This window comes from Jaculus jaculus, chromosome 10 (assembly GCF_020740685.1).
Source record: "Jaculus jaculus isolate mJacJac1 chromosome 10, mJacJac1.mat.Y.cur, whole genome shotgun sequence".
Classification (NCBI taxonomy): domain Eukaryota; kingdom Metazoa; phylum Chordata; class Mammalia; order Rodentia; family Dipodidae; genus Jaculus; species Jaculus jaculus.
The window spans coordinates 17,455,216-17,599,394 of NC_059111.1; positions in this window are offsets into that span (position 1 = coordinate 17,455,216).

The window sequence follows — 144,179 nt, forward strand, 5'->3', positions numbered from 1 at the left end:
GAAAATGGAGAAGAGGCAAGTTCTTGGCAAAGCAGTCTGAACTCCTGCATCCTGCTATGTAAGTTAATGAAAGTACTGCTTTGCTGGGAGTCGTTGAGTCTCTGCATCTTCCCAACAAAGCAAAAGAGTCTCCTGCTGCCCTTGGTAAAGAGACTTCGCCCAGTCCCCAACTCAGTCCCCAAGGGCCTCACACTCATCTCTGACGCCTGGAAGCTTCCCTGGCCTCCTCCCTCCCTCACGTTACTCCTCCAGCCAGGCAGCCTTATTTCTAAATGTGCCCCGGTGCCATGCTCCCTGCCCACTTCCAGTCTGCCATCCTTCACAGCCACAGTGAATGCTCTTCTCCACAAGGCAGCCCCTCTCCTACTCAAGACCTCCCAACCCAGCAGCAAGGCCTCAGCAGCTCCCCTCTCCGCCCTTAATTATAGGAATTAAAGACTGCTGTGTGTGTTTGTTGCTTCTTGTAGTATATGGTTGTTTCTTCTCGTCCGTTCACAGCTTGAAAAGCTTGTGGTGCGATGCTGGGCTCAAGGAGTCATGGATTATTGTCGCCCTGTGAGACATCTTAGAAGACTGCTTTGTCCCCACCACTTGCAGATAAGGAAACTGAGGCTCAGAGAGGTGATTTCACTCGTTGGAGATCACACAGCTTGTTATAAAATTCCAGCTCCAAAGCCGGGCGTGGTGGCGCATGCCTTTAATCCCAGCACTCGGGAGGCAGAGGTAGGAGGATCGCCATGAGTTCAAGGCCACCCTGAGACTACAGAGTTAATTCCAGGTCAGCCTGGACCAGAGTGAGACCCTACCTCGAAAAACCAAAAAAAAAAAAAATAAATAAAAATTCCAGCTCCACATTTCCTTCATAGCACCGTGCTCTATCCATCCATGACTGATGTGTTTTCCAGTTAAGTCCGTGGATAGCGTGGGTTGGGTTGACAGCTGTGGCTGTTGAACGGATGTCCTCCACATAGATTGAGGAGTTTCACCCAAGCTTGTAACTTGGTGGCACTGTGGGAGGATCTTAGAGTTCAGCCCTAAGATGTTTTGGGGAGCGGATCTGAAATTCCAATCTAAAGGTGTGCAGAGTGCTGTGGCTCTGCCTGGGGTTGGTGGAGGGGGCTTGCTTCTGGTGGTGTTTCTCTCTGCGTGGACCTGTGAAAGGGGGCCAGCTTCTGCCATGATGGAAGTCCCCCTCGATCTGTCAGCTTCAAATAAACCTTTCCCCCTATAAACTGTGTCTGGTTTGGAAGCTCATCCCAGCAACGTGGAGCTGACCGCGATGGCCTCTTACCACGTATTCATGGAACCGAGTCAGCACACACAGAAAAAAGGCTAGCAGGCTTGATGGGACCCAAAGCACTGGTTCACCTTTCAACTGGGCTGTGTGACCTCGAACAAGACCTTTAATCTCTGGCGTCTGAGAAATCTACTTCTGAGTTTCCCAGCTGCAAAATAACCAATGTCTGTACTAGGCTTTCAAGCAAGTGGGTTTGGTTTGTGAGCCACCAGCAGCCAAATAGAGAGCTTGCCTGCGGGGCTGTGCATAAGAAGAACCAACCAGTAATCTGGGGCCCTAGGGGAGGGGGCGGTGACGTGTTAGCAAGGTGGAGCATATAGCAAGCATACTGGACACATTCGGTTTGACTGGACGAGAGTGTTCTGAGGGTATCTCCTGTTTTGCTATTCAAGGCCACTTAAGGTCTGCTCAAGATATAAACCCCAGGGCTGGAGGGATGGCTTAGTGGTTAAGGCATTTGCCTGCAAAGCCAAAGGACCCAGGTTCGATTCCCTAGGACCAGTGTAGACTAGATGCACAAGGGGGAGCACGCGTCTGGAGTTCATCTGCAGTGGCTGGAGGCCCTGGTGTGCCCGTTCTCTCTCTCTCTCTCCCTCTATCTCTCTCTCTCTCTCCCTGTTTCTCTGTCAAATCAATATTTTTTTTAATTTTTATTTATTTATTTATTTGACAGCGACAGACACAGAGAGAAAGACAGATAGAGGGAGAGAGAGAGAATGGGCGCGCCAGGGCCTCCAGCCTCTGCAAACGAACTCCAGACGCGTGCGCCCCCTTGTGCATCTGGCTAACGTGGGACCTGGGGAACCGAGCCTCGAACCGGGGTCCTTAGGCTTCACAGGCAAGCGCTTAACCGCTAAGCCATCTCTCCAGCCCAAAAATATTTTTAAAAAGATATAAACCCAGAGCTCATATCTACGTTCGGATCCCCTGCCACGTTCCCCTAGTTATGGGCTGTCCTCTCTGCCATTGCCTATGTAGGACACCACGTGACCTCTGGACTCCAAGATCCACAGCCCCATGCAGCAAGCGCACACTTCGCCTTGACTTCCGCTCCACTGAGAAACCGCAATGTAGAGTGGAAGCTGGGGGGAACCTGTGTAGGTTTGGTCAAGGGACGTGAGGTTACATGGTGGACAGGGGACTTTGGAGACTAAGAAATCAGGTTTGAAGTTTATTATGTCCATTATCTGGCTCCAGACCTTCTTCCTCCCACATCCTGCTAGAATCCCACAGCTCTGGCATAAGCTCCCCCAGAGGCCTGGGAGTCCATAAACAGGTCACCCGGGGGAGAAGGAATACAGAGAGCTGGCTTCTGAGGTGTTAGGGAAGTTTCCAAGTTGTAGGTTCATATTCCACTGGCCTCCTTTAGCCTCACTTTATCTATCCTTCCACTGGAGGGAACCACAATAATGCTGCCATGTTGGGTTACACTCTTACACGAAGATAGATTCTGCCCAGTGGCCAGTGCCCAGGGCCTGACAGGGGCTCAGCACGGCCCATCCCTTCCTCCTCTCAGCTCTTCTCCCCTACTGTCTATGAATGCTCATTGTCAGCCTGCCCTGTGGCAGGTGTGGGAACTGTAAAGTTGACCGAGACACGTGTTGTTTAGCTCTCTTTCAGTTGCAGGCATACAATCCAAAGTAGTTATAGCCAACCGCAGTAAGCTGCCTTCAGCTGGGGAGATGGCTCGGTTGGTAAAGTGCCTGCCTTTTGAGCATGAGGACCTGAGTTCAATCCCCGGAACCTACATAAAAACACCCAAGTGCGGTGGCACATGCTTAAAACCAGCACTAGGGAGGCAGAGAAAGGTGCGTCCCTGGATCTCACTAGCCAGCCGGTCTAGCCTACTTGGTGGGCGCCAGGCCATTGAGAGAGCTTGTCTTCAAAAAGAAAAAATAAAGGAGGCTGGAGAGATGGCACAGTGGTTAAAGTCACTTGCTTGCAAAACCTGATGGCCCAGGTTTGATTCCCCAGTATCCATGTGAAGCCAGATACACAATGTGGCACATGCATCTGGAGTTTGTTTGCAGTGGCAAGAGGCCCTGGTGTGCCCATTCTCCCTCTCATTCTCTCTCTGCTTGCAAATTGTGTGTGTGTGTGTGTGTGTGTGTGTGTGTGTATAAATAAATATATATATATATATATATATATATTTGTATATTTATTTATTTATTTATTTATTATAAAAGGTGGACAGTAATTGGAATGACACCTAAGGTTGCCCTCTGGCCTCCATGCACACCCAATGCACACGTATACCTATAACCACATGTATACCCATGCACACACAAACCTGCACACATGCATCCAAAGTTTTTTTAAAAATGACAAATAATGTAAAAAGTAAGCGGCCTTTAATCCTGGCCGTGTCTACAAACCTAAACCATCGTGTTGGAGCTTGATACCCCTGTACCCATTTCTGCCCAGTTTTCAGACCTGTCACAGGCAAGTGGGAGAATTGGAAGCCCTGTGAGCTTGGCAAACCCAGAGCAGAAGGAAAGAAAGCTTCTAAGTACCCATGTCGGGGTACACAGTGAAGTGTTGGGATTGAACAGGCTTGGGTCAAGTGGCCAGGGGAAGCAAGCCTGAGGGGTCACCTCATGCGGGTCCCTGGAAAGAGGCCCCTGCACTGGGGAGCTCCAGGTATGTCCAGCTGGCTGGTGTTGAACCGTGAGGATCTTCACATCAAAGTCCTAGCTCCCGGAAGCCACAGGTGAGGACAGCTGGATGGCCAGCATCCTCGGGTCTTAACAGAGCGGTTCAGGTGGGGAAGCACCTCCTCTCTTATGAAACTCCCCAGGATGCACCCTAGAGATGCCCCCACTTCATACTGAATGTCCCACCCCCAAGCCAGAGCCGGGACATCCTCAACGCCTGGTTGGCACTTCTGGGTCCTACCTGCTCAGGGGCAGGACGCCAATGGCAGTATAAGCAGCAGCCCTCTGGGCTCTCATTTCCTCCGGAGAACAGAGTGACATGATGCTAACCACACGGGCTGGGAGCCAGGCTGGTGGCCAGAGGCTTCTGAGGCTGTGGTCTACCTCCTGCCAAGGTCAACTCCTTTGAGTCTAACTTTAGGAGCCCATGGTTGGCTTCCCAAAGCATCAAAGAAGTCAAAGCATTCAACTCCAGAGGGTGTGTATTTTTAAAGCAACAACAACAGCAACAAAAATCAAAACAAACCAAAACAAAATCCAACGATAGTTTACAGTCAAACAGACCCTGCTCGGAGAGCCTTGGACTTCACGGAAGTGCCCAGTGACTGTGGTCAAACTGAATTAAACACAGCTACTCTGTTTTTAAAACTATATAAAAAAAAATTCCAAGTGACCTTTAATTAGTAGACCCACTTTCCTGCTTCCCATCAAAGCCTAGTGTTTTCTTGCAGAGCTACATTTCCTAAAAAGGTGTGGGCGGGAGGCTAAGCTTCCTCACCATTGCACATCGGAGCGCCCTCCAAGACAGCCTCCCTTGGGGGCTTTGTGGCTGTCCTGAACTGTGTCCTCTGCAAGCAAATGACTAAGAGAGGCCCCGGGTCTGCGGCCACTGGACGAGGGCTGGGGGATCAGGGAATCTGGCTCAGTCTCTCCACTCTGCTCTTTTGATGAGCTGTTGTGAACTGGAGCAAGTGCCCGTCTCTCCAGTCTCTACTTCCTCCTCTGTTAAGGAGAATCTCGTACCTGGCCAGCTCACCTGTGCTAAAAGATATGGGCATTAAAAAAAAAAAAAAAAAAAGCTGGAGAGATGGCTTAGCACTTAAGCGCTTGCCTGTGAAACCTAAGGACCCCGGTTTGAGGCTTGACTCCCCAGGACCCACATTAGCCAGATGCACAAGAGGACGCACACGTCTGGAGTTCATTTTCAGTGGCCGGAGGCCCTGACGCGTCCATTCTCTCTCCCTCTTTCTATCTGCCTCTTTCTCTCTCTGTCACTCTCAAATAAATAAATAAAAACTTAAAAACAAAAAAACACCAAGGGCTGGAGAGATGGCTTAGTGGTTAAGGTACATACAGTTAAGGCCTTTGCCTGCAAAGGCTAAAAACTGGACTTCGATTCCCCAGTACCCGCATAACGCCAAGTGCACAAAGGCTCGTGTATCTGGAGTATGTTTGCAGCCTTGGCACACACATTCTCTCTGTCTGTCTTCTCTCTTTCTATTTGCAAGTAAGTAACTACATAAAAATATTTTAAAAATTAAATAAAAATATAAAAAAACCCACCAAGCCCTCTGCATACAGATGAAAATGTTACTAATCTATCAAATGCCTTGAGGTCTTCTTCTCATTCCTCTTCCTCTTTCCTCCTTCTGTTTTTCCTTCCTCTGTTCCTTCTTCTTCCTCTCTTTCCCATTCATCTCTGCTCTGGTCTATCTCCTTAGCCCTTCTCTTTTCTGTCTCCTCTTCCTGGACTACCAGTATCTCACATCTGCCTTCCAGCAATGGGAAGGTCTAAGAGAGTGGAAAGATGATGTTGATACTGGGGGAGAGCCTGGGTTTCCTGAAGGACCGACCTCCTGGTCCTGCCCAGGCATCCTTGCTGGAAGACTGTGTCTTTTCCACAGTCTGGCCTTCCTCCCTCCCCTTGGCCACGAGGCTGTAAGAAAGCATTAGTCCTTTCAGATCCAACTGGTGGCGCAAAAGCCTCCAGGAAATGTTCCCCTGTCGGCTGCCCAAGTTGGCCAGACAACTTATCCTTTGACTAGAGGTCACACATCATCCCGAGGGAATGCTTATTTTTTCTGAAGGCCACAGCAGTAGAGAGAGAGGGAGGAGGCTTAAAAATAAAACACATAGAGACTCAGAGAAGACCAGAGTGTAATAGGGCTCACACAGACTTCAGGAGTAATTTATAGACGCTCCTTAAGCTGAAGTGACTGGCTCGGGCACTTGGGGACAGGCCAGACCCACAGGCTCTGTGGTTCCTCCTGCTGATGGAGAGAAAGAGAAGTCAGTGTGATGACACCTTACCTCAGTGTCCCTCGGATGCCAGGCTCCTGGTGAGGTCTTTTAACACTTCCTTAAGTTTGATTTTCTTAGTGAAGGCTAAATTTATACACATCGTCAATGTACATTATCTTCTTTTTTTTTTTTTTTTTGGTTTGCCAAGGTAGGTCTTACTGTATCTGAGGCTGACCTGGAATTCACTCTGTAGTCTCAAGGTGGCCTCAAACTCACAGCAATCCTCCTACCTCTGCCTCCCGAGTGCTGGGATTAAAGGCGTGCGCCACCATGCCCGGCCTTGTACATTATCTTCTAATGAACCATGGAGTATATGTCAACCATGTCAACCAACATGTGACCCACAACGTACGACACATTGGTATTGCCCCAGAAAGTTCTTTTGTGCCACTTCTGGTCATTCTTTCTTTAAAAAAAAATATTTTATTTTTATTTATTTATTTGACAGAGAAAGAGGGAGAGCGATAGAGAGAGAGAGAATGGACAAACCAGGGCCTCCAGCCACTGCAGAATTCCAGATGCGTGCGCCCCCTTGTGCATCTGGTTAACGTGGGTCCTGGGGAATGGAACCTGGGTCCTTTGTCTTTGCAAAATGCCTTAATTGCCAAGCCATCCCTCCAGCCCACTTCTGGTCATTCTTAAAATTCTGATCCCTTGATTCTTGAGCCTCAGTCATTCTTGAGACTTACGCAAGTTTCTAGAGTTTTGTCTTTGCTTTCTATACCATTCTTGTCACTAAGCGTCACAGAGGCTCACCATGCTGTGTGAGCTGGCGGCTTTGCCACTCTGCTGCGGACTGTCCCAGCGCTTGGGTTTATTTACCCCATGGCACTGTGCCCACGGATATTCTGGTTGCTTTCAGGTTTGGATTACTGTGAGTAAAGCAGCAAGGATCATGTAATTTCACTTCTGTCTTATAAATGACAGATAATGGAGTTACCAGATGGTAAGTAGACAGGCGTTTTCATTTATAAGAAATTTAAATTTCAATCAAAAGGTTAAGGCTCAGGGATCAGGGATCAGAAGTTCAAGGTAATCCTTGGCTACAATTTTTAAAATTATTTTTATTTATTTATGTATTTATTTACTTGAGAGAGAGAAAGTGAATGGGTGTGCCAGGGTCTGTAGCCACTGCAAATAAACTCCAGACACGTGTGTCATCTTGTGCATCTGCCTTTATGTGGTACTGGGGAATCGAATCAGGGTCCTTAGGTTTTGCAGGAAAGTGTTTCATTGCTGACCCATCTCTTCAGCCCCTGGTTTTCCTTTCCTTTCCTTTCCTTTCCTTTCCTTTCCTTTCCTTTCCTTTCCTTTCCTTTCCTTTCCTTTCCTTTCCTTTCCTTTCCTTTCCCTTTCTTTCCCTTTCCTTTCTTTCTTTTTTTTGAGGCACAGTTCTTAATCTTGCCCAGGATAACTGGAACTCACTCTGTAGCCCTAGTTGACTTTGAACTCATGGCCATCCTCCTACCTCATTCTCCCAAGTGCTGGGATTAAAGGTAAAAGCAACTGCATCCTGGTTTGGCTATATCCTATATTTGAGGTTACATAGGGCCCTGTCTCTAAATGGACACACAGGCAAATATGAAAGAAAGAGGTTTATCACTTAAGTAGTCATACTTTTTATTACTCCCCCAGCAATGCATGAGGTTCCAAGGGTTCCGCACCATCTCTCACCAACACTATGCTTTGTCAGTCTTTAATTTTAGCCCATGTGGTGTGTATACTAGTTCACTGTTTTGCAATATAAATTGCAATTCATGGAGATTATTTCAATCTTCCCTGATGCATAATGATACGGAACACTGCTTCATGTGGTGATTGGCTGTTCTTACTCAGCAAGGTCACGAATATACCCTCATTGGTTGTCTTTTAAAAACTTTAGAATTTTAGCACTTTAGGTTTACAATATGTCTAAATCCAATGTTTTTATATATTTATATAGTTTGATATTTGTTGCAAATACTCTACTTTTTGATTTGTGCCCACACACACACACACACACACACACACACACACTCACACATGTACCAGAGTCTCTTGCCACTGCAAACGAATGTCTGCCTGGCTTTACATGGGTACTGAGAAATTGAACCCTGGCAGGCAGGCTTTGTAAAGAAGCACCTTTAACATCGGAGCCATCGCCCTGTTGCAAAAACTTTCTTTTGTCTTGTTAAACAGGCTTGGGATCCCACTTGAAAAACAACTCAGTGTGTACAGTGGGTCTATTTCTGTTCTCCTTGCTCTATCCCATTCCACTGTCATATGCCAATGTCTTAGGCAGCTTGACAGGAATTCTTTTATTTAAGTAGCATAGGGCTGGAGAGATGGCTTAGCAGTTAAAGCACTTGCCTGCAAAGCCTAAGGACCCAGGTTAGATACCCCAGAACCCATGTAAGCCAGAAGGACAAGGTCATGCATGTGCACAAGGTGGCACACGTGTCTGGAGTTTCAGGGCAGTGACTAGAAACCGTGGTGCACAAATTCTCCCTCTTTCTCATGAAAAATAAATAGTGTAAGTTCTCTAAATCTGTCTTTCTTTTTCTTTTCCGTTCTTTCTTTTGATAACATATTTTTTATTGATTGATTTGTAAGCAAAGAGATAAGGAGAGGAGAGAAGCAGATAGAGAGAATGGGCATGCCAAGCCCTCCTGCTACTGCAAATGAACTCCAGACTTATGTGCTACTTTGTGCATCTGGCTTTATGTGGGTACTGTGGAATCAAACATGGGCCATTAAGCTCTGTAGGCAAACACCTTAACCACTAAGCCATCTCTCTCCAGCCCTCTTTCTCTTTTCTTTCTTCAAGGTAGAAGAGGTCTTGCTCAAGCCCATACTGATCTGGAATTCACTATGTAGTCTCAGGGGTGCACCATCACACCCCGCTGTCTTTCCTTTTCAATGTTACTATTTTGTATCTTTGCTTTTCCATATAAATTTTTAACAACGTGCTTATAATTTTCATTAAAAAATAAGATTTAGATTGGTATTATTTTAGCCCATAAATAAAATTGGAAAGACTTATTCTTGAATAATATTGAATCTTTTAAAAAATATTTTTATTTAATTTATTTACTTGAGACAGATAGAAACAGGCAGAAGAAAGTGAGGATGGGCACATCAGGGCTTCCTTCCACTGTAAATGAACTCCAGATGCATGCACCACTTTGTGCATATGGCCTTACGTGGGTGTTGGGAACTCAAACCCAGGCCAAGCAAGAGACTTTAACTGCTGAGCCATCTTCCAGGCCCCAACATCGAATCTTCCAATTCACAGGTATGTACTAGCTCTTCACTAACAAAGTCTATTTAAATGTCTTTTTAGCAATGTTCTGCTCATTTTTATGAAAAATAATGCTTATGTTTTAATATATGTATTCCCATTTGTACTCCAAGGCATTAATGTACAGTGGCTTTAAATTTTTATTTTCCAAATTTTTGCTGCTACTATCCAGAGAGATAGTAAAATGTGAATATTGGCTTTGTGTCTTATGACCTAAGTTCACTTTTAAAAATTCAATGTATTTTTAATTTGAAAGAGAGGAAAGGGAGAGAGTAAGAATTGGCACACCAGGGCCTCAACCACTGCAGTTGAACTCCAGATATGCCACCTGGGGAGCATGTGCGACCTTGTTCCTGCCTCACCTTTGTGCATCTGCCTTACGTGGAATCTGGAAAGTCGAACATGGGTCCTTAGGCTTCCCAGGCAAGTGTTTTAATTGCTAAGCCATCTCTCCAGCCCTAAAGTCACTTTTTTATTTGTAGAGATTACCTTGTAGAATTCTTGGGCTTTTCTCCCTTAAAAATATGTCGTCTAAAAAGACACTGTAACTTTTTTTTTTTTTTAATTGTGATGGGCTTGGTCTCATTTTCTCTCGTCCCAAACGTACGGCGCTGGCTGGGGTTTTCAGTGCAATGGATGGAAGTGTGTGAGACCACAGCCTCACTGCATGTCACCCCTCGTGGATGGAGGAGCTTTGCATTATTTACCTTTAAGTGTGAAGTTTTTAACAAATTGGATATCCTATAGCAAGAGGGGAACTTTTCCTTTATCCCTAGTTAGTTTTGTTTATTTTTTTTTTAATTTTTTTTAGGTAAGGTCTCATGCTAAGCCCCAGGCTGGCCTGGAACTCACAGCGATCCTCCTTCCTCTGCCTCCCAGGTGCTGGGACTAAGGCGTGAGCCACCAGGCCTGGCTTTATCTCTAGTTTGATGAGATCATTTTATTGTAAGTAAAATGTTGCATTTACCAAATGCTTTTGGTGGATTTATGGAGGTGGTAAATTTTTTCTACCATATTCTGTTACTGTAGTGAATTACATTGCTTGGATTTTGCAAATGCTTAAACAACAACAAATTAATTAATGAGAAAGCTGGTTAGAGATTGGGATTCTTTGTTGGAAAAGTGTTATGACACGATCCATTTCTTTAATAAACATGGTTACTTAATTTCTTTTTTTGGTCTTTTTTTTTTTTTTTTAAAGACTGCATATTTTTTTTTTAAATATTTTATTTATTTATTTGAGAGCAACAGAGACAGAGAGAAAGGTAGATAGAGGGAGAGAGAGCCTCTGCAAACGAACTCCAGACGCGTGCGCCCCCTTGTGCATCTGGCTAACGTGGGACCTGGGGAACCGAGCCTCGAACCGTGGTCCTTAGGCTTCACAGGTGAGCGCTTAACCGCTAAGCCATCTCTCCAGCCCTTTTTTTGGTCTTTTTGTATCAATTTTGGTCAGCTGTGTTTTTCAAATTATTTTTCCATTTAACCTAGGTTGTGAAATTTGATAATATTGTTACTCATAGCATCCTCTTCTTTTCCCCATAGTGTCTGTTAGATCTGAGTGGTATGATGTCTTTATGTACATATTAATATATAAAAGTATATATAATACAAATATATTTTATGTAAGTTTATTATTAGTCTACTAATTAATATATATTACTAAATAAATATATAAAATGTTTTAAATTAGTTTATCATTAACTATTCATATATATATATATATATATATATATATATATATGAAATGTCTTTTTCTCCTTTTCTTTCAGTTAGCTTTACTATGGATTGATCAGTTCCTTTGAACTTTTAAAAATTATTTATTTATTTGAGGGAGAGAGAGAGAGTGGTGGATAGACAGAGAGAATGGGCACATCAGGGCCTCTAGCCTCTGCAAACAAACTGGAGGTGCATGGACCACCTTTTGCATCTGGCTTTATGTGGATACTGAGGAATCGAACCAGGGACCTTAGGCTTTGCAGGAGCCATCTCTGAAGCCCGCTTTTGATCGTTCTTTGTTAATTGTGTTGTTGGTTATTTTTCCCTGCTTTATTTATTTTTCCTTATTTTCCTTTTTACTTCCACGGGCTTCTGGATATTGCCCCTGCCCCCACAGCACAGTCAGTTAAGAACATATGAGTAGTTGGTAACTAGGTATCTATCAACCTTCACCCCTTCCTTTCACGATGCATCCCCTTGTTCCAGATCCTTCTGCCCACCGGAGCTCCAGCCTCAGACATGGAAAGTCAGATGACCATGGTTTCTTACTTGAGCATCATCGTCCCCCGCCATGTAGACATTTGGGGGGAAAGCTGTCTGACTGTGAACACCTCCCCACACCCCACGTCAGGCTTTCTTCTTTCAAGAGTCAACCTTAGCCCAGTTTTTGTCTGGTCTTGGCAATTGTCTGGTTTTTTTCTCCCCCTTTAATTTCACACGCAAAAGGCTAGGGGGATAAATCAGTAGACAAATGCAGGCATAACAACCTGAGTTCAATCCCCAGCACCCACACAGAAAGGCTGGCCAGCGACCAGACATCACCCAGCCCACCCCCAAGCCTCAGGGTTGCAGGCCACCCAGCCAGAACTTCTCAGATCTCAGACCATCAGACTTCTGACCTGGCCTTTCATCCGGGTCTCCAAGTGGCACCATATCTTGGCAGGGGCCTGGAGAGGTAGGCATTCATGTGCTCTCTCCAGCCCATAAAAATATTTATTAAGGTATCTCACCAGAAGCAGTTTCTTGGGCTGGAGAGATGGCTTGCAAGCCTAACAGGCTGGGCTCGATTCCTCAGCATCCTCAGTAAGGTTGGACACAAAGTGGCACGTGCATTTGCAGACCTAATACACCCATAGCAACAGGAGGGAGAGCCAGCAGAATCCAGAAGATCTCTGGCCAGCTGGCCTGCCACATAGCAGCCAAGACGAAAACCCTGTCTGGAGCAAGGCAGAAGGAGAGGGTGCATGCCCCGAGGTTGTCCCCTGAGTGCCACACTTGTGCCGTGACACACGCCTCCCAGGCACACGCACCATGCCCATTCACACATGAGAAGCGAAAACTCTGAAGAAAATAAGGGCAAGACCACCTCCCAATTCTACTCTCCACGACACTCATTGTAACAGGAAGGCTAAAGATGGGCAGAATATTGGTAAAACTGCAGAAGGGAGAAGGGCAGGAAGTGAGACCCTAGGAGAGCTGAAGTGCTCTCTGCTCGTCCCTTCTCGTTAAGGAAGAGGGTGATTAAATCGTCGCGGGCGGCTCCCAGGGTCACTGCTTGTTTCAAACAAGCTAGCTGAAGCAGAGGCCCTTCGAGATGTGCAAAGTGTTACGACCAAAGGAATTATTACACCAGACACATTTATGTTCATTTCGCCTTCTTCCTAGGAGAAATCTGTTGCTTCCGCCCTCGCGGGCTGTTTAGTATTCCAGAACAATCCAGGGAGAAGCAAACCCAGAAGGAGGGAGTCCTTGATGTTTTCTGGGCCACAACGGCACTGGTCTGCGGATATTTCTCAGAGGCTGTAGGACCGCGCAGGGATTCTCTCAGTTGGCTTTGAAGGCCTGTGGTGACAGGTGCCAAGGCAGGCAGGCTGCAAGAACAGGAGGAGTCATGTCTAAGCCTAGAGCCCACACACCAGGATGAGCGAGGACCATCCTGGTTCCGCCAAGCCTACTCTGTCCCTTGAGCCTGTGTCTCTGATTCCCATTCCTCCCCGACCCTCCCCCGGTTCTTGAGGTTGAGAACAGGGATGGAGAAGCAAGATCTTTGGTAACCCTCAAGAGCTTTGTAGGTTTACATCACAGCAGGCATTGTCACCCTCTGCACTTCCTGAGATTTGTAGAGGGCTGGTAATGCAAGACAGGCCTTTGAAAACATCGTCAGCTTTGTAGGCCTCCTTCAGCCTCACCCTATGCCAGAAGTAGAAAGTGCTTTTTATCAGAAAGGCTGGCCAGCGACCAGACATCACCCAGCCCACCCCCAAGCCTCAGGGTTGCAGGCCACCCAGCCAGAACTGCTCAGATCCCAGACCATCAGACTTCTGACCTGGCCTTTCATCCGGGTCTCCAAGTGGCACCATATCTTGGCAGGGGCCTGGAGAGGTAAGCATTCATGTGCCCTCTCCTGTAAGGAATATTAGGAGATGTAACAGGATCTAAGTTCCCAACCGGAACACCAGGCTGTCTCCTTAATTGATTTCTTTTGTTTCCTTCAAGTTCTCAAAAAAAAAAAAAAAAAGTGTCGACATCCACTTGGAGCCATGTCCACCCGGCGCACTCTGGCCAGCTCTCTCCAATTAATGAGCTGAGACAGAAACCAAGAGCCTCCCTCTGCACAGTCATGGAGCGAGAGTGACCCCACCATGCTGATAAAAAATACATGTTGTCGCTGACTTGTCTGTGAACTGGGCGTTATTAAAAAGTGGCCACGCCAGCTCTCCCAGGCAGTGTGTTATTGCTGCTTGCTGGGGCTTTGGCTGCGGCTGGACTGGACCCTGCAGGAGCCTCTGAACTTGTCTCACTGGCCGCCGAGCCTCTGCCCAAGCTGGCCCCGGGTTGAGCATGCCCGCTCTTAAACCTCTGTGCTCATCCAAACGGGACAAGCCTTTGGGAATAATGTGTGTATTTGGATTTTTCTTCCACTCGGCAAGCGTTTATTGAGTGTGTACTGTGCACTCAAACCTCTCTCATTAATTCATCCTGCAGGCATTTATTCGAAAGGCACGGGCCCCACACTCACAGAGCTGGCAGACTTGGAGGGTCACAGATAATTGAAAAGGTGACTACTGTTGTCAGCCAATGGTGGCTTCTGGTTACTGATAGATGTATACAGACGTTATAAGGTACTGGAAAGGAGCACTATTTCCGCAGAGTCATATTTTGACATTTTGGTAATAAAAATCTCCAAATAGATTCTGTTATCTTTCAGAACTTGGAATCCATCACTCCACGCCCTTCTGGCTTTTAAAGTTTGTGTTGAGTAATCTGCTGTGATCCTGATGGGCTTGCGTTTGTAGGTAACTTGATTTTTCTCTCTAACTGCTTTCAATATTTTTTCTTTGGTTTGTGTGTTTGGTAGTTTGATTATAATATGGCGAGGAGAGGTTCTTTCCAGGTTTTGTCTGGTTGGTGTTTAAAGGATTCATGTATCTGCATTGGTACCTCTTTTTTTCCCAATTTGGGGAAGTTTTCTTCTATGAGTTTGTTGAAGACACCTACTATGCCTTTGGAGTGAAATTCTTCTCCTTCTACTATACCCTGAATTCTTATGTTTGGTCTTTTCATAGTGTCCCAAATATCTTGAAATTCCCATTCATACTTTTGTATTAGTTTGTCTTTTTCTTTGTTGGACTGTATTAGATTTGCCACCTGGTCTTCTAGCTTAGATATTCTGTCCTCTCCTTCATCCATTCTGTTGGTGAGATTTTCTATAGAGTTTTTTATTTCATTAACTGTGTTCTTCATTGCTAATAATTCTGTTTTTCTTTGTTATTTCTATTTCCTTATTTATGTCTTGTACTGACCTCTTTATTTCATTAAATTGGTGTCCTGTGTCTTCTTTGATCTCCTCTTTCATTCCTTTGATTTCTTCTGACTTCTTTGAGCATATTTATAATTATTCTTTTGAAATCTTTCCCAGGCATTTCCTTTAACTCATTCTCATTGGAGGTAATTTTAGATGCATTAATACTTTTTGGTAGATTTATATTGTCTTGATTTCTGGTGTTTCTTGTGTTATAATCTACATATTTTTGCATCTTGGATTAATTTAATGCTTGGATTTTCTAGTAAGCTGCAGTATTATTAGATGTATCAATTAATCTGATGTTATATATCTTCAGGGTAGGAGTTTAAGGTGCTAGGCTCTCAAGACTCTCAGAGTATCTACAAAAGTGCCCCTACATGTTGGGTTTGCCTGCTATGAGAGTATTCAAGTAGGCTGAGTGGAACAAAATACGGGCAGATTCTAAAGTTTAACTAAACAATGTACACTTTGAATGAAAAACAACACAGAGTAGGTATTATGACAACCAGATCCTCTAACAAAGTCACTGTCCCTTAGGGTGTGTGGTGCCCCACACCCTTAATCCTGACATCAAGGAGGTTAAGATTTCTGGTCTGTTGAGGGTTCCAAGTCAGCTTGTGACCAAGTGAGACCCTTCCCTAATATATAACAGAAGAGGAAACAAAGCCACTATAAATCAAGAAGCAACAAATAACAAGCCCAAAATATAGCAAATCTGACCATCCATCAGTATTAACATACAATTCATCCTGATATGGAAGGTGCAATTAGCGCTTCTGGTTCAGGCCTATGTACCAGGTTTATTTGGTGGGTAATCTCAGTTACCTTTTGGGATGATTTTGGTCTCAGTTATGCTGCGCTCCTGCTTGGGTCTCTCTTTGGTGTAGGCTGGCTGGGTCATTGGATCGCTGGTTGGTGGCTGGTGCTGGGTGCTGTGACCTCCCTTCTGCTGGTCTCTGTTGCTTGCGCTGGCTGTGGGGTGGGGAGGCTGTCGATGGTGGCTCTAGTTCTCTTACTGGTCCACGTGATCCTCCACCTCATGATCTGCTCCTCTGCTGTTCACTGTGGTTCACGTTTCTTGAGTTTGCGAAGAGCTCTGGTGTGAGTCTCCAAATAGATTCTGAATTTGGTAAAGTTGTTTAACGATTTCCCATGGGCCCAGCCACCAGCTCTGACACCTGTTGCCTCACAGACAGTATTCTTTTTCCATATTCCTTTCTGTTTCCCATGGGGCTCTGGTGTTATTCTGAAGTAAATCCCAGACACCATGTTATTTTACTCATGAGCCCACAACCTTTCTGTCTGCAACTTTCATTGGCTTGAGGCTAGCATGATGTTGGTAAGGGAGCTGCCAAAGCATCTCAGAGACCCTGACTGGCCCAGATGTTAGATAAATCAAAGTTCTGATCCTGGTCTCCACACTGGAAGCTGCACATCACTGGACAAGTTCCTCAACCTCTCTGGGCCTCACCTTCCTCATCTGTGACATAGAATGACAGAACTGGACTTCTAGAATTGTTCTGATCATTTGGTGTGAGTTTGTTAGGTGCCTAGCAAGATACCTGATACCCAGCGGTATTCCGTAACTATTTCTTCCCTGGTTCTGATGTGCTCTGGATGTCCTTAGGAACCCTACAAAACAGCTGTGTGCTAACTGTGACGCTTTGCCTCAGACGCTCTAAGATGTGATGGGATCACAAAACACAGACATCTTGACCTCAGCAAAGTCCCAGCCCATGTAGCTGTCTTAGTGAGATTTCTTTAACATCAGCCTCCCTCACCTACTTTTAAAAAATATTTTATTAATTTACTTGACGGGGGGGGGAGGGGGAAATGAATGAGCATGCCAGGGTCTCTTGCCACTGGAAATGAATTCCAGATGCATGTACTGCCAAGTGTATCCAGCTTAACCTGGGTACTGGGGAATTGAACCTGGGTCCTTCGGTTTTGCTGGCAAGTGCCTTAACCACTGAGCAATCTCTCCAGCCCCCTCACCTACTCGTTACATAACATAAACCATCTACCAACCTCTTGCCTACCATCCTATGGCTTCATGGAAGATAAAGCCCGCTCATCTTTCTCCAAGTTGATGTTGCATTCACATCTTGTAGCCCGTGGGGAGGTGGAGGGGCCACTTGACACAGGGGAAGTGTATGTACCCAAGCCAAGTACTCTCCGTGTGCTTTTAAAAGGTTTGACCTGCTTCTGGCAATGTTGGGAACACTGGGCTCCTCTCTTCTGTGGGTGGCAGCTGGTGATAAAGTCCCAATAACTCAGACAAATGTGGCTGACGCCAGAGAGGAGTCAAGGGCCTGGCTGCGACGTCTGGGGCCAGCTTCGTCTTGGACCTCGCCGTGTGTTTACAAGTTTCCCTTTGACAATTCAGTTTTGAAGATGGGCTTCATTAAAGGGCAATTATAGGTTAAGTGACTTGCTGGCTCGCTGCCTAATGTGGAAAACTCCACTGTGACAATCAGATAATTCTGAGATTAAGCAACATAGCAATTGCTACTGAAAGAAGCAGCTTAGCAAGAGGATGAAAGGCTCTCCCCAGCCATGACCTCATCCCAGCTGCCTCGTCTGGGCAGGAAGTCTGCATTCATGGGGCCTGCAGGCTCTGGGGACTTCTAACATAGGGGTGACCTCTTCTGGGAAAGGGGACCATGGGAGAGAAAGTGCTTTCTGCCTGGAATGGAGAGATGTCTCTTTTCCTATTGGTCTTACCACTTCCAGAATCTTCTGAGTACCAGTCTATCTCATCCGTGCTGTGACTTTCTTTGTACCTCACTCTTTCTCACCAGCACACCAATATTAAGGTCCTTTTGGGGCCCTGACTATCCACGAAGCTTCCTTGGTGCAAAGAATATGGCTTGGGCTGGAGAGATGGCTTAGCAGTTGGTTAAGGCACTTGCCTGTGAAGCCTCAGGACCCAGGTTTGATTCTCCAGGACCCATGTAATCCAGATACACAAGGTGATGCATGCACCTGGAATTTGTTTGCAGTGGCTGGAGACCCTAGCATGTCCATTCTCTTAATAAATAAATAAATAAATAAATACATATATGAATAAATAAAATGTCTTAAAAGAAAGAAAGAAAAGGGTATAACTCACCTAAAATCTTGGAGCTCTGAGTGTCTGAAAGAGGAGGTTTTCTACTCCGTGTCAGAAAATCCCACCCTGAAGTATGTTTTTTAAAATATATTTTATTTATTTATTGAGAGAGAGAGAGAGAGAGAAAGCGAGAATGGGCGCTCCAGGGCCTCCAGCCTCTGCAAATGAACTCTAGATGCATGTGCATCCTTGTGCAGCTGGCTTATGTGAGGCCTGGGGAATCGAACCAGGGTCCTTTGGCTTTGCAGGCAAGTGCCTTAACTGCTAAGCCATCTCTCTAGCCCCCCACCCTGAAGTAGGAATGACAGTGAAAGGGGCATGCATTGCCTCGTGTAACGTACAAGCCGGGGAGGTGTGCGGCCTGCCAGCTCCTCTGCTCTTCTCCCGCCTGCTCCAGTATCAGCTCTTCCTGCAACGTGACAAGATGACCACAGCCTGAAGTCTGTCAGCAGAAACAAAACAAAACATCCACCACCACAACAAATGCTCACAGTGTTTCCTAGCCATCAGCCAAAGGTCCCTAGGGCTTAATATGATTGGATGGCTCAGGCCATGTGACCAGGCAGGCTCAACTTCCTGGTTGGGTAGCCCCCCCCCCCCCCCCAGATGCATGGATGCTCTGCCCCACAGCCCTGTGGGGAATCTGCTAGAAGCTGAGGGCCAAGGAGGGGTGGTTGGTTGATCGTCGAAATTAGACTGGGTTGCTCTTACCGAAAGAGAGGAGCGTGGATGGGAGAAGCCAGACATCTAAGGAGTATACTTGTGGCCTCCGCCCTGCAGTTGAAAGTTGCATTGGGTCACGATCGCCTACCGGACAGTGGTTCTGAAAAGGCACCTTGGAGCCAACGGTATCAGCATTTCTCCGGAACTGTTGGAGAATTCGCTTTCTCAGGCCCCAGCCACACCAGCTGAATTAAAACATGGGAGTGGGAGGCAAGAGTCTACGTTTAGACAAGGCTTCCAGAAGATTCTGGGCTCTAAAGTAAGTACTCCCGTCCCGATTCTCCAACACTCAATGGATATCGCGCTCGCGAGGCAAGCAGAGAAATGAGGGCTGGAAGGGGGGCCATCAGCTTCTCTTGTTTTGCTTTTTTGTTTGTTTGTTTATTTTTATTTATTTATTCGAGAGCGACAGAGAGAGAAAAAGAGAGAGAGAGAGAGAGAGAGAGAGAATGAGCGCGCCAGGGCCTCCAGCCACTGCAGACAAACTCCAGACGCGTGCGCCCCCTTGTGCATCTGGCTAACGTGGGTCCTGGGGAACCGAGCCTCGAACCGGGGTCCTTAGGCTTCACAGGCAAGCGCTTAACCGCTAAGCCATCTCCATGTCTACCTGTGTAGGATGCGAGCGAGAGGTCACGTGCGCCGTGCACGCGCGTGCCGTGGTGCGCGTGTGCAGAGCAGAGGATGACCACAAGTGTTGGTCCTCTTTAGCTTTCTGTTTGAGGCAGGGTCTCTTTGCCGCACTTTGCCCCGGGTACCCGGCTAGCCGGCTGGCAAACGTCTGGGGTGTCCCGTGCGCAGCTCCCATCTCACTGTGCATCTCCGAGGAGAACTGGGATTCTAGACCCCTTCTACTGATTCTGGCTTCGCGTGGGTCCCCCATCTCCAAGCTTGGGTCCTCGCGCTTGCGCAGGAAGGGCTTTTGTCTACGGAGGAGGGTTAGCTCTAAGGTAAGTGAGCTGTGGTGGATCCTGCGCCCCGCAACTGTGCTATCTGCTGAGCATTCCCAATCCAAAGAAAGCCCTCCGTCATGCACAGGTTGGATCCAAGCTCCTGGACTTCCTCAGACTGGAGGCTACCTGGCCCCAGGCCCTTAAGCCAGATCCCTCCTGACTAGGCACCATAGATAGTCGTGCTGCGGAAAGGGCTGTGTGCAGACACAGGTGTGAGCCGCAGACACGGCGCACACACCCATAGGTGACACCGCACATGCTCTGAAAAGTGGCCCGCTGCTCTGGTGGGCTTCTGGGAGGAAGGGAGTCTTGAAGGACACCCTCCACACCTGGGCAGGTTTCACCGCCCGTCTGAGAAATGGACACTGGCCTCCTGACTCGGCATGCTTCAGGCTGGGCCTTCCGACCGGCCCCTTATGAAGTCTTGGCCCTCCTGCCCCAGACAGCTGCGGGCCCATTTTATCAGTGTGAGCTCGGAATCCCAAATGTAGGTAGGGTAGGCATTGCGAGGGGTGGATGGAGAGAGATGACACACAGGGCCTAATTCCCCCAGGTTTGGATTCCAGGCAGCAGTCCCGTCCCGACCCCTCCAATGATGTGGCATTCAGTGGGAGATTGGAACATGCTTGTACACTGTTGAGTGAGGCTGAGTGAGTGGAGGTGGGGGAGGCAGAGTCCCAGACCAGCCGAGGGGAAGGAGACCGGCAGAGTACTGGGCCAGCGCAGGGGTGGGGGAGGAGCGTTGCTCACCGGCGTGTTCATTTGATCCATCAGCTGTCAAACATTGGCAAAGTCCTGCTGGGCCCTCGCCTGTTTTCGGTGCTTGGGGCTTCAGAGGCTCTGGAAACCCAGGCTGTCAGGGCACGCTGGGCATTTATTTGGAGTGTGTCGACCCCTCATCTCATAGTTAGGAGAACTCTAGCCCAGAGCCAAGGCATCCAAGGGACCAGTAGCCTGGCCAAGACGTGAGTGTGCTCCTTACCTGCTCAAAGACGTGACAGTGAGAGACTGGTGCCTGAACGAGTCCCACGTGGCAGAAGGAGGGCAGCGGGCACAGCCAGGGGGCAAGTACACTTCCGGGTTAGCAGTCAGGGTCAGAGTACATACACATCCCATCGGGAGAACCAGCAAAGGTGGCATTCAGCTAATCGGCTGTGGGGCAAGTCCAGTCATCAGCTACCACATTTGGCTGGAGATGAGAACAGAAAAGAGGGCACGCTACTTGTCAGACCAGCGGGCAGAGGTGTGTAGTCCTGGAGAAACGGAAGGGCGAGGCCCCGCCCCGAGTGGCGGAGCTGGCTCTGCGGGGTTGCAGTGAGAGCTGGCGTGGCTGGCTGCAGTCCCTTCTGTCCAGGGCCGGACTGGAGATGTCACAGAGCAAGCCAACACCAGAGGCTTGCGCTCCCACAGCTCAGCCAGGTCGCGGGCCCCAGTGTGCTAATATCACACCATCGGTGTCAATGAGGAGAACCCAGCATTGCGCACGAGCTCGTGTGTGCTGCATAGGTAAACCCTAGCAAGGAGTGCATCTTTGTATCACCAACGGGGACACTGAGGCACTGAAGGGTTGGAGCGTTGCCCATGGCCAGGCAGCTAGCCAGGGTTGTGATAGAATTTGAACAGAAGTAGCTCAAGTCTAAGGGCCAGGCCTGAGCAGAATTCCTATCCCTTCCTTTTTATGGCCCAGTGCTTTTATTATGTGCATTTTCAAATATATACAAAAGTGGAAAAAATAGCTATGTGGGTCCCTAATGTGCCAGCATCCAGCTCAGTGTTTTCCGTTTTGTTTGTTATTTTTTAAATTTATTTTTATATTTATTTATTTATTTGACAGCGACAGACAGAGAGAGAAATTGGAAGAGAGAGAGAGAGAGAGAGAGAGAGAGGGAATGGGTGTGCCAGGGCCTCCAGCCACTGCAAATGAACTCCAGACGCGTGCGCCCCCTTGTGCATCTGGCTAACGTGGGTCCTGGGGAATCGAGCCTGGAACCGGGGTCTTTAGCCTTCACAGGCAAGTGCTTACCCACTAAGCCATCTCTCCAGCCCTGTTTTTTTTTTTTTTTAAATATTGGGGATTGAACCTAACTCCAGGGCTTTCTGCATGTGTGAAATGTTCTCTACCACTAAACTAGATCCCTGACCCTATCGCTCAGTTTCAGTGTCAATCCATATTTGCAATCTTCTGTGTGTGTGTGCATGTGTGTGTGTGTGTGTGTGTGTGTGGAAAGCTGTGTGTGAGTGTGAGTGCACATGTGTGTGCATGTGGAGTTGCTCTCCACCTTGTTTTTTTAGTTTTTTGGTGTTTTGGGGTAGGGTCTCACTCTCACCCAGGCTGATCTGGAATTCATTCTGTAGTCTCAGGGTGACCTCGAGCTCACAGTGATCCCCCTACCTCTGACTCCCGAGTGCTGGGTATTTATTAAAGGCATGCGCCAGTATGCCCTGCTCACCGTGTTTATTGAGTCAGGGTCTGTCAGTGGCTCTGGAGCTCCCTGACTCTGCTCATCTAGCAAGCTAGTAAGTCCCAGGGATTCTCCTGTTTCTGCCCCTCCCCCCAGGGCAGGGGTAATCAGCACCCGCCGTCACACCTGGCATTTCACGTGGTTTCGGCTGAGGATGTGAACTCAGGTCCCCGTGCTTGTGTGGCAAGCCGCTTACCCACTGAGCCCTCTCCCAAGTTCCACATTTTGTAGTCTTTAGCCTAGAGACCATCTATTTTTAGGAAAAGACTGGGAATTAAAACAAAATATTTTGGGCTGGAGAGATGGCTTAGCAGTTAAGCGCTTGCCTGTGAAGCCTAAGGACCCCGGTTCGAGGCTCGGTTCCCCAGGTCCCACGTTAGCCAGATGCACAAGGGGGCACACGCGTCTGGAGTTCATTTGCAGAGGCTGGAAGCCCTGGCGCGCCCATTCTCTCTCTCTCCCTCTATCTGTCTTTCTCTCTGTGTCTGTCGCTCTCAAATAAATAAACAAATAATTTAAAAAAATATTTTATTTATTGATTTGAGTGAGAGAGAGAGAGAGGCAAATGACCTCCAGATGCATGCACCCCTTGTGCATCTGGCTTTACATGGATACTGAGAAATCAAACTTGGATCCTTTGGCTTTGCAGGCAAGTGCCTTAACTACTAAGCCATCTCTCCAGCCCAAGAATGGGAATTTTTAAAGCAAATGGCAGACATTGCATCATTTCAGCCGTGTGTGTGTGTGTGTGTGTGTGTGTGTGTGTGTGTGTGTGTAATACACATAGTTTCCTTCCCCATAACCATTAGGCTGTCCTCACACCCCACAAAATCGACAGTGGCTTCTTTCTGTCATCAGTTATACAACCCAGGGTCAAATTTCTCTGATTAGCTCCACGATGTCTCTTGGCAGCTGGTTTCGTCAAATCAGGACCCAAATGACATCTTACATTGCAATAAATACTGCATTTGAGCCTCTTGGTTTCTCATTAGCCATTCCTAATTCCTCATGCAGATGGAGTATTCCTCCTTGAGAAGGCGGGAGAAACTGAGGCATGGTTCCATGCCTTTCCATTCATGAGGGGCAAAGCCATACTAGGACCCAGTCGGGTGTAATCCATCACTACTTCCTACAGACACCTCCGAGCCCCTCTTATTTATTCATGTCTGTTTTTGTGCTTGCCGAGAAGTTAGCAAGAGCGGGCATCCTCCAGCGTGTGAGTTCTCAGGATATAATTCACTTTAATCTTTTAAGCATTTGACAGTATTTGCTCGAAAGAAGGAGCAACAAGTACATAATTATTGCACTAATTAAGCTGCCAAAAACACAAGCGTGCGGCAAGAGCACCTTTGAATCGGGGAGCCCACGACGCATTAGCATCTGCTGTAAGCTTATTAATCACCTAACAGGCAATTAGCAAGCTGTTACTGTTTGAGGCTGCTATGTAAATAAATTCTTGGGTTAATTTCTTCCTCTGATAATAAAGAAAACATTATGAAAATTAGCTAAGCGACAATGTAAATGATCTTCACTGTTAATTATATGACAGCAGTTACATATGCAAGGACCCCAGAGCTGATAAGGGCCCGGGCCCTCCCCCGCCCCACCCCACTCTCATTGCCCACTCCCAGCCCCCACTTTGGCTGGGCTGCTTTAAGAATAAAAGTGTCGGCACAGGTGAGGGCGGGGGAGTGCTTTGGGGACCGGAGCCACAGCTGTTTGCTTGCAGCTTGCCCAGAGCGACTTGCCAACATTGCAGACTGAGGTATTTCTTCCTTTCAGCTGGGCCTGTGACCCTGGCCAGTAAGGAGGGGAACAAGGATGAGGCCCAAGAGCAGACCCGGGAGTGGGGGTGGGGGGAGGTCCTATCCAGCCCGTGGCTGCCTGTTCCCAGGAGCCTCCCTGCCACATTGAATGAAAGCCTCTAGGTTCTTACCATGGTCACCGTGGGGGCAATTTCAGGACACTGACATCTGCTAGATAGGGGCCACCTGGCTTGTCCATCTGCTCAGGTGTGCGGGATGATGAAGTGGGGGTCTTGCCACTAAAGTTCAAGTTCTGCCTCCACTACTCAGTGGCCGTGTGGCTTCTTCACACAAAGGGCTGAGCTTTGCTCGGCCTCAGTGTCTTCTGCAAGATGTGACAGGGACAGCATCAGGATGCCATTGTTCACTGCGGACGAGGTGTGTGTGTGGGGGGGAATCTCACCTAGCGCTGAGGACAGAGCCGCCTGTGCTGAGTGCCCAGTTTAGACTCGTTATTGTGGCCATCTGGGTATTCAGAGGGACAATGATGGTACGCCTGGCCCTGAGCAAAGTGACAGGAGCCTAGAAGGGAGAGGTGTCAGGAGCCAGGGCACGTGTGTCCCAATGTCCACTTCTACCCACCAGCACAGCTGACCGAGGTGGGCAAGATGGAGTGGGGCAGGAACTGGGGAGGTGGTTCAGTGGATAAAAAGCATTTGCCACACAAACTTGAGGACCCAAGTTCAAATCCTCAGCACCCTAGCGCCCATGCAAATGCCAGGGCAGGTAAAATGGCCTGCCTGCAATCTTAATGCTCTGGAGGTGGAAACGGGTTTCCTAGGGCAAGGTGGCCAGCTAGACTAGCCAAGTCAGGAAGCCCTGGGTTCAAGCGAGAGACTGTCCCAATAAATAAGATGGGAGTGATTAAGAAAGACAAATTCAACCGCTGTCACACACATACACACACACACACACACACACACACACACACACACACACACACATACGTACACACAACAGATATCCTTGCACATGCTCAAATAAAATAAAATGAGTCAGACATGGTGGTGCATGCCTTAAATCCCAGCACTGGGAAGGGCAGGGGGAGGAGGATCGCTGTGAGTTCGAGGCCACCCTGAGATTACCTAGTGAATTCCAGGTCAGCCTGGGCCAGAGTGAGACCCTACCTCAAACCCCCACCCCCAGAACAGTTTGATACCACTTATATAAAAGCCCCAAAACAGACATAACAACTTACTATTGAAGGAGACATATAAACTCTCCTCTGTCTCTCACTGTGTATATATATGTATATGCTACATGCGTACACTGCATACATATTTATATAATCAGAATATAAAATAAGTGAATAAAGTCAAAATTCAGAATTGTGGTTACTTTGGGGAATGCAGGTTCTTATAAAAATATTGATAACAGTTTCTTTCCTAAACAGGTAGTCTGTTTCTTAAGATTAAAAAGTTTTACACACACACACACAAACACATATGCATGCGGTCCTTCATACTGGTAGGTTTTGTATCCATGGATGAACCAAAAATTAGCAATGTTTTCCCTTGTACTGAATATGCACAGATTATCATTGTTATCCCTTAACAATATCTATCAGTAATAATATAATTATTATTCCTTATGATACAATAGGACAGCTATCCACATAGCATTGATGTAAGGCGGTATGCATAAGCTAGAAAAGATGTTCTTAGGTGACATGCAAATACTGTGCCATTTTCATGAGGGAACTTGAGCACTCATGGATCTTGGGAGGGATCCTGAAGTCAATCCTTCATGAATTATTGAGACACAATTACATATGAAATATAAATGCAATATGCACAAACAAATATATATGTATATTCACAGACATATTTTGTTGCATATCTGAAACACTTTATAATAAAATGTAATAATGACTTTTTTGAGGTAGTATCTTGCTGGGTAGCCCAGGCTGACCTTGAATTCATAATCCTCCTGCTTCCTGCACCACCATACTTGGCTTATAATAAAAAAAAAAAATTAAGAGAGAGGCAGGTAGAGAGAGAATGGGTTCATCAAGGCCTCTAGCTGCTGCAAACAAACTCCAGACGTATGTGCCACCTTGTGTGCCTTGCTTCACCTTGGTACTAGGGAGTCAAACTCGGGTTAGGCTTTACAGGCCCGCACCTTAACCACCGAGCCCTATAATAAAAAAAAAATTAAATTAAGAAGACTGGGTAAAAGACATAATGAGATAACAACAACAAAAAGTGTAAATGCCTCTTAGCTATGTAAAAGAAGGCTTAATTCCACATTTCAGCTTCAAACATGACAAGCCAACCACATGTACCGCCACCTCTCCCTTCGCCCTGGCAGATCTAACAAGGCTGCTGAAGATCCCGTATTAGGGCGGACAGAGAGGGCAGCCGCTCCCACAGTGCTGGGGAGGAGGCTGGCCCAGCCGCTCTGGGTGGCAATTCCACAACACTGACTGGAGGCCCAGTGACACCCAGGCCTTTCATCCCAGCACTCGGGAGGCAGAGGTAGGAGGATCCCTGTGAGTTCAAGGCCAGCCTAAGACAACAAAGTGAATTCCAGGTCAGCCTGAGCTAGAGTGAGACCCCATGTCAAGAAACCAGCGGAGGGGCAGGGGGCAGGAAGAGAAAAAAGAAAGAAAAGCCAACACTGATGGGAACTACAAGAGCATATTCTTTTCCACCCTTTGTCCATTTCTTTGTATTTCGCCTGGAGATCAACTCCCAGGGTCGCAAAATGACTTATGCATGAGAATATTCACGACCATTATAGTTACAATAGCAAGAGATTAGAGACATCCTAATGTTCGTTAATAGGACACTTAAGTAAATTATGGTACATCCGGGGACGAAGGGCCATGCAAGTAATCAAATGCGTACAAGAAGAAATCATCTCCAAGATACAGTGTGATGTTAAGCAGGGCCTCGTGGCGCAGTGGATGCCCACTCCTGTGAAAATGCCTCACGCTATATCCCATATTCACATGTGTGGCGGTTCATCCCTGTGGAGAACCTCTCTTTGCTTTTGTGTGTGTGTGTGTGTAGTGTGAGTACATGTGTGCACTCTTGTGTAGCGTGCAAGATTATGTATGCATATTATGTGTGTGGGCGCATGTGTGAGCATATGGGTGTGAAAACCAGAGGTCAACATAGATTTCCTCCATTACTTTCCACATTTATTATCATTTGAACATTTTATTAACAACTTTTATGAAGACAGTACACTGTAGATGGTCATAATGCACTCTCACCGCCTCCTTTTTCCTCCCTCCCAAATCCCCCCTCCGCTGAATCTCTTCTTTCCAATTAGTCTCCCTTCCGTTTTTATCATCCTGTTTTTTCCTCTCACAATGCAGGTCACATCAGCGGCTGTGAGATGACTGTCACGTTCATTTTGTGTTTGGAAGACAGTGTTGTAAGCACTTGTCCCTTTCCTTTGGCTCTTATATTCTCTCTGCCACCTCTTTAGCAGTGGTCTCTGAGTCTTGGGGGCGGGGGATGGTATGATAGAGATGTCTCAGTGCTAACACTCCATTGTCGCTTCTTCTTCATACTGTGGTGACTGCTGAGTCACCCCCCTGGTCACTATCATCTGAAAAGGAAAGCTTCTCTAACTAAAGGAAAGCTTCTCTAACTAAAAGTGAGAGTAGCCTTAATAGATGGACGGACATAGGATTTAGAGGGCTCTACCTTATTTTTTTGTTCATTTTTATTTATTTATATAAGAGTGAGAGAGAGAGAGAGAAAGAGGCAGATAGAGAAAGAATGGGGCCGGGCGTGGTGGCGCACGCCTTTAATCCCAGCACTCGGGAGGCAGAGGTAGGAGGATTACCATGAGTTCAAGGCTCCATCCTGAGACTACAGAGTTAATCCCAGGTCAGCCTGGACCACAGTGAGACCCTACCTCAAAAAACCAAAAAAAAAAAAAAAAAAAAAAAAGAATGGGCACGCCAGGGCCTCCAACCACTGCAAACAAACTCCAGATGTGTGCACCCCTTGTGCATCTGGCTAACATGGGTCCTGGGGAATTGAGCCTCGAACCGGGGTCCTTAGGCTTCACAGGCAAGCGCTTAACCACTAAGCCATCTCTCCAGCCCACTACCTTATTTTTAAAGACAGCGTGTGGTGCTTTGAATGTAATATCCCCATAGCGTTAGGGCGTTTTGATTAAGCATCCTACTTAGTCTTAGTGCCCTGAGCCAGGCTGGAGGAGGTAGGTCACTGGGGGCAGATCTTGAGTCCAGTCCTGAGAGTGTCGGCTGGAGCTTGAGCTCTCCATTTATCTCTATTGACATCTGAGGAAGTGAGCAGCTTCTTCCATCGTGATGAAGTGTCCCCCGGAATCAAGCCTGCACGGAAACCCTGTCCTCCCAACAACAGCTCCTGGGCGGGTGTTTGTCCCAGCAATGAGAAGGTGACCATGACCCAAGGTCTCTCACTGAATCTGGAGCTCACTGATTTGGCCAAACCAGCTCTCCTGTGAGCCCTGGGGATCCCGCCTCCACCTTGCATGGATCCTAGGGAACCAAATTCAGGTCTTTATGCTTGAGCCACAAGAACTTTACCCGCTGAGCCGTCGCCCCAGCTCCCTGGAGTCTCTCTCTCAAAGGCTTCGCAAGACAACAGAGTTTGCCTCTGATAGTCCCTGGAGGTGGACACACATCTCCCACAGTGAAAGGCTCTGTGCAGGCACCAGCCATTTCACTGAGGTGCCACCTTGCCTGCAGTCTGCCCTCACGAACTCCACTGGCACAGCGTGCCCTGCCCACATGTGAGCCACCGACCTGTGAGGGTTCATCTCCAACCAGCTGGTCCCAGGACCTGACCAGTATCTTCCCATTTGTCTGTTGTACTGGTAATCTTAAAAGAGCTTAATAAGGCTTCATGGGGACCTGTGCCTCGGGGTCTGGTCCTCAGCTGCCCTTCCCTGTAGCCAGCTCAGTGTCACACACTCCTGTTCTAGCATGTGTGACTGGGCAAAGACAGCCTTTGGTACTTGTGGCTTTTAATTTTTTTTTAAATTTATTTATTTGAGAGCGACAGACACAGAGAGAAAGACAGGTAGAGGGAGAGAGAGAGAATGGGTGCGCCAGGGCTTCCAGCCTCTGCAAATGAACTCCAGATGCGTGCGCCCCCTTGTGCATCTGGCTAACGTGGGACCTGGGGAACCGAGCCTCGAACCGGGATCCTTAGGCTTCACAGGCAAGCGCTTAACCGCTAAGCCATCTCTCCAGCCCACTTGTGGCTTTTGTTCCATGACGTGTATCTGATAATATCTGTATCTAGATATGTTTACATAGGGCATGCATATCATCTTGTAATGCACTCTGCAGCTCAAGGAAGGGCTGGGTGCGTGCATGTCTGCATGTGTTCATATGTGTGCCTGTGCATGTGCACGTGGAGGCCAGAGGACAGCCTCCGGTGCTGCCCGGGCAGCGTCCACCGTTCTTCAGACAGGTTCTATCGCTGGCCTGGTGCTTGTCAGTTTGGCTAGACTGGGTGGGCAGCATGCTTCTGGGATCTGCCTGTCTCTGCTTTTTATTGTTGAGAACATTTTTTTTGAGTTATTTTATTTTATTATATTATTATTTTTTTAATTTTTTGTTTTTTTAATTAATTAATTTATTTATTTGAGAGTGACAGACAGAGAGAGAAAGAGGCAGAGCGAGAGAGAGAGGGAGAGAATGGGCGCTCCAGGGCCTCCAGCCACTGCAAACAAACTCCAGCCACGTGTGCCCCCTTGTGCATCTGGCTAACGTGGGTCCTAGGGAATCGAGCCTCAAACTGGGGTCCTTAAGCTTCTTAGGCAAGCGCTTAACCACTAAACCATCTCTCCAGCCCTATATTATTATTATTTTTTTAAAAATTTTTTCTGGTACTTTTATTTATTTGAGAGCGACAGAGAGAGAAAGAGGCAGATAGAGAGAGGGAGAGAGAATGGGCGCGCCAGGGCCTCCAGCCACTGCAAACGAACTCCAGCAATGTACGCCCCCTTGTGCATCTGGCTAACGTGGGTCCTGGGGAATCGAGCCTCGAACCGGGGTCCTTAGGCTTCACAAGCAAGCACTTAACCGCTAAGCCATCTCTCCAGCCCTATATTATTTTTTTAGGAACTACTTCCATGATTGTAAACAGTATCCCATGGTAATGCCCTCCCCCCACCTTCCCCTTTGAAACTCCATTCTCCTTCATACCCCTCCCCCTCTCAATCAGTCTCTCTTTTATTTTGAAGTCATCATCTTTTCCTCCTATTTTGATGGTCTTGTGTAGGCAGTGTCAGGACATACTTAGTATAGCTGCATGATATGTTGGCACCATCTTTTCCCTCCTCCTTGCCCCCATTCCACAAAGTGTCCTCCTCAGTGGGGTTCCCCATGGTTTTGTAGGTTATCTGTTGTGAGAGCAGCAGTCAGTTACTAGGGAGAGGCAGTACTTCTGGGCATGACACCCCAACTTGTGACTCTTACAATCTTCCTGACTCCCCTTCCCCCAAATTCCCTGAGCCTTGGTGGGTGTGTTTTAAGTCTGCGTCAGTGATGAGTTCTTAGGAACCTCTGACTTTCTGTTTTGGTATGTGTTGCCCTACTGTTTTTTTAAAAAAATATTTTATTTTATTTTATTTACTTACTAGAGGGAGAGACGCAGAGAGGAAAGAATGGGTGCTCCAGGGTGGTCTTTATCCACTGCAAGCAAACTCCAGATGCATGCTCTACCTTGTGCATCTGGCTTTATGTGAGTACTGGGGAATTGAACCTGGGTCCTTAGGCTTCACAGGCAAGTGCTTTAACCACTAAGTCATCTCTTCAGCCCTTTCTCCTACTGTTGTTCGACTCTGCATCCCATTTTCCTGGGAGCCCCAGTTCAACTGGCATCCCACTGTACCATCCCTTGCTACTCCAAGTCCCTCTAGGGGGCTCTATCCTCTGGGACCACTCTGTGAACAAGCCTTTATCTCTTGACAAGTCTCTGGTAAACCCCAGACACTGCATGCATCTCATGTCCTTGTCCTCTGTTTCCAGGAAAGGTCTTCGCCACTCTTAATAGGGTCTCTGACAGGCAGCGGCAGGCCTACCACAGCTTAGCCAGACTCGTCTCCACAGTCTTCAAACCTTGATGTGCTTTTTAATCTGTGACACTTAGAAATGAGCAACAGTCCTGGAAAGTGGCCAATCAGCACAGGCCAAAATAAGGCTGTCACTCCTCCCCAGCTCCAGCCAGACTGCTAAGAGACAGGCCTGCCCTGCTTAGTGGCTGGGTCATGCTCCAGCACCTATGGATCTATCTGGATTTTCCTGCTGACGCACACACGCGCGCGTGCACACACACACACACGCACACTGTGGCCCAGCCCCCCCATACTGTACACAGGTCACCGATTCTTTGAATATGAAACAAACACAAAACCAACACTCAGCCTTGTCACACTGTGACCTGCTAGACTTGCTTCTGGTGCATGCCAGGGTCATGGGAGTCCAGAATTGAGCAGTATGTGCCAGGGAAGTGGAGAACTTGGGTCCTAGATTGGCTGGTTTTGCCACAAACCTACCATACGAGGCTCGGAGTAAGTTGTGCTTCTCCATACAGGTGAGGAGAGGTGCTGTCTTGGCTTGGCATTGGAATACCTGCTATCACACCCTCCCAGCTTCGTGACGCGCCTGCCCTTGTGTTTGTACACACCTGGCTGAGCTGCTGACATGCCAGGACACATGCATTAAGAACCATAGAGAGATGACCCATGAGCACCCTGCAGACCAAACCAACCCTCCCTCCCTCTGCCCATTTTGGCCCAACTGGACCAGTGAGCTATGAAAGCAACCACTGGTTTATGAGGCAGCCCCTGTGTATGTCTTCTGTCTCTCTTTTGCCTCCTGTTGGCTCAGACTTTAAGGATACCCAGCATCACGCTGGAGAGATGCCTTAGCGGTTAAGGCGCTTGCCTGTGAATCCCAAGGACCCATGTTCAACTCTCCAGATCCCATGTAAGCCAGATGCACAAAGGTGAGGCAAGTGCAAAGTCACACATGCCCACTAGGTGGCACAAGCACCAGGCGCTTGATTGCAGTAGCTGAGGCCCTGGCAGGCCAGTTCTCTCTCTCTCTCTCTTTATCTCTCTCTGTCTCTCTAAAATAATCAAAAAATAAATGTCAACAATAGCCAGCATAGTGGCAAGAGTCCAAGTAACCACTATGCTATCCCTCCAGTGCCCTCAGAAGGTTTTTGAGTTTGGGGCATGAATTAATGCCTCCTTCCGTTTTACCTGTGACTAATATCCCATGCAGTGCGTCTAAATCAGCAAGGAAGGTTGCACTCATCCCCTTTTGGATCAGGGCTTCCCCTGGCCTCAGCAGGTAGACCAAGGCCAATGGAGACAGGCTTCTAGGCGGGAAGGCAGGAAAGGGAGGGAGGGACAGAGGTGGAGGGACAGAGTCAAGGAGACAGAGGAAGGAAGAAAGGAAGTCCACATCAGAACAGGGACAAATCCAAGTACCAGGGCTGAAGTAGACATGCCTTCCAACCAATGAAGGTGCCTTTTGGGATCATGAAAAGATAGACACACTTGGGCCGGGTAGCCCTAGCAGGGCAGGAAGCCTCCAAAATCCTGTTTTGCTTTGGTTTTTGCGTTAGTTTCTCATGAACCCACTGTTCTCTGCCAAGGCCCTTCCGCCTCCCCTGTGCGGGGGACTGTGCAGGTCAGTGTCCCGCAGGGGTGATCATCATGCTGCTGTGGCCTTCTGGGAGGTCACAGAGAGATGCCCAGATCCTGCTGCAGAGTGGCAGGGTGCAGACCCTGACTCCAACCCTCCAGGCCTCAGGAGCCGGTCAGGCAGGCTTGTCCCTCATCATGCCGGGGTGGGAGATGTCCCCATAGCCTGCTTCCACCCAGGATGGCGGCTTCTAGGGATGTGCAGTCAACACAGAGCAGCCCCTCCCCATTTTCTCTGGGGTTCAGAGCCAGATCCCCACACCGGGACCTCACTTCTGGCAAAGCCAGGGAGCCTGAGCCTGGCCAACTGAAATACCGAGTTATGCTCTGAGTTTGTTTTAGCTTAATGGCTTTAGAAAGTACAGACACCCTGCGGATTCACAGCTTGCTAAGGGTCTTACCTTTTCCCCACCCATCTCCTCTGAACATTGGTCTGCTAAAGGGGGGGGGTGTCGGTCACAGGAGACATTCAGATTGGGGTTTGCAATGAATTCTGACATGCTTGGCATGTCCAGGTTGAGGCTTGGACTGAGAGATTTAGAAAGAGAGAGAGAGAGAGAAAGCCTTGGTCGTTAGTGGGGAAGGAAGGATGCAGCCCCCCTCCCCCCCCCCGTGCCCCCGCCCCCACACATTGGTCTGGGCAGGTCTGGGCTGCATTTAGACCAGGAGCCTGAGCCTCAAATCCCAGGGCTTCTCCTGAGGGCAGCATTGTGATTGATTTTGAAACTGTGACAGTAGAACAGTTAATAAAAAGGCGCTGGATCTGTACAGTGGTGTTTTCCACACTGTCTAAATGAGTGCTATTTATCACAGTGGAACACGGGCGTGCGCGCGCGCGTGTGTGTGTGTGCGCGCGCCCCTGCAGGGACCACCATCTCTTGTCTGCCTGAGACCTCGAGGAAAGTCCAAAAGCGTTTCCTAAGTGTGGTCCCCAAGTCGATGACGGCATCACCAGGGGAACAGGTTCCAAAATGTCAGTTTTCCCCCTTCCCCTGCCACTTGCTGTTTTGAAACTGCAGAGGCCCCCGGCTGTGTGTTCTGACAAGTGCTCCCCCAAAATCAGATGTGAGTCTCCGTGCTACAGAGCCCCTCCATCGGTGTTCCGAGACCTCTGCCAAAACTATCGGACAAATTCAGAACACAGAGGCAAGCCCCGTCCTGTGCTGGCAAGGCTCGTGTTTGAGCAGAGGGTAAGAAGCTGAGTCCCCAGAGCTGGAGCTGCATGCCAGCTGACAACGGGGGGGTGGGGGGGGCCTCTGGGCCTGTGCCAGGGGACGGCCAGGCCCCAGCACTTCCCGTGGGTTCCAGGAGTCTGGATGCAAGAGGTCCAGTGCAACGGTTAAGAGTGTTTGTGTGCTAGAGTTCAGATCCTGGCATCCGGGTCCCCACTCAGCCCCAAGGCAGCCGTGTGACCTTGAACAAGTCACGTTATCCCACGGTGCCCTTTAGTCCTGCCATCTACGATCTGAGCATTATCGTAGGTCCTGGCTTGTAGCATTGTTAGTTTTTTTCTTGTTTTGATTTTGTTTCTTTCAAGGTAGGGTCTCGCTCTAGCCCAGGCTGACCTGGAATTCACTATGTAGTCTCAGGGTGGCCTCGAACTCACTTTGGTCCTCCTATCTCTGCCTCTCGAGTGCTCGGATTAAAGGTACGCGCCACCACGCCCTGCTGTAGCATTAATATCAGTAAACAGAGACACAGTTCTTAAAACAGTCTGCTGCCCCTCTATGGGGACCAGTGAGACGCCCTGGCACTCTAAACTGCTCCCCTTGGGAGTGTTGGAGTATACCCCGGCTTCTCACAGAAGCAGAGAGCCCCTGACAGAAGCCTAAGGATGGTGATGTACCTGCATGGATCCCAGGCTGGCCCTGACTGCGCAGCTGTGGTTACCATGGGTGGTGGCCCCAGCCGGCGCCTTGCTACGTCAGCTCTCCACAGAAGAGAGAAGAGGGATCTGAAAAGCAAAAGTAGAAACAAAGGAGGTAGGAAGAACTGAGGAAGAAAGAAAGATATAGGGCTGGAGAGATGGCTTAGTGGTTAAGACACTTTAGCAGTTAAAACACTTGCCTGTGAAGCCTACGGAGCCAGGTTCAATTCCCCAGTACCCACGTAAGCCAGATGCACATGTTGGTGCATACGTTTGCAGTTTGTTTGCAGTGGCTAGAGGCCCTGGCATGCCCATATTCTCTCTCTCTCTCATAAATAAATAAAGAATATATTTTAAGGGCTGGAGAGATGGCTTAGCGGTTAAGCGCTGGCCTGTGAAGCCTAAGGACCCCGGTTCGAGGCTCAGTTCCCCAGGTCCCACGTTAGCCAGATGCACAAGGGGGCGCACGCATCTGGAGTTCGTTTGCAGAGGCTGGAAGCCCTGGCGTGCCCATTCTCTCTCTCCCTCTATCTGTCTTTCTCTCTGAGTCTGTCACTCTCAAATAAATAAATAAATAAAATTTAAAAAAAAAAAGAATATATTTTAAAAAAGAGAAAAGATACAAATGTACAAAGACAAGGAAGTTGTGGAGATGGCAGAAGACAGGAAAGAGGACAAAGAATGACTCCAGAAGACACCATCCTTCCTGTTCACACCCATTGCTCCTCGGGCGGCCCATCAGCCAGCCAGGCTACCCATGAGCCAGCATTCTGCACAAGTCCCTCCTCAGAGACATACAGGAGCATTCCCTTATCCCTGATCAGGAAGTTAGTCAGTGGCCATCCCAGGGCCCGGGAGATGGCTCAGTGGTTAAAGGCACTTGCTTGCAAAGCCTGTTGGTCTAGGTTCAATTCCCCGGTACCATGTAAAATCAGATGGCCAAAGTGGTGCAAGCATTTGGAGTCCATTTGCAGTGATAAGAGACCCTGGTGTGCTCATTCTTTTTTTTTCCCCTTGTATGTAAATTTAAAAAAAGATTATAATAAAAGAGAGTGGCCACTCCAGCCTCAGCTGACCAGAGACTCCTACCACATGTCCAGAGCTCAAGGCTCTGAATCCTTGGAAGAAAGTCTGCAGGTTCAGGCCTCACCAGGGTAAAGCAGCCCGAAGCACCCTCCGTGCCTGTCACAGCTGGGGTGGCACTGTCTTGCCTTCCTACCTCCCCCAGAGTTCCCAGCTGTCCCAAGGGCCGTGCCCCAGGCTCTGCGCTGTGCCGGACAGGTGGGTAGGTGGGCTCCTAACATCCCTGCACGTGGCTGTGGGACACACCCACTGTGACAGCCATGGGTGTGGGCATGTGCGAGCAAGTGTGTGCGCTGGAGGTCAAACCCAGGGCTTCACGAATGGTAGGCAAGTGCCCTGCAACTGGACTACATTGCCCAGTCAGAGCTTGGATCATTTTTCTGTTTGCAGGTGTCTGTATGTGTATATGGGCATGCGTGTTCATGGAGGGGGGGAGTTGAGCATGCACATACATGCACGTGGAGACCAGAAGACGATCTCGAATGCCATCCTCAGGAAAGCCATCCACCTCCTTTGAGGCAGGGTCTACCATTGGTCTGGAGCTGGCCAGTTAGGCTCGACTAGCTGGCCAGAGAGCTCCAGGGAGCCTCCCTAGTACTGGAATTACGGGTGCGCACACTGCGTTGGGCAGTTTACATGGCCACCGAGGCTCTCACGCAGCTCTTCATGCTTCAAGTAGCCATCTCCCTATCCCTGGTGTGTCTTCTTAACAATATCAGTTCATGGGGAAAATGCCAGGTGAGCCTGGACTATATAGAAAGACAGAGAAAGAGAAGGAAGGAAGGGCGGAGGACGGAAGGGCGCAAGGGAGGAAGGGAGGAAGGAAGGAAGGGAGGGAAGAAGGAAGGAAGGAAGGAAGGAAGGAAGGAAGGAAGGAAGGAAGGGCGGGAAGGAGGGGGAAGGAAGGGAGGAAGGAAGGGAGGGAGAGAGGAAGAAAGGAAGGAAAGAGGGAAGGAAGAAAGGAAGGAAGGAAGGAAGGAAGGAAGGAAGGAAGGAAGGGCGGGAGGGAGGGAGGGGGAGAGAGCACACATAGCTCTCGGTAGAGTACTTGCTCAGCATTCAAGTAACCCCGAGTGTGATCCCCAGCACTTCGTTCATAGGTGCACCGCACATACCTGTAATTCTAGCACTCGGGAGGTAGAGTCACGATAATCAGAAATTCAAGGTCATCCTCAGCTACATATTTAGTTTGAGGCCAGCATGAAATACATGAGACACTGTCTCAAAAAATAAAAACAGTGAGGCGAGGGAATACATCAAACAGTGGTTTCATGGGCCATCGCTTTAGAGTGGAGGTAAGTCAGAATGTCAGTTGAGGGCTAAAGAGATGGTTCAGTGGTTAAGGTGCTAACCTGCAAAGCCTAATGACCCAGGTTCGATTCCCCACCACCTATGTAAAAGCCAGATGCACAAAGCGGGCGCGTGTATTTGAAGTTCACTTGCAGCAGTAGAGGAAGGAGAATCGCTGTGAGCTCAAGATTACCGTGGGACTACATAGTGAATTCCAGGTCAGCCTGGGCTAGAAAGAGACCCTACCTTGAAAAAGCAAAACAAGCAAACAAATAAATAATAACAAAACCTGTGGTGGTAAACGTCTGTAGTCTCAGCACAGGGGAGGCGGAGATCGGGGGATCCTGGTGCATGCTGATCACCCAGTCTAGCCTAACTGGTGAACTACAGACCAGTGAGAGACCTGCTCTCAAAGGAGGCGGATGATGTTCCTACCTGAAGTTGTCTGCACACGCACGTGGGCATGGATGTGCACATGCATCTGCACACACATGAATACATATGCTCATGCGTAACAACTGTTCCAGCTGCAGGAGAAGCATCTTTTAGAGGTGTGCTGTGGACTCCTTCCCAGGAGCCGGGAGACCTGCTCCCAGACCAGGCTTCTGTGGGGCCCTCAGCCCCTGCAAGACATCCTCTCCTCCAGCAAGTCTCCTGGAGGCCACTGATGCTGTTTTACTGTGAGGACAGATGGTGGTATATATGGCGCGCTTTGGGGACACTCAGGAACCTTAGCGAGGGGTCTGAGTCCCAGCTACTGTCTGCGGGGGTCACGTGCGGGACCGTGCTACCCCACAACCCTGAGGCGGACAGGGGATGAATGCAAAAGAATGGAGCCTTTGAGGCTCACACTGCAGGCTCAGGGCTGCAAAGGTAGATTCTCCTTCCCCAGCACCCCCCCCCCCCGCCCTGTGCATTAGCTGAGTCTGCCAGGGGAAATGACTTCAGCCGAGCACCATTTTTTATGTGTCGGTTCAATAAAATAATTATTGATGGCCTCATCCATTTAAGTCACAATCAAAATAGCAGCCAGAATGGGGCGGCTCTATAGTATATCACCAGAGTGAGAACTATTTTCTATCAATTCGCAAATACATTCACATTTGAGTGAAAAATTGTACCATCTAGGATCAAATATATCAGGCTGGGAGCCGGGGGGCTGGGGGGAGGGCACGGGGCGGGGGGTGGTGAGGGCCTCTTCATTATTCATTAGTGAAGTGTGCAGGAGAATGGAGGAGCAGACCTCCCTTGCCAGTGGATATTGAGGAGACAGGAAGGGTGATGATGTCTTCCCTGCGTGCCCCGGGGACGCTGGCCCCATCCTGGAACTAGGCAGGCAGAGCGCACTGGCTTTGCTAAGGAAAGAAAAGGTGAACTGGGGTGACTTCGACAGGAGGGTCCCCCTGGATGTTGACAGTCTAGCAAGTCTTGGTGTCCAAGATGGTGGGAAAACAGCCGGGGGGGGGGGGAGATGGGAGGACGACAGAAGGAGCCTGCACTCAGGAAGGGACAGAGGGCAGGAGGGAGGGACAGAAGGACAAGTGTCATGTGTTGCCAGGTAGAAGGCACCATCCTGGGGTCGTTAAGCCTCACGCAGAATCTTTTTGAAAAATATTTTATTTATTTACTTTTATTTTTTATTTTTTTTTTTTGGTTTTTCGAGGTAGGGTCTCACTCTGGTCCAGGCTGACCTGGAATTAACTCTGTCATCTCAGGGTGGCCTTGAACTCATGGCAATCCTCCTACCTCTGCCTCCCGAGTGCTGGGATTAAAGGCGTGCACCACCACGCCCGGCTGTTTTATTTATTTACAAGGAGAGAGAGAAAGAAAGAGAGAGGAAGGGAGGGAGGGAGACAATGGGAGCACCAGGGCCTCCAGCCACTGCAAATGACTTCCAGACGCATGTGCCACTTTGTGCATCTGCTTTTATGTGGGTACTGGGGAATCAAACCCAGGTCATTAGGCTTTGCAGGCAATTGCCTTAACCAGTAGGCAGCCTCTCCAACCTATCACATGGAATCTTCCCAGAAGCCATGATGCAATCGGTGGTATTCCTTCTGCCAAAGGGAGACTGTGAGGCTCAGAGAGGGGAATTTATTTGCCCAAATATGTGCAGATTGGCAGGGGCAAAAATCCCAGTTGGTATCAGAAGTACTTGCTGTCAGGATGTGTATGAAAGTGACCTTGCCTGGGAGTGGCTGGTAAGGGGTGGTGTGAAGGGCAATGCCAGGAGGGCAGGACAGGATTTATTTATGAGGGTTTTTGTTTTGTTTGTGTTGTGGAGAGCAATGCACTTGGCATTTTGAAAGGGAGAAAATAACAAAAATTGCAAAGAAACAAGACTGGGAAAATGGCTCAGCAGCTGAGAACATTAGCTGTGTGTGAGGACCTGAGTTCGGTCCCCAGCACCCATGTAAAAAGCCAGGAAGTGGGCTGGAGAGGTGGCTCAGAAGTAAAAGGCAATGGCTTGCAAAGCCTGAGGGCCTGGGTTCGATTCCCCAGTACCCACATAAAGCCAGACACACAAAGTGGCGCATGTGTCTGGAGTTTGTAGTGCAAGAGGCCTTGACACACCCATTCTCATTACCTCTCTCTCTCTCTCCTTGCCAATAAAATATATATATTTATATACATACATACATACGTAAATATGGCTCCAGGTTCCGTGAGAAACCTGGCAGGTCTCAAGAAAACAGGTGGAAGAACGACAGGGAGGAAAACAGTTGCTTTCTTCTCATCTCCACACGGGACAGGCATCCGTGCATGCACGCACACCCACGCACGCACACATACCCCCTCATAATGGGAGAAACGATGTGGCTGCCTTGCAGACCACAGCAGTGGCGTGGGTGTGTAGCCAGGCTCGGGTCATCTGGGGCGGACTTCCCTTTACAGAAAGGCTTCCTCCAGAGTCTTACCGGACCACTTGAAGGTGGCCCCAGTTCTCACCTGTCCCACCCTCAGTCCCCTGGTGCCCCCTCCCTCTGCAGGTGGGTGGATCCCTCCCCAGGAGTCTGCTGCATGATAACCTTAGTTTCTAATTAAAACTGAAACCCCAGAGATGGGAACTCAGCACTCCGCACCCCTCCCCCGAAAAGGGCTTTTTAGTATCCAAGGAACACACACGTATGGTTCCCCTTGATCACAGCCTGATCAACTCCAGCCTAGTAGGCACTGGTGGACAGCATTGGGACTGGGAAACTTCTGCCCAGCTTCCCTGTACTTGACCCTTCTCTTGCCTTAGTTAATTAACAAGAGGCCTTTCATTGGCATGATTCTGCCTGTCAAGGCACTGTGCTTGCAGGTTAATCTCGGGAAATCCTGACCTCACGCACACACAAATGCGTGTCTCACCCTAACCCATGGTAGATACCTGTCTTTATGGAGGCTAAGCAGAGAACGACCACGTGATCCAGCATCTCTTCCCCGTAGGTATCCATAGCCCAGAGGACTGAAAATGGCTGCCACAACATCTTGTAGAAAAATGATCAGAACAGGGCTGGAGAGATGGCTCAGCAGTTGAGCCGCTTGCCTGCAGAGCCTAACGACCTGAGTTCAATTACCCAGAACCCACATAAAGCCAGATGCCCAATGTGGCGTTGTTTGCAGTGGCTAGAGGCCCTGGCATGCCCATTCTCTCTTTCTTTCTCCCTGCCAGGTGGGCGTAGTGGCACATACCTTTAATCCCAGCAGCAGAGTTCTGAGCATTATGGGGCTACGGAGTGAATTCCCGGTCAGCCTGGGCTAGAGTGAGACCCTACCTCCAAAAAACCCCCAAAATACTAAATAAATAAATAAAAACAGGTCAGACAGCACTTGGTGGCACACCTGTAATCCTAGCTACTCAAGAGGCAAAGGCAGAAAGTTTAAGGGCAGCCTGGGCTGCATAGAGCACACTTCTCAAAAACGAAACAAAACACAAACCAACCACAGAGCTATGCCCAAGGCTGGGCTTTCAGGGCCCTTGCGCCTGCCCTTTCACCTGTATCCATACATCAGTTACCTAGTTTGTTTCTTTGTCCTTGGTAACTCCCTGTGTCCCGGGTACCATTGCTTCTACCTGCCCATCCCTCCCAATTTATCTGACTTGCCCAACTTGTTTGCCTAACTAGTTTACACGTCTCATATCACCGGGGGCTACTGGTGTTCTGGGCATCCACTTTCTAGGCCTCTACCTGGGGCTGTGGGCGCTCACACTGCCCGGTTCTGCTCCCCTTCCTGCCTGGACTAATTTCATCTCTAGAATGTGGCTCTGGATCACTGTGTGTTAAAGCCCTGGTCTGGCCATTTCCTGGAAGCATTGTGTCCCTCCAAATTCATACGTTAAGGTCTGGATCCCAGTGCTTCAGAGTTTTGGGAGATAGGTCCTTTACAGATGTGATCAAGAGAAAATGAGATTGGGCCTGAATCCAATAAGGACAAAGAGGAGACAGGGCTGGAGAGATGGCTTAGCAGTTAAGGCGCTTGCCTGCAAAGCCAAAGGATCCAGATTCGATGCTCCAGGACCCACGTGAAGCCAGATGCACAAGGTGGTGCATGCATCTGGAGTTTATCTGCAGAGGCTGGAGGCCCTGGCATGCCCATTCTCTCTCTCTCTCTTTTCTCTCTGCTTGCAAATAAATAAAAAATTTAAAACAGGACACAAGAAACCACTCCTTTCCCTCTCCACAGAAAGCGCATAGGAAGTCTTAGGGAGAAAGCAACTATCTAAAAGCCAGGAGAGGTCTCAGAAGAGCCCAGTGGGTACCTGGTGTGAAAGCCTTCCATCTCCATCTGTTGGACGCTGTCAGGCAGCCCTAGTTCACAAGGGTGCTAGTCATGAGAATTTGGTCAAGTTATTCTACCACTCCGTGCCTCAGTTTCTGTCTCTGTCAAGGGGAGATGAGGCTAGTGATAACGTTTACTAGGGTTGCCCTAATAGTCAGCTAAGCTATAGCACAAAAGCCTCGGCACGGCCCAGCACATTGTAAACGTGTCGCTAATATTGATATTCCTGTACGCCTGGGACGCCAGTCAATCAACGTCTCTGGTCCCAACAACTTCAAGGGGGGAGCTTTGAGGTGAACCCATTTCAGATGTACATGGAAAAAAGTCTAGGGTAATTCCCACAGGTCCAAGGATGCTGCTGCTGTCTTAGTTGATAGAGGAAGAGCTGGGAACAGACATTAAGCTAGTAAACACACACACACACACACACACACACACACACACACAAAAACCCAAAACACAGCATCACACAAAGGCTCCCATGCAGCCACTGACACAAAAGGAGGTGTGGAAACCAGGATGTAGATTTATAAGATGAGGCAAACGTGCAGAGCCACAAACAGCGTTCAGTCCAGCTGAGCGTGTGGGACCATGTGGCCCTTTCTAGGCAAGTAAAGGAATGTCATCTAGCTGGCCTCTACCGAAATACCGCTGCTGTCATGCATACTTGATTTCTTTTCCTTGGGATAAAATCTGTTGACCCAGGTAGGTAGGAGTGAGAGCCTGGGGTGACTGCTAGGGAACTTTACCATTTTATAATAAATGCATTACTTAAAATATTAGTTTCTATTTCTTTATTTCAATTTTTTATTGACAACTTCCATAATTGTAAACAATATTCCTCCCCTCACTTTCCCCTTTGAAACTCCACTCTCCATCATATCCCTTCCTCCCCTCAATCAGTGTCTCTTTTTATTTTGATGTCATGGTCTTTTCCTCCTCTTATGATGGTCTGGTGTAGGTAGTGTCAGACGCTGTGAGGTCATGGATATCCAGGCCATAGTGTGTCTGGAGGAGCACATTGTAAGGAGTCCTACCCTTCCTTTGGCTCTTACATTCTTTCTGCCACCTCTTCCACAATGGGCCCCGAGCCTTGGTCAGTGTGGTAGATATTTCAATGCTGAGCACACCTCTGGCACTTCTTCCCAGCACCATGATGCCTTCTGAATCATCCCAAGGTCACTGTAAAATGAGCCTGCTTTCGGGGCTCGCTGAGCTATGGTGGAGCTGCTTGTCACTATTGCCCAGGAGGTTAAAGGCTCAGGTTCTTGTCCCTGTTCTGCTGCAGTGACCAGGTGGGGGGTGGGGGTGGGGGGTGTTAAAACAGTCTAAATTGCTGCTCCAGCCTACCTCACCGAGCCTCCAGGGCTTCTAAGGCTGAGAACGTGGCTGTCCCTCTTCCCCTGGGTTTAACCTCAGGGTGTTTGCCATGTTTAATACAATTGATGGTCCCAGTGGCTGCAGAGAGACTGCCCTGGCTTACATAAAAAAGCATCTTAGGACTTCAACCTGTATTGGGTTATTCAAACAGTTGATGGAGACCTGGAACTTCCAGCAGACAGAGTCCAGTCACGGCAGGACACAGAGAGGTGCCTTCCTTCCAGCAGTAGAGCGCAGAAGACGTCTCCTCAGTGGTGGGAGAGGGCAGGGTCCCAGCCGACAGAGGCATGAGGGAGCGCATTCCCTATGGGACACTCGGCAGAGGCTCAGGTTGGCAGCAAGAGTGAGAAAGGACTGCCTGGAAAGTTCTCAGGGGGCTGGAAAGGCCTTGGCCCGATCCGCTGCGCCCACTCTCTGGGCAAGGCTCCAGCCCTCTCCGGGTGCCCTCCCAGGGCCTCCAAGCCCTGGCTTGCTTCAGAAATGGTTTCCTTTGGCTTCCTTCCATCCCCCTGAGTTCCTGCTGGTGCCCATGAGGGGGTTCTCCCCTGGCCTCCACCTGCATGAGGAGGATAAGCAGCCTCTCCTATAACTTGCCCAAAGGCGGCCACACCCTTTTGCATTGTCTCCTTTTAGGGGAAACTTATTGGGGATCATGCTCAAAGTCCCAGTCCACCAGCGAAGGCCAGTGCCTGTGACCTGAAATCCTGCGTGACACCCCTTATCTGTGAATGAGAAGCTGCTGGGCCAGGGAGATGTCTCAGCAGGTACAGGGCTTGTGTGGTGGTTTGATTCAGGTGTCCCCCATAAACTTAGGTATTCTGAATGCTAGGTTCCCAGCTGATGGAGATTTGGGAATTAATGCCTCCTGGAGGGAGTGTATTGTTGGGGGTGGGCTTATGGGCTTTATAGCCAGTTTCCCCATGCCAGTGTTTGGCACACCCTCCTGTTGCTGTGGTCCATCTTATGTTGGCCAGGGGGTGATGTCCACCTTCTGCTCATGCCATCGATTTCCCCTGCCATCGTGAAGCTTCCCCTCGAGCCTGTAAGCCAAATAAACCTCTTTTTCCCAGAAGCTGCTCTTGGTTAGGTGATTTCTAACAGCAATGCAACCCAGACTGCAACAGCTTGCCTTGTGAGTAAGGTGATCTGAGTTCTCAATCCTTAGAACCATGGCCTACAACATTTAATCCTCCAGCTGGGAAGGTGGGGACAAGCACATCTGTGGGGCTTATTGGCTAGTAGGCATCTAGGTGACTTAGTTTTCAGACCTATGAGAGACCTTGTCTCAGTAAAGGTGGGTAGGGGCTGCGGAGATGGCTTAGTGGTTAAGGTGTTTGCGTGAGAAGCCAAAGGACCTTGGTTCGATTCCCCAGGACCCACATAAGCCAGATGCACAAGGGGGCGCATACATCTGGACTTCGTTTACAGCGGCTGAAGGCCTTGGTGTACTCATTGTCTCTCTCTCTCTCTTTCCCTCTATCTGCCCCCCCCCGCTCTCTCTAATAAATAAAATAAGTAACTTAGAATAAATTTTGTTGAAAGGTAGACAGCGGGCTGGAGGGATGGCTCAGCAGTTAAGACATTTGCTTGCAAAACCTAAGGACCGAGGTTGGATTCCCCAGTACCCACGTAAGCCAGATGCACAAGGGGGTGCACATATCTGAAATTTGTTTGCAGTAGCTAGATGCCCTGGTGTGCCCATTCTCTCTGTACATCTGCCTCTCTCTCACACTCAAAATGGCGAAATAAATAAAAATTTTAAAAATGGTAGATGGGGGATGGAGAGATGGCTTAGCAGTTAAGGCACTTGCCTGCAATGCCAAAGGACCCGGGTTTGATTCTCCAGGACCCAAGTAAGCTAGATGCACAAGGGGACACATGCATCTGGAGTTTGTTTGCAGTGGCTGGAGGCCCTGGCGTGCCCATTCTCCCCCCCCCCCTCTCCTTCTTTCTCACTCTCTATCTCTTTCTCTCTCAAATAAATAAATAAAATATATTTGAAAAGGTAGATAGCACCTGAGGAATGGCCATGCCCAAGATTAACCTGTGGTCACCACATGCTTCAGGTGTCATCCATAAACTTGGGTGTTCTGAGTGCTAGGTCCCCAGCTGGTGGCAATTTGGGGATCGGGGCTTCCTGGAGGCGGTATGTTGTTGGGTGTAGGTTTCTGGGTAGTATAGCCAGCTTCCCTTTGCCAGTGTCTGGCGCACTTTCCTGCTGCCTTTGTCCACCTTATGTTAGCCAGGGGGTAATGACCACCTTCTGCTCATGCCATCAGTTTTTCCTGTCATTTTGGAGCTTCCCCTCAAGTCTGTAAGCCCCCCCCCCCAAAAAAAAACCCTTTCCTCCTACAAGCTGCTCTTGGTCAGGTGTTTTCTGCCAGCAATGCGAACCTGACTACAACACATGCACACTCACATGCACCCTCATATGCATGAATACATGCATGTACACACACACACACACACACACACACATGCATGCAAATAATAAAAAGAAGAGATGGGCTGGAGAGATGGCTTAGTGGTTAAGGTGCTTGCCTATGAGACCTCAGGACCCATGTTCAGCTCTCCAGATCCCACACAAGCCAGACGCACAAAGGTGAGGCAAGCGCAAGGTCACACATTGCCACTAGGTGGCACAAACATCTGGAGTTCAATTGCAGTGGCTGAGGCCCTGGCACACCAATTCTCTCTCTCTCTGTCTCTCTGCCCTCTCTCTCTCTCTCTCTCTTAAAAAAAAAGAAGAGATGATGATCAGTGGGGCAAGGGGACTCAGAGCCCTTTGAAGTCAGGGACAGAGAGGGAAGGAGACTTGCTTAGTGCCACACAGCTAGTTAGAGGAGGAACAAGGGCTGTGGCTCAGTTCTATGACCCTAAGGCGGGACTCTTCTCTACAGTCTCTGCAGGGAGGATTCGAAACCAGCCTCGCCTACTGGCTCCACAAGAGACACTCTTCCGGGCCAGAGTGCTGAAATCTAGACAGGAGGGCTAAATGTACCTGCAGGCGGTGACCGTGGCTCTTGGCCCCTTACGAACGTAGAGGCTTCTGTTTATACAGCCCTTTCCCACCAGAGCTCAGACTTCATGAAATGAGCCTAATGCCAGCCTGGCTTGGGTGGCAGAAGGAGGGTGAGGAAGCAAAATCCAAAAGGTGCAGAGGACTCGTCAGTCACAATAGGGGTAAGAGTAAGAGGGGGCTGCATGCCCCGCACATGTCACATGCTTGCACAGGTGAGTAAATGTGTGGTGATTCCAAGGAGTCGCTGATGCCTCTTGGTTTGCTTCAGGATCGAGCGCAGCCACCGGCTCCCTTAGCTAGCTTTCCCTCCCCCACACCCGGTCATATTGGCATTTCAGGCTCCAGGTCAGATTCTGTTGCAGCCAGCTTCATGCTGTTTGGGTGAACATCCAATCCAGACACAGTTTATGGGAGGAATGGATTTATGTTAGGCTTACAGATCCAGGAGAAGTTCCGTCAGATGGCAGGAGAACCTGGCTCCCATTCATAAAGCCAAGCACAGAGACACCAGCAAACAGCGGGCACCACCAGCAGGTACAGCCAGAGCTCCAAGCCCCTCTGCGAGCCTTTGAGACTGGAATGCAGATCCACCCCCAAACATATCTTAGGGCTGGTCCCCAGGATCCACCACCCCAGCGCTGCCCCCTCCAGTCAGATGGCCTTAAGTCCAAGTTACAAGATTTAATAAAACACTGGAGTCTCAGGCTAGAGAGATGACTTAGTGGTTAAGGTTCATGCCTGCTGAGCCCAAGGACCCAGGTTCAATTCCCCAGTACCCACATTAGCCAGATGGCCAAGGTGGTGCATGCACTGGAGTTCACTTGCAGTGGCTAGAGGCCCTGGCTTGCCCATTCTCCTAAACAAATAAATAAGTGAATAAATAAATCAAAACCCCTGAGTCTATGGGGGACATACACTCAGACTACCATAGATTCCAACCCAGCATCTCGGTTCTTCAGAGTCTCCCACAGTGGGAATATCTCTATGGTTACAAGAGGGTAATCCCACAGGAGAAGAACCCCCCCCCCACCTGAAGCTGGGGGGTCCCAAGAGCTCCAGGGGGAGGGTGTAAGGACAGAAGTTATATGAGGAACTGAGTTTGGGTCCCCAGCACCCATGGAAAAGCTGGGTGTCTATACCCAAGCACTGGGGAGATGGAGGTAAGGGGATCTCAAGGTCTTGTTGACTAGTTACTCCAGGCAAACCTGTGAATTCCAGGTTCTGTGAGAGACTGTCTCAAAAATTAAGATGGACAGTGACTGTGCAGACGTCACTGACATCAACCTTTGTCCTCCACATGCATTCACTCACATTCACACGTACATGAGAGGGGGGGGGGGGGGGGGCGGGGAGAGAAATTGAATTTGAATAAATGATATTTACACAGTGCACTGCCGACAGCCATGCCTTGAGGCTTTGGGGTCTCTGATCTTGCAGCCTTGCTGTGGTGCAGGAACACTGTGGTTTGAGGGTTGCTTGCTCCATCATATGGGTGGTCATAGGGAAGAGCGAGGAATCCTCCTCCCAAGAAGGGTCAAGGCCCATGGTGAGCCCCAGTCAGCACCCTCTTGGAGACAACCTCCCCTCCACCCTAAACCAGGCCTGGGAGGAAGGGACAGAAGCAAGGGCACCTTTGGAAAGAAGACATGTCTGCCAAGGGCTTTCAAGGAGGCTGAGCTGGCAGGTGGCCCATGGTGGAGACCATGCGTGGCAGCCACAGAGAGAGGAGAGAAAAAGCACGATTCAGCTGCTGCACCTGCCCGCCCGCCACCTGGGCCAGCGCCGGGCCTTCCCCAGGCAGGGAGCCAGCCTCCCACAGGTGGAGAGCATCACATGCAGCTCCCAGCAGCAGCCACAGAAGCACAGGGGTCTTGGGAGCATGTTGAGGCCACCCTCTCTGCCTCTGAGTGGCACTCCCTGCCTCACAGGAGCACACGTGTGTCCACAAGTGCTCACGATGACGCATTCAGTCGAGGAATGTTTAATTCAGGTACATTCAACAATGGCAAAAATATACACACACACCTCATGGTATTTGTTTTCTTGGCAGAGGGCGTTTTAATTAGGGAAGAGGCTCTATCAGCCAGGTATGTTGGCACACAGCTGTAATTTTAGCACTGGAGAGATGGAGGCGGGAGGGTCAGGAGATCAAGATCAGCCTGAGCTACATGAGACTGTCTCAGAACCAACAAATAAGCTTTTTTTTTTTTTTTTTTTTTTTTTTTTGAGGCAAGCCCAACAGGCTGGCCTTTTTGTTTTTTGGGTGTTTTTGGTTTTCCGAGGTAGCGTCTCACTCTGGTCCAGGCTGACCAGGAATTAACTCTGTAGTCTCAGGGTGGCCTCGAACTCACGGCGATCCTCCTACCTCTGCCTCCCGAGTGCTGGGATTAAAGGCATGCGCCACCACGCCCAGCGCCTTTTTGTTTTTTAAGTGAGACAGCAAAACAGAGAAAGAGAATTGGCATGCCAGGGCCTCCAGTCGGTGTAATGAAAGGGCAGACAAGTGTGCCACCTTGTGCGCATGTGCGACCTTGCTCCTGTCTCACCTTTGTGTCTCACTAACGTGGGATCTAGAGAGTAGAATATGGGTCCTTAGGCTTCACAGGCGAGTGCCTTAACCACTAAGCCATTTCTCTAGCCCAACATTTTTTTTTTGTTTGTTTGTTTGTTTTTCAGAGTAGGGTCTTGCTGTAGCCCAGGCTGACTTGGAATTCACTGTGTAGTCTCAGGGTGGCCGCCTGCTTCTGCCTTCTGAGTGCCGAGATTAAAGGTGTGCGCCACCATGCCCTGCTCAACAATTTTCTTTCAAGACAGGAGGCTCTGGGCTGGAGAGCTGGCTCAGTGGTTAATGTTGCATACTTATAAAGTTTGCCAGCCTGAATTTGATTTCTTAGCACCCATGTTAAGCCAGATGTCCTGATGTGCCCATACTCACTCTCTGGGTTTTTTTTTTGTCTGCCTCATTCTCTTTCAAATGAATAAATAAAAATATTAACCCACAACCCCACGGTGAGCACCAGCAATCCCACTGAGGAGGGCCCTCAGTGGAATGGGGACAGGGAGGAGGGAAATGGTACGAACACGTGATACCTCCATACAAATGAAGTTTCTGCTTAATAGTAATAATAATCATGAAAACGCATGCTCTTTCTGGCCACATGCTTACCAACCATTTGAATTTATTCTCCGTGTCAGTTGTTTTTGCAGTGCTAGGAAAAAATGCTTGACCAGAAGCAGCTTGAGAAATGAAGAGGGTTTGTTTTCAGCTCGCAGTTGCTGGGAGCACAGTCCATCGTGGCAGAGAGGGCATCGTAGCAGGAACATGAGGACAGTAGGTGCCAGCCTACTTGGCATGCTCCAGGCCAGTCTCAAAAAATATTTTATATATATATATACATATATATACACACACACACACATACATACATACATACATACATATATATATATATATACATATATATATATATATATGGCTGAAGAGATGACTTAGCAGTTAAGGAGCTTGCCTGCAAAGCCTAAGAGGACTCAAGTTTAATTCCCCACGACCCACATTAGCCAGATGCACAAGGTGGCACAAGGATCTGGAGTTCGTTTGCAGTGGCTGGAGGCCCTGGTGCACCCATTTTCTCCCTCCCTCCCTCTCTGCCTCTAACAAATAAATAAAAACAAAATATTAAAAAAAAATTTTTTAAAGGTGGATGGCGTTCCTGAGGAACGACACCTGAAGTTGTCCTCTGTCCTTCACGTGTACGCACACACATACGTGCACACACAGCCACACACACATGAACGTACAAGAACCCAGCTCTGCCACCCCATCACACCTCAAAAGGGCCCCGGATGAAACTAAGGAAAATTGATGAAACAAGCAAGGGTGCTGTTTTCCTGGTGAACCGGATACCAGCACAAAGGGGAAGGAGACTAACGCAGAGAAAAATCGACTCCTACCAAATCAGATATCCAGAGGCACAGACCTCATCATTGAAGCAGACCAAAAATGAACCCAACATGGCTCAGGGAAATTTTGCGGAAGAGGAGGGTGGAAAGAATGTCAGAGCCACATGTTGGGTCAAGATATGCAGAGACATTTATTGCACCAATAACTGTGGGCTAACTCCACAATGCACGACCCATTTACATCAACAAGGAGGGGCCAAAGGGGAGGGGGTAGGTCACGGATGAGCCTAATAATGGTACCAAATTGCCTGTATTTGCTGAATAGAAAACTAATTTAAAAAATGCAAAAAAAAAAAAAAAAACCCAGCTCTGTCTGGCCCCTAAACTCAAACTGTTGGCTCCTGTCTCTGATTCCCAGCCTCTCCCCCTCCCCGCCGACCCATGGGAGCATCCACTGTCCTGCCGTGGTGACTAACAGCCCTCTCTGACTTGTCATCAACAACAGCTGACGCTGGGCCCCTTCCTAGGAGCGTCCTCAGGCCATACACTTCATCTAAGTGGATCTCTTTTTAGCTCAGGTGACATGTCTGTGGTGGGACAATTTCAGGAAGACTGGGCCCAAGCAGAGTATTTTCTCTGGGGAACAGAGATTTCCAAGAGCTCCTCCCCCCAAGACATCCCCTTCCCACTACCAGGGTAAAGCCACCAGACCCCCATTCCGGGTCCTCTCGTCACCTTGCCTGCCTCCCAGGTAAGTGTTCAGGTCCTCTTGATTCCCGCGAGATTGACAGTGATGCCATCAGAGTTCTCTTGCCCCTGCCCCCACATTCCTCTCCTGGCCTCCCGGAAACCTTGAGAGATGCCTTGAACCCTCCCACCCACTCACAAACTCCGGGCAGCTCCCCAGCCCCTCTCCTTCCGCCTCCTCAACGCCTGGCTACAGAAAACACCAGGACCCAGTCAAGCCCTTCCTTCACAGAGACTGCATGCAGCCTCATATCATACTCCAGGGCCTGAGGATGGCCCAGGGCAGCACAGCAGCCTTCCACCCTTTGGGAGGAAGCCCCACACCCAGCTACACAAGCCCTCGCTGGCCCGGAGTTCTGAGAGAGGCTTGCGCGCAAAACCAGGCGTGGTCTTGCAGAGGTCAGAACCTGCAGAGCTCAGACAGCTGCACACAGCTGGAAAGACAGTCCTGGTCACCCGGAAGCCCCTACAGATAGAACTAGAGGGATTGATGGGACTGCTTAAGCCCCCTCTCCCCTACCACCCCAAGGGTGGTAACAGATCATAGGCTGGCATTGCCAGTCCAGAATGCCAAGGCCAAGCAAGGCTCCAGACTCCTCTGGCATCTTTGGTAAGGCAGGCTGATTCTGGGAGGGAGGGGTAAAAAGGGAAGAGAGGGAAGGAGGCAGTCAAAGTAGCAGAGAGGGAAGAGAGAGATGGGAAATAGGGGAGGGAAGGAAGAAGGTAAGAGAGGAAAGAGGTTAAGAACGGATGAAGGCAGGAGAGAAAGGACTAGTGACTAGTGGAAGGGAAGGAAGAAGAGAAGGAAGGGGGAAGGAGCAAGTGAGAGGGGGAAGGAAGGAGATAGGGTTGGGGAGATGGGAGAGAGAGAAAGGGATCTAGATGGGAGATTGGAGGAAGGAAGAGGGAGGGAGAGGAGGAGAGAGGCTCTGTAGCCTCTTCCAGCCTCTGTTCTCTCTGTTCCCCTCCTCCCTCCCTCTTCCAGGCAAAATCTTCTTTCTCTTAAAAAATAAAAATAAAATAAAACCTCCACTTCCTCCTCTTTCCTTTCTGAACAAGAGCTTTGTAACACTAGATGGCTGATCCGAAAATAACTGTTTTGCCCTTAGACAGAGGCGGGTTTTTTTTTTTTTTTTTCACAGAAGAAGCTGAGATATTTTGAAAGCCGCCCCTGAGGCGAGAAAGTTATGCATAAGGCACTAATTGTCAGCTCTCCCAAGGGCAGCTGTGTGGCAGGCAAGGCGGGCAGGGAGGGGAGGGCGGGCTGCCAAGGTCCTGGGGGAGTCTACCTCCAGCAAATGCACTCAGCCGACCAAAGATAAAACCCAGGAGCAGGGGCGATCTTACATAACCGGAGCGGGGCCTGAACATTTTCAGCAAATTACCTCTGTCATGAGCTCTGCCATAAAATCGCTTCACAAGTAAATTTAGCTTTTTTTTTTTCTCTCTCTCTCCTTCTTCTTCCCTGCATGCCCAATCAATTAGCACATGAGTAATACCGAGCCCATTAGGACAAACCGATGCCGGGGGAGTTATGTCATCTGCTATAGAAATGATTGCTTAATATACCAGTTGGCTCGGAGGAGCTCTTAGCCACACACACAATCTTGCCATAATCAATAGCAACAGTCAGGCGCTGCTGTTTTGCCACGAGAAAATTGCTGGGCAGAGAAGGAGCCTGAGCCCAGTGTGTGGGGCCTGGCTGCCGAGCTGGCCCCGAATGCCAGCGCCCACCTCCGCTGCCCGCCCCCACCCTCCCCTCCCTGCGCCTGGCCTCCCTGGCCAACAGAGCCCTCATGGTTTGAATAAGCAGAACCAGGGTGGCGGGAGGAACACGAAAACGTTCCGCTGGGGAGTTGGGGGAATTCAAACCAAATGGGAGCAGAAAGGGGGGAGTCGCTCTCTCCCTTCCCCTATTCTCCCTTCCATAATCGGGGTCCTGAAAACACTCAACACGATCCTTCGGGCAACCGTAGAACAGGACTTCGCAGGTGACAGCCAGAGGCTTGTCATGGAAGTGCCTGGAACGGAGCATGCGTGTGCTCCACGGGTGTGTGCGTGTGAGTGAGAACACGTGTGGGGGCACACGTGGGCATAAGCAATAAAGTGCACCCACACGTGTGTGTTCACATGTGCGTGTGTGTGTGCACAGTCAGCATGGGAGGTGCATGTGTGTGTGTTCACACTCACAGGCACATAGATGCTGGACCTATGAGGGCATACCTGTATGCCAGTGTACCCACGGACTCCTGTGACTCCAGAATTCTGTCATCCTGCAAGACTTGCTAGCTTGCAAATTTGTTCCATCATACCTCCGGGCCGAGGCAACCCAAGAGTGAAATGCGCTCAAGATGGGGACGCCTCTGGCGGGGAGAGCCGGGCAGAGCTCCCGCGTGGCTCTGAGCTCGGCCATCTGTGGATCTGGTGAGCCAAGTGCTTGGTGTGCCGCAGGCACTTGACCCTGACCCTCAGGGAAGCACCCACTGCACTGAGCTGCCTCTGCTAGCCTCTGATGCCTAGGCTGGGGTCCAAGATCTCCAATTCTTTTTGTTCCAGGGCAGGCTGGGAAATCTACTCCATCCCCCCACCCAACACCCTACAGGTGCTCAGGGAAGATCTGTCATATCCCCCAGACAGGGCAAACCCCATGGGGGTTTAGTGTGCTGCCCTAACCTTCTCTGGACAGACCCTATTCCTCCTCCTGGCCAGCAGGGTGTCTCCCTGGCCCCAGCATTAAGTATTGCTGCTTTGGACCAGCTCTGTACCCACCCACCTCCAGACAGGGGATAGAAAGTTAGGGTCCAGCTTGCTTGGGGTCCAGCATGTCAGACAGCACTATGAGGTCCTGAAAGCACTCCCCACGATCCTCCCATAGAAGTGAGGAAACAGGCTTCCAAAACGAACCAGCGAGCCAGAGACAGGGCTGCGCCTGTCCCAGAGATGTGGATCTCAAGGTGGAGTTGTGTTGCTATGGTAATGGGCGGGAAGTGGACCACAAAGCAATCTGGAAGGAAAAGAATTGGGGCTATGAGGAAGGGCTGACTAATAGCTGGGTGTGGGGCAAGCACTTACTTTTTTTTTTTTTTTTGGTTTTTTTTTTAAATTATTTATTTATTTGAGAGGGACAGACACAGAGAGAAAGACAGATAGAGGGAGAGAGAGAGAGAATGGGCACGCCAGGGCTTCCAGCCTCTGCCAACGAACTCTAGACGCGTGCGCCCCCTTGTGCATCTGGCTAACATGGGACCTGGGGAACCGAGCCTCGAACCGGGGTCTTTAGGCTTCACAGGCAAGCGCTTAACCGCTAAGCCATCTCTCCAGCCCTTTTTTGGTTTTTTTGAGGTAGGGTTTCACTCAACACTGTAGTCCAGGCTGACTTGGCATTCACTCTGTAGTCTCAAGGTGGCCTGGAACTCACAGTGATCCTCTTACTTCTGCTTCCCGAGTGCTGGGATTAAAGGTGTGTATCACCCTGCCCGGCCATTTTTTTTGTTTATTTTTATTTATTTATTTGAGAGCAACAGAGAGAGAGAGAGAGAAAGAGGCAGAGAGCAAGAGAGAGAATGAATGCGCCAGGGCTTCCAGCCACTGCAAATGAACTCCAGACGCGTGCGCCCCCTTGTGCATCTGGCTAACGTGGGTCCTGGGGAATCGAGCCTCGAACCGGGGTCCTTAGGCTTCACAGGCAAGCGCTTAACCGCTAAGCCAACTCTCCAGCCCCATTTTTTTTTTTTTTTTTTTTGGAAGCACACAGACTTCTTTTACCTGGTTTCAGTTTGCCCATCCATAAGATGGAAGAATTGGACATTTGAGAGTGCAAGGTCCGTGCAGCTTTGGTGTACCAGGACTGCTGTGGGGTCCCAGGGTAGGAGTGACATGGATCTAATCTCATGGCTGCTGGGACAGAGAGGTGGGAGTGGAGATTCTAGGTGGGTGTGTCTGTGTCCCGCGCCAGTGACTCCTGAGCAAGCAGAGAAAGAACCTCCCCCTGCTTTCTGAGCCTCAGATGATTCCAGAGGCAGCTTGGTGGAGAAACGGGATGCATCTCAGATTTTTTTTTTTGCACTGTACTCTCCAAATTTGGGGTGTTCAGGTGTCTCTGAGCCCCTCCCTGATGTGGTCAGGAGCAGTGGGAAAGTGCTAAGGACCTCTGGGTGCAGGGCTGGTCTGTGTACCGCAGACACTTCACTTGAAATAGGGCAGTGAGGCCAATTAATAAGAAAGTTAGAAAGATGCCGGGCGCAGTGGTGTGCACCTTTAATCCCAGCACTTGGTAGGCAGAGGTAAGAGGAGCACCATGAGTTCGAGACCTTCCTGAGACTACAGAGTGAGTTCCAGGTCAGCCTGGGCTAGAGCAAGACCCTACCTTGTAAACCATAAAAAAAAAAAAATTTAGAAAGATGACAGGATAGGACTGACAGAGAAAATCCCAACAGGAAAAGGGGAGTGGGAGAGCAGGCAAAGTGTGGGGTGGTTTGGTGAACAGAACTAAAAGGAGGCAGCGGTAGGAGGATTGCTGTGAGTTCGAGGCCAGCCTGAGACTACATAGTGAATTCCAGGTCAGCCTGAGCTAGAGTGAGACCCTACCTTGGGAAACTCACAACAAAATAGGACATTGGGAGTCATCAAAATGGAGGGGACAAAGGCTCTGTCAGCTTTCATGGGGGAGGGCCAGCATCATGGCCCAGGTTCACACCCTAGTCTACCAGTTAGGATGACTGGACGCTTCCTGGGTCTTCTTTCCTAGGATTTAATCCTAACATTGTGGTTGGTCAAGCTCAGCCCCCAGAACTTGGTGTCATGGCTAGCCCCTTCCTGAGGCAGCCCCTTGCCCAGACCAATCAGCTGGCTCACCTGAACTGGAAGGAAGGACCCGCCGCCATAAGGTGCTCATCAGAGGAGGGCAAGCTCTCTTGGCGGCCTGTTCATCACTCGTGAACCTCCAGGCTCTGCTGAGTCTCCCCTTTTCTCAGCCCAGCAGGGAGATGGGGCTGAGATGAGGGGGGAACTCCCTGACACCCTGCTTCCCACACGGGGTCTCTACCTTCTCATGCGTTCCACGTGGTGGGAGCCCCAAGCGCTTTCTTTTCTTTCCTCTCTTTCTTTTTACATTTCTGTCAGGCTCTCAGACCACATGGATGTACTCATTTTCCTTCACTTGATTTGGTACTTCCCTCAATAAATATAATAATTTAATAGTTATCATTTTCAGTCTTATTTTATCCAACTCTTTGGTTAGAAGTAGACGCAAACCTAGGGCTTGGGGGTTCAAGGACTTTCCTGAACCTCTAACACCCCGTTTCATCTCAACTTACTGCATGCCTTGGAAAGAATACACCTTCCCACCTGCATTCCCAGCTAACCCTGTGTGGGCGTTTGATTCAGGTGTCCCCCATAAACTTAGGTGTTCTGAATGCTAGGTTCCCAGCTGATGGAGATTTGGGAATTAACACCTCCTGGAGGGAGTGTATTGTTGGGGATGGGCTTATGGGTATTATAGCCAGTTTCCCCTTGCCAGTGTTTGGCACACTCTCCTGTTGCTATTGTCCACCTTATGCTGGCCAGGAGGTGACGCCCACCCTCTGATCATGTCATCGTTTTCTCCTGCCATTGTGGAGCTTCTCTCTCAAGCCTGTAAGCCAAAATAAACCTTTTTTTTTCCCCCCCTCACAAGCTGCTCTTGGTTGGGTGATTTCTACCAGTGATGTGAACCTGACTGCAACACCCTGTGTCCCCAACAACCAGCAGAGAGAAGTGGGGAGATGGGCTTGGAGCATGTGGAGACCTCCTACCTTGGGACCTGCTAGGAAAGCCATCTCCTGCTCCGAGTCCTCCTTCACTCCTGGAAAAATAAGTCACCTTTGACATGATGAGTCATGTCTAAGGTCATAGGTGCCCATGAGGCCCAGGCCTCAGGGCTCTAGAGCCTGGAATGTGTCTCCTCTGCCATCTTTCCTCAAGACACTGAAGGCAGAGCTCGCTTTGTGTCACATGCATCAAATGAGTGGGAGTGACCACACAGCTCCACAGGCCCCCAGAGAGAGTAGGGGAAGGGGCAGCAAAAAAGCCAGTCATGCCAGCGTCACTCTGGGAGAGCGCCACAGCCGGGCCCCGCCGTTGCATCAGACAGAATGACGCCGCTGTACTACGGAGCTATCCAGACTTGTCTGCCAGAGAACTTTGGGACTATTTTGGCCTCCAGTTGCCTAGTTAGTTCCTCGCTTTGAGTCTTATACTCAAGGGCAACGCTGGTGTCGTTTGTGAGCACTTTGCATCCTGAGCTCAGGCCCCAAGCTGCTCTTCTGCAAAACGAAAACCCAGAGCCAGGAAGCCTGGGTGACGCGTTTGGCGCATAGAGCTTCAATTTAGAAGGCAGGCGTGCTGAGTTCTAGTCCCGGCTCTGCCTTAAGGTGCCATGAGTCACTAAACTCCTGGGCCCTCAGTTTCCTCATCTCCAGAACAGGCACAATGCTCATCATCTTACCTATATCTTAGAAGTTTTGTTTGCTTGACAAACAAAATGTAGCCCAGGCTGGCCTTGAACTTACTGTGTAGCCAAGGCTAACCCTGAGCTCCCAATCCTGCCTCTACCTCCCTAGTGCTGGGTTTACAGGCACGTGCCACCATACCTAGTTTATGCATAGTGCTGGGGATTGAGCCCAGGGCATCAAGCATGTTAGGCAAGTACTCTACCTACTGGGCCCCAGCCCCAGCCCTAGCTCAGAACGTTTTATTTGTTTGTTTTTTCCAGGTAGGGTCTCCCTCTAGCCCAGGCTGACCTGGAATTCACTCTGTATTCTCAGGGTGGCCTCGAATTCCTGGTGATCCTCCTACTTTTGCCTCGCAAGTGCTACAGAATTTTTTTTTTAATGTATGTTTCATTTACTTATTTGTGAGCAGAGGAAAAAAAGGAGAAGGAGAGAGATAGAGCTGGAGTATGGACATGCCAAGGCCTCCTGTCTGCAAACCAACTCCCAACACAGCTCATCCCCTTGTGCATTTGGCTTAATGTGGGTACTAGGGACTCAAACCCAGGCCAGCAGGCTTTGCAAGCAAGTGTTCTTAACTGCTTAGCCATCTCCCCAACCCACAGAATTCTTAGGAGAGGAAAAAAAGAGTGAGACTTAATTCAAGGTGGCAGCGTAGCAGGGCAGAGAGACCATGAGCTTTTTAAGACAACTCTTGAGAAGAGACAACCCTGAGTCTTAATCCTGACTGACAACCTCCCCACCACCTCTTCATTAGGGTAACAAGACCCACTCGAGCGCACAAGGATGAAATATGCAAGGGAGGAACTCCATGACTTCCCTGCAGACCTAGCACAAGTGATATGTTCCCCAGAAATAGAGTCTGTAGACCTCGCTTTGCAGCTGCCTATCATGTACCACAAAGTTAAGACACAGCTCTACTCAGCCACCACAAATGCACCCACCTCTATTAAGCACAATTCCAGACCCCCCTGTGAGGTAGTGAGTCTTTGTGGTGGTTTGAATGTAAGATGTCCCCATGGCCTTGTGTGTTTAGATTAAGCCTCAGGCTCAGTCTCCAGCCAGTGGAGCCTTGCCGGAGGAGGTGTGCTGCTGGGGGTGGATCTTGAAGTTTATTAGTCAAGCTCCGCTCCTTTTTATTTCTTTTTTCTTTCTGAGGCAAGCCCAACAGACTGGCCTTTTGTTTTTATGAGAGAAAGATACTGGGCACGCCAGGGCCTCCAGCACTGCAATTAAACTCCAGACACACGCACCCCCTCGTGTGCATGCGCGACGCTGCGTCCGTGCGTCCCTGTGCATCTGGCTCACGTGGGGCTGGGAGGATCCTTAGGCTTCGCAGGCAAGCACCTTAGCTGCTAAGCCATCTCCAGCTCCAGCCCCACTCTTGCTGCTCCTCCTGGCAGAGGCGATAAGATGTGATGCCAAGTCTCTGCCTTTCCATCACCACAATAAAACTTCCTCTCAAGACTTGTAGGTCAGAATAAACCCATTCTTTCCATATGCTGCTCTGGGTCAGGTGTTTTGTTCCAGCAATGAGAAGGCAACAGCTAGAGTGTTGTTTTGTCTTTATACCAGACTGGGGATTAGGAGAGATAGCTTAATGGTTAAGGCACTTGCCTGTGAAGCCTAACAACCCAGGATCGATTCTCCAAGTCCCGCGTAAGCCAGACGCACAGGACTGGGAATTGCATCCAGGACCTCAGGCATCTTAGGGAAGCACTTTACCATTCAGCTACACCCCCAGACCGTATTTGTTGCTGTCACCCGCAAAGTTTGGGGATAATTTGTTACATAGGGATTAGGTGACGGAAAACAGATGCGCTGTCTTCAACTTGCCTCCCAGGGGAAAGAGCAGCATGCGTAGGGAGAGTGATGGGAGGCGGAGTGTGGTTAGAACGTCATGTCTCCCAGCCTGGAGTGCCAGGCACAGGAGACGGATCGTCTTCCCTTGTAGCAACAGAGGCCTGGAAGGTCATAGCTGAGAAGCCATCTTGAAAAGTAGGCCCCTCTCCTTCCTTTGCCGTGATCAGGCACAGGCTCAATGCCCTCCTTGTTCAAACCTGACAGTGTAAGGTGATCCCAAGACCCGATTGCAAACATGGCCCACCCACTGCCGACGGGCACTGTTTAAATAAACACAGGGCATTGGTGGGCTGCAGGCTGGCCTGGTCTCTCAGAGTTACAAAGACCCAGGGTCTTGCAGGAAGGGCTCCTTTACTGTGATTTGGAGAAGAGGAGAAGAAGAAGAAATGGGCTTTTTTTTTTTTTTCTTCCAGGCTCTCCTAACGGGCAGGCTGCTCTCTGATTTTCACAGGTAATGGGGCAGGAAATTGCCCGTGGTGAATGAGCGAGACCTGTTACCTGTGGGTGGAAATGGGTAATGAGAACTTAAATCCAGGCACATCACCGGATCACATTAGGGAGTCAGCTTGCAAAAATGATTAGGAGGGTCTTAATATGCACCGATTGGATGGATACCCATCCCTGCAGCGACCTCGGACTCATTAGCTTAGCTACTGCACCGGCAATCAATCACTTGCACTGGCGGAGCAGCCTCCGCCCAGACGTCATCTCGCGGGCCGCCCGGAACCCAGGGACGGGCAGTAATTAAAATGCGACTTGGCATAGGGCAACCAGCTCGTCTTAAGTGCAACTCCGATGATCCTGCACACCTTGCCTTCTTGAACAACTGGTCCTTCCTGCCCCTACCGGAAGTGAGCCGAAAGGTAAACCCTTCCAACAGTCCTCTCCTCCTGTGCTGGGAGGTCATGTGACCCACAGATGGACAGTTGGGTCTGCAGTCAGAGCCCCAGGACAGCCCTGGGACTGGTTCATGAGCAGTGAGTCATGTCCTTTCCCAGATGCCCCGTGTACAGGACACCCTGACCCAGTTCTCCTCTGTCCTCTGTCACTTCCCCGACTTTTACACACATGCCATAATAAACTCCTTGGGGTTTCCCAACCCAAACTCAACCTTCTCCAGCTGCTGTTTCTCTTTCTTCCTTTCTTTCTTTCCTTCCTTCTTTCTTTCTTCCCTTCTTTCTTTCTTTTTTCTGAGGTAGGGTGTCACTCTAGCCCAGGCTAACCTGAAATCCACTATGTAGTCTCAGGGTGACCTCAAAACTCACAGCGATCCTCCTACCTCTGCTTCCTGAGTGCTGGGATGAAAGGCATGCGCCACCACGCCCAGCTATTTTTATTTCTTTTAAAAAATGTTTATTTATTTATAAGTAGAGAGTGGCAGAGAGAGAGAGAGAGAGAGAGTGTACAAGAGAGGGAGGGAGAATATGGACGTGCCAGGGCCTCTAGTTGCTGCAAACGAACTCCAAAAGCATGTGCCACTTTGTGCATCTGGCTTACGTGGGTACTGGGGAATTGAACTCATGTCGTTAGGCTTTGTAGGCAAGTGCTTTAGCCACTGAGCCATCTCTCCAGCCCTCCCATTATGATTTTTGTATTCATTTTGGATCTACCTTATTCTTTATATCTTTCCAGTGAATCTTACTTTACGTTTTTTTTTTTTTTCTTTTTTGGTCTGTAAGTAGGTATATCCATGTATATGTGGGCTCACGTGTGTGTAGGTACATGTGTGTAGAGGCCAGAGGACACCATTGGTTATCTTCCTCAATTACACACATTATTTATTATTATCATAATTATTTGACTCAGGGTCTCTCACAGGAGCTCACCCTGGCTAAGACTAGTTAGCCAGCTAGTCACAAAGATCCATCAGTCTCCGCCTCTTGGGTACTAATATTTCAGGTGGACCATCACACTCAGCTTTTTTTTTTAACATAGGTTCTGGGGATCCAAGTTGAGGTTCCCATGCTGCCGCAACAAACACTTTACCCATTCAGCCATCTCCCCAGCTTCCCAAATGCTATTATTTTTGAAAATATTCCAAGATATAAATGAAAAGAAGAAAGAGGCTAGAGGACTCAGTGGTTAAAGGCACTTGCTTGCAAAGCCTAGCCACCTGGGTTCGATTTCCCAGTACCATGTAAAGCCAGTAGTACAAAGTGGCATATGCATCTGGAGTTCATTTGCAGTGGCAGGACACCTTGGTGCACCCATTCTCTCCCTCCCTCTCTCTCTCTCTCTCTTTCTGCTTGCAAATTAATAATAAAATATAGTTTTGTTTTGTTTTGTTTTAAAGAGGCAAGGTGTGGTGGCGCACGCCTTTAATCCCAGCACTCAGGAGGCAGAGGTAGGAGACTCACTGCGAGTTTGAGGCCAGCCTGAGACTGTACAGTGAATTCCAGGTCAGCCTGAGCCAGAGTGAGACCCTACCTCAAAAATCCAAAAGATAAAAAAGAAAGGAGACAAGAAAAAATGAAAAAGAGGAAGAGAGAGAGAAGGAGAAAGGAAGGAAAGAAGAAAGGTAGGGGGGGGAAGGAGAGCGGATAAAAGGGAGGGAGGAAGACAACGGAATTAACCCATTCCTACCCCCATGGTTCCTACATAGATTTCATCAGCCTTAGGCTGCCTACCTCTGGCTTCTTCATTCTTTTTCTTAGACCCTGCTTTCAACACCTCATTCTTCTCCTCCCAAGGACCACTGGGGGCTCAACATCAACTCCATCCCCCTGCAGCCTGCTGTGACCCCAGAACCCAACCCACACACCCTGGCCACCACCAATCCCACTCACTCTGCTCGCTGCATCCCCCCGCCCCATCTTGTTTCCCTCAGCTCCCAGGACCTCCCTCTCCTAACAGCCCTTTTCCATCTCAGCCTCTCTTCCTCCCAGAAGCCTCTCCCACTCCCCCTGAGCTCCATACCAGCCCCACCCAATGTTGAAGTTGGCCCTTTTATCTTTCCCTACGCTTCCTGCAAACTGATGAGATTTTTGTAAAATCTTTTATTATTTTATTTTATTTATTTATTTGAGAGAGAGAGAGTGTGTATGTGAGAGAGAGAAAGAGGCAGATAGAGAGAGGAGGCATGCCTCTAGCCACTGCAAACAAACTCCAGACACACATGTACCACCTTGTGCATCTGGCTTTATGTAGGTACTGGGGAATCAAACCTGCGTCCTTTGGCTTTGCAGGCAAGCGCCTTGACCACTAAGCCATTTCTCCAGCCCCTGATGAGATTTTTGACAGCCTGTCACCCAGGCCCTCTGCAGTGTCTAGAGTGTTGAGCATGTTCGTTGTAAGTGTAAAGCGAATGTTCCTTTTCATTGAATGAGTGAGGGCAGGGTCTGTTGCCTTTGAGAATTTTCCTCAAGGTATATTTTGCTAAATCTGTGTTCACTGAGTTTAAAGCTAAAAGTAGCTCTGGTGACCTTCATTCAAGCCCCCGGAAAAAGAGCTAAGCTGCATGCTCCTCACACCTCTGTGAGGGCCAGACTGAGGGCGAGAAACAAACCTTGTTTTCTGGACTTCAAACATTACACATAAAAACAACCCTCTGGTGTCATTAGCCAGGTATTAGGAGAGCTGTGTTGAGGTCTAAACTCTGCTATTTAGGGACTTGGGACAAGTCATTTAGCCTCGTTGGGTCTCAGAAGAAAGAGACAAAATACACTCTCGGTTTCATTTTGCTCCCCTCCCTTGCCTTAGTTTAACTTAGGTCACTGGCTCCAGGCTGAGGGAAGAAGGGTGGACGAATGTCATCTTGTAGGTGACCCCCTATGTTAGTTATTTGTCTTGCTGCTGGGACAAAATGCCTGACAAAAGCAAAGGGTCATTGTGGCTCACAGGAGGCGGCGCAGCAATAGGAGAGTGAGGCAGCTGTTACATCAAGTCCGCAGTCAGGAAGCACGCTGGTACTCAGTCCCATTTCTCTCCTTTTGACTCAGTCGAAGACCACCAGCCAATAGTATGGTGCCCCCCACACTTAGGACGAGTGTTCCCTCCTCCAAAAACGCCCTGGACACACCCACCCAGAGGTGCGTCACCTAGGTGATTCTAGATCCGATCAAGTTGGTAATTTAGATTAACCATCACACCCAGGAGCCTGGCAAATCCAAGTTGCCTGGAGTGATGCCTGTGCACCCATAGCTTTTGGTTGCCCTCCCCTGCTGCCCTGTCATGGGTGCCAGGGCCGGTATGGTTGTACAAATGCTCTTCCCCTGAAGTTGGTAGAGGTCAAGATCCCTTCCAGATAGGATGCCCACAGACAACTACAGGACCGACATCCAGGAGGTTCTACAAGCTTCTGGAAGGACCAGAAGCCACAGAGGACAGCCTGCCCAGCCAGGCCTGTCCCCAAGCAGCAGCTTCTGTGCCTTCCACTCCATCATTACCGCGGGCAACCTTCAGAGGGGCCTCCAGACCCCCCTCAGTTCCGCTGAGATCTCCCTAACCCTGGAGTGCCGCAGGCTTGGTGGGCACACACGGATAGGATGGCAGAGAGGTTCATGAATACAGGGCATGAGAAAGCTCTAGGCATCTTAAGCTCCAAAGCACTTCACTGGGGGTCGGGGGTGGGGGAGATGCTCTAGAACATTCCATCTGCCAGGCTGGCCCCTGGGAGCCCAGAGCACTCTTGATTTTGATGAAACTGGCCGCATGACTAATCCATGGAGGAAGCCACTGGGTACTTTCAGAAACAGCGACCAACTTCTGGAAACATGGAAGGCCATCAATTATTGATCCTCTAGCTGGAGAGGCACCTCCTTGGCAGAAGCAGCTCTGAGATGCTCTGTGCTAAACCCCATAGAGAACCCCGACTATCCTGTGGGAGGGGAGAGTTGTGGAAATCAGGGCTGTGCCCCTCGTGGCTCCTCCCCCTTCCTGCAGCTCAAAGGGTCAGATCCCCAGGCAAAGACTCCCGACTAAAGCTAAATTATTATTTTTATTCTCATCAGCACCACCATCTACTAAAAGGAAGGATGTCCCCCCTCTTTTCTCCACTCCCCCCCCCAAGATAGCTGACCTTCCGCATAGCCGTGCCTCATTAAATTCCCACTGGGATCCTGTCCAAGCTTTGAGATCAAGAAAAACTGGGTGCTGAAGAGAGGCCAGATACCACCTTGTTCTTATTTATGACAGAGTGTTTTATATATACGAGAACGCGGCCATAATTTGCTTATAAATAATTGACTTCTCCTAGATTAAAATCTCTGGAGGGACTGACTTGTATTCACAACCAGCCGCTCCTGCCTTCCAGGCCCATTAGGCCCTTTCAAACCTGTCTTATCTCAACCCCCCAACGTTATGAAGAGTGATTTTTTTTCCCTTCATCCCCTGTAATAACCTTCAACTAACCTTTAAACCGGAGTGAATAATTTAAATCTTATTTTCATATCAATGGAGGAGTCAAGCCAGGCAATTATCTTTTATCTGTATACTCTGTCGTCAGAGCGGCAGGCATAATCAAGTTTTCCCAAGCGAGCCAGATGAGAGAGAGACAGAGAGAGAGAGAGAGAGAGAGAGGGAGGAGAGAGAGGAAGTGAAAGATGCTATCTGAAGACATTAACGCGACAATGAATTATTCAATAATGAGTACAAGATCTGTCACAACACAGAGGCATGTGTGTGTGTGTGTGTGTGTGTGTGTGTGTGTGTGTGTGTGTGTACACGCAGGCATACACACACATGCATGGAATTTTACATCTGTTCAATGTTCCAGGCAGGGCCAAAGCTGGCGGTCTTGGGGGGAGGGGCTGCCAGGAAGGGGGTGGGGCTAAGCGTGACAAATCAACAGATCATCTGCTCAATTAGGACAGAGAGCAGGTGCAGGGTACCTTTTGCCTTTGCAGGAGGGCCCTGATGTGGGCCACACAACAGGCGGCGGCCTGGAAGGCACCTCCTTCGTCTGCCAGTCTTTTCAGAGCAACTCAATCTATGATCTTGCTTAAAAAACAAAAAAGGAAGAAGAAGAAGAAAAACCAGGGAAGGGGCTGAGCTAGCAAGGAGGAGATGGAAAGATTTAAAAAAAAAAAATAATAATAAAAAGCAAGGAAAGGTTGAAATTCCCCACGGTGCTCATTAAAATTCTACCGTGTGTGTTTCTTCCCTGGGTCCCCCTGGACTACCTGTGATCGTTTTTTATTAATTCATAAAATATCGCACCAGCGATTGTGACTGGTGATTAGCGGAGGAATATTGCAGCACTTTCTATCTGGTCGCCTGGAAATTCGCTCTCCAACTGGGCCTTGGGCAGCCGAGCCTGGCTGGGAGGGGGAAGGCAGAGAGATCGGTTTTCTCCGTGGCTGGTTCTGCCGCCCAGCTGTCTCCCCTTGGCAAGACACCCGGTGGTACCAGCAGACACTTCCCATCCCCATCTCTTGTTTTACGGGAAATGTCTCCTTGAGACAGAATGTCCTTTAACCTCTGTGTAAAATGAAGGGAGAGGCTTTCTGGAAAGGCAAGACAGTGCAGTGTTGCCTGGCTGGGCAAGGGCCCCCGCACATATCCACACCCGCAGCCTCTTCCCAGACATTTGCTCAGTGGCTATGGGGCATTCGCATGCCGGGGTTCATGCGTTGCCACTCCCGGGTACCCGGGAGCAGGCTTAGGAAAGGGCAAATTCTTTGCTTGGCTGTAATGGCTGTCCTCAAGTTTCCACCGTGACTGCTTTCTTCCTTTTAGTTTCTGATGCTCATTTCCACGGATTGCCTTTTTCTACACTGGTTTCCACTTTTTTTTTTTTTTTCTCCTTTGCCTTTTTGAGGTAGGCTCTCGCTCTTGCCCAGGTTGACCTGGAATTCACTATGTAGTCTCAGGCTGGCCTCGAACTCACAGTGATCCTCCTACCTCTGCCTTTTGAGTGCTGGGATTAAAGACATGTGCCACCATACCTGGCATGGTTTCCCCATTTTAAGACACATCACATAACATGTGGGAAAGATCAGATCAGTTCCTCAGCACTGACCTGACCCCCAAGACTCACTAAGTTAGACTCTCAAGGAGTGTGGGTGCTGGAGAGACAGTTCAGTCATAAAGGATTTGCCCCACAGGTATGAAGATCCTGAGTTTGAGCTCCAGAACTTGCAGAAAAATGCCAAGTGTGGTTGCACACATATACAATCCCAGCATTGTGGAAATTGGTGACAAAGAGATACCCTGGGGTTCACTGTCCAGCTAGTCTAGCCTAATCAGTGAGCTCCAGGCCCAAAGGGACCCTGTCTCAAAGAAGGTGAATGATGGAGCTGGCGAGGTGGCTCAGTGGGTGAGGGTGTTTCCTGCGCAAACACAAGGGCCTGACACCACCTGTGTTCCATTCCCCAGCAGCCGCTTAAACAGCGGGGTGTGGCTGTGCACGTCTGTAACCCCAGTCTTGTGGGGAGCAGACATTGGAGAATCACTGGGGCTCCAGAATCAGTGAGATACTCTGTCTCCAGAAAAGAGCAATGGAAGGGGGGCATCCTATATTCTCCTCTGGCTGTCACAAGTGCCACATGGGATCACATACATTGGCCTAAACCACACACACACACACACACACACACACACACATACACACACAGCTTTAAAAAGGTAGATCATGTTTTTTTTTTAATTTATTTATTTATTTGAGACAGAGAGAGTGAGAAAGAGAATAGGTGTAGAAGACCACTACCCATTGCAAATGAATTCCAGACACATGCCCCACCTTGTGCATCTGGCTTTACATGGGTACTGGGGAATTGAACTTGGGTCCTTAGGCTGTGCAGGCAAGTGCCTTAACTGATGAGTCATCCCTCCAACTCATTAGTGTTTTTAAAGACAATGCCTCAAGTTGTCCCCTGATGGCCTCATACACATGTACATGTGTGCTTCCACATAACAAAAAAGCCTTGAGGACAGAATGAGGACCAGGAATCTGCATTGCAGCCAGCTTGCCAGGTGAGTTAGACACACCAAGCTTGATGATACTGGCCAGAGACATCATAACTGAAACGAGGCTGTGCTTGTGAGTTACCAGAAAACCTTTTGAACAAAAGAATAATTCTCCAGACCCTAACCTGGAAATTCCAAGTCCATTGCTTTGGGTGGTGGGGGGGAGACCCAGGCACAATAGTGTGCAAAGATTTCCAGGGGCTTCAAAGAGCAGCTAGCCATGCTAAGAAATACTGGAGTGTGACAAGCCACCTCCCCCTTCCCCATCCCTACTGTAGACAGCAGATAAAGAGATGGGAGAATTATGTTAAAGAAAACATTTACGACCCCATATATTTTATACCCTGGGCACAGAGTTCAGGGTAATTTGCATACAGTGAATCAGTACTTCTTTTTCAATAGAAAATGGCAGTTTGGGCTGGGGAGATGGCTCAGCAGATAAAAGCACTGGTGTGAAAGTGGAAAGACGACCTGACCAGAGCCCACCTAAAGCGGGGTGTAACCCCAGCACGCCTATAGCCAGGGAGATGGGAAGCGGACACAGGAGAATTCCTGGAGGCTCCAAAGCCAGTGATTTGTAATATGCATCAGTAATTAACAAACAAGGTGGAAAGTGGACGGATAGTCCAAGTGGTCTTCTGACTATCACATGCCTACTCTGGTGCATGCACACCTGCACATGCCACACACACACACACACACACACACACACACACAGATTTAAAAAGTGAGGACTGGAAAGATGGCTCAGCACTTGAGGTGCTTGCCTGCAAAGCCTAAGGACCCATGTTCAATTCCTCAGTGCCCATGTAAACCAGCTGCACGAGGTGGCACATGCATCTGGAGTTCGTTTGCAGTGGTTGGAGGACCTGGCACGACATTCTCTCTCTCTCACTTTCTCTCTCTCTCAAATAAATAAAATAAAATAGAAAATGGCTAGAAATTCTAACTGCAGTGTGGGAAGAGAGACATACTAAGTGTCTGTGGGCTAAACGGGGATCCCTTCTCGATCAGCCTGTGCAGCCATTAAGCTCGCTCTACGTGCATTTTGCATTGAGTGTATTTGTATAGCTTCTACTGGGACTATTTTGGGGTTCTGAGCTCCCAAATCTAGGAAGCAAAGGCAGTTTTCGTCTTATAAGTTGGTTTTTAAAGGAAAGCCTCACTTCTCTCGAAACAGCGGGTTAATTTTAGACTCATTGACAGCATGGGTTGTAAAACTAACTGGCTTGCCTACTTTGATGTAGCCATTGGGAAGCTCAGGACCAAACTGGATACTCCCTGCAGCCTTGCTCCAGCAGCCCTTTCTACCTTAGGGTACAAGCTCATGGTAGGGGGTAAACACACACACAAAGTAGACAGCATTTGGTGGCTGTTGACTACCTATCCTTCATCCCCTGGGCCACAGGACCCAGCTCATTACCCATAGGGACCAGGCAGGCAAGACTGGACTGGAACAGTTCTGGGCACCCAACAGACAGCTGGCTATCAACTCTTGGTGAGCACAAGCGCCAGTGAAAGTTTCAACAGTTCCTTTTAAAATGTAGTCACTAGGCTGGGGAAATGGCTCAGTGGGTAAAGGCACTTACTTGCGAAGCCTGATGGCCTGGGTTTGATGCCCCAGTACCCACACAAAGCCAGATGCACAAAGTATCTGGAGATTACTTGTAGTGGCAGTAGGTCTTGGAGCGCCCATGCTCTCTCTCTCTCTCTCTCTCTCTCTCTCTCTCTCTCTCTCTCTCTCTCTCTGTCTTTTCTCTTTGTGTCTTTGTCTCTCTCTCTCTCACACACACCCACACACCCACTATATATAGTGGTCACTGGAGGCTGAAGAGATTTCTCAGTGGTTAAGCACTTGCTTGCAAAACCTAAGAGCCTGGGTTTGATTTCCCAGTACCCATGTGAGGCCAGATCCACAAGGTGGCATGTGTATCTGGAGTCGTTTGCAGTGGCTAGAGGCCTTGGCACCCCGTTTTCTCTACCTGGCTCTTTCTTTCTCTCTCTCATAAATAAATAAATAATTTTTTATTTAAAGTAGTCACTGGGCTGGAGAGATGGCTTAGTGGTTAAGCGCTTGCCTGTGAAGCCTAAGGACCCCGGTTCGAGGCTCAGTTCCCCAGGTCCCACGTTAGCCAGATGCACAGGGGGCGCACGCGTCTGGAGTTCATTTGCAGAGGCTGGAAGCCCTGGCGCACCCATCCTCTCTCCCTCCCTCTACCTGTCTTTCTCTCTGTGTCTGTTGCTCTCAAATAAATAAATAAATAAATAAAAATTTAAAGTAGTCACTGAGTGGGACCTGGTGGCTCACATCTTTAAGCCCAGTACTTGGGAGGTTGAAGTAAAAGGATCACCATGAGTTCGAGGCCATCCTGGGCTGAGTGTCATGTCAGCCTGGACTACAGCAAGACTCTGACTCAAAAAAAAAAAAAAAAAAAGGTTTTGTTTTTGTTTCTGTTTCTGTTTTTTAGGGCTGGAGGGATTGTTTAGCAGTTAAGGCATTTGCCTGCAAAGCCAAAGGACCCAGGTTCAATTCCCCAAGACCCATGTAAGCCAGATGCACAAGGGGGCGCACGTGTTTGTTTGGAGTTTGTTTGCAGTGGCTGGAGGCCCTGGTGCTCCCATTCTCTTTCTCCCTCTTCCTATCTCTTCTCTCTGTTAAATAAATAAAAAATTTTAAATAAATAAATAAAATTTAAAAAAATTAGCAAGTAATCACTAGGCAGCATGCCATACTACTTTTTAAATCTCTGTGTTTATTCCCTTAGATTGGTACTTTTCACAGCCTTGAACACAGAAACATCTTTATGCAAAGGGTAGAGAGAGGCGATTGCAGAGGCCGGCGGATGATAAAGTTATCAAGAATGAGCAAGCAGTTTTGGGCTCAGTTCTAAGCACAACATCTACACCACACGGTCTCAGGTTCAGGAAACTCTCGGAAGAGGGGTTGGAAAGTGGGGCTGCGGCATGCTGTCTTCTGGGTACACCAAATCTCACACTCATGGACTCGCAGCAGGTGGGGTTTCCTGTAGATGTCTGAGTCTGTCAGAAATCTAATCATGAACGAGAGAGGGGCCCCTGAGACCCCGGGGGCCTTCCAGAGCAGACAGTGGAAACTGATGATTGCCCGGGGAGAGGCAGTTAGGTCCTTTAGTGATGTAATCGCTGGTGGATTGCCTGGTTCTCCAGTCATAACCTCCCCCTCGTGATGATGCAAGGGATCCTTATTTAAATCAGTGGGTCAGGCCGGGCGTGGTGGCGCACGCCTTTAATCCCAGCACTCGGGAGGCAGAGGTAGGAGGATCGCCGTGAGTTCGAGGCCACCTTGAGACTACAGAGTGAATGCCAGGTCAGCCTGGGCTAGAGTGAGACCCTACCTTGAAAAAAAAAAAAATCAGTGGGTCAAAAAAAATAAGCTCAAATTAACAAGGCATGGAGGAAGGATGGAGATCGAATGGGAGGAAGAGTTTCAGGAGTCAGAGGAGTATGTGGGGGGTGGAGAAGGGAAGCAAAATATATTGGATACATATGAGAAATTGTCCACAAAATAGGAAAGCGGTCATCATTGTGTTTGTTGTTAAACACACCTACAAGCTGCATGGGGCCCATTGGCCGGTTTGCCTGGAACGTGCTGAATGTTCAGGACCGTAGTGAGCCAAGTTGCCCTGGAACTCCCTCGATCAGGAGTGACTGTTTACAGCAGCCGTGAGTCCTATATGCCCTCAGCTGTAAAGAACCACTCCAGAGCCTCACAGAGAAGAAAAGGCTCTAATTCTTGATAGGACAGGAGTGTGTGCTCTAGAAATGTGTGTGTGTGTGTGTGTGTGTGTGCACGTGTGTGGGGGGACACGCCCACGCTCCACATGTGTATATAGAGAGGAAAACTTTCAGGTTCATCCTTGCCTTTTTCATTTGAGGCAAGGTTTTTCTCTCTGAATCATTTTTAAACTTCTTATTTATTTATGAGAGAGAAAGTGGGCATACCAGGGCCTCCAGTCACTGCAACTCCAGATGCATGTGGCCCCTTGTGCATCTGGCTTATGTGGGTCCTGGGGAGTTAAACCTGGGTCCTTTGGCTTTGCAGGCAAGTGCCTTAACTGCTAAGCCATCTCTCTACTTTAAAAAAATTTTTAAGCCGGGTATGTGGCACATCCTTCTTAATCCCAGAATTTGGAAGGCAAAGGTAGGAGGATCGTTGTGATTTCAAGGACAACCTAATTGTTTATACATATATACTAGTGTGTGTGTGTGTGTGTGTGTGTGTGCTTATTTAGTTGAGAGAGAATGAATAGTTATACCAGGGCCTCTAGCCACTGCAAACAAATTGCAGGCACATGTGCCATTTTGTGCATCTGGCTTTACGTGGGCACTAGGGAATCAAACCCTGGTCCTTAGGCTTTGCAAGCAAGCACCTTAACCACTGAGCCGTCTGTCCAGCTCTTCCTCTACTGTTGAATTTCACTGCTGTTCTTTGCTGCACACGTCACCATGAGCTTCAGGGAAATTCTTCTGTTTTTGCCACCCATCTTGCCACCAGTGTGCTGAGATTGTAGAAGCTACGCTCTTTTATCTGTGGTCTGGGAAGGATCCAAGTAGGGCACTCGGGCTTAAGCAGTGAGTGCTTTATCCACTGAGCCAGCTCCCCAGCCCAAGAACTTCTTATTATTCTTTTTAAAATTATTTATTTGAGGAGATTGAGAGAGAGAGAGAGAGAGAGAGCAAGAAAGAAGCAAAGAGAGAGAAACAGAATGGGTACACCAGGGCCTTCAGCCAGTACAAATGAACTCCAGACACATGCGCCCCTTTGTGCATCTGGCTTATGTGGGCACTGGGGAATCAAACCCGAGTCCTTAGGCTTCACAGGCAAATGCCTTAACTGCCAAGCTATCTCACTGGCACAAGAACTTAAAATATATTATATATATACACACACACACACACACACATATATACATACATACATATACATACATAGTCTCTTGGAAAAATTTAAAAACATCAACTGATAGATACATAAGTAATGAATTGAGAGCAGGTGAACTAAAGTAGGCCAGTGAAGTAGAAATAAGTATGTGCAAAAATACCTAAGCATGGGCTTGAGGGATGGCTTAGCGGTTAAGGTATTTGCCAGCAAAGCCAAAGGACGCAGGTTTGATTCCCCAGGACCCATGTTAGCCAGATGCACAAGGGGACCCACGCATCTGGAGTTCGTTTGCAGTGGTTGGAGGCCCTGGCACGCCCATTCTCTCTTTCTCTCTTTCTCTGTTAAATAAATAAATAAATTAAATATTTTAAAAATACCCAAGCACATTCACACTTTTAAACATAAAGTGAGGCTGGGAGATAACTCTGTTGGTAAAGCCCTTGGCTTGCATGCATGAGAGTCTGAATTTGATTCCTTGAGCCCACATGAATGACAGATATGGTGGCGTGTGTCTGTATTCCCAGTGCTGGGAAGGGTAGAGACAAGAGGATCCTGGAGCTCAGTGGCCAGCCAGTCTATCCTCATTGGTGAGCTTCAGTTAAGTTAGAACTCTGTCTCAAAAAAGGCTCAGGGGCTGGAGAGATGGCTTAGCGGTTAAGCGCTTGCCTGTGAAGCCTAAGGACCCCGGTTCGAGGCTCGGTTCCCCAGGTCCCACGTTAGCCAGATGCACAAGGGGGCGCACGCATCTGGAGTTCGTTTGCAGAGGCTGGAAGCCCTGGCGCGCCCATTCTCTCTCTCCCTCTATCTGTCTTTCTCTCTGTGTCTGTCGCTCTCAAATAAATAAATAAATAAATAAATAAATTTTTTTTTTAAAAAAAGAGGCTCAGCAGTTAAGGTGCTTGCCTGCAAAGCCAAAGGACCCAGGTTCAATTCTCCAGTACCCACATAAAGCCAGATGCACAAGGTGGCACATGCATCTCAAGTCTGTCTGCAGTGGCTAGAGGCTCTGGCATGCCCATTTTTTTCTCTCTCTCTATCTGCCTCTCTTTCAAATAAGTAAATACATTTCAAAAAGGGGGGAACTGAAGAGATGGCTCAGCAGTTAAGGCACTTGCTTGCAAATCCTAAGAACCCAGGTTCGACTCCCCAGGGCCTGTGTAAAGCCAGATGCCCAAAGTGGTGCACGCATCTGAAGTTTGTTTGCAGTGGCTGGAGGCCCTGGAATACCCATTCTCTTCTCTTTCTCTCCTTGCAAATAAATAAATATAATTTTTTTTGAGGCAAGCCAAACAGAATGGCCTTTGTTTATGAGAAAGAATGAGAGTGAGAGAGAACTGGTGTGCCAAAGCCTCCAACCACTGTAATCAAAGTCCAGATGTGTGTGCCACTTTGTGCACATGTGCAACCTTGTACATGCATCAGCTTGTGCACCTGGCTTATGTGGGATATGGGGAATAGAACATGGGTCCTTAGGCTTCATAGGCAAGCACCTTAACCACTAAGCCATCTCTCCAGCCAAATAAAATATGTTTTAAAAAATGGGCTGGAGAGATGATTTGTAGTTAAGGCACTGGCCTTTGAAGCCCAAGGACCCAGGTTCAATTCCTCAGTACCCACAGAAGCCAGATGTACAAGGTGGTGCATGTGTCTGGAGTTCATTTGCAGTGGCTAGAGGCCCTGGTATGCCCACTCTCTCTCTCATTCTCTCTCTCAAGTGAACCATAATAAAAAAAAATTAAAAATGCTTTAAAACCTCTCTTTAAATAAAGAGACACCATACCTGAGGATCCTCTGGCCTCCACATGTATGTGCACATATACCTGCCCACACACACATGTGCAACTCCATATACAAACATCACACACACACAAACATATCAATAACACATAGACATCATTTCTCACCTACTTGATAGCCAAATATTAACAAAATTTGAAACATTTTTTTCCAGGCTCTGTGAAAACAGGACTATTGTATGCTGTTGGGGTTATATCTTAGCATAGACTTTTGGGGAGCAACCTGGAAAAATCCATTAGTATTTAACCATTAAAATATATGTGTATATAGTTGTTGTTGTTGTTTTCTTGAGGTAGGGTCTCACTCTAGCTCAGGCTGATCTGGAATTCACTGTGTAGTCTCGGGGTGGCCTCAAACTCATGGAGATCCTCCTACCTGTGCCTCCTGAGTGCCGGGATTAAAGCATGCGCCACCATGCCCAGCTTTAAAAGTATTCTATTTATTTGCAAGTAGAGAGAGATAGAGAAGAGAGACAGAGAATTAGTGTGTCAGGGCCTACAGCTGCTGTAGATGAACACCAGACGCATGTGCCACCTTGTGCATCTCACTTTACATGGGTACTGAGGAACTGAACCTGGGTCGTTAGGCTTTGCAGGCAAGCAAACACCTTAACAACTAAGCAACATCTCCAGCCCAGGTTTAACCATTTTGGCTTGGTAGAGTCATTGCTAAAAATTTACCATCCAAATACTCAATGTAGTGCTCAGAAGCCCAAAAGAGAATGTTGAGTTTTAGTGACAATTTTTTTTTGAAGTGAGAAGAAAATAATGTCCATCACTAAGGAAGTCGTGAAATAGATTGGTTATATCCATGCATCCTTTTTATACATAGAAAAGGTCAGGATTCATTTATGATACCCATTTATTAGGTGGGGGAAAGCAAGCAAATTGATTTTAAAAAAAACCATAACTATTTCTGTGGGGGAAAAAAGTACATGCGTTTAGAAATACAAAACAGTGGCTGTTGGGGAGCTGGAGAGATGGCTTAGCAGTTAAGGCTTTTGCCTGCAAAGCCAAAGGACCTTGGTTTGATTCCCCAGGAACCACGTAATCCAGACGCACAAGGGGGCCCATGAGTCTGGAGTTCATTTGCAGTGGCTGGAGGCCGTGGCACGCCCGTTCTCCCCCCTCCACCCCGCCTCTTTCTCTCTCGCCCTCTCAAATAAATTAAAAAAAAATAATAATAAAATAAAATAAATTTTCTTTGTTCATTTTTATTTATTTATTTGAGAGTGACAGAGAGAGAGAGAGAGAGGCAAATAGACAGAGAGAGAGAGAATGGGCGCGCCAGGGCCTCCAGCCACTGCAAACGAACTCCAGACGCGTGCGCCCCCTTGTGCATCTGGCTAACGTGGGATTGGGGAATCGAGCCTCGAACCAGGGTCCTCAGGCTTCACAGGCAAGCGCTCAACTGCTAAGCCATCTCTCCAGCCCTAAAAAAAACAAAAATAATTTTTAAAGTGGCTGCTGGCCCCAGGCATCTCCCTTTCTTCCTTTAATACACAAATGCATAATTTACGGCGTTCCTGGGAAGGGCATAAAATTGCGTGGAGAAGAACATGGTGAGCATTTTAATCTCATGTTTCCTTCATGCATTTCTCTCTTTATGAGCACAATTTATTTTTTACAATTAAAAATTGCAAATCAAAAAAATCAGTTCCTCCCACTCTCTTGTCCCAAACCACTTCATGACTCATCTCTGCTCAGTAGATTTGCCGTCCTTAGCTTGGCAGGCAAAGCACTGCTCTGGTTTGATGTAGCGGCCCGCACAGTACTTGCCCATGCGCACCTTACTCCATCTTTTACACTGGCCCTAAGAAGTGCGTCTGATGGCTCCATTGCGGTGGTGGTTTGATTCAAGTGTCCCCCGTAAACTTAGGTGTTCTGAATGCTAAGGTTCTCAGCTGATGGAGATTTGGGAATTAACACCTTCTAGAGGCAGTGTAGTGTTGGGGTCAGGCTTATGGGAGTTATAGCTAATTTCCCCATGCCAGTGTTTGGCACACGCTCCTATTGCTGTTGTCCACCTGCTGTTGGCCAGGGGGTGATGTCAGCCCTCATCATTTCCCCCTGCCATCATGGGGCTTCCTCTGGAGTCTGTAAGCCAAAATAAACCTCTTTTCCCAGAGCTGCTCTTGGGCGGATGATGCATGCCAGCAATGCCAACCTGACTGCAACAATTGCTGTACCCCTAAGACCTAGTGTGGGGTCTGCCACATGGTAAGGGCTCAACAAATAACAGAGTTACCCCACTCCTCACTTTCTTCTATTACATACAACCTCAAATCCCAATAGCTCTCACCTTTATCATGGGCCGACTCTTTGGATGATGCTGCCTTGGGTAAGGGTATAGGAAGAGATAATGGGACAGAGGGATGCTGGGAGCCCCGCCCTTGTGACTGTGGAAGACTGGAATCTCAGCAATGGGAGGCCACATCGCCACAGGCATCTCCGAGAGCAGGGACGCGAGGCTGATAGCCAAGACGGCCCAGGACAAGCAGACACAGGCTTCTAAGTTGGTCTTGGCACTCTCCCTCATCTTTGAATTCCTCACACCTGGGAAGGCCCTCTCCTAGTTCCCTAGTCGTGGGACCTCGGGATGCTGCCTCCAGGCATCCATCTATCTCTTCTTCCATCCGTACAAGGAATTCCGGAACTTTATTTGTCTCTATTGCAAGAGCTGGTGCCAAATCTGGACCCTGGGAGAAAGGCGCAGGGGGATCTGAGTAAGTGAATGATCCTCCCGTGGTGTGGTGATGGCCTTTTCATCAAGAGAGCTGCCATTCATGTGTGTTCTCCATAAACATAGGATAAAATGCAGACATGCATAAAAATAAATTTAAAAAAGAACTGCTCCCCCCAAAAGTGTGGATGGGGGGAATCACAGAGACCAGGTTTCTGTGGGGGGGGGGGAAATGAAGAGTAGCTTCAGGCTAGAGCTAGGGAGGATTGGGGTGCCTGGGAGAAGGACCGAGAAGGCCACATTCAAGCCAGCCCACACTCAGTGACAGGAAGCAGGCCAACACTCCAGATGGTGCTGCAATAGACAGAAGGACACAGGGGTGCCACTAAATGCCAACGGAGTCTGTTCCCTCTGGACGCCCCCTCTCCTGAGGACACCAGCACACATGCCCATAAAAGGGCTCCCTGATGACAGCCAGGCCCAGCGCCCTTCCATTGCGCCAGGCACCCGGCCAAGCAGGTGTGGAGATTAGCTTTGTCATTTCACACTCGCAGCAAGGTGTGAGACCTGGACTCTTGTCCAAATCCCTGCCTGATGGGTAAGAAAACAGGGCTCAAAGTGTTTGCCAGGCACAGTGGTACGTACACACCTTTGATCCCAGCACTCGGGAGGCAGAGGTAGGAGGATCACCGTGAGTTCGAGGCCAGCCTGAGACTACATAGTGAATTCCAGGTCAGCCTGGGTGAGACCCTTAGGTGCTCCATGCGAGCAGAGGCATAAACTCAGACACATCCAGGTACGCTGGGGGCCGTGGTACTCTGAGGGCCATTACGAAGGATGGAAGGGTGACAGGTTAGAGCCCCACCAAGCGCATTGCCTCCCGGACACACGTGTACAAGACGCAGCTATCCTTCAGCGAGGCTTCAACAGTGGTCTTAAAAATTGGCAAGGGCGGGCTGGAGAGATGGCTTAGCGGTTAAGCACTTGCCTGTGAAGCCTAAGGACCCCAGTTCGAGGCTCGGTTCCCCAGGTCCCACGTTAGCCAGATGCACAAGGGGGCGCACGCGTCTGGAGTTCGTTTGCAGAGGCTGGAAGCCCTGGTGCGCCCATTCTCTCTCTCTCCCTCTATCTGTCTTTCTCTCTATGTCTGTCGCTCTCAAATAAATAAATAAAAACTGAACCAAAAAAAATTTTTAAAAAATTGGCAAGGGGTTGTTTTAACTCCTCTGTCAGCATCTTGTGATAAAGAGCCAAGAGATCAGAACAGTGGGGTTTGCAGCATGGGATCCTTTCCCAGCGGAATTTCGGAAGCAGCGACTTCCAGCCCTCATCCTCACTCAGCTTGGTGACGTGTAGCCGTGAGCTAAGAAGTGGCGAGCCGGCAGGGTGGAGAGGGTGGGGAGGGCTGGAGGAGGGAGTGTGAGGCTGACAAGAGCATGCTCCCGGGATCAGGGGTCTCCGCTGGCAAAGGAGACAGTCTCTGCCCACCCTGCTGTCACTCTATCCCCTGAAAGTCTGTCTCCTCAACCCCAGATGGTGCCTGTGTCCCCCTGAAACCACAGCTGCTGTTCCCGCCATGATGCCCGTGACTTCTTCCATCCCCTCGCCCCTCACCCGCAGGCCCGGTTGGGGCTTCACACAGAACTCTGTTACCAGGGCTGGAGACATGGGTCAGCGGTTAAGGCGCTTGCTGCTTGCCGGCAAAGCCAAAGGGACCCAGGTTCAATTCCCCAGGACCCACGGAAAGCCAGATGCACAAGGTGTGGCACATGTGTCTGGAGTTCATCGGCAGTGGCTGTGCCCATTCTCTCTCTTTTTTTTCTCTCTCTCTCTGCCTCTTTCTTGCTCTCAAGTAAATAAAATATATATATATTTTTAAAAAATCTCTCACCATAGACATGTAGTGACCATTTTACTAAATGCATGGGGTACCAAGGAAGCTTGGCTCCGAAGGGGTCTCAATTGGATTTAGGGCGCACATCTGATTGACGGGTGGGTATGATAGACATTTACAATGTGGAGGGAGGTGTGGGGGTATAACATATAAATGACAACGTGGTGTCAGATCCCGGGCACTCCCTCATGCCTTCACAACTTGGACTGGGGAGCAGACAAGTCCCTCATTGCCAAGAACACTCCCAATCTCTCAGACCTCCCTTCCCAGTTTCTTAAAGACTGGTCTCCATGCCAACTTAAATATTGCATTTGGTTGGGAAGGAAGGAACCACGAGCCCAGAATGGAAGTCAAAATTATTCCACAAATATTGCTTATTTAAATAACATTTTTAAAAATACATCATGCTCAGTGGTGAAGAACTACTGAATTATTGAATTCCCTGAAGCATCCTATGGGCTTTAAAGTGGCTTATGAAGCCCTATAAAAGCATGTGATAAATAGTCCAAAAAAATAAAAAACGAACACCGTGCTCCACTTCAGGATGTCTGTACGAGCCAACGCAAAACATCTTCATGTAATCTTTCCACTTAAACCAATGATTAAACAGATTAAACAGATGATTAAACAAATAAAGATTAATGAAACAAGCAAAGTCATCAAATCTGTATGGGTGTATAAGTGAATGATTCCAGACAATATTAGAACAAATTGTCTAAAACTAATAGGGAAATGCGTCAGTTCGGTCCCAACAGCTTTTGTTGGGCTCACGCTTAGATGTAATCAAAACATTTGTTTAAACTAAAATGGATATGAGGCGCTAAGATGTCAGTTTCTTGAAAGAGAAAAATAAAACAACAGCGATGTCTTTGGTGAGGAGATTGGCACCACCATTGGTGCTGTATTTCTGAAGAAACAGGGAACATCTCAGAGAGGAAGGAGTCTCTCTTTCTCTCTCTCCCTCTCTCTCTCCCTCCCTCTCTCTCTCTCTTTCTGTTTTTGAAACTAGGCTCTTCTGAAATAATAAATACAAATAGGCCAGAAGAGGCTGAAGGGGAATGAAACTGCTTAAGAATTTGAGAGAGGAAAAACAGTTCAAATACCTGCCAGCATTTTAGAACCCTCCTTTTTAATTCTTGCCCCTTGATATGCTAATTGCAGTGCGGGCTCAGCTCTTTCCATGAGAGGCCCGCTATTTTGTGTACTCTTGGAATAAATAACATGGGATTTCTTAGCAAGGATTCTCTCATCGGGTTTTTTTGTTTTTTTTTTTCACTAAAACTAGTGAGTTGCTTTAGGTTTTGTTGTTTTCTTCTTTTCCTTACTTCGAATATTTCTTTGGTTTCAGCTTGGCTGGTCAATTCTAGAGTTTTAGTTGACCACCCATGATTCATTTCTTCCATGGGAAGTATAAGTCTTCGCTTATCTAAGTGTGGCCCTTGGGCCAGCAGCAGCCTGCGCACATGGAGGTCCATTCAAAATGCAGGTTCTATGGCTCTGTCCCACTCTGCTGAATCAGCGAATGCATGTTAACGCTTTTCTTAAGGAAAGCTTGGGACATACCGAATTGCATGTCTGAGCCATAGAAAATGTCTTCAGCATGTTGTAAACAGAGGTAAAAGTGCCTTTATCTTTCTTTAAAGTAAAACCGTATAAGGAAACCTTTAAAAGAAGGGTATTGGAGGGCTGGAGAGATGGCTTAGCGGTTAAGCGCTTGCCTGTGCAGCCTAAGGACCCTGGTTCAGAGCTCCATTCCCCAGGACCCACATGAGCCAGATGCACAAGGGGGCGCACGCATCTGGAGTTCATTTGCAGTGGCTGGAGGCCCTGGCACGCCCATTCTCTCTCTATATCTGCCTCTTTCTTAATAAACAAAAAACTTTTTTAAAAAAGAAAAGAATGACATTGGAAGAGGGATGACTGGGAAACTGATGTAAGGTTGCCACTGGGACCAGTGGCCAGTAAGAGGTGTGGCCAACCTAACTAGATTGGGCATGTAAACTTGCGAGTTTATAGGGCAGTCTTGGTTGGACTGATAGATTGCATGCAACCAGAATCAGATTAGGGGGGCTCAGGAGATGGCCTAGACAGTAAAGTGATTGCCTCACAAGCCTAAGGACCTGCGTCCAATCCCCAGTGCCCATGTTAAGTGCCGTGCGTTGTGGCGTGGGCCTGTAACCCAGATCTGGGGAAGCAGAGGCAAGTGGATCCCTGGAGCTCCTATGGCCAGCAAGTCTAGCTTAATTGGCGAGCTCCAGACCAGGGAGAGAGCCTGATTCAAGGGAGATTGACTGCGTCCCTGAGGATGACACCCAAGAGTGTCTGTCTTCCATAAACATGTATGCACACATGCATTCCTCCACCAATGCACACAGACATATATGCATTTAAAAACAAACAACAGAAAAAGGGCTGGAGAGATGGCTTAATGGTTAAGGCCTATGCCTGTGAAGCCTAAGGACCCAGGTTCGATTCTCCAGGTCCCATGTAAGCCAGATGCACGTGGTGGCTCATGCATCTGGAGTTCATTTGCAGTGGCTAGAGGCCCTGGCGTGCCCATTCTCACTTTGTCTCTCTCTCTCTCTCTCTCTCTCTCTCTCCTTCTTTCTGTCTCTAATAAATAAATAAAAAATAAAATATTTTTTAAAAAAGCAAAAAAGAGAATAGTGAGTTGCTTGCTGTTTGTTTTTCGTATATCTACACAGTAGTCACTCTTCCACCCCTAGAACCCACAGGCAGGATGCTGCCACAAAAATAAATAAATAAATACACAAAATAACAAAAAACATTGGCCCACACAATCCTCAGAACTCACTCACCCAGTCTTTCTTTCTTTCTTTCTTTCTCTTTCTTTCTTTCTTTCTTTCTTTCTTTCTTTCTTTCTTTCTTTCTTTCTTTCTTTCTTTCTTTCTTTCTTCCCTTCCTTCTTTCTTTTTTTGTTTTTTGGTTTTTCAAGATAGGGTTTCACTCTAGCTCAGAGCTCAGGCTCACCTGGAATTCACTATGTAGCCTCAGGGTGGCCTTGAACTCACCACGCCCAGCTCCAGCCTTTCTTTGGCCTCTCCCTTAGCCTCTGCTTTATGTCTTCTCTGCAAACCAGCCCTCTCTGCCTCCCATTGCACAAGTCACAGCTGATAATGAACACCAAAACTTCCAGCCACATAGAGACTTGGTCTCACAAACCAAATTCTTAATCTGAGGTGAGATACTAGGAATGGCTGTATTGGAATAGGGGTCTCCCAGGCCAGTCGGCTATGGGGGAAAGACCATGTTAAACGGCGGTGTTTATAGGAACCTGCACTTAGCAGGGCTGCAAGTGTGTGTAGGGGGCGGGGTCAGAGAGAGAGAGAGTGGGAAGAGAGAGAAAAAAACAGAGAGGAAGACAGGGAAGAAGAACTGAGAGGAAGGAAGGGAAGGAGGGAGGGAGCAAAGAAAGATGGGAAGAAGAGAAGCAATGTGAAAGAAATTTGTTTAAAAACACAGAAGTGTGGGTGCCACCTGATGCCCAGGATCAAAACCTCTAGGTTAAACTTGGGGTGTGTAACTCTTAAGCTTCCCCAACAACTTTCATCTCCTCACCAAAGAGCAACACAGACCCACACTGGAACTTCTGAACTGCTCAGATGGGGCCCAGAGGTGCCCGGCACTATGCCAAACAAGTTGGTGGTAGACTTGCAAATGGAGTTTGGGTCTCTCAATTTCCATTCTAGCATGTTCCCAAAGCAGGGAAAGGCTCAAAGAAAAATAGAAGGGAAGTAGGCGTGGTGGGGCACGCCTTTAATCCCAGCACTTGGGAGGCAGAGGTAGGAGCATTGCCATGAGTTCAAGGCCATCCTGAGACTGCATGGTGAATTCCAGGTCAGCCTGAGTACAGTGAGACCCTGCCTTGAAAAACAAACAAACAAAAATAGCAGGGGAAGGAGACAGAGAGAGAGAGAGAAATACGGAAAGAGGCCAACTTCCTTAGGAAACATCTAGAAGCAAGCAAGACTTCATTTGTTCAGTTGTTGGTACCAACACAAGGATCCTAGAAGTTCTCCCTGTCCCCAGATCACTGATCCAGAGGAGCAGCTCCCCTTGTTGTTAGTAGTGGCCACCATGGTTAAAGGAAAAGAGGTCAGAGTGTGAAGCCAAGGGTCCTGATACTCAAAAGCCCTGGAGAGGCCAACGTTTCCACATGCGCAGTGGCCTGGCTTCATCACTGCATGGCAGCTGATGCGAAGGACAGAACTCCAGAGAGAATCCCTGCTGTCCAGATGAAGATGCCAAGGCCAGGGAAGGCGGGCGGAGAGCTCACAGGTCATGAGCCAGGTATTCAGTTGTACGATGCTGTCTACACTCACTTCCCTTGTGGCCCTTTCCCCAGGAGCGTGCATGAACTGATCATGTCTCTGGACATCGGCTCACAGGGCGTGTCCCCCCCCCCCCACCGAGCCCTCTCCTGCCCAGCTCTCACACGTGAGCACCCCCAGAGCTCTTGCCCCTGCCCAGGTGAGCGTCCTGAATGGTCCCCCAGACAACAAACCACGCTGGCAACCGTGAAGCTCCATGAAAGCATCAAGACGAAGAAATCTCAGCTGCTTCACAAAGCCGCATCCTCCAGAACCTGAAAGGAACTTTGAGAGATAAAAAAAATAAAAAATCGAGGAGAAAGTTTGATTCTTCCCAATGAAGGAATGAAACCCAGAGCTCCAAAGTGATCTTCCCAAGGTCATATATCTAGATCTTTAAAGGTGACTTCTGCAGGTTTAGTCTGTTTTTCTCCCCTTGCCTCCTCTCTGGCACTCTAATAGAGAATGTTTCTCCGTCCCAAATGGCTCTGCCATTGACTCAGCCCTGGCAAAGCCCTTGGGCAAACTTTTGCCCTTCCTTTGTCCCCAAAAAAAACATCTTTCCACACCACTTTGTAATCATCCATTTGCTATCCTAAAATTACCATGGCCTCATTTGCTTATTTCAGCTACAATAGGTGTGCAATTTACACTCAGCTAGTTTGAGTCTCCCATAGCCAGAATCCAGCCCTAGGCACATCTGTCTTTGAGTGACCATAAAGCGCAGGCCAGTTATGGCATTAAAAAAAAAAAAAAAAAAAACCTTAAGGAGGAAAGGATTTAGTGAGCTTCTGCCCCCTCCACATTTCCTGGGTCAGTAAAGAAGTGACTGCCATTAAGAATCCTCACTGGTCTGTAACCCAAGATATAAATCAACTATTCAACTGAACCGCACTTCCAGGGTGGCCTCCCCAGCATGCAGCAGGGAGTCAGCGCGGTGGGTACCAATATTTATAGATCTGGTCAAGCAATGAGACATTAAACACATTCTGAGAAAACAGGCGTCTTTTGCATGCTTGGCTTCCGCGGGGAGGAGTGAGGGACACGGAGCAGTCGAGATCTGTGGAACATTCCCAGCAGCCCTTGAGGACCTGGAAGGGAGTGTAGGGGGCAGATAAGAACTCCTGGGGGCTTTTTATATCTGTTTCACTGCCCACCAGGCCCTCTGATTGAAGGTGCTTGTTCAAATGGTGGGTGTTTCAGCAAACAGCATGCCTCCCAGTTCTAATCCATCTTTGCATTTCCTACAATGACCAGCCTGGGACAGGCTCACAGTGGGTACCCAACAACTGCCTGCTAAAGAAATTAACTAATGGGGAGGGGGACACAGCCCAGTTGGCAGAGTGGTAACCTAGCACGCACAAAGCCCTGAGTTTGAACCCCAGCACGGTGTAAGTTGAACATGATGGTGCAGGTCTGTTCCAACCCTCTAAAGGTTAAAGGCATGAGGATCAGGAATTCAAGGCCATCCCCAGCTACACTTCAAGTTCGAGACCAGTCTAGGATACATGAGTCTGGGGTGGGGGGCGCTGGAAAGTTCATGTACCTTCTCTTTGCCATTTTGGAATGATCTTCATCCATCTCTGGAAACTACTGCCAGGAGAAAGATACCATCTTCTTTCAAGGCGGTTGGAAATGAAGATGAGAGCATGTTAAATTATTGACAGCCCAAATAGGGTTATGTTTCTAAAGGTTTCTAAAAGGAGGTTTCTAAATGTTATCATTTCTTTCATTAAAATATTAACTGGAGAGATTGCTCAGTGGTTAAGGCGCTTGCCTGCAAAGCCTATGGACCCATGTTAGACTCTCCAGATCTCATGTAAGCCAGACGCACAAAGGTGAGGCAAGCGCAAGGTCACACATGCCCACTAGGTGCAAGCGTCTGGAGTTCAAATGCAGTGGCCAAGGCCCTGACATGCTAATTCTCTGTCTCTCTCTTGCTCTCTCTAATAAAATAAAGGACAAATTTAAAATATATATATATCAACTTCCAGGATTGGAGGTCAGAGCTCATAGAGTCCTGCATGGGCCTATTTTCCCTGAAGGCTTACTTTAAGGAGATGGACATGGAGAAGACATGGTGGGTGTGAGCCTCCACTTGGCTCCTTCATAGGATCTGTGGCAGCCAGGAGTAAGGAGCTGAGAAACCAGTCCAGAGAGGCACTTCAGGGCTCACGGGCTGGATACAGGGCTGGCCGACCCCAAAAATCCGCATGTAGGTGAGCTGAGGAGGGGCCAGGTCAGCTGAGAAGAGGACACCGGGCTTTGGCCAGACCAAGGTGGATACATCATGATGTTTCCCTGCCAAAGGCTCTGGCAGTGAACGTCCCAGGGCAAGGGACACTCAGGAGGACAAAACAGAGGTCAGGGTAACTTGACAAGGAACTCAGACTTGCCTGTCACCTTCTCCCTTACAACATGGGCTTGTAAGCTGCCCTTTTCCCACATACCTTGACTGCATGTTAGCAATCCAACATCTGAGATTTTTAGTTAAGCAACTGATGATTTTTCTAATGATGCCATTTAAAATGAGCAGGGCAGGAGGCATAAAGTGCTTACCACATAAGCATGAGGACCTGAGCTCAGATCTCCAGCATCCACATAAAAATCCAGGAATGGGGGCTGGAGAGATGGCTTAGCAGTTAAGCACTTGCCTGTGAAGCCTAAGGACCCTGGTTCAAGGCTCGATTCCCCAGTATCCACATAAGCCAGATGCACAAGGAGGTGCATGCATATGGAGTTCGTTTGCAGTGGCTGGAGGTCCTGGCGCGCCCATTCTCTCTCTGTCTGCCTTGTTCTCCCTCTGTCCTGTTGCTCTCAAATAAGTAAAAATAAGCAAAAAAAAAAAAAAAAAATTTTTAAAGCCAGGAATGGAGCTGGAGAGGTGGCTTAGCAGTTAAGGCGCTTGCCCACGAAGCCTAAGGACCCAGGCTCAACTCTCCAGATCCCACATAAGCCAGATGCACAAGGTGACACAAGCATGCAAGGCCGCACATGAGCACAAGGTGGCGCACACATCAGGAGTTTGACTGCAGTGGCTGGTGGTCCTGGTGTGCCAATTCTTTCTCTCTCTTATTAAAAGAAAAGAAAAGAAAAAGCCAGGAATGGTGGCTAGTACCTGTAAACCCAAGGCTCTGGAGGGCAGGATAAGAAGCTGCGCAGAGCCATGCTGGCCAGCTATACGAGCCGAATGGGTGGACTCTGGGTTTAGGGAAGGGCTGGAGAGATGGCCCATTGGCTAACGGCGCTTGCTGCCCAAGCCTAAAGACCAGCCTTCAGATGCCCAGAACCCAGGTAAAGCTAAACCCAAGCTACACACGGTCTGTAATCCCAGTGCATCGACAGCAAAGGGAGACAGAGTCAGGGAGAATCCCATAGGCTTTTAGTGGGGGGGCCAGCTATTTTAGCATGCTCAGCAGCAAAACAAGAGACCCTGTCACAAATGAGGAGGAAGGTGAAGACCAGCTCTCCAAGGTTGTCTTCTGACCTCCACATACACTCTGTGGCATGTGCATGCCCCCCACAAACAAAAAAACAAATAAAGTGTGGGGACAATTGAGGAAGACACGGAACATTAGTTTCTGGCCTACACACACACACACACACACACACACACACACACAACACATACACAAGGAAAAATTTTTTTTTTCTTTCAGAGCCAAGTATATTCCATCTCATCTGTGAATTAGCTACAAAATGTCCCCAATTACTCACCAATATTTGGCTTTTTGGTTTTTAAAAATATTTTTATTTTTATTTTTTTATTTGAGAGAGATACAGAAATAGGGCAGGGAGAGAGAGAGAGAGAGAATGGGTCCACCAGGGCCTCCCGCCACTGCAAACAAACTCCAGACACCTGTGCCCCCTTGTGCATCTGGCTAACGTGGGTCCTGGGGAGTCAAACCTGGGTCCTTTGGCTTTTCAGGTAAGTGCCTTAACCACTCAGCCATCTCTCCAGTCCGCTCACCAATATTTGGAGGAAGATCTGATTGGTCGTAGGAAAAAGAAAAACACAAGTCAATGAGTTATATTCCCTCCATGTGTAGGGATTATTGTGCAAATGCTTGAACAACTTGCCGCATAGGTATCCGTTGAATGAACAGAGCCAAGCGAAGAAAGAGATGGAGAACTGTGGAGGTCCACACAGGGCAAACTGAGGATAGAAGGGGCATGTCATGCTCTTCCTGGCAGTTTTCAATTGTTCAGTTCACCCTAATTCTTTTTTTATTCCTTTTCAAAAATATTTAAGAAGTGGATTGATTTCAATGGTTGTATGTAATCTGAAACAACCACATCATGACCTATCTACTTCCCACCTTACTCCCCAAATTTCACTTTGCCTGAGATTTCTATCTAACCTCCAGTGGAGGATGACTTGGCAGGTGTGAAGCTGCTGGGTTTCTCATGTCTTTCTTGGTGTTTTCCCGCAGCATAGCTCTTCCCCAGAGGCTGGTGTGAGGACTTCTCCTTTCAGGGATATTCCGTTCAGGCAGACAGGGCACTAGTGACTGCCCAGAATAAAATCAACACATGGTTCTTCTTTGTGTCTAAGGTGAAAAGTCATGCTCTGCCCTCATCCTCATAGCCATTAGACTGGCAAGTCCACTGCAATTTTTTTCTTCCATGAGATAGATAGATAGATAGATAGATAGATAGATAGATAGATAGATAAATAGATAGATAGATGATAGATAGATAGACAGACAGACAGATAGCCAAAGAGAGCAGTGATACCAACTACACAAACCAGAAAACTATAGATTTGTTGAACTATACAAAATAATTGTTATGGTATTGAATCCATGGAAGTCATCCCCTTCCGTTTCTCCCTGCTTTCAAAGAGAATCCTTGTTGATTCTTTTTTTTAAATTGTTTTTATTTATTTCTTTGAGAGAGATAGAGAATGGGGCATCTGGCTTACATGGGTCTTGGAGTATTGAACCGGGATCCTTTGGCTTTTCAGGCAAACACCTTAACTGGTAAGCCATCCCTCCAGTCCCTTGTTGATTCTTTATATTGCTTTATATATGATCAGTAAGTACTTAGATCCTGTTTGTATCACTTACATGTGGAGTTATTATTAGGGTGCACTAGTCCATTCAGTTCATTGTCTTGATATATTTTAGTACATCCCACTGCCTTCATTGCTGACACAACCTCGCTGGCCATCAGGCCACGGAAGGCAGTGGGTGAACCATTTTGTAGGGCTCTAGTGCCTACTGGCATGCTTTTGTGGGACATGCCGGGGGTAAGGGTGCCACCCTGCCCTCCTGTTTCTATGGTTGCAATGGGAAGGAGCCAGAGAAGAAGTGGGAAAGGAAACAGGAGGAGTGGGATCTATTTGCACTGGACTGGGACATTGGTTTGAGGGGGGTTCAAGGGAAAGGGCAAGGTTGAGGGGGGGTAGGAAGGTGGGAAATGGGAGGCGGAACAGAGCTGGCACAATGCATAGGGATGGACAGAAAGGGGGGCGCAGCAGGGGGAGCTGGGGTGGGCAGCATGGAAGTGGAAAGAGACAGAAAGGGGCAGCAGAGAGGGCAGGTTGGGCAGCCCAAGGGGCAGTGAGAGCTGCCTTGAACCTCTCTCTCTTCTTTTGTCTCATCGCCTGTAATCTCATCCTCCTCATCTCACCAGGGCTGCCTTGAGTTTGCTTCTTAGACGAGGTGAACAGGTACTGCCTGAGGTCCAAACATGGAAGCTGGCAATGGGGCACTGGCAGCCCCCCACGACCCCAGAGCAGCTGCGGTGTCAGTGGGGGAGGCAGCGGAGCTGCTGGCGACCTTGACTTTCTCTTGATGGTCCTCTGAAGACGGCCTCTGGGTGCAGCACACCTCGCTGGTGCTCAGCTGCGACGTTCTCTGCCTTTAACGTCACTGGCTGCCTGTGGAACGGGCTGAGGCGCTGCCCTGGCCCCTGCCTCGTGGACTGTAGGGCGCGGGGGGGGGGGGGGTGCTGGGTCTGGATGCCCCGGGGCATGAGCACCAGAATGCCCAGGAGTCTGGACAACTCCAACAGGGCTGTACCCAGTGCACCCTCTAACAGAAACAAGTTTTGCCCTGGTCATCCGTGGCCTGCATGTCACCAAAGCACCAAGGCCAGATGAGCCCCTTTGCTTTCCATCAGAGACACCTGCCTCTTGTACCTGGTTCAACAACTCCTTCTTCCCCTTCTCCACTTTCCCCGCCTCCTTTAGTTCATCTTCATCCTCCTCCTCCTCCTTTACTTCTACCCCACCACTTCCTTCTTCTTTTCTAGATCTACCTCTCTTCTCCCCTCTTTATTTGTAGCCCCTCTGGCCCTTGCCTCTGTGTCCTTTGGACAAAGGATTGGGCGGGGTCCCGCTGTCACAGCCTCCTCAGCCTCTTGTCCTGTCAGAGGAGGTGACAAAGTGTCCTGCCCAGAAGGACAGATGCACACAGTTCTGTGGCGCGAAGAGGAGCTGTTAGTAGTGATGACAGGTTTTGACCGTAGCTTCCCTGAGGATGGCACTGGCATCGTGGGGGCACTGTCAAGGATGCTCTGCGGAAATGCAGGATGGAAATCGGGCCTGGACACTGGCAGCTTGGCCTCACCAGCCAGGGGTCTTGGAGAGGATCAAGGAAGCTTGACCTTGGCAGGAGTATTGGGCCTGTGTGGTGGGCTGACCAGCCAGGGGTCTCAGCGACAATCCAGCTTGACCGTGTCAGGAGTACCAGGGCTGTGTGGGGCAGGCAGGCTGGGCTGACCATCAAGGGAGCTCGGAGGGTGATGATCCAGCTTGACCGTGTCAGAAATGTTCCGGGCAGGGCAGGCTCACGAGCCAGGGGGCATGGACTGGGACGACCCAGGGAGGGCTGGCAGCAGGGTGGATGGCCATACCGCCTCAGAAAGCTGTCCATAGTGAGTAAGTTTTGCAGTGAGCAATGATGCACAGGAGGGAGTCTCAGGAAAGCTCATGCCATGCTTCTCTAGCTTGTGGCTCCACAGAAGCACCGAGGCTCATTAGGGCCTCTTTCCACTTATGACCAGTTGGTCTTTGTGACATCGTGCTGGGACTTGTGACCAATAGGGTGCTCTTGGGGGGAGAGGGGGAGAGCAGGAAGTGGGTGATGAGCACATAGGGGGTGGGGGAGGGGTAAAGAGGTGACTCCCCCTGACCCCAGCAAGGGAGAAAGAAGCCCATTGTACTTTAGAGCTTCTTGACTTTCAGATGCCCCCCGCGGGTACTGGAACTAGAAGATCCGCTGTGGGGATCATTGTCATGCCCAGTAATGCTCCTGATCCCTGCCAGGGCACAGCATGTTCAGAGCCCAGGGCCCAGGCAACTCGGCCCTCCAGGGGCCTCTCCCGGGTCTGTGTAGTCTTGCAGTGGCCACCTTCGCAGTGACCACCCTAGGGGCACTGGCTACCCTGTACTTTTCGGGAGTCTAAGAGGAGTCATGGGGCTCTGTTGTGACTGGATGTTGCAATCCAACATTTCTTCCTGCAGTCCAGCATTTCCTCCTGCACGCCGGTACTGTTCACTTCTTTATAGACGTTTGGTAAAAGCATTCCCTTGAAGGTTTGACGATGTAGGTCACATGGTATAGTGCTTGCCAAGCATGAATGACCAAACAAAAAACCTGGGGTGGCAGCTCAGATTCAGAATCTACCACCCGCGTGTTGGAGGCAAGAGGCTCAGAAGGTCAAACCTCCCATGGCTAGACAGCCCATTCAAGGCAGCTCTACTTTTCATAGAAACATGACAACCATTTGAAAGCACAGGCCTCGGGCGACTGCAGCCTTTCCCTGAAGACCCAGCACTACCTGTGTGCCCACATGCTCAGAGCAAGGAGCTGGAGTTCTCAAGAAGCCCAGTCACCCTTTCAGGGAACATTTATATTCTTCTTTTTTTTTTTAAATTTTTTATTTATTTATTTGAGAGCGACAGACACAGAGAGAAAGACAGATAGAGGGAGAGAGAGAGAATGGGCGCGCCAGGGCTTCCAGCCTCTGCAAACGAACTCCAGACGCGTGCGCCCCCTTGTGCATCTGGCTAACGTGGGACCTGGGGAACCGAGCCTCGAACCGGGGTCCTTAGGCTTCACAGGCAAGCGCTTAACTGCTAAGCCATCTCTCCAGCCCACATTTATATTCTTTTGGCCCATTTTGATTATTCTGAAAACATGGCCGTGTGTGTGATGACCTGCACATTTGTGCGTGTTTCCAGGACCAAGCAGCCGATGATTTTCCACAGGCATCATACCTGAATAGGTAGGGCAGCCTCGTGTGAGGTTCCCTGCAGAACAGCAGTGTTTCCATAGTGGGGATTATTTATACATGTCTCCTTCCAGCCAGGCGTGGTGGAGCTCACTAAGGACAGAGAAGCTCTGGAACTTGTCCCCAGTCATCTTGTCAGGTGCAGAGGGACACTGCTCACGGGACATTGTCTAGCTCTGTTCTGCGTCAGCCAAGGAACCAGAAGCCTGAGGCTGCTTGCACTACGGGAGTTGACCAATGTGGGAAGCCATGCTGGCTTCATCAGGCTTTGCCATGTCAGCTTGTTTACTGCTTTTGTATCCTAATTGTCTGCGCATGAGCACATGATGTTATTCTAACATGGCTGCTCACCCATCCCGATTGGGTGATGCAAAATCATCTGATGAGACTTAAGCCAATCAGACGACGCTATACAATCACATGACCATAAGTATATAAGCTTGGCGCTCCGTAGGGTCGGGGTCCTTCTCTCTTTCAGTTTGGAGCTCCCAATAAAGTGTGCTTGAGAAGAATCCTGTTGTTGTCGTTCTTCCTGCTGGCGGGAGGGGCGCAACAGACCAAAGCTTGCTAGGAAGCACCATTTGGTTTGGTCTGGTTTTTATTCCTGCGTCTCTCAAGCCTCTTCTATGCACAGTGGTTATGCCATCCCTGGTGGAAAATGAAACTCCTAAGAGAGGCTACACGTTATCTCATGCACCCAGCATCTTCTTTCCCCTCACAGAACTTGTGCAGGCTCTGCAAGGGGCGGCCCTCACACAGCCGGGCTGGCGCCTTGCTCGTCTGCTGCACCGCCACCGTGATCACCTGCTTCAGAGTCACCGTGACCTTGTCAACCAGAGCCTCGCTGGTGCACAGGCACACGCGACAGGCGAAATGAAAGCCGCTGCCACTGCCGCCCAAAGACTCCTGGCAGATGAACCCCAAGTGGTCCGCGCGTCGGATGCCCTGAGAGCAAAAGGACATCTTGAAATTCTTCTCCGCTGCTACTTATTTTGGTGTCAGGACTGATGAGGTGAACTTCCGATCGGCCAATCTTGGCCACCCAGCTGAACAACGGTGACGTCGCTCACATGCTCCACCGGCTGTGGGCCCGCGGGTGGCCGGGGGCAGTCTCAGGGTGCAGCGGGGTGCGGGCCCCTAATTCTTTTTTAAAATATTTATTTATTAGAGAGACATTGGGCACGCCTCTAGTCAATGCAAATAAACTCCAGCATCTGGCTTTATGTGGGTATTGGGGAATCAAACCCAAGTCCTCAGGCTTTACAGACAAGTGCCTTCATGGCTAAGCCATCTCTCCAGGCCCTCACTCTGCTAATTCTTGGGAGATCTACACCTTCCCTAGTCAATGCCATTGGGCTGAAGTGAACAATCACAGCCACATGGACCAGGTAGGCCTCCTAGGATGAACTGACTAAGTAAGAAAGGCCAATGGACTGCAATTATGTAGACATAATAGCAGAGGGAGGAGGACTCCCCATTTTTCTTACAGGCAACAGAAATTTCTAAAAGATGTTTACGTGAAGCCAGGTATGGTGGTGCACGCCTTTAATCCCAGTGCTCAGGAGGCAGAGGTAGGAGGATTGCCATGAGTTCAAGGCCACACTGAGACTACCTAGTAAATTCCAGGTCAGCCTGCGCTAGAGTGAAACCCTACCTCAAAAAAATATTTTTTAAAAAAGTTTGAGTGAGTGTGGAGGCACAGAAGTAGTCCCAGGGAAGATTTCCTTTGACCTTGAAGCCAGAGATCGTAGGCAAAGGAAACCAGTACAGCTTCTGAATGATCACAACGCCCCCCCGCCCGCCATGTTTTTTCATCTCAGTGTCCATGCCACAGTTGGAATGAGTATGCTCTGGTAAGCCTTACAGGGTATGAGTCACATGTCTATTTACAGAAGACACCAGTCCTGACTGGGCACATGACTTACCTGAGACCACTACACCAACCAGTGATGCAACCCAGACCAGAGGCCAGTCCTTTCATGGCTGGAGTGTAAAAGAGAGGGCAGACTAGGGCTGAAGAGATGGCTTAGCGGTTAATGCATTTGCCTGCAGTGCCTAAGGACCTAGGTTCAGTTTCTCCAGAACCCACGTAGGCCAGATGCATAAGGTGGCACATGCATCTAGAGTTCATTTGCAATTCGGGCACGGTGGCGCGTGCCTTTAATCCCAGCACTTGGGAGGCAGAGGTAGGAGGATTGCCATGAGTTCGAGGCCACCCTGAGACTCCATAGTGAATTCCAGGTCAGCCTGGACCACAGTGAAACCCTACCTCGAAAAAAACTAAAAAAAAAAATAATTTTTTTAAATGAATAACTAAACAAACAAACAAGTAAAAAAATAAAAAGAAATGGCAGACTATGTAACTCCTGTCTCATGGGTATCGGGAACATAACACCTCCAATCATTTCCCACAGATGCCAGTTGTCAGCCCTCAGGGGCTCCAGCAACACTGCCGCTGGGCTCATGGTCCTCTGAGGGAGGAGTCCGGAGCTGTGCCTCCTCTGACATGGCTCCACTGAAACTAAAGAGATGCAGAATCCCAGTGCTCATCAGTGGCTTTTGAGAAAGCTCATGTTTGGGTTGGAGAGCTGACTTAGCACTTAAAGGCGCTTGCCTTCAAAGCTAAAGGACCCAGGTTTGATTCACCAGGACCCACATAAAGCCAGATGTACAAGGTGGTGCACACATCTGGAGTTCATTTACAGTGGCTAGAGGCCCTGGCGTACCCATTCTCTCCCACCTCTCTCTCTCTCAAATGAATAATTCATTTTTTGCTTATTTTTATTTATTTATTTGAGAGTGACAGACAGAGAGAAAAAGAGTCAGAGAGAGAGAATGAGCACACCAGGGCCTCCAGCCACTGAAAATGAACTCCAGATGTGTGCACCTCATTGTACATCTGGCTTACGTGAGTCCTGGGGAATCGAGCCTCAAACCGGGGTCCTTAGGCTTCACAAACAAGCACCTCACTGCTAAGCCATCTCTCCAGCACAATTGAAATATTTTTTAAAACCCATGTTCAAGCTCCGTTTTCTCCTGTGTGTGTGCGTGTGTGTGTGTGTGCAAACATGCATATGGATATGCCTGTGTGCATGCATGTTTGTGGGTGCCTTGCAGCCGGAGGCCAGAGGTGAATGTCAGGTGTCTTCCACACTCTCCACCTTACTTCTATGAGATAGGTTCTCTCTCAGAGCCTAGAATGCACTGATTTGGCTAGACAAGCTACCTAGGAAGCTCCGAGGACGCTCCTATCTCTATCTCCCCATTGCTAGGGTTACAGAAACACAGCCTTGCCTGACTTTTTCTGTGCGTGCTGGGGACCTGAACTCTGGTCTTCATGCTTGTACACCGCACACCCACTGGGCCGTCTCGCCAGGCCCTCAAGCGCCTGCTTTTCTGGTAGAATTCAGCTATGTAGTCACAGGGCAGATGAGTCTGTTTGCTAGGAGTCTCTGGTATTTGTTGCTGGTGCTTCTTGTTTTGCCACTGGGCTCCTTCATCTACCCATAAGGCAGTAATGAAGCACCAAACGCTTCTCCTACTGCACATTACTGACCTCCTCTTCTGCAACCAGCTCAAGAAACCCTAAGCCTTTAAATGGATTGTGTGACATCAGGTCTCCCTGATCATCTCCCTGTCTTTCTCCCTTCCTTCCTTTCTTCCTTCTCTTTCTCTTTCTTTCTTCTTTCTTTCTCTTCCTTTTTTTTTTTTTTTTTTTGAGGTAGGGTCTCACTTAAGCCCAGGATGACCTAGAATTACTATGCAGACTCAGAGTGGCCTCAAACTCATGGTGATCCTCCTATCCCTGCCTCCCAAGGGCTGGGATTAAAGGCGTGTGCCACCATGGCCTGCTCTTTCTTCCTCCCTCTATTCCTGCCTCCTTTCTTCTCTTTTCTTTCCTTTCTTCCTTCCTTTCTTTACTTCTTTCTTTCTTCCTTCCTTTCTTCTTGTAAGCAGAAAGAGACAGAGAGAGAGCGAGAGAGCGTGCACCAGGGCCACTGCAAACAAGCTCCAGATTCGTGATCCACTTTGTGCATCTAGCTGTATGTGGGTACTGGAGAACGGAGCCTGGGTTAAAAGGCTTTGTGGGCAAGGGCCTTAACTGCTGAGCCATCTCTCCAGCCCCCTCCCTATCATCTTTAAATCAAGTAATTAGGGACCTTAATCATTTCTGTGTGTGGAAATTTGGGTTTGATAGAGAGAAGGGCCTAGTCATCTCATGGGGGGCATCACGCCTCCACGGCAGACCCCTTGGCATAGGCCACTCATGAGCAGAGTCCGAGAGCCTGTTATATTGCTCTGCTATGTGCTGGGAATGGGGCAGCTACAGAGAAGGCAAGCCCACCGCCTTATTTCAAAACAAAACCAGGACTCAAGGTCAAGGTAAAGACCTTTAGGCCAGTGCTGCTGTGTAAACTTAACAGCCCCAGCTTCCTTCTGCCCTGTGCTAGAAAGATGGATTAGTGGTTAAGGCACTCGCTATGGAGCCTAAGGTCCCAGGTTCAATTCCTCAGAATCCAGTTAAGCCAGATGTATATGGTGGCACATGTCTGGAGTTTGTTTGCAGTGGCTAGAGGCCCTACAAGCCCATTCTCTCTCTCTCTTTCTTTCTCTAATAAATAAATAAAAATAAAATATTTTTAAAAAGCTGGGCATGGCCATATGTGCCTACAACCCCACTCTTGTTGGGGAGAGAAACGGGAAAATTGCTGGGGTTCACTGGTCAGCTAATCTGACAGATGGCAGCCGTAGGTTAGGCAGAGAATCAGTCAGTCGCAAGGAACCAACATGGAAAGCCAGAGGAGGGTACCCAATGGCCTCTGCATGCATGTGCAAGAGATGCATGCATCTGCACATGCACATCCATGCTTACGCTATATATACACACATACTACCGATGCAAAAATTAAAAAACAAGCAAAGTAGCGGGAGTAAAGATGGAAAAAATAACCGTTGTGTTGTTATTCTAATTCTAGTCTGTGACAGCTCTCCCTCCCACAGAAAATCAGGAAAGGATCGCACTTTGATACAAGGTGCTTCCCACCACCCTGGGAAGGATCTAGAAGGTCACAGCCCCTGGCGAGAAGCACCAGCAGCCACTGAGTGTGAGAAGATGGGAGGCAGCCGCATTGTCTTGTGCTGGAAGAGGCCTGACTCTGGTTCTCCCAGGCTCCAGCAGGTCGGCTCAGCTCCGAGCAGTTTGTTTTTTTTAAAGTCTCATAAATTTCCAAGAAAACTTCTCCAGACAACTGTCACGAGGCTGCACCTGCCAAACAAACACAAACAGAGCTCTCCTCCACCAGATTAGTTACTTAATTAAGAAGAGAAAGAGACAAGGCACATAATGTGGAGATAATTACCCATCTTGCCAAGTCTCCAAGTGGAGCGCGGCGCGCGCGCGCGCAGGCAAATTGCAACACCGCCGCTAATGCATATTCATCCAAAGTTGTAACTGCTGTGAACATTTTCCACACAGACAGCAATATGTTCAACCAACAATCTGAGCTCCTTCTCAGATTCCAGCATCTTCCCACACCCTTCCCCTGCCTGCTCAGGCTCCCTCCCCTGCTCTCTGTGAAGGAATTTGCTAAACAAAGCAAAAAAAATAAAACAGTTACAAGTGTGTATGTGTGTGACCAAAACCCACTTCATCAATTCTGGACCCCAAAAAGAGATGTGAATATATATATATATATATACATATATATATGTATATGTTTTTTTTTTCACCTAACCTGGTGACTCATTTGATTTCATTTCATTGACTCAAATTACAAAGATTTGTTGAATGTTGACTGTGTTAGACCCAGTACCAACCAAGTATCGTGAGGTTCAAAGGCCGGCATGATGAAATCTATTCCCAGAGGTCACACACAGATGGGTGAAGTGCTCTCTCCTGTGGCTGCACGGGGTGGGCGTTATTTTAGTGCCATTTACAGGTGAAGAAAAGTCAAAGTGATGAAATAAACTACCAACAGAACAGAGTAACAGAACGTGTACTCTGGGCCTTACCTATAAGTTACCTGATTTCAAATCTTACACACAAGGCGAACAAAGGGATATTCTGGAATGGACATCGGACATTCCCATGGACACTGGAAACACAGGAAGATAGTATACAGCCTAGAAAAGCATGGGGATATGGGTTCTCCCACCTACTGGCTCTGAAGCTTTGGATAATGATAGAACCGTGCAAGTTATTAATAAAGATATGCTGGCTGGAGAGATGGCTTAGGACCCAGGTTCGAATCCCCAGGATCCACTTAAGCCAGATGCACAAGAGAGTACATGCATCTAGAGTTCGTTTGCAGTGGCTGTGAGGCCCTGGCGCACCCATTCTTTGTCTCTCTCTACTTGTCTATTTCTGTATCTCTCTCTCTCAAATAAGTAAATAAAAATAAAAATATTAAAAAATAAAGATATGCATTTCTGGGTGTGGTGGCACATGCCTTTAATCTCAGCACTTGGGAAGCTTAGGTAGGAGGATATCCATGAGTTTGAGGGCAGTGTGAGACTATCTAATGAATTCCTGGTCAACCTGAGCTAGAGTGAGACCCTACCTTAAAAAACAAAAACAAAAAAGGTATACATTAATAAAATGTATATCTATGAATAAAAATACTGATCATATTCAATAAAATCAGCTTCCCAAAACTTCAGCCCAGAACAGTGCCTGGCACCTGATGTATGCTGGAGAAATGCAGTCAGTCCCTGACTTGCAATGGATTGACCTATAATTTTTAAAGTCACGACGGTGCAAAAGCAACAGAGGTACAAAAGAAACCATACTACAGTTTCTGATATTCTTCCAGGCTAGTGATATGCAGAGCAACATTTTCTCACCAAGGTGGGTGGAAGTCATGAACTGCAGCTCCCAGTGGGCCACGTGACCTTGAAATCAAACAACCCCCACCGTGTGACCAGGCTACGCTGTTTGCTGCATTGAGTGCATCAGACACATTTTTAAATGTATGATAGTTTCAGCTTTCCTCTGGCTTCATTATTTTAGGAAAGAAAAGACCTTATTTCAGCGTAGTATGCCAGGTGACCATCTCCATCATGGATGGGGAAGGCATGGCAGCAGGAGCTGGTCACATGGAGCCCCACCCCAAGGAAGCTGAGCAGAGTGATCACGTGCTTTCAACTTTCCGTGGGTTTATCAGGGTCTAACCCCATCATGTGTCAAGGACTATCTGTATCCACGCACTTCCCTTGATGAAGAAAGAAGGACAAATTGAGCACACTAGGAGATGGGGAGGGACAAATCCAGGGCTAGCTAGAGCTGGTAGCTATATGCAGGACGTGGGATTTGCATATGTCTTTCCATGTAGGCAACGTCTAAGCAGACAGAGATAGAAACAAAGGCACTTCAATTGGTAGCCATCAGCTGGGAGGCCAGCATACTCAGCAGAAGAGTGATGACGCAGCCAGAACTTGGGCAGGTGAAGGAAGGTCAGGCAGAAATGGTAGGTTAGAGCCTTAACCACCAGCGTTAATGTCAAGGATATCTTGGAATACAGTTTGGAAAGTAGGGCTAAGATGGGTCACCCCCACTAGCAGCTGGTAGACAGGCTTTTAGAGAAGACTCCCATGGACTCAGAGAAGGGATTAACTTGCTTCTAAAACATCTCAAGGGATGGGGGAACAGTCAGCCTGTCAGGTTTGTTCAGAAATACACAAAGCCATCTCTATATGTGGCACTCCACTTCTCTGGGTTTTTTTTTTTTTTTTTGGTTTTTCGAGGTAGGATTTGACTCTAGCCCAGGCTGACATAGAATTCACTATGGAGTCTCAGGGTGGCCTCCAACTCACAGCAATCCTCCTATCTCAGCCTCCTGAGTGCTGGGATGAAAGGCGTGCGCCACCACGCCCGGCATATACTACTTCTTATCCGACTGTGGAGGTTTGGATGTAAAATGTTCCTGAGACGTCACATTGCTGGGATGAACATCCAAACCAGACACAGTTTGTGCGAGGAAGGGGTTTATTTCAAGCACAGATCCAGGGGAAGTTCCATCAGATGGCAGAAGAAGCTGGCTCCCATTCATAAACCCAAGCACAGAGACACCAGCAAACAGCGGGCACCATCAGCAGGCACAGCCAGAGCTCCAAACCCCTCTGCGAACCTTTTGGGCTGGAATGCAGATCCACCCCCAGTGGCACTCAGGGGCTGAAGCTGAGTCTATGGGGTACATACATTCAAACTACCACATTCCCTAATAGACTCATGGCTTTAAAAATTCAGTCCCTAGTTGATGGCACTGTTCTGGAAGGCTGTGCAACCTTTAGGGGGTGGAGCCTTGCTGAAGGAACTGTCACTCGTAAGTGTCACAGTCTGACCCTGCTGGTTTTCACACTGTCTCTTCACTTCCTCTCTGCTGTTGTGACCAGATGACACTGGCTATCTGTTCCCTGCCATCATAGACTTCCCACCAAAACTATAAGCCAAAAATAGACTCTTTTCTTCCTTAAGCTCCTTTTGGTCAGGTATTTTGTCCCAGCAACAAGAAAGTTACTGATATACCAGCCTTCCTCCCCCAGGTCAGCACAAGGGACAGCAGGAGACAAAGGCACTCTCTAAGAAAGGCAAAAGCGCTGATCGCTGTTTCATCAGAGGTCGCAGAGGGCCTCCCTGACCTCACCTTAAAAGATCAGGAGGATTGCTGAGAGTTCAAGACCATCCTGAGACTACATAGCAAGTTCCAGGAACCCTACCTGGAAAAACCAAAAAAAAAAAAAAGGATCAGGGTATCACACCCCTGTCCCTGTTATTCTATTAGATTTCCACTAGGAGGCCAACTCCAGCTGATTGGAATTTCCAGGATTGGCATGGAACACCTTGAGGACACTTCCTATTCAATCGTGGGCTGTATTGATTAGTGATGCCTTGAGGACACTTCCTGTTCAATCGTGGGCTATATTGATTAGTGATGCCTGTCAAAAGCTTGCTAGCAGATGGTGGCTACACAGGCACTTGTCACCCTCCGCAGTCACCTCTAAGCGTTTGGCTAGTTTAAGTACATCCAGTCTTGATTCGTTATTTGTTTATTAGAGACACACAGAGGGAGAGACATAGAGAGTGAGTGAGAATGGACATGCCAGGGCCTCTAGGCACTGCAGACAAACTCCAGACGCGTGCGCCACCATGTGCATCTGGCTTACGTGGGTTCTGGGGGAACTGAACCAAGGTCCTTTGGCTTTGTAGGCAAGTGCCTTGACCCCAAAGACACCTCTCCAGTCCCCGGTCTTGATTCTTTTTTTTTTCTTCATTTCTAAAGAGTGGTGATGAGAAAAAAGAATGGAAGCATACCAGTAGGGTCACATATTGGCTCAGTGTTAGAATCCAAGGAAGCGGGCTGGGGAGCTGGCTCCATGCAGAGCTCCCTGTACAAGCTTGGTGAGCTGGGCTGAGATCCCAGCACCCAGTCAAGCCAGCCGCAGTAGCAAGTATGTGTAATCCCAACATCCTGCAGCAAGATGGGAGGTGGAGACGGGAGGATCCTGGAAGCCTATGGGCCAGATGTCCCAGTGTTCCTAGTGGTGACCAAGAGGCCCTGCCTCAGTCTCGTGTGGGGGCTCACGTCCACAATTCCAGAACCGGGGAGGCTGAGGTAGGAGGATCACTGAGTTCGGGGACAGTTTAGGATATAGAGTAAGTTCCTTGTCAGTCTGGGCCACAGTGAGATCTCAACTTAAAAAAAAATAAGAGTGCCTTTTAATCCCGGCACTCGGGAGGCAGAGACAGGGATTGCCGTGAGTTCAAGGCCACCCTGAGACTGCTTAGTGAATTCCAGGTCAGCCTGGGCTGGAGTGAGACCCTACCTTGAAACCCACGCCCCCCAAAATAATAATAAAATAAAACAGGGGCTGGAGAGATGGCTTAGCGGTTAATGTGTTTGCCTGCAAAGCCAAAGGATCCCGGTTTGATTCTCCAGGACCCACATAAGCCAAATGCACAAGGAGGCACATGTGTCTGGAGTTGGTTTGCAGTGGCTGGATGTCCTGGCACACCCATTCTCTCTTTCTCTCTCATAAATAAATGAATAAATAAATAAATATAAAATAATATATGTTTTAAAAAATAAAACAAAAGAGGTCTGGGGAGATGGCTCAGTAATTAAAGGTGCTTGCTTGCAAAACCCACTGGCCTGGGTTTGACTCTCCAGTACCCCCATAAAGCCAGATGTACAAAGTGGTGCATTTGACTGAAGTTTCTTTCTAGTGGCAAGGGGCCCTGGCATACTCATTGGTATTCTATCTCTCTCATGAATAAATAAATAAACATACTTTTAAAATGTTATTTTTTTAAATGCTGAGTGTGGTGGTACATGCCTTTATTCCAAACACTCGGGATGCTGAGCTAGAAGGATCACCGGGAGTTCAATGCCAGCCTGGGACTACTTAGTGAGTTCATGTCAGCCTGGCTAGAGTGAGACCCTATCTCAGAAAAAAAAAAAAAGGACTTTGCCTCAAACATGGTGACAGGAGGAACTCACACTTGGTGTTGGCCCAGCTCTACACACACGCTGTGGTGTTACATGCGCCCATAAATACAATAATAATAATAATAATAGAATCAGAGGAAGTGGCTTCATCTCAAATGGTCCTTTGTGGCTAAGGATGAGGAATGGTCCATTCCAGAGGTCCTCAGCCTTCAGCAAATAGCAGAGCAACATAGACATTGGTTTAAACGACTTAGCTGTCTCATGGGTGTCTCACGGCTGCAGCTGGAGCAGGAGTCAGCATCCCTGGGTGGTTCTGCTGGGAATCTTTGTGCCCACTGTACCCTATCCTGACGGAGCAATGTACACTCCACGATTTCAGCCTCATCCTGGGGTTTGCAATTCTCCAAGCTCTCTGAAGGCTCTAGTCTTTGCCTTGGAGGGGCATCAGAGCCAGCTGTTGGCACCAGAAAATGAGATGTGAGAGAGACAGTTTGTTCTTTATAGAGACGGGGTGTGAGCTGGACCTCGAGAGTATGGGCAGAGTGAAGACAGCGACTTGTATGTTACAAGTTCACACCAAGAGGCGGGCGTGGCGGCGCACGCCTTTTATCCCAGCACTTAGGAGGCAGAGGTAGGAGTATTGCTGTGAGCTTGAGGCCAGCCTAGGACTACAGAATGAATTCCAGGTCAGCCTGGATTAGACCCTACCTCAAAAGAAAAGAAAAGAAAGAACATAAAAATAAATAAATATAAGGTCACACTCAAGACATGGGGAGTGGCTGGAGCAGTGGTCCAAGAAAGGACATAAAACTCAGTCCATTTTGAAAAAAAAAAAAAAAAAAAAAAAAAAAAAATTCTGAAAATTGGGGTCAAGAACCAGGGGGCTGGATCCTGGCAGGTGTGAGCTCACCTAGATTCATCTGCTTTTGGAAGCCCTACATCTCACTAGTTGTCAGCCTCAGCTATCAAATTATCCATCTAAACACAGACCTTTTAACAAAGCTTAATCCCCAAAACTAGCTTTAGGGACAGACTGCCCGTTTTTGAAGAGTTCCTTAGGGTCTCCTTTCTTCCAGACAGAACACTGGGCTTTCTTAGCTAGAATCTCTCCGTCTGAGCCCTCACTCCCCACCCTTGCTGTTTGTACCCGAGTCAATCTAAAACCTGTTGTTTAAACTTGGTACCCACCCATATTGCTTCGTGTGTCCCTTCCTGTCCCCACCTGTTCCCAGGGACTTCTAAATTAGTCATTTGTTGTCAAGGAAACGTTCGGCTCCCCCAAGGTGTGAATCTTGAGAGATTCTGGAAGTGGGGAAAGCCATTTATTAGTTTGGTTCATCTTGGCTGGATGGTGAGGGCCAGAGGGGTGTCTTGAGATGTATGGGTCTCTGGCCCCCATGATCAATATCCCCAGAGAAGCTTGCTAAAATGCAGATTCCTGGGGCTGACAGATAGCTCAGTAGGGAAAGTGCTTGCTGTGAAAACATGAGGACCTGGGTTCGGATCCCCAGCCCCCATGTAAAAGCAGGTTACGGTGGCACATGTTTATGATTTCAGCCCTGGGTAGACAGAGACCTGGGATCCATGGGGTTCACCAGTTCGCCAGTATTTCTGAATCAGTGATCCCTAGGTTCACTGACAAGACCTGCCTCAAAAACTAAGGTAGAGAGTAATTGAGGTGGACACCTGACATTGATCTCTGGCCACCACACAAACACACACATATGTGCATGCACACACACACGCATGTGTCCACACACATGCACACCTGCACACACACATGCACCCCCACAAAAGCGGGTTCCTGGGCCCCTTTCCTGACTTCCTAAGTGAGCATCTCATCTCGGGCTCTGACCCAAGGATGGCTTGAGGCTGAGCACAAGGGGGAGTGTGCAGGTCAGAGCAACCACCCTCGGCTTTGCTGACAAGCACGATATAGTTGTGAAGGACTGAGGCGTTCCTCCAACTTGTCCTCATATAGATGCTTCTATGAGTGATGTCTTCCTCACGTGCATCGGTAACAGTTGTGTGTGTGTGTGTGTGATAGTACAGATGAGATGATAGGTAGATAGATAGATAATAGATAAGTAGATGCCAGATACATAGATGATAGGTAGATCAATAGAAGATTGATAGATAGATGATAGATGTTAGATAGATGATAGATAGAAGATAGACTGATTGATAGATGATAGATAAGTAGGTGATAGATGATAGATATATGGTAGAAGATAGATGCTAGATGTTAGATAGATGATATATAGATTGATAAATAGATAGGTGATAGATAAAAGGTATATAGACAGACAGATGGATGGATGGATGGATGGATGGATGGATGGATGGATGGATGGATGGATAGATAGATAGATAGATAGATAGATAGATAGATAGATAGATAGATAGATAGATGGTAGAGAAGAGCACATCCACTGGAGACAGAGATACAACAATGTAATAACACAGAAGCCCAGGTCTGTGCTCTGTACTATGTTTTCTATGGTTCATAAGCTATTTCCCATTTCTCGGCAAGTGCTTTGAACTCTTACAGTGTAAAGGGTGTTACAGAGTTGTTCAAGATGAATCAGTATTTGATTACATCTCGGTTCCTGACAGACCAGGACTAAGACAGTGCCGGTGGTCAGGGTTGCCCACTCAGCTCCTCTGTCCACAGCCTCGTCTGTTCTCTGAAGACACACACTACCTACTTCCCGTGGGTGGACCAAAAGCTCTCTCTCTCTTCTCCCTCTTCTCTATCCATCTCTCTCCCCTCTCCCTCTTTCTCTCTCCTCTCTCATTCTCTGTATTTGGTAATCATGGACAATCAGCCTGGTATTTTTCTTTAATTTTATATTAGGGAGAATGAGGAAAAGAGAGAGAGAGAGAGAGAGAGAGAGAGAGAGAGAGAGAGAGAGGAGGCCTCAGCCACTGCAATGGAACTCCAGACACACCACCTAGTGGGCATATGTGACCTTGCGCTTGCCTCACTTTTCTGTGCCTGGCTTACGTGGGATCTGGAGAGTTGAAGATAGGTGCTTAGGCTTTGCAGGCAAGCACTTTATCCACTAAACCATCTCTCCAGCCCCAGCCTGGTATAAGTGCTTTGAAAACTTAATCTTATTCAAACATGGAGGAGAATGATCACATACCTACATACCTCATGCTCTGCAAGCATCTATCACAAACCAGGTGCTGTCCTAAGTCTCTTTATGTCATCATTAGGGGATGCTCTATGTCCCCTGCCCCCTGCTTTGTACAGATCAGAGAAAACATATTTACAGGGCCTGCCTCAGGGCATGGCAAGGGCTCTGTGTGTTCCAAAGAGAAGCTCTCTTTCCACCAGTGAACAGTTTCTGCTGCAGTCTTTTCTTGAACCAAAGCTGGGGTTCTTCCCGCACGTTAGTGACATCCTGCCTGACCATGACAGTATGCAAAGAAGCAGTGACATTTTCAAATGAGCTCGTTTCAACTTCTGATTGCCATGGAGCCCGATAGAGAGACGGGGATGATATGAAGAACAGCATTTCAAAGACCAGCCCAGGAATGTTGGCTCAATGCCCCATATCACAGGGGTGTGGTCACTGGGACCCCTTCATCCTCCTGTGGCTACTGAAGAAGGCTTAGGGATTTAAAAGCAGGGTCATTGGAAAGGTGTGGTGGTTCGTATTGTTCAATTTGCCAGATCTAGAATCACCTAGAAGACAAAACTCTGGGCGCACCTGTGAGGGAGTTTCTAGATTTGGTTAACTGAGGTGGACAGACTCGCCATAACCGTGAGCAGTACCACTCCATGGGTTGGGGTCCCAGACTGGACAGAAAGGGGAGAGGGAGCCGAGCGGCAGCATTCATCTCTCTCTGCTTCTTGACTGTGCAGACAGTGTGACCAGCTGTCTCACACTACTGCCACCACGCCTTCCCCATGAATATGGACAATATCCATGAACACTGAGCCAAAATAAACCCTTCCTTCCTTGAGTTGCATTGGTCAAGAATTTTGTCACCTCAATGAGAAAAGGAATGAACTCAGAAGGGCGTGGTAGCGTGCCAGCACAAATGATGATGACGGCTTAGGACAGCGACTCCAGATGATCCTGCTGGCTCCTCCCCAAGACGACGGGCCAGGAGGGAGACCCTGACGCCTGCTTTTCAACAAGGAACAGGACATTCTCGCATCTGGACCCCTTTCCCTTAGCCGGGGTGGAGGATAACAGAATCTTGCCTTGGCACACCCGATCCGCCAGCCTGCCCTGACCGCGCAGTCCCAGAGACCCACCAGCTCTGGAAGTGGGGGTGCCTGCTCCTTCTGCCCGACAATGGCAGGGAGAGAGGTTAGGGCAGACATGAAGTGGCTTTGCTTTTGTCAAGAGGAGAAAACAGGACGCAGAACTCGCAGAACTGTCTGCATACCGACTGGTTCTGATTGGTGGGCAGCTACTGCCATGGAAAATGCTGGAAGAACAGTTGTAGTTGTGCCTAGCTAAGTGCCAAAGACAGGAAGGGTAGGGGGAGAGAGATAGAAACCTTGTGTCTCCCATGGGAGTTCTCAAAGGGAATCCCAGAGAGCTCAGGACTTATCAGTGGGGCTTCTGACAAAAAGAATGCTCCCATCCTGCAGAGGTCACTTGATAGCGAGACTAGGGTTTGGCACGTGGGCTGGCTGCTCATTTATCCATGGGTCAGAAACTAACTCTGGCCCTGGCATGCCCACCTGGAAGACAAGCAGTGCCAGGTCTTCTTTGCACTGCTGTGCCCCTGGGACACCTCAGCCCCTGTTTCCCCAGTTCTTCTCACCCATAGGTTGGGACTCGCCTGGAGCCTGAAATGCTCGTGGCCTTAGCAAGGAGCTGGCATGTGCTGAGAGCAGTGAATGTGCCAGGTGGGTATTTGACCTGTTCCCTGCTATTTGTCCCTTATGATGGTTCTAGTAAGCCATGCTTACTACTGTACCGCTCTGGGGGCTGCTGTCAGCCTTCCCTTGAATCTCTGCCTCTCCCACTTGCAGTGTGAGTTTGGGAGGCTTCACACCACTCAAGCTTCTATTTTCTGCATCCAGAATATGGCGCTGTTCAAACACCAACTTACTTATTTTGTGTGTCCTTTTGAGGATGGCAAAGGAGGAACCTCGCCCAGCACCTGATCAGCACATCTGCGCAGTCGCCACTGTGAGAGGCAGGAACGAGCTCAAGGAGTGGTGACAGGGGTGAACACAATGGAACCGCACTTGAACCCACTCCTGACCAATCGCAGAGACCCGTCACGACGTCGGCGAAGTGGGTGTCAAGATGTGGTCCACGGAGTCGCTGCTGTGGAAAGGCAAGTTCTCTGGTGGTATCCCCGACACACGGATGGAAGGGAAAGCTCCAGGCTGGGGTCCGGCTATCCACACGCCCTCCCGGGGATCTGAACGTCCATTCAAAGTTGGAGAACTCCTCCCCCCACAAAGGGAGAGACTCAGCAGAGCCCTCACTCTGCCTCCTACCACCCCTACTTCCTGCCCTGGTGCCCACTCAGAGCAGATGTCACAGCCCTGCAAAGCTTCATGCAGAAAATAGAAACCAAAGCCGGGCGTGGTGGCGCATGCCTTTAATCCCAGCGCTCGGGAGGCAGAGGTAGGAGGATCGACGGGAGTTCGAGGCCACCCTGAGACTCCATAGTGAATCCCAGGTCAGCCTGGGCTAGAGTGAGACCCTACCACAAAAACAAACAAACAAACAAAACCCAACAAGGGTGATGGTTTGAATGCATGCTGTCCCCCACGACCTCATGGATTTGTGGTTAAGCCTCATTCTTCATCCCCCAGTTGCAGAACCTTGGGAGTTGGAACGTTGTTGGAGGAGGTATGTCACTCTTACTGCTTCCTCCCAGCTGATGTAAGGACCCGGCTGCCGATCATGCGTTCTCTGCTGTGATGAAATGTCCCCCTGGAATGGTGAGCTGTAAATAAACCCTGTCCTTCCATACGCTGCGTCTGGTCAGGTGTTTTGGTCCCAGCAGCGAGAAAGTGACTGCTACACCAGGCAAAGCAACCCTGTAAGAGCTGAGAGGACCAAGTGCAAAGGAGCAATTAAAAACAGGGGGGAAGGGCAGGAGAGATGGCTCAGCAGTTAAGGTGCTTGCCTGCAAAGCCTAATGACCCAGGTTTGAATCCCCAGGACCCATGTAAAGCCAGACACGAGGTGGTATATGTGTCTGGAATTCTAGTGGCTAGAGGCTCTGGCTGGGACCTGGTATGGTGGTGCACACCTTTAATCCCAGCACTTGGGAGGCAGAGGTAGGAGGATCACCGTGAGTTCGAGGCCACCCTGAGACTACATAGTGAAATCCAGGTCAGCCTGGGCTAGAGTGAAGCCCTACCTTGAAAAAACAAAAAAATAGGGGGCTGGAGAAATGGCTTAGCACTTTAAGGTGCTTGCCTAGAAAGCCAAAGGAGCCAGGTTCAATTCCCCAGGACTCACGTAAGCCAGATGTACAAGGTGGCACATGGATCTGGAGGTTTTTGCACCCATTCTCTTCCTCTCTCTGTGCCTCTCTCTCTCTCTCTCTTTCTCTCTCTCTCTGCCTCTCTCTCTTAAATAAATAAATAGAAGATAGAAAAAACATGGAGAAAGTTAGTAGCCACCCAAGGAGAGTTATTTTGAGTGAAACTTTTACAAACAACATAAGGTGAGTCAGCTCTTCATAAATGCCGAATGTCACTTTTCCATACCTCCTTTCTCTTTTCTGCCTTGGCTCTCAGAGCCATGGGATGCCACACAGTTGATGAGCTATACACACTGTGCCTCTCCTGTCCATGGCACATGGCCTCATGAGGAGCGAGGAGAGGGGGCCACCACTGCCACCGTGCAGCCTTGGAAAGGAAAAAGAAAAGACTGATGAGTCTTCTGAGCCAGAGACCCACATGCTGGTCACTAGAAGGAATACCAGGGCCAGGCCAGGACTGTGGGAGACAGGACAAGCATGAGCCACAATGGAGAAGGTGACAGTTGTCTGTCCTGGGAGGTATATAGCTCTAAAACTGCGTGCCTGAGTCCCTGTCCTACACGAAAGCCACTCAAATTCCCATTTATTTTTAAAGACTTCACCTGCGTCACAGCCATCATTTCTGTGTGTGTGTGTGTGTGTGTGTTCTGGGAGGTGTGAGGAGAGGTCCATGTGCATGTCTATGTTGACTGTCTTTATTTTTTAAAAAATATTTTACCTTTATTAATTTTTTTATTGGACAGAGAGAAAGAAAGAGAGAGAATGGGCACACCAGGGCCTCCAGCCACTGCAAACGAACTCCAGATGCCTGTGCCACCTTGTGCATGTGGCTAACGTGGGTCCTGGGGAATTGAACCTGGGCTCTTTGGCTTTGCAGGCAAACCCCATCCCTCCAGCCTGAGTGCCTTTCTTAATCGCTCTTCGCCTCATTTTTTTTGTTGGGGGAGGGTTTCAAGGTGGGGTCTCATTGCAGCCCAGGCTGACCTGGAATTCACTCTAGTCTCAGATGAGGTCTCTTATGAAGCCTGGTGCTCACCAATTAAGTGACACCGTGTGTTCAGCAAGCTCTAAGGATACCCCTGTCTCCACCTCTCCAGAGCTGGAATTATAGGTCTTCATGCTTGGATGGCAAACGCTTTACCAACGGAGCCATCTCCCCAGGCCCAGGGCCATCGTTTCATTCCTGATCGGAAAGAGAAGACCCACAGAAGAGCCAGCCGGGAGCGGAGATCTCTGCTGATGCTGTTCACCGATGTTTCTACCACAGGAGCCAGGCTCTGTCCCTCTCCTATCTCTGCCTGGCATCCATGCTGTTGTGATGGCACTGTGGGGCCCCTGCTCAGCCCTCCCAGCTGCCAGAAGGTGATGCCTACCTGTGCCAGCTGCCAGGCTGGCCCCTGTGCTGGGAGCCACAGGCTCTGAATGTCGGTGGCAGGTGGGAGCCCCACTGGGGGAGGCAATGAAACTCACAGCCGTAAGCGAGTTTATTATTGTTGTTAACTCGGGAAATAAACGTCTCGAGCACTAATAAAACATTATGCTTCCTGCCTTTATGTCTCAGAGCCGAGGTTTCCCCAGCACCGTACCTGGGAGGCTGGAAGCCACGCGGCCCTCGGAGTTCTGGGCATGGCCTGGTGGGTGGGTTCCCTCCTCCGTCAGCCCCAGTTAGGGAAGCTCAGCTCTGCTAATTCTCTCAGGGTTGATGTGAGGAAGGTGTAACGGTGGCCAGGAAGGACGTCTCTGCATAGAGGGGACCATGTAAGTCTGTGACGGCACACCAAAAGTAGCCTTATTTATTTTTTTTTTTGCATATGTGTGGTAAATGCATGCACATGCATGCTCGTGTGTGTGTGTGTGTGTGTGTGTGTGTGTGTGTGTGTGTGTGTGTGTACATAGAAGCCAGGCCCAAAAGGTATCTTCCTTAATCACTGTCTACCTTATATTTTTTAATTTGCAAAGAGATACACACACACACACACACAGAGAGAGAGAGAGAGAGAGAGAGAGGGAGGGAGAGAGAGAGAGGGACAGAATGAGTGCACCAGGACCTCTAACCAATGTAAACAAACTCCAGGTGAAACCACCAGTTCATGCATCTGGCTTTACCTGGGTACTGTGGAATTGAATCCAGGCTATTAGGCTTCCCAGACAAGCGCCTTTAACTGTTGAGCCATCTCTCCAGCTCCATCTTATTTTTTTTAAATATTTAATTTATTTATTTATTTGAGAGAGAGAGAGAGAGACAGAGGAAGAGGCAGAGAGAAAGAGAAAATGGGTGCGCCTTGGTCTCCAGCCTCTGCAAATGAATTCCAGACGCATGCACCCCCTTGTGCATCTGGCTAACGTGGGTCCTGGGGAATCGAACCGTGGTCCTTAGGCTTCACAGGCAAATGCCTTAACAGCTAAGCTACTTCCCCAGCACCCCGCCCCAGCTTATTTTTAGAGAGGGTTTCTCATTGGCCCGAGAGCTCACCAATTCAGCGAGCCTAGCTAGCTGGCAAGCCCCAGGGATCCTCCTATATCGGTGCTTCCCCAGGGCTGGCACCACCGCTCCCAGTTTCTGTGCTGGCGTTGGGGATCCAAACTTCCGTCGTCATGCTTGCTTGCACAGCCAGCCCCGCACCCACGAAGCCACCGCAACGGGTAAAGTAACCTTCCTCTCTCTCCTCTCCTGCTGTGCTGAGAATGAGGGTGGAGGTGTCACCGTGAAAGGCCTCCATGGTGACAGGACAGGTTTGAGACCGCTCCCTCTGGGCCTCCATTTCTGCGAGATGAGAAGAAGGTGCAGACTGCATGAGCCTCCCTGGCAGGGAAGGTTTAGGAGTCTGTGGATGGATTCTAAGATGCTAAGCACAGGGGCTCCTTGGCTGGGGATGCCCAGGTCAAGTACAGGTAAAGAAAAGGCCTTGGGGGAGTTGGGGACTCTTCACTGGCCAGGGGTCATATTTTGATCAGAGAAAAGCTAACCACAGTGTCAAATGAGCATAAAACCGTCAAGGGCTTAGCACAAAATGCTAGGCCTGATGTACGCAGACGCTTCTGGTTGATAAGCCTCTCATCTGAACGTGGCGATTCTGGGATCCAGGCTCCACTGTCCCTCCTTTAAGGCTTTGGTGTCCTCTACATCCACAGCAGGTAAGAGAGGAAGGTGGGGGCAGGAAAGATGGCTCAGCAGTTAAGACTCTTGCCTGCAAAGCCTAACGACCCACATAAAACCAGATGTACAAAGTGGCACATGCATCAGAAGTTCATTTGCAGTGGCTGGAGTGTTCTGACATGCCTGTTCTCTCTCTCTCTCTCTCTCTCTATCATCTTCTCTTCTTACAAATAAATAAATAATTTTTTTTTAAAAAAAGAGGAAGATAAAGCCCAGTGGCTTAAATTCCTGCTTAGTGGGCTGGAAAGATGGCTTAGCAGTTCAGGTGCTTGCCTGCAAAGCCTAAGGACCCAGGTTTGACTCCCCAGGACCCACGTACACCAGATGCACAAGGAAACGCACGCGCACAAGGCGGCACACGTGTCTGGAGTTTGATTGCAGTGGCTTGAGGCCCTGGCATGCCAATTCTCTCTCTCTCACAAGATAAAATTTAAAAATTCCGGATTAGTTCACCCCCATTGGTGAAAATTGGTCACATGGTACGTGATGTTGCATGGAAGCCTGGGAGATGTAGTCCCTAGTGGAGGAAAAGCCCCATATATAGGCTGGAACATAAGAAGTTCTGGCCATCCCTGTCAGTGGGCTATCAGTTGACTATGGGGCTGAGCAAAAAAGTCAAGGTCACAAGACTCTATGTTGCCACCCAATCAGCCTTGGTATCTGTCCCACCAAGGGGACGAAAAGGAAGAATGGTGGATGACAGTAGAATGATGGTTTTGGGTGCCTCAGTTTCCCTAACTAGAAGATGTTGTTACTAAGAGTCCCCATCCCCTCAGACCAATGTGCGGTTTAAGTGAGGGGACAGATGGTTCTTGGTACCTTCGTAGTTAAAGATAATTTAGGAAGCAGTAGGGGCCAGCCTCAGAGACAGGGAAGACAAGCAAGATGCAGGCTGCTCTGCTTTCTCCTCAAGGATGTCCCTAGGTCCTAACCTGTGGGATTACTGCCGAGCCCAGCGTGGCCTTGTAAGACAGAAAAGTGCGGGTGTGTACTTGGTTTAAAATCACTCCAACAAAAACAAACACAGCAAACACCTTCCCTCAGGCAGGGTATACACACACACACAATCACACAGGGAGAAGAAAGAAATAAACAGCCTTTTCCTTATTTTATTTTTTCCTCCCAGGGAAAAAAAAAAAAGGATGCAGATTAGCTATAGATGCGGATACACTATATTTAGTGTGGATTTGGCACTCTGGTATACTGGCTTGCATTATCTGAGGGTTTAAGCAAGTAGCTCGACTCTAAAAATAATTATCCTGCTAAGAATGTTGAGAGAGAGAGAGAGATAAGAGATGAGGTGTCCAGCCTTCGATGAGTAGTGGGTGTGAGGAGACATGGCTCTATAAGGGACATTTAAATAAAAATCCCGGTCACTCGTGTGCCAGAGCCGCAGCTGTGATAGCTCCAGGAAGGGCATGGGACATTGCTGTGGATGGGTAAAGCGCTGATCCTTCTACCAGGTAGCAAGGCCTACTTTTCCTGGGTGGTCTCCGTACTGGTTCCTGGGTGCCAGGGTGTGAGTGGGAAGGATGGTTTGATTCCCATCCGAGTCTGGTATTTCAGGTCCTGTTGGGGGTCCTTTGAGCATGGCAGGACCTCAGCAGTTGTGGGAGTCTAAGGTGATTTGGGTAAAGCCACACCCAAGGACTGACACCTGACCCTTCCTCAAACTGCAGAAGTCCTTCCCTTTCGACCCGAGGGGCATGGAACGTTGGTGCTAAGCTCCCAGAAGGTGTCTGAGGGCAACAGTCACCGCTGGGTTCACAGGGAGTGCTTGAATGGGGACCCTGACCCTGCCACTTCCCTTTCTCCTTCACCCCATTTCCTCTCTCCCACTTCCCCTCAGGCTGAGACTCCACTCTGGTTCCGTGCCATCCTGAGGCACTAACTCAGGAGCTAGGAGAGTGGCCCCTTCTTCCAGCTCTGTGGCTGACTCCAGATAACGTGGGACAAGCCACATGACCTCTGCTGACAGCGCGGGGAAGCACCAACATGAGGCTTAAATGGGACAAAAGACCAAACACCAAGTCTGTGGCTTGGTAGCAATTAACGAGCTCCGGGTCTCTTCACCTCATTCCCAGGAACTATCTGAGCGGCCCTGCAGCTGGACTCTGCAAACCTCTCTTGAATCCCCATCACTGGGACTTTCTCTTTCAAGTCTTGGATCTTTGGAACACTGCAATGTCCACTGGAGAGAAAATCGGGAAGATGGAGCGTGATTACGAGAGCGCTGAGGCCTGAAGCGGTTGGCGCCCGCCTTTAATCCCAGCGCTCGGGAGGTGGAGGTAGAAGGATCGCCGTGAGTTCGAGGCCTGCCTGGACTACATAGTGAATTCCAGGTCAGCTAGAGAGACCTTACTTCCAAAAAAAAAAGAGTGCAGAGGAAGGAGGCTGGAAGGTGCCAGAAGCAAACGCCTACATCATCTGAGACTGATGGTAACTAGGCTCACCCTGCCTTCCAACTCCAGTCAGCTGGGAGAAGAGTGCGTCGAGGCTGCTATGTGGAGGTGGAATCTGAGGTCACGTCCCACCTCCTGACTGCCTAACGGTGCGTGTGAGGGGACACAGAGGTCCTTGGGTCTTGCAGGTGTGGTAACAGAGTGACAAAAAGCCACACAGGTTGACTTCGGTCTTGAATGTTCCATTCTCTCCCGGGCTGGACCCTCCCATCCACCTCAGCCCCTCCCCCAGGGCGGGTTCCTGCTTACAGTCCCCTGAAGACCACCTGGCTTGCGGGCACGGCTGGCCCCTCTCTGCCCCGAGCCCAGCTGCTTGCAGCCAGAGCCAGCTCTCGCTCCTGGAGGGAGGCGGATTTGCGCATGCAGGACCATATCTCCGCATCCTTCTCCCCAGCCTCATTACGACATTGTCGATATTCCCTGCGAAAGGGCATCTCTCCCGACGCCTTCGCTTTTTTATTAATGTGCGTGAAGGCAAGTCAAGCCTGATTATCACGAAGACAATTGCTGCAATCCCTCCTGGAGAAGGCTCTCCCAGACTGTGTAGGCGGTTTAATTTCAGAGACCCATTAATTGGCAAAATTGCTTAAGCAGCTGCTCTCGGTGTCATTTCAGGACCACTTTGTAAGAAGCAGAGAGGGGGCAGGGAGGAGAGACAGAGAGAAGGAAGGGAATGGGCTTTCCTGCAGACCAGCCTGCCTTCAGCATCCCACTCAACTAGACAAATGGGTAGACCAGTCATAAGGGAGGACCACACAGTAGCCTTGGTCCTGCTGCGACCTCCCTCATGCCCAAGCCTAGCCAGTCATTAAGGCTGCATGCACATAGGCTCTCTACTGACTCCTGCCCTCTAGCTATTTTCTGGTGTATCAAATTCCCACTTCAATATCAGGTTCAATGTCAGCTCCTCAGGGAAGAGTGTCAGGATTTGCTCCCAGAAAATCATCCCACTTCCTTCCCTCCTTCTCTTCTTCCTTCCTTCCTCCTCCCTCCCTCCCTCACCCCCCCTTTTCTTTCTAAAATCTCTGTATCACCACGTCTGCCACACCCAAGGACAGACTGTAGAATGGACAGGGCTCTTACATCTTTCTCTCTCCCTCCCTAGAACACAGAGCCTGTTCTAATGAATGGACTGAATCCAGGTTGTTATGGGGGGTGTGCATCGAGATGTCCATTCACTCAGGAAGCACGTGCCAGGCGCTGTGCTAACAGTAAGGCAATAAGGAGGTAGGTGAGAGACAGAGACAGAAAGAGAAGGACAGATGGAGAGAGAGTCTGGTGTGCCATCCGGGGATGGACAGCTGGAAATAGTCTGAAGAGAGGAACAGCATAGCCAGTACAGGGAGCAAAGAAAGTTGGGCAGGAAAGAGGGCCACACTGGACGTTGGAGAAGAGGTAGCGCCAAGCTGGTGATTGTTCTGATGCTAGAACTTTCCACAAAGTGAACAAGTGGAGGGAGATAGAAAAGAGCGTGTGTATGTGTATGTGTGTATATGAGTGCAGACATGTGTGCTGTGATTAACTCCTAGAAGATATATAAATCTTGGAATGAACATGCTTTTAAAAATCACTGGAGCACAGCATGTATGCAGTAAGGCACAGAAGTGTTAAGTAGATGCCACGCTAATTTTTTTTTTATTTTTAGTGCCACCCCGTATCTACCTCCCAGATGAGGTGCTGGCACATTCTCAGCTCCTCAGAAAGTTCCCTGCACCTACAACTCCATGGTATGAGTAGCCTCTCTTTTGACTTTTATCCCCAGAGATTGGTTTGGTCTAGGCTGTAGGACTAACCCCTCCTGCCTGACCTCTTTCACTTCACCTTGTGTCTGCGCGAACCACCCCCACTGAACATGGCTATCGCAGCAGACATGCTTTCAGTAAATATTCTTAGGAGTCCACTTCCAGCAAGAACCCCCCACTACTGATCTGATCAGTCATCTGCTTTCCCAGTCCTTTTTATCAGAAGAACTCAATTTCATGGGACGGTCCAATATGTAGCGGAGGGTCTGCATTTCACAGGCTTCCCGGTCGCCAAGTGTAACTAATGAGGTGGCATGGACACCCTTCAACAGGAGGGCACAAGGGAGCTGTCATGCTGGAAGCTACGCTGGCACCTCCCCCTCTTGTGTCGGGCATGTGGGTGGGGCTGGAGCTCCAAGAAGTGCCATCAGCCTTGAGAAGACTTGAGAACATGGTTGGGTGATAATAAGCATGGGGTAGCAAAAAAAAAAAAAAAAACAAACAGATCTTGGGTCTCCAACGGCATCCCAGGGCCTCTGTGCGACGCCCTCTGCCTCCTTCCTCCGGCAGCTCTACATGGAATGAGACAAGAGTTCAGATCTGTGATAAGATATAAGTAATGGTAAACACAAGAGGCCAAAGATATCAAGATGAACAAAAGAGAACTAAGGGACAGATGGTCCTCAGAGAGGATCAAGGAATGGGGAACTGAACACCATTACGGAGGGCTCTGAAAGACCAGGATAATTATAAGAAATGAAAAAAGTGCAGAAAATAAATGCAAGGAGGGTAGTCTGCTAATCAGGACAAGGTTCCTCCTTGAGTATTAATAGACCCACATAGCAATGGCTTAAAGAAGACACTCTCAGGGCTAGAGAGATGGTTTAGCAGTTAAGGCGTTGGCCTGCCAAACCTAAGGACCCAGGTTCAATTCTCCGGTAACCACATAAAGCCAGATGCACAAGGTGGCGCATGCGTCTGGAGTTTGCTTGCAGTGGATAGAGGCCCTGGTGGGACATACTCTTTCTGCTTCTTTCTCTTTCTTAAGTAAATAAATAAATAAAATATAAAAACAAAAAAAGAAGACACTCTCCTATAAAAGTAAGTAAGTTACCAGCATCCGTGGGCCTTCCCATCATGCTTCTTGTCATCGCTGGTGACCGCCCATGCTCTGGCCACTGCACGCAGGAATCCACGCGGTAAAAAGAACTCCAGCAAACAGAAAGGGAGAGGGACCTGTGCCAGGTGCCTTTACCGTTTGATTGGCCATTGGATTAAATGTACACAGCCCGTTCCACCTTCATGGCGGGCTTGGAAATGTCACAGTTCAGCTACCTATCAGAGTCCTGTGACTAAGGACAAAGTGGCTTTGACAAGTGAGTATTGACATAGGGCATTGTAGTGTCCTTTCCTGGACGACCGTAAGCCAGATGCACAAGGTGGCGCATGCATATGGAGTTTGTTTGCAGTCTCTGGAGGCCCTAGAGGACCCTTTCTCTCTCTATCTGCTTCTCTCTCTCCAATAAGTAAATAAAATGTACTTAAAAAAAAAAAGATGGGTGGGCTGGAGAGATGGCTTAGCGGTTAAGTGCTTGCCTATGAAGCCTAAGGACCCTGGTTCGAGGCTCGATTCTCCAGGACCCATGTTAGCCAGATGCACAAGTGGGCGCACGCATCTGGAGTTCGTTTGCAGAGGCTGGAAGCCCTGGCGCGCCCATTCTCTCCCCTCCCCCTCTCTTTCTCTATCTGCCTCTTTCTCTCTCTGTCACTCTCAGATAAATAAATAAAAATGAACAAAAATAAATAAATAAATAAATGCGTTTGCTTCTCCACCTCTTAATCTGGGCTATCCTATGAGTTCCTTTGGTCACAAGCATGTAGTACAGGTGACCTGGAGCCCGGGGCTCAGAGGTCTTGCAGCCTCTGTCCCCGCTGCTCTTCCAAGGCTGCTGTAAGGACAGAGAACCGGGTAAGAAAACCTAGGGTTCTCCAGCATCCTGAAGACTTGTTACTCAGCAAGGCCATCCTGCCCAGCTGACTTCCTGCCCATCTGCCAATGGCTTGCAAACACCACACACCTTTTTGCTTTGACATCACTACCATGTGAGGTGACTGTCTGTCCAGCAATAGACAGGTGACACAGCTGGGAAGGTAGGTGACAGGTGAGGACTCACTGGAAGGTCTGGGGGTGGAGGGGGTGGGGAGAACACAGGAGGCTGACGTCAACTCGCTAATGTTTGCTGAATTTGCTAGCCCCCCAAATAAGAGACTCTTCCAGGAGCAGAGTCCTTCCCTGAATGCTTTCGGGGGTGAAGACCCTTGGCAAGAGTCAGGATCCTAGCAGGCTTGCAGCAAGCCCCGCCCCTTCTGCTTCTCAGGCTCCCAAGCACCCCACCTGCCAAGTTGTGGACCCCTAAAGCCAGTGGGCAGACAGAGAGCACAGGCGTGGCACACTCCACCCAGCCTCGGCCAAGCGCATTCGCTCAAGTCAGAGGTTCTACCCCGTCACTGAGCCATCCCCCATCATCCTGAGAACCACTGAGGGCGCACTGGGCACAGGGCACTTTTGGCTCAGCTCGCTCTTGACTCCCTACCGCGACTCTCCTCCAGAACTACATTTCCCATGCTCCTTTGCTTCCGGCTTCCTATAGGTTCAGCCAATAGGAGGCGCTGGCGGGAGACCAGGGGAGAGGGGAGCTGGCACCTGTGCGCTCCTGGTGGTTCTTCAAGCAGCTGCCGGTCTTCGACCTTCCGGCCTTGCAGAACAGCAGTCCCCTCTGCTTGTGGTCCCCAGTAATCCCTAGCTCACTTGCTGCTCACCCCTACCCGGAGAGTAGAATCTTAAAACTGTGCACAGCTCTTCACCCTCCTGGTGACAGAGCGGGGCAGGGGATAGCTCTGCTTTTGTGACAAATTGTCATGTGGTCAGTTCTTTGTCTCAAGACCACGTGGACAGCAAGTCATAAAGCAAAGGGGATTTGAGAGAAATGTGGAAATGGTCCCAAAGGGTCAGGACAATCCAAAGAGAGAGAGAGGGAGAGGGAGAGGGAGAGGGAGAGAGAGAGAGAGAGAGAAAGGGAAGGGTAGGGAGGGGAGGGGAAAGGGAAAGAGGAAGGGGAAGGGGAAGGGGAAAGGAAAGGAAAGGAAAGGAAAGGAAAGGAAAGGAAAGGAAAGGAAAGGAAAGGAAAGGAAAGGAAAGGAAAGGAAAGGAAAGGAAAGGAAAGGAAAGGAAAGGAAAGGAAAGGAAAGGAAAGGAAACTAAAGGAAAGGAAACTAAAGGAAAGGAAACTAAAGGAAAGGAAACTAAAGGAAAGGAAACTAAAGGAAAGGAAACTAAAGGAAAGGAAACTAAAGGAAAGGAAAGGAAAGTGGGCTTGCTCCCACAGTGAGGATATGAGCATCTTTACTGAGGGAGAAGCTTCTTGGGCACATAGTTATTACATCATTAAGGGGATAGCTATCCCACCTCCTTAGCTAGCATGTCTTTAAGTGGGGGGCCATCTCTTGGCAGACTCTACCCTCCTTCCTTTTACACCTGCAAGATGGGAGGGGAGGGTCTCTCTTTCAATGAGCTTAAGTCTGCTAATTTCTTCTTTTTCTTTTTCCTTTCCTTTTCTTTCTTTTCTTTTTTGTTTTTGGAGAGAGAGGGAGAATTGGCATGCCAGGGCCTCAGCCACTGAATTCTAACTCTAGACGCTTGTGCCACCTAGTGGACATATGCAAACTTGTGCTTGCCTCACCTTTGTGCCGAGCTTTGTGGGATCTGGAGAGTGGAACATGGGTCCTTAGGCTTCTCAGGCAAGTGCCTTAAGCTGCTAAGCCATCTCTCCAGCCCAAGCCTGTTAATTTCTAACTACTTACAATACTGTCAGGATGACCCGGGTGACCTGGGCTGAAGTAGCCTCCAGAATCTTCCCATCTCATCTCTGCTCATCAGAATGACAAGACATTGTAATGTCCACCGTACTGGTGAAAATAGCATGTTGCAAGGGGACCAGGTGACTTGTTCATGCTTTCTTCTGTAAAGGCTCCAGGATGCCAGCTGCCCTCTCCCTTTCTGTGGGTACCTTTCCCCACTTCCCCTTCCTGCTTCATGTATACTGAAGCATATTCATTCAGCTCCAGAATCCGGTTGACTCCCAGATCTTAGATTTCTCCAAGCCTGAGACAGCCAAACAATGCATCTCACACCTCATCCCTTTCCGCTGCTTTTTGTAACAGGGAAATGAAAAGCTAATTTGTATAAAGTGTTTGGTGGGTCAGCGTTTCCTCTTCCTTAGAATGGCATGTGTTTCTTCACTGAAGCCTTTAGTCTGGATGCTACATACAGCTGCCTAGGCTGTGTGCTATACCACTGTGGTAGGATTCTTTCATGTTGTCACCTATGTGAATGGCATCCCCCCTTACTCCCCCCCTCCCCCAGCCACCCTGCCTTTCCTGGGACCGTGGTTGACCCAAAGGAATGGAATGCAAAGGTAGAAAGAAATCATGATGACCCGGGCGTGGTGGCACACGCCTTTAATCCCAGCACTTGGGAGGCAGAGGTAGGAGGATTGCCATGAGTTCGAGGCCACCCTGAGACTCCATAGTGAATTCCAGGTCAGCCTGGGCTAGAGTGAGACCCACCTCGAAAAATAAAAAAAAAAAAAAAAAAAAAAAAAAAAAAAAGAAAGAAAGAAATCATGATGAGCTGTTAGGAGATAAGGGACTGATCCAGGGGCCCTGAGGAGCTGTTGACTACATGGTCTCTAGAATCTTGCTTCCTCTCTTGAAACTCAGGGCACGAGCGTGTGCAAAGTGCAACAGTTTACAACACCCAGGCTTTTAAAGCTTCCTGTGTAGGACAATGGTTCTCTTAGGGATGCCAGGCGGTGTCCCAGGGCTTGCTGGGTTTCTCCATCCCCTCCATCAGAGAAGACACCCTCCCTGCTTTAGCGCAGCCCTGGCTCTTCGAGATGCCAGGTGGAATCCCAGCACTTCCCTCACCATCCTCCTGCCTGGCAAGCACAGCCTGGCAGCAGATGCCTCACACCTTGTCCCTGGCAGGAGTGACAGGTTCTTGAGTCCCCTTCCAGGAGCCTCGCTCTGTCCCCTGTATACATACATACTGTGCCAACCCATCCTGAGCTGGTGAAAATAAACACTGTCATTATCCCTCGGCTGACGCGGTGCGGTCTGTTCGTACCACTTAAGACACCGGATAAATGGCTTCTTCGTTTCTTAATGAAAGGAATATTTCATTCCGCAGAGCTGAGGACCTGTTTGTCGGGCACAAAACAACATTTGTACTTGTGCTTTGATAATAAACTGAAGTTGGTTCATCTAGGCAGTGGCTTGGATAGAACTCAGCCATTTCCTCTGAGGCTGGTGGGGGTGGATATGGAGGTGCAGGAAACCTGGGATATGAAGAGTCATGGGGTGCTGAACCCCCCTTCCACGTTACGATCTTAGCTACCCAGAGCCTCCTAACTGTTCTATTGGCTCATTCATGATTGTTCCCACTTCATAGCTGGGGAAAATAAGGCAGAGAAAGGCTAAGATGTTTTCCCCCAAGTCACAGGGCAAGTACGAAGTAGAAATGAGGATTAACATGTCAGCAGTCTGACTCCAGAGTGCCACTCTCTTCAACACAGCCAGAGATTTGTACTTAGAAAAGTCTAGAACATGACATAATAGGTCAAGAAGAAGCAAGGTGACGGGGCAGCAGTTGTAGTTTATAAAACTCCGAGCTTCCCTTTGTCCTGTTCACAGGAACTATTTCTCATCTTTTCAGTAGCCATGGCAATGAGGTGTGTTTTCTTGGTTTACAAGAAGCAGGTTCAGGATGGCTGGAGAGGTAGCTCAGCTGACAGAGTGCCCAGCATGCACAGAGAGCTTCCCATTCGACCTCAGCATCACATAAACCAAACATGGTGGCACAATCCTGTGATCTCAGCAGTCGGGAGGTAATAGCAGGAGGATCAGAAGTTCAAGGTCATCCTCCACTACATACCGAGTTCAAAGCCAGCCTGGGCTACATAAGACAAAAAAGAAATGTCAAAAAAGAAAAAAAAAAGGAGCAGGAAGGTAAACAGACTCACGTAAGGTCACATAGCTGGGGACAGGTCAAGCAGAAATACAGAGCCAGAACTATCCTTTGCCCGGTCCAAGGCTTTCTCTGTTGTTTCCATTCAGAGACCTCAAAGGAAATACTCACATAGAGCCTCTGGCCTTCCCTTCCCTTCCCCAAAGCATCCGATTCCCCCACAATGCCTCAGTGTCTCCCTGTGGTAGGATGAATAAGGACCCCGGAAATTATCCACATCCCAGTCTCCCAGAGCAGCATAAATCACCCTACAGAGCAAAGAGGCTTTTCTCGTCTCTGGACTAAAGTAGGATCATGGGGACTTTCCAAGAGGGGTTTTGACTGCAGGAGAGAAGGCAGCCGTGGGGTGACACAAACAAACCGGAGAGGTGTGGCCATGAGCCAAGGAATACTGACAGCCTTGGAAACTGGAAGAGTAAAGGAGCGGACTTCCCTGCGAGCCTGTGGAAGGAACCAGCCCCAGCAACATGTTAAGTTTTGCTACATGAGACTCATTGCAAACCTATGACCTTTAAAAGTTAAAACACCAGGTTCCTAGTAATTTACTGAAGCAATGATAGAAAAACTGAGCCTTACTATGGTTTGAATGTAAAACGTCTTCCATAGAGTCATGGATTTGGACCCTTGGTCCCCGGGGGCAGGGGGGGGGGCACTATTTGGAAAGGCTGTGGAACCTTTGGGAGGTAGAGCTTTGTTGTAGAGTGGGTCCCTGGGAGGGAGTCTTGAGATTTATAGCCCAACCCACCTCCTGCTTGGTCTATGCTTCCTGACTCTGACTCCTGCCCCCAAGACCTCCCCTCCATTATGAAAACTGTAAGCCAAAATAAACCCTTTCTTTCCTTAAGTTGTTTTTGGCCAGGTGTTTCATTCATAGTCATAAGTCCAATAACTAACATAGCTATCCAGCCCAAGCTTCCTAGTTTTTTAAACATATTTTATACATTTATGAGAAAGAGAGAGAGAATGGGCGCACCAGGGCCTCCAGCCACTGCAAATGAACTCCAGACGCATGTGCCACCACGTGCATCTGGCTTACGTGGGTCCTGGGGAATCAAACTGGGGCCCTTAGGCTTTGCAGGCAAATGCCTTATCCGCTAAGCCATCTCTCCAGCCAGCTTCCTGATTTTTAAAAAGAGACTGTCCTGTGGGCTCCGGTAACAGTTACCTTCTTGCCGCTGGAACTAAACACCCAACCAGAAGGTGGTGGGGGGAGGGTTTTGATATTGCATGGAAAATTTGGCAGGACAGATACTCAGGGTGTCTCATCTTGTCACATTAGCCAGGAAGAAGAAGCAAGAGTGAGTGGCCAAGGGGGCTGGACCATAAAGTCCCAAGGCCCACCCCCAGTGACATAAGTCTTCTAAGGCTCCACTTCGTGACAGCCCCACAGCTTTCCCAAATTGCCACCAGCTGAGGACCAAGTATTCAAAACACACACACTTAAGGGACATTTCGTGCAAGCCATCACCCCAGCTCTACTAACCTATCAGAATTTATCTATGTGCCAATACAAGCTCAGAAAACCCATCGCAACCAATGTAGTAAGGTGACTGAGGCAAACCTTAAAGACCAGAGAGGGGAAGTAAGTGGTTAAAACAAGAAGCTAACAGAGGTTAAAGGCAGGACTTGATCCCAGTACCTCTGGCATGGGAAGTGGGGAATGAATCCCTTCTGAACTCTTTCAGGAAGTGGTAACTCTAAGAAGCTTCCAGAAGGCATTGCCCAGTGCTATTCTCCCTCCCCCCATTGTGTGTGTGTGTGTGTGTTTTCATTCTTTTTCTCCTTTGGGTGTTGTTTTGTTTCATTAGTTTATTTATTTTGCCCCTATAGCAGATGATATAGGCCTGTGGCTTAACAAGGAAAAGCACATTATTCTGAATTTACCTATCATTCCACTTGCCAGTTTCGGGCTTTGGTGGCAAGAATGAGAGATCACTAAATACTCGTGAAACCATTTCGTGTTCTTCCTGGGGACAGTCCTTGCTTCTAGGAAAGGGAGTGTGACCAGCTCTGGCTGATGGAAGGTGATAGGTAGATAGGAAAGTTTCCATTTCTCTTCTAACGTGTCCCTAACATCCCAGCAAGCTCTTTATTTATTTATTTATTGTTATATTTTGGCTCTACGAGGCTCATTGACTGCATGGGTGCTGGCTTGGAGACCTGAGTGCCTAGGAGATTAGCCAATGTTGTATTTAGCAAAGCCCAAGCCACATAAATAAAGATAATGATAATAATAATAATAATAATAATAATAATAATAATAATAATGAAGAGCTACATCCCTGAGTCGGTGCTTGGAGGACAGTTGCCCAGCCAAGCATCTGACGGCAGCCGTGTGTCACTGATGCACTCTGTACCCAGAGCGAGTACACACAATCTGCTCTTGCTGATGCTGCGTGATCCAGCCTGTCCAAACTGACCCACACCTGGTGGCACCCAGCGCCCACCCCATGCTTTGTGATATAATTACTAGAAGGGCCCTTTAAACAGAACTGTTTCTCTGGGTCAACATCAGATGGGAGTCTATGGTGTGTGTGTGTGTGTGTGTGTGTGTGTGTGTTTAGACATCTTTCTAGCTCTGCCCGCAAACTCACTGGAGGACTAAACGTTAATGCTCAAGAGTGGCTGTAACAAACGGGGAAACATGGCTTGGCAACTTTTGCCGAAATGGAAAGATGGCCACGGTAGATGGATGGATGAATGGATAGACAGATGGACAGATGCATGGATGGTCTTCACTCAGTCCTCTCAGAGATTATTCTGAGAGAGGTTGAAGGCCAGGACCACTGAGGCTAATCAATTCTGATGGGTTTGGTGGTTTTGTTTCGAGACAGGGTCTCATGCGGCCCAGGCTTGCCCCAGACGATGTAACTAAGGGTAATCTTGAACTTCTGACCCTTCTGCCTCCACCTCCTCGGCACTGGGGTCACAGGTGTGCACTGCCATGCCTGGCTAACACATTGCTGGCAACCCAGCCCAAGACTTCAAGAGCTCCTAGTCAAGCATTCTATCCAATGAGCGACATCCCCAGCGCTGCCCCTCCTCACCCCCACCGTCGTCCTCTACGCTGGAAGCTGTCCTGTGGGAGGTCTGTAATTCCATGGAGAGGATCAAGCAGAAGGAGAACGGTGTGACCTTGGGAGGAAGGGAAGGGGCGCAGAGCAAGGGCGAGGAGAGAGCCTCCCCAGGCAAGGGTGAGGGGTGGAGATCAAGCCTTGGACCCTCTCTCTTCCGCTCCCTCTGCATACCACCACCTGACCCATCAGAGAAGCCACAGAGGCTTGGGGACAGAGGCCTAAACCCAGCAGGCTTTGGAAGACAAATGACCAAGAGATTCAAGGTGTCTTAGGGAATATCTCCCAAGGAACCCTGAAAAGTAGGAATTAAAACAGCACTATTGTTGAGGAAGGTTAAGGTTAGAACAACTACATTTTCTCAACTCTAAAACCCATTTCTTCTCACAATTTGACATTTTGGAAATCGGAATGTGTTTCTTACAACCAATAACATGTCACAATAGAGTTGGCTGTATTTTTTTTCTCTCCTGGAACATAACATAATGGTGTGTCACAGATTAGACAAAATATGGCAGAGATGTGGTCAGCATAATTTTCACAAGAAAGTACTGCTTTATTCAGCTAGAAATGTTAAGGTGGGATTTAAGTTTCTAGGTGCTTATTAACATAGCAGGAGCTAAATCCTTGCATTGCTACTTGAAGGAGAGGTGTCCAGCATAGCAAATTTCAGCTTTTTTTTTTTTTTTTTTTTTGAGAAAACAAACCTAAATAATGCTATTTAACCAAGAGAAAAATACCCAAATTTCGGTGTCAGGATAGAATGGCATATGCAATACCGTAATCTTCACGTTGGGTTTATCTTTGGGTAGGTGGAGAAAATGGCTGGGATGTGGGCTTGCTCATTCAAATAACGCGGATAGCTATTGAATTAATTATTCAGAGGACGGGACTCACGGGTGCTGTTCCTTCAATTCTCTTTCACGCCCATTCTGTTTCTCTTCCTCCCACCCCTGCCTCCCCAGGTTTGTTCTGACTCCTTTGTGATGGGATGCATGCATGAGAGAAACTCTCAAGTTTTTAAAAGTTGAGAAATTCCTCAGCCCTTCAAATCCACCTTGTTTTTTTTGGTTGTTATTGTTGTTTTTCTGGGCCCCAGCCTTGTTCTGAAAAACAAACAAACAAACAAACCAGGAAGAAGAATGCTCATAAGGTTTCCAATGCATGATGAAGAGGTTCACACCTTCCCTTGCTTCTTCAGCATCTCACAAATATGTCTTACTACCCCCGACTCATCCTGCCTTGAAGAGTCACTTCTCCGCTCCGTAAGTCTTACAACTCTCCGTGAACCCCTTTCCCCTCATCTGGAGTTGAAACTAACGTTTAGCAAGTTCTAACTAACATGACGGGGTAGATGAAGGGATGATGGATGGGCAGATGGGTGGATGGACCCATGGATGGAAGAGTGAGTGTGTGGCTGGATGAATCCATAGATGGATGAGTAATAGGTTGGCTTATGGATGGATAGAGATAAGGGAGGATGGGTGCATGAATGGGTAGGTAGAATTATTTAAGTATCTTTTACTTTTAAGTCGTCAAAACAAGCTAAGACAAGCCAAGGTCCTCTGTGAAAACATAATTTGAGGTTCCTGAGGCAGGGAGAGATTGCAGAAGGCCCAGCCAGTTTACTGCGAATGAGTAAAAATGATAAAAGTTCCCCTAAAGTCCAGAAATCTAAATGGGTGTCTGATCCTGGCCAAATACACATGATATATGCTTATTAATAAAGCCAGACTAGTGTCCTCAAATTATCCAAGGAATACATTTGCCCACCCACAGCGGTTGGGGGGGGAGTGATTACTTATTAATAAAGCAATAGCTAAATCGAATTATATCCCCATCAGAAGCAGCTGGTAATAAAAGCTGGCTGGTCTTCCAGAGCTTGGTGACCTCGCTGACCTCAAATCAAAGTTTAAACCATCCTTCAGCTCCCAATACATTCCCAGCACACCTACCAATTACGAGCACCCTGGTGCCGCTGTCTGCCAGGGGTCAGAGGTCACCGCCATCACTAGATGGCTGGGAGCCAGAACGGGGCTTTAGAAATCTCATTACCCTGTTAACCATACATTTATCTGACAAGATAAAAGAGACTAGGTGACCAAGCTATCATTAAAGATTAATAGAAAGTATAAAAAGTTCAGCTGCAACCAGTACCGCTGTTTAGAGCTTGTGATCAGAATGACAGGGTTATTAATCAGGGAGTGAGAAAGATTTAGGTCTTCCCTCTTGGTGTTTGCTATTTTTGTTTTCAGGGTGGGTTTTTTGTTTTGTTTTTTTGTTTTGTTTCTTTCCTCCGCCTCAAGTTGTGACCTCTGTCTCCTTCCACCCCAAACTGGAGGTCAGAGGAGACTTCTGCTAATTGGCTCTCCTGGTTTTGAATCATAACCCATCGGGCCAATTATAAGCTTGCTGGGACGCGGAACGCAGCGGGTGGAGGGAAGCTTGCAGGCTGGGACAGGGATTGGAGGTAACTGCCCACTTGAGCTGCCACCCTTCCTCTAAGGCCTGGCCTGTTTGTCAACCGGGAAATCAATACGGTCTTAATTTAATTCAGTCCTGGAAGGCACACCCAAGCCCCAAGATGATTTCTCCTCATTCGTGATTCCATTTCAGTTTTACATGAAAGGTTTCTCAGCCCACGCCTACCAAGGCATCAGAGGGCAGGCAGGATCTTTTTCTTGAGGCTTAAGGATTCTTTTTATTCTTTCAGATACCATCTTATTTCGCCCACCCACCCCCGCTGACTTGTGTCTTCCCTGGCAACCTCCTTGTCTTTTTGATCATAAATCAACGTCCTTTTCCCTTTCCTTAAGCCGCCCGGGAAGACAGGCGCACAGATGAAAATTCAGCTGCTTTCCTCCGGTCCTCCCCAGGCCTAGACAAAGAGAAACAGGGAAGATGAGGTAGTGGGATGGGTGGATGGGAAAGAGGGTGTCCTGAGCCCACTCCCAGAGGTGGTTTAGCCCACCAAGGCTCAGAAGCCCCAGGGCAGAAAGCAGTGGCCGGCTACAGCTGTCTGCAGATTTGCCCTGGGCTGGCAGCAGTGCCCCTGGGGAATGAGGCCCAGGATGTCCATCAACTCTCCCCTGCTGCCCGAGTGACCTCGGGACAGTCAGCCAGCCTGGCTGAGCTGCTGGAAAATGGGGACCCGACTCCTCCCTCCCTGGCAGGGCTGTTTGAAGATCAAATAGAATCGCTGAGTGCAATCTCTTCTATTGTAATCGCTTCCTGGCCTGAGCCTGCTTCCTCCCTGCGCCCTTAAAGCTAATCTGATAAATCAATTACGGGTAAAAAGTGATGGGCTGACCTCTGGGTAAGTGCTGGGGGTTCAAGGACAACATTGTATTCCCTTGTGCGCTGTTGCAACCCTCCCCCACCCAACACTACCCCCTTCCGACCCACACTTTCTCATGAGCACGCAATGAGGGGCCAGTGAGAGGTCCAGTGGCCTGCCTCAATCATCCTGTAAGGCACGCCGACAGCTCACGCCTCCACGAGCTCAGCCCAGCACCTGCCCCAGTAAAGACCCTCACCATGTGTTGGATGAGTGGAGAAATGAATGCCTGGAAGAGAAGTCAATCCGATCCTCTGGCTGGGAGGAACACCAAGAGCCAAAGGTCAAATATGAGCAAGTCGGGGCAGAAGGTCCGGCCCAAGAGGCCAAGGTAAGTGATGCAGTAAAAAAAAAAAAAAAAAAAAAAAAAAAAAAAGGAGCAAAGAAGACGTAGATTGGGAAGAGAGGATTTCGAGGAAGGTCAGGAGACTGACTGGTTCAGGTCATGCACTGGAGCAAGGACCTTCAGAGTTTCACCATGAAGCTTTGGCCCCACAGACTTACTGGTTTCTGGGGTCTGGCAGCTCTGGGGTAGAACGTACCATGTGCTCTCAGCTGCGTGATGAAGGGGCTGTCGCCTTGCTCCGGAAAGGTAAGCAGCCGAGAGGGGAGGGAGGACACTGAGCGGGAGGGGGCATGGGAAAAAGTGACATTTCCAGGGACAAACTTCCACTGATGCCATGCAGAACAGGTCACCTGTGGAAGAAATGGGGCTGGAATCCCCACGAGGGTGGTGAGGGAGAGCCCAGCCGAGGCCCAAGAGGGGCGGAGATGTCCGCAACGCGGATGCCGAAGGACTTCGGTCTGGTGTGTGCTCTTCCTCCTGAAAATGGCTTCACTTTCTCTGCACTTTTGTCCCAGCCCAAGCTCACTGGACAGGTTCCTCCCAGCCAAGAATGGGAGCCAGGCCCAGGGAAATCCATAGCTCTTTGATTCCTTCATTCCCACCTCTTCTCACTGCCCAAATATACCTGCCCCATTTGCAAAAAAAAAAACAAAAAGTGATATTTTATATTCATAGCCACGCATGCCTAATGATTTGCTAGTTATGTATCTGAATCATAATTAAAGTATCCCCCCCTCCCCGAAATAATGTTCCTTTGAGCATCCAGGCTCTGTGTTGGAAGACTTCACATTTGAGAAATCAAGGCAGAGTCAGTGCTCAGGATAGCCAAGTGAGCAGGCCTCCCAGCAGACCACATCAGCTGCCCCCAAACCCTGGAGGGCCACTAGGGCTGTATTAGATAGATTAACTCCTTCCTGCTGTTGTGGTGGTATGACCCAGGCTTCCTGCTCAGGCCAGCCATGATTTCCTCACCATGATGAAACTTCCCCTAGATACTGTAAGCTGGAATCATAAACCCTTTCCTCCCATGAGCTGCTTCTGGTCCAGCAACTAGCAGATAATGGCAACAACACGGTGTTCTGTCTTTAATCTTCGTTAATCATCATGTAGTCTGGTGGTCACATCGTCCGGTCTCCACGTCACAGCCCATACGACAGTTGAAGACATTGGAACTCAGAAGGGTAAAAGAGCTTGTTTCAAGTCACTCTGCCGTGTGTGCTGAGATGGGAGAAATGAAAGAGCCGTGGATCTTCTCCCTGGATCACACATAGCATTCCTTCAGGCCCATTGGCTTGTTCTACCATCTTAGTCTGAGTCTCTTCTGTTCTGGGCATTGAAGCAGAAACTTCTCATAGTGAGACTCAGGGCAAGGCTCACCATTGTCTCCAGAGGCAGATCTATTCTTCCCCATTGCAGAGATGAGAAAAATGAGGCGGCCAAGGACTCGGCATCTCCTTGCCCGCCGAGCTGTGCTGACATTTGACTTTGTTCCGCTGAACCCCCACCATTGTATCACGCTGACTTGTTTCATTACAACTGAACTTGTGTCTTGGGAATTCAGAATTCAGGTACAGAGGATGCCCAGGCCATTGAAAACCAGAGTGGTCACACGAAGGTCTGAAGTTCCCCTATATCACCCAAACTCAGAGTCTCCATCTTTCTTAGTGTACAACGTCAGTCTGTTCGTTGTCCACCCTTGTGGATGCAAGATGGCAGCTATATAACTCCAAGGGTCATACCTAGCCCTGCCAATATCCCGTGGAGGAAGCCAGGCCAGCGGATTCTTGTGTGTTTCTCTATCTCCTTTTCCTTTCCTTTCCTTTCCTTTCCTTTTTTTTTTTTTTTTTAAAAAAAAAGTCTTTGGAAGCTGAAGAGATGGCTAAGTGGTTAAGGTGCTTGCTTGCAAAGCTTAAAACCAGGGGTCAATCCCCCTTACTAACTACGTAAAGCCAGATGCACAAGGTACCTATTTTCCACCTCTCTGTCTCTCTATCTCTCTCTCCTTGCAAATAAATAGATATAAATATAAGGGCTGGAGCGATGGCTTAACAGTTAAGGCATTTTCCTGCAAAGCCAAAGGACCCAAGTTCAATTCCCCAGGACCCATGTTAGCCAGATGCACAAGGGGGTGCACGCACCTGGAGTTTGTTTGCAGTGCTTGGAGGCCTTGATGTGCCCATTCTCTTATTCTCTCTCTCTCCCTCTTTCTTCATCAGATTATATATATATATATATATATATATATATGATTTTTAACAAGAGCTGGATTGATTGCTCAGCAGTTAAGGTGCTTTCCAGCAAATCCTAACAACCCTGGTTCTATTCCCCAGTATCCACCTAAAGCCAGATGCATAAAGTGGCGCATGTGTCTGGAATTCACTTGCAGAAGCTGGAAGCCCTGGCACACCCATTCTTTCTGTCTGTCTCTCTTCTCCTCTCTCTCTCTCTCTCTCTCTCTCTCTCTCTCTCTGCTTGCTAATCAATCAATGAATAATAAAAATAAGTTTCAAAAGAACAGCAATACATCTCGCAAAGCTCTGCAAGGGAGATACATGAGTGGCTCTTCTGCAATTGACCAGATGAAAGACAGACCTCCTGTGGAAGAGCAGAGTTTCAGAGGCCCTGCATGCTCCGGCCCCATGACCCTGGCCCACATGGGAGCTCATAGGCTGGAACTCTGCCAGGGATCAGGCAGCACTCTCCACCTGAGGGCCTTTCTTCATTGCTCCTTAGTGAAGCATTGTAACTCTCTAAGGCCCACACCAAAGCCATTTGTCCTGCTAAGCCTCCCTAGGAAGCTTAGCCTGAGGGTCAGAGAATAGCACTTAACCTTCCTATTGTCTCATATTTGACAATTGCCTTGCTGCATGTTGGGGGGGGCGGGGTCAGAGGAATGCTGGAGCCAATGACATCTCTCTCTGTCTCTCCCCCCCCCCTTTCTCTGGGTGTGTTTGACATAGCTGAAGATGGAACCCTCATATATATAGTAGGTAAGTGCTCTACCCCGCTGAGCTGTGAGACCACCACGTGTGCACCAGTGTAGCTGTCATTGAGTCACTGGGGTCACGGACACATATGCCACTTTGTGTCCCACTTTGCGTGGCTGCTACGGAGTTGAACTCTGGGTAGCCGGCTTGCAAGCAGGCACCTTCAGTGGCTGAGCCATCTGCCCAGCCCCTCCATGAGCTCTCGTCAGCCACAGCCTCTCTGCCCTTCTCTCTTGCCAAGAGGTCACATGGCTGCTTTGAAATCAGCAGGATAAAATCAGCATGTTTGCACCATGGGACTTGACCAATGCTATGATGCGACCATTTTCTTTTCCCCTTGGGGAAACTGGCTGTTAGGCACTTACCAGCACATCCCTGCCTCCCTGGTTGGGGAAGGTGTCTTCTCTTCCTCTACAAAATCAACTTACCCAGGCCACTGTTTCCAGCCTTCTTCTCCTTCCCCAACACCTGGCACGTGTGTGCTGGGCTAAGAGCAAGAGCTCTGTTCTAGCCTTTAGAAGTGTCCCCGTAAGCAAGGGCAGTCTGCAAACAGATTCTTTTTATTTAAAGAGAATTATTTATTTATTGGTTTTTTGAGGTACGGTCTCACTCCACCTCAGGCTGACCTAGGATTCACTCTGTAGTCTCAGGGTGAACTCATGGCAATCCTCCTACCTCTGCCTCTCTAGTGCTGGGATTAAAGGCGTGCACTACCACGTCAGGTTTATTCATTTATTTTATTTGAGAGAGAGAGAGAAAGAGGCAAATAGAGACAGAGATAGAGAACGGGCATGCCAGGACCTCTAGCCACTGCAAATGAACTCCAGACGCATGTGCCACCTTGTGCATCTGCCTTTACATGGATATTGGGGAATAGAACCTGGGTCCTTTGGCTTTGCTTGGCAAGTGCCTTAATTGCTAAACCATCTATTCAACCAATATATGTGTGTGTATACATATACATATACATATACATATACATATACATATACATACATACATATGTATATATATATAAAATTTATTTACTTGAGAGCGAGTGGAAGACAGCAGATTCTTCACTGCCCTGGACGCAGTTGCAGGGCTGTTGGGAGCCAGTCTCCTGCGATGCAATCTTCTTGCAGCAGTCTGCCCCACCTGCCAACTAGGGAACAAGCAGGGTTTCACTGGAGTGGTAAAGATGTAAAACAGCCTCAGGCCTCCCCAGATCCCTAAACCCTGCACAATGGAAAGGCTTAAGTGACTCGGTGAATGAGCCAAGGAGTTCATGTCCTGGAAAATGCCAAGTGGATTGCTCAACCGCTGAGCGGGGTTGGGATCATCGGCTTACTGGTGGTGTCAGAGGGGCCAGGCAGTCCCCCAGGCACTGTCTGTACTTTGCAAGGGACCGAAGCGAGCGAGAGGCAGGCGATGTAATACTCTGGCAGGGGACGATTGGGTGCTACTGGATTGACAGACCTGCGGCTGGGTCCTGACACAGGACGAGGTCTGTGTGACCCTCAGCAAACAAGACAGACTTGGCCAGAAGACAAGCCCCTGTGACACCATTTGAACCCGTACCCACCCGTGGCCCCCGAAGCTTATGCTTGGATGTGTTTGGTCTCTGCCAAAACTGGTGCAATATTTGTCTTCTGTTGTGCCGGAGTTGGGAGGTGGGCCTTTGAGAGCTAGGTAGGTATGGGAGGGGGGAAGCCCCTGCTTTTGGAGGATAGGGGAGTGGGTTCTCACTCTCCCCCAGGTGGATTAGCTAGGTGAGAGTGGGTCGTAGTAAAGGGAGACCACGCTTCCATGCTTGTTTTTTTTTTTTTTTCCTGAGGTAGGGTCTCACTCTAGTTTTAGGCTGACCTGGAATTCACTATATAGTCTCAGGGTGGCCTCAAACTCACGGCGATCCGATCCTCCTACCTCTGCCTCCCGAGTGCTGGGATTAAAGGCGTGCGCCACCACTCCGGGCTCACGCTCGCATTTCATCTGAGCCACGCTCACCCTCTGCCACGAGAAACCAAGCGGACGGACATTAGTGCCCTGTTTTCAGATATCCCAGCCTCCAGAGTCATGAGCCCAAATGAAGTTTCCTCTTAAAATGACCCAGTTTCAGAGATTTTGTTATAGCAAGAGGAGGAATCTGAACTGATATCCCTAAGAACCCAAACCAAGAGACAGGGACATGAGTTAGGACTGGGTCATTTCCAGCCCCACCACAGGGCCCAGTCTACATTCCAATTTTTTATTTTTATTTTTATTTGAGAGTGACAGACGGAGAGAGAAAGGCACAGAGAGAGAGAGAGACAGAGGGACAGAATGGGCGCTCCAGGGCCTCAGCCACTGCAAACGAACTCCAGATGCATGCGTCCCCTTGTACATCTGGCTAACGTGGGTCCTGGGGAATGGAGCCTCGAACCGGGGTCCTTAGGCTTCACAGGCAAGCACTTAACCGCTAAGCCATCTCTCCAGCCCATACATTCCAATTTATTGTGAAAGGGACAAAACTGAGTTTGGGGCTGGACAGATGTCTTGACAGTTAAGGTACTTGCCTGTGAAGCCTAAGGACCCAGGTTCAGTTCCCCAGGACCCACTTAAGCCAGATGCACAAGGTGACGCATGCATCTGGAGTTTGTTTGCAGTGGCTGGAGGCCCTGGAGTGCCTATTCTCTCTCTCTCTAATAAGTTAAATTAAATTAACTGAGTTTCTGCCTAGCCTCTGCACTGTGCAGCTGTGGACATGACCCTTCTTTTTGGGCTTCAGTTTCCCAGATGGATAATGGGACGGTCACCGGGTTTTGAGGGTTCAGTTGTACCCTACCCACCCTTACCATTCTGGTCTCGTTATGTGTCTACGTATTTGTGGTGGGTGGGTGTGTGCGCACGTGCACATATGAGCACCCATTCATGGGAAAGCCAGAGGACATCCTTGGGTGTTGTTCCTCAGGAATAGTATTCACATCATTTATTTACTTACTTGAGACAGGAACTCCCATTGTCTTTGAGTTTGCCAAACTAGGTAGGACCAGCAGGCCATCAATCCCCAGGGATCCACCCGTCTCCGCCTCTTCAGCATTGGGATTACAGAGCATGAGCCATCCCACTTAGCTTTTTAAAAAATATGTAGATGGCTTAGCGGTTAAGTGCTTGCCTGTGAAGCCTGAGGATTCCGGTTCAAGGCTCGATTCCCCAGGACCCACATTAGCCAGCTGCACAAGGGGGCGCACGTCTGGAGTTCATTTGTAGTGGCTGGAGGCCCTGGTGTACCCACTCTCTCTTGCTCTCTCTGCCTCTTTCTTTATGTCATTCTCAAATAAATAAAAATAAACAAAAAATTAAATATATATGTATATATATATATATATTTCTTTTTTTGTGTTTTTTCAAGGTAGAGTCTCACTGTAGTCCAGGCTGACCTGAAATTCACTATGTAGTCTCAGGGTGGCCTTGAACTCGCAGTGATCCTCCTACCTCTGCCTCCCGAGTGCTGGGATTAAAGGCACGCCCGGCAAAAATATATATATTTCTAAATATTTTATTTATCTATTTATTTGAGAGAGAGAGAGAATGGATACACCAGGGCCTCTAGCCTCTGTGAATGAACTCCAAATGCATACACCATCTTGTGTTTCTGGCTTTATGTGGGTACTGGGGAATCGAACCTGGGTCCTTAGGCTTTGCAGGCAAGCGCCTTACCCATCAGCCCACACTTAGCTTTTATCTTACATGGATCCCAGCTACCAGACTCAGGTCCTCATGCTTATACAACAAGGCCTTTATTGACTACGCCATGCTCCCAGCACCTGTCTCTGGATATTTTTGCCTAGAATGCAGGGTGACTGAGCACTTGGGAGGGCTGGGTGTGGGGGTCAGGCCAGGGATTGGAGGTCCTAGGCTCCCTGCCTCTGCTTCTATGCAAACCTGTCTCTCACCCTGTCAGAGGGAGAGGGACAGCTCCCTGGAGCCCACCCGGTTGGCTGGGAGCACTCTACAAGCCTGCCCCAGGGAACTGCTGAGTTGACAACTGTGAGCTAGACGGAAGCTCAGCACATGTCCCCAGCCACCACCCGTCAGCAGCATCCTGGAGTGGAAGCATGTCAGAGGCACCATTCCAATGGGTGGGACAGGCAAGAGAGCTATGGATGAGAGTCTGGGTCCCACAGAACCAGTCCCTGGGAGAAGGAGAATCAAAACAGAGTCGGGGCTCCGTGAGAGATTTTGCCTTGAAAAAAAGATATGGTGGAGGACAATTGAGGAAGGAATGTGACATCAGCTTCTAGCCACCACACACACATACACATGGAGAGAGAGAAAGAGAGAGAGAGAGAGAGAGAGAGGATTTGAGCTTGCCATCTGACAACCACCCCAAAGCAGACCTGAGAGGGCATGGCAGGAGAAGTCCTTCACCTGAGCTCAGCCCTGCTGGGTCCTGGACTGAGGCTTCCGATTTCTAGAACCAGAACCAGGAGAAAAAGAAGTTTGGTCTTCAAGTCACCTAGGCAGGTTTTCTCGGTGTAGCCCGAGCTGGCAGAGACAACTAGGAGGCAGGAATCTGGCCTGTACTTGTTGACCAGACCAAGTTTCACATCAGGACTACATAGCGTCCTGGTGTCCCCAGACCAGCCAGTGCTTAGAGGATCTTGCAGGGATACCCACTTGGAGCAGCTGGGTTTAGTCTGAGAAGCCTTGAGGTGGCCTGGGTAGGCTTCCCACTCACGAAAGGGCTGGTGTGGGAAGGGGCAGGAAATGTGACGTAAGCATTCCCAGGGAAGAGCCGGCCTAGGTGAGCTCCAGACTCTGGGCCAGCCTTTTCTGGGGCCACTGCTGCAATAAAGGTCCAGCACCAGGGATGGGCTGGGACACTTTGGCTCCCTTACCCTCTGTGTGCCCCACCGATGTCCTGCATACCCACTTTATGTCTCTTCCTTCCCCTTCCCGTCAGAAATTGCTTTCCAGCACATTAGGAAAACAGGTTAGCCTTCCTCTGACCTTCCACACACCCAGCCCTGTACCTGGCCCTCCCCTCAGAAGGATTTTTAGAAGAAAGAGGGGGTTGGAGAGATGGCTTAGCGGTTAAGACACTTGTCTGCAAAGCCAAGGGACCCAGATTTGATTCCCCTGAACCCACATAAGCCAGATGCACAAGAGGATGCACGCGTCTGGAGTTTTCATTTGCAGTGGCTGGAGGCCCTGGGGCGCCCTCTCTTTTATATATATTATCAGCTTTGCAGCCCCCACAGAAGCACCCTGGCGCTCTTAACAGGTTGGCCAACTCACCCAAAGGCCCCAGAGGCTGGTGTGCACAAACAGGAGCTCTTGCACAACACCACGCCGTGGGTGAACACAGATTACTTTCTTTCTTATGTATTTATGTATTTACCTATTTATTTTGTGGGTTCTCCAGGTGGGGTCTCGCTCTAGCCCAGGCTGACCTGGAATTCACTATGTCGTCTCAGGGTGGCCTTGAACTCACGGCGATCCTCCCACCTCTGCCTCCCAAATGCTGGGATTAAAGGTGTGCACTTCCACACCCGGCTGGCTGCCCTTTCACTGCATGCACGGCTGGGGCCGAGGAAAGACAGGAAGGTGAGAACCAAGAGCCAGGAGAGCAGCACCCAGCCCACGGGAGGACCTGAGAAGAGGGGAAGGCCTCCGAAGTGCATTTCCAGCATTGTTTTCTTGTTGCTCAACCTTCCACGAACCCCATTAAGGACCGTGTCTCATTCTCATCAGCCAGGTAAGGAAAGAGGTGAATAGATCACATCCATCTAAGATCCCTTGCTCCTGCAATTGCTGACGGGGCGACTCAGTGAAAGTGACTTCCGTTGTTGGTGTTGAGATAGACTTCTTCTAATGCAGCCCAGGCTGACCTCAAACTCGTCATCCTCCTGCCTCAGCCTCCTCAGCTCTGCGGTTGTGGGCTGGTATCACCACAGTGGCTTGCGAGTCTTTATGCATGTGTGGCATTGTATGTGTGGATCCACATGTGTGTGGGTACATGTGTGTGCCCATGAGGGTGGAGGCCAGAGGTTGACATCGAGCGTCTTCCTCAATCTCTCTTTACCTTATTATTATTATTATTTAAGATAAGGTCTCTCACTGAACCCAGAGCTCACAGATTTGCATAGACTTCCTAGCTAGCCTGCTCCAGGGATCCTCCTACCTCAGTCTTCCAAGTACACAGACACACACCACCAGGTTTTACATAAGCTATGTCCTCAGCTCCTTGATAGTGATTTTTTTTTTCCGAAGGAGAGATAGAGAAAGAGGCAGAAAGAGAAAGAGAGAGAAGCAGGAGAGGAGAGAGAGAGAGAGAGAATGGGTGTGCCAGCGCCTTTCAGCCACTGTGAACAAACTCCAGACACGTGTGCCCATTTGTGCCCATGTACCACACTGCACACTTGCCATCACTTTTGTGTCTGGCTACGTAGGACCTGGAGATTCGAACATGCATCCTTAGGCTTTGCAGGCAAGCGCCTTAACCACTAAGCCATCTCTCCAGTCCAGTAATTTGTTTTGAATTGACGACAGTCTCAGGAGCAGTTCTCCAAGGAGGAGAAGCTTCAACGGCCAGGACCTCTGAAAGGTCTTCTTGCTTCAGAAGCCAGGGCCATGCTGAGGAGGGAAGCTGCCTTCGTCATGTCTGTCCCCTTCCAGCTTGAGGCTGTGCGTCAGGAGGAGGCTGGCTCAAGGTGAGGGCGGGAGCCACCTGGTTCTGCCCGTCTCTCTGCACACCACTCAGAAAGGTTGAAAGTGGGCAAAATACCCAAGATGGCCCACACCCTTCTTTTCTTCCCTGCCCTTGGCGTCTCTGAATCCTGCAATCGCATGTCACACCAACCAGTTTAGCATACAAAATTAAATTAATTTTCATGCTCCAACTTGAGATGTAAATGCCTTTATTAATAATTTAAAGCACATTTATTTATGCAGTTTGATTTTTTTTTTTCAGGTTCAGGGAGGCAATTAAGTTTTGCTCAAGTTGCTGATCAGCAGATAGTGATGAGAAGTAGCTCTGCCCCCCACTTTCCACCCTCCAGAGTTGTGTGGAAAGCTACGGGCAGAACCTAGTGGCCCCTGTCCTCACCTCCAGCCAGCCTCTTCCGGACACACACTCTGGGGAGGGAAGAGGGAAAAGCTGGGAAAGGCCCCTTCCTTCCTTAGTATGGCCCGGGCTTCTGAAGCAAGAACATACCTCAGAGGCTTTGGTCGCTAAAAAAATCAGGATGGGTTGCTCACCTCTACCCCAGGAATTCTCTCTCTGAATGAACTTGGGGATTCCAGTGAGCCTGGGTGACTGTGAAGGGATTCTCTGACTTTCTCAAGGTAGATACAGTTGGATTCAGGTCATGATGGGCTCATCTGGTGGACTGGAAAAATAGTTGCCCTGGTTAAAGGGCTGGGGGAGGAGCTCAGAGCCCAACATCACTCCTGTCCCTCCCCTCCCTCATGACTTTACCTCCTTAGCCTCTAGGAGCAGGTGGTACAGCCAGCCCTGTGATAGAACCCCAAACTAGCACTTCCTGTTTGAAAATCCTTGGCCCAAGTTGCTTCTTTGAGTCTTAGTATCTTCTGCTATAAAGTCTTCTTTTAAAAAAAAATTATTTGAGAGAGAGAGGAAGAGAATAGAAAGAGAGCAAGAGAATGGGCACACCAGAGCCTCCAGCCACTGCAAACGAACTCCAGACGCATGTGCCCCCTTGTGCATCTGGCCTATGTGGGACCTGGGGAATCGAACCTGGGTCCTTACGCTTCACAGGCAAACACCTTAACTGCTAAGCCGTTTCTCCAGCCCTATAAAGTCTCTTAGGAAAGCCTATCTTTTATTTATTTATTTATTTATTTAAGAGAAAAAAAGAGAGAAAGAATGGGCACACCAGGGCCTCCATCCTCTGCAAACAAACTCCAGACCCATGCGCCATCTTGTGCATCTGGCTTATGTGGGTCCTGGGGAATCAAACCTGGGTCCTTTGGCTTTGCAAGCAAATGCGTTAACTGCTAAGCCATTTCTCCAGCCCAAAGCCTATCTGTTGTTAACACAGATGTTTAGCACTGAGGTTTAGGAATTTCTGAGCAGGTGGGGTGGGGGCTTGGACAGAGGGCAGCGAGGAGGAAAGGAGCTGGCTTATAATGTGCTCTTGGCCAATGCTTTGGCCTGGATGGAGCTCTCAGAAGGAGACATTTGGGATTTGGGAGTTGTATCTATTACCCTCTTGTTGCTGGGACAAAGTACCCAACCAGCATCAGCTTAGGGAAGAAAAGAGCACATTTCAGCTCATCGTTCCCGAGGGTAGAGTCCATCATGATCAGGCCAGCATGACAGGAGCAGGAAGTCGCTGTCACATAGTCACATCAGCAGCAAGAATGGAGAGACAGATAGACAGACAGACAGACACACACACACACACACAGAACTTCACATGGAACCTGCTACAGCACCTCTAGATCCACTTCTAGTGACACATTTTATCCAGCAAGGCTCTGCCTCCTAAATGTTCTGCAACCTTCCCTAACAGTCCCACCAACTGGGCATTAGGTATTCAGACCCATGAGTCTATGGGGGGCTTTTTACTTTCAAACTATCGAGGGAGTTAAAGGCTGGGCTGATTAAAAGCAGGAGTTGGGTTGCCAGGAGGGCAGAGAGCCTATGGCCTGAGGTGAAGAAAGGCCCACTGTGGTGGTTTGATTCAGGTGTCCCCCATATAAACTTAGGTGTTCTGAATGATAGGCTCCCAGCTGATGGATATTTGGGAATTAAAGCCTCCTGGAGGGAGTGTATTGTTGGGGGCGGGCTTATGGGTGTTATAGCCAGTTTCCCCTTGCCAGTGTTTGGCACACTCTCCTGTTGCTATTGTCCACCTTATGCTGGCCAGGGGGTGATGTCCGCTCTCGGCTCATGCCATCATTTCCCCCTGCTATTGTGGAGCTTCCCCTCGAGCCTGTAAGCCAAAATACATCTCTTTTTCCCAGAAGCTGCTCTTGGTTGGGTGATTTCTGCCAGCAATGCGAACCGGATTGCAACACCCACTCTCTCACCTCTGTGCCAAAGATTTTGTGTTCCTGTGTTTGGTGGTGGTCTCCTCAGGAAATCAGAACCATGCTTGGGGGCTGGAGGGATGGCTTAGCAGTGGTTAAGGCGCTTGCCTGCAAAGCCTAAGGACCCAGGTTCAGTTTCCCAGAACTCACATAAGCCAGGTGGTACAAGTATCTGGAGTTTGTAGTGGCTGGAGGCCCTAGCGTGCCCATTCTCTTTCTATAGATATAGATAAATATGTAAATAAATAATTTTTTTTAAAAAAGAATCATGCTGGCAGGAACAGGGCGCAGAGCCAAGGATGGGAGAGGAAGCGTAGACAGGCCTCACACAAGACTCCTGCCCAGGCCCCCAAATACACAAGAATCCATAAAAGGACCTTGTTTCTGCACTGGGGTGAATGAACCCAAATAGACTTGACTGCTTCACTTGTAAGCTGGGCGTCTGGATTGCACCCCTAGAAGGTCTATCCTAGGCTGGCACAAGGTAGGCATAACACTTGTCAGTGTCTTCTCCACTGCCTGCTATGCCCCAGTCTCTATGCCTTTAAGAGGTTCCCTTCTTTTCCTTTGCCTGGTCTCCAAGGGAGACAGGCATCCACATTCCATACTCCAAATCCCAAATGGATGTGGACAAAGAACAGAGCAAGCCAGGCTTCTCAGGATACCGACTTTGGGGCTGGAGAGATGGCTCAGCAGTTAATGTGCTTGTGTGCAAAGCCTAGGAACCCAGATTCGATTTCCCAGCACCCACGTAAGCCGGATGAACATGGTGGCGCATGCATCTGGAATTTGTTTGCAGCGGCTGGGGGCCCTGGCACACTCATTCTCCCTCCCTCTCTCTCTCTCTCTCTCTCTCTCTCTCTCTCTCTCTCTCACTTTCTCTCTCTCTCTTACTTTCTGTTTCTTATACTCTCTCAAATAAAAATAAATATTTTTAAAACACAAAAGACACCAACTCCTACTAAACCAAACATCATCTCACACGTCTCCTATTTCACTCAAGTCTTAACCTTGAAAAGTCGTAGCCGTACTTTACAGTGAGGTAAACTGAGGCCCACTGGAAAGAGATTTGTTCCAGGGTACAAAACTTCTTAATCATAAGCAGACATTAAGTGCTGGGTCCTCACAGTTCATTTATCTGATAGTATGGAGGGTCAGGCTGACTTGGGGGGCTCAGTCTCAGTTACATACCTCATTTCCTCTCCTCTCCATTTAAAGAAAACATTGAGCTGAAATCCACCCCAAATAAAATTAAAGTGAAAAATACCACCGCATTCATCAGTTAACACACAATCACCACCTCATTTACTGTTTCTTTTTTCTTTTTCTTGTTGCATGTGTAAGGGGTATGCATACATTTGTGTTTTCATGTGCATACGCATGTGGATACGTGTATGTGTTTTGAGGTTAGAGGCTGGTGTCCTGCATTTTCTTCCATTGCTGCCCGCCTTATTATATCTTTGAAACGGTCTCTCACTGAACCTGTAGCTCACTGATTCAGCAAAATGAGCCACTCGCAAACCCTAGGGATGAGCCTGTCTCCACCTCCACAGTGCTGGGATCACAAACATGCACCACCATGGCCAGCTTAGATGTAGGTACTGGGGATCCAAACAGAGGCCTTCATGTCTGTGTGGCAAGTATTTTTACACATGGAGTCATCTCAGTCCTCAGTTACTATTAGAAATTGGAGGGCTGGGGCTGGAGGGATGGCTTAGCAGTTAAGGCATCTGCCTGCAAAGCCAAGGACCCAGGTTTGATTCCCCAGGACCCACATTAGCCAGATGCACAAGGGGGCGCACGCATCTGGAGTTCGTTTGTAGTGGCTAGAGGTCCTGGTGCGCCCATTCTCTCTCTCCCTCTTTCTCTGTCAAATAAATTAAAATTTTTTTTTTTAAAAAATTGGAGGGCTGGAGAGATATCTTAGTGGTTAAGGTGTTTGCCTGCAAAGCCTAAGGACCCAGGTTCAATTCCCCAGGACCCACATAAGCCAGATGCTCAAGGTGATGCTTGTGTCTGGAGTTCATTTGCAGTGGCTAGAGACCCTGGCACACCCATTCTCTCTTTATATCTGCCTCTCTCTAAATAAATAAATAAATAAAATTAAAGTGGGGGGCACACCTAGGGAGATGACTAAGTGGTTAAAGGTGTTTATTTGCAAAACCTGTCAACCTGGGCTCAATTTCCTAGTACCCACATAAAGCCTGATGGAAAGTTGTGCATGTGTTGGGAGTTTGTTTGTAGTGGTCAGATTCCTTGACATTGCATGCATATGCAGGCACACACACACATGTGCAAATAATTTTTTAAAATTAAATCCAGGGCTAGAGGGATGGCTTAGCAGTTAAGGCATTTGCCTGCAAAGCCAAAGGACCCAGGTTCGATTCTCCAGGACCCATGTTAGTCAGATGCATAAGGGGGCGCATGTGTCTGGAGTTCATTTGCAGTGGCTGGAGGCCCTGGTACGCCCATTCTCTCTTTCTCTCTTCCTCCCTCCCTCCCTCTTTCTCTGTCAAATAAATACATAAATAAAAATTTTAAAAAATTAAAACCATAAATATTATATTTCCAGCTTTGCTGAGGCATAATGGACAAAGCCTGCTTATATTTGAGGTATAAACATGATTATCTGATATGTGTCTACATTGCGAAGTAATTACCATAAGCAGGCTAATTAACTTATCCGTCATCTCCCTGTTGTTGTGTGTGATAAGCGCACGAAAGTTCTCCTAATAACTTTGAAGTAGCCATTATTTTAACCACTGTCACTGTGCCACCCAGTCAGCCACCAGAACTCATTTACAACCGAATTTCAGTGCTGATGACCTGCTCTCCCCATCCCCATCCCGGCTCCTTGGTAGCCAGCCTTGGACGTTCTGTTCCTAAGAGCTTGACTTTATATCCCACAGATAGGTGAAACCATGTGGTGCTGACTTATCTCTCTGTGCCTGGATTCTCTTCCTTCACATGTCACATGCTGTGTGTGTGTGTGTGTGTGTGTGTGTGTGTGTGTGTGTGTCTTATTTTCTCTCTCCATTCCCTCAGTGGACATTAATATGCTACACTGAATGTAGAAATGCAAACATCTCTGATTTTGCTTCTTTGGCCAGAGATCCAGAGTGGGTCACTCGTTCATGTATCAGTTCTGTTTATAATGACTTTTGGAGGGACGCCCATACTATTTCCCAAAAGCCAGCCCTCTCCATTAATAGTGACTATTGCTGAGTTTTCCCAACCCACAGTATGCCACACACAGCTTCAAGAACGGCGTGCTTCTCCAGGGTCTTCTCGTGCATTCCCACCCAGGAAGCGCTGATGCTCTGTCCACGTGCAGAGAATTCTGTGGTTCCGAGGAGCTAAGCGCCCAGCCCTTTCGTGGATGGAAGAGAGAACTCTGGCCTCCAGCCATGTTCCCACTGAGTGAATTGGGTGTGAACATTGCCGCAGGCCTGGAGACACTGAACTTGTACAGATGCTGTAAGCCCCTGAACCCAGCACCGAGCCCCCATCACAGAAGTGGGTTCTTAAAAGCCCTATCTTCTCTTCCCTGGGCCCCAGGGCTTCCTGGGCCCAAGCTGGACAGGAAAACAGAGATAAGGGGACTGAGACCAGATAGGCCAGGAGGAAGGGCTCAGCTTGGCAGTAAACAGGAATTGGCCCCTTCCTGTCACTGCCTTCAGGCTAGTGCCCACACCAGGACCTGTGCATGGGTCTCCGTCTTATCCTTGACCTTCCTATCAGCTGGTCAAAGCAAGCTGGCTCTTTATTTAACAATTATCATTTGTTGCTGTTCTTTAATGTGAACACCCTAATCTCTCTGTTTTTTGGCCACAATCAGAATGGGTGCAGCTCAGTTAAGAAAGCTGGCTGAAAGGTGACTGGTACAGTCAGCTCCTCCTTGCTGGGATGAACATCCAACCAGACACAGCTCACTGGAGGAAGAGATTTATTTCAGGCTTACAAACCCCAGGGGAAACCCCATCAGTGGCGGAAGAAGCAGCTTCCACCCAAGCACAGAGAGACGACCATAGCAGGTGCCCCCCAACACCAGCAAGTGCAAATGACCAGAGCACAAACCGCTCTTTTC